At 36.5% G+C, this 144,179-nt stretch overlaps 5 protein-coding genes and 2 pseudogenes across 9 annotated transcripts in view; 4 read left to right on the top strand and 3 right to left on the bottom strand.

The window, feature by feature from the left end:
- Positions 1-5,935: 5,935 nt before the first annotated feature.
- Positions 5,936-20,884, top strand: LOC308501771 (taste receptor type 2 member 66-like; the record flags this gene model as incomplete). Its single annotated transcript, XM_081058770.1, has 2 exons — positions 5,936-6,686; positions 20,712-20,884. The coding sequence occupies 2 exons, from the start codon at positions 5,936-5,938 to the stop codon at positions 20,882-20,884; spliced, it is 924 nt and encodes a 307-aa protein (XP_080914896.1).
- Positions 20,885-52,717: 31,833 nt separating this feature from the next.
- TAS2R10 (taste 2 receptor member 10) lies at positions 52,718-53,647 on the top strand (the record flags this gene model as incomplete). Its single annotated transcript, XM_081058947.1, has 1 exon — positions 52,718-53,647. The coding sequence occupies one exon, from the start codon at positions 52,718-52,720 to the stop codon at positions 53,645-53,647; it is 930 nt and encodes a 309-aa protein (XP_080915073.1).
- A 4,763-nt stretch (positions 53,648-58,410) lies between these two features.
- Positions 58,411-59,121, bottom strand: LOC308502142 (translin-associated protein X-like; annotated as a pseudogene). Its single transcript has one exon. The product of its transcript is annotated as a translin-associated protein X-like (transcript).
- Positions 59,122-69,250: 10,129 nt separating this feature from the next.
- LOC308502171 (taste receptor type 2 member 7-like) lies at positions 69,251-70,189 on the top strand (the record flags this gene model as incomplete). The annotated part of the gene is made up of 1 exon (XM_081059565.1): positions 69,251-70,189. One exon carries the CDS (start codon positions 69,251-69,253, stop codon positions 70,187-70,189), a length of 939 nt encoding a protein of 312 aa, XP_080915691.1.
- A 3,206-nt stretch (positions 70,190-73,395) lies between these two features.
- On the bottom strand, positions 73,396-74,092 carry LOC308502161 (isopentenyl-diphosphate Delta-isomerase 1-like; annotated as a pseudogene). Its single transcript has one exon. The product of its transcript is annotated as an isopentenyl-diphosphate Delta-isomerase 1-like (transcript).
- Positions 74,093-81,076: 6,984 nt separating this feature from the next.
- Positions 81,077-123,975, bottom strand: LOC308502071 (uncharacterized protein). Its single transcript, XM_081059314.1, has 7 exons — positions 123,583-123,975; positions 103,915-103,966; positions 87,304-87,425; positions 84,950-84,982; positions 84,079-84,117; positions 81,679-82,204; positions 81,077-81,177 (listed from the first exon to the last, which is right to left on the bottom strand). The coding sequence occupies exons 3-6, from the start codon at positions 87,380-87,382 to the stop codon at positions 81,720-81,722; spliced, it is 636 nt and encodes a 211-aa protein (XP_080915440.1). The 5' UTR covers positions 87,383-87,425; positions 103,915-103,966; positions 123,583-123,975; the 3' UTR covers positions 81,077-81,177; positions 81,679-81,719.
- A 13,976-nt stretch (positions 123,976-137,951) lies between these two features.
- Positions 137,952-144,179, top strand: part of YBX3 (Y-box binding protein 3) — a 24,308-nt gene continuing 18,080 nt past the window's right edge. For 2 of the 3 annotated variants that reach the window (XM_081058779.1, XM_081058781.1), the window contains exons 1-3: positions 137,954-138,424; positions 142,007-142,070; positions 143,093-143,126. In XM_081058779.1, coding sequence (XP_080914905.1) covers positions 138,154-138,424; positions 142,007-142,070; positions 143,093-143,126 — 369 coding nt within the window. In that variant the 5' untranslated portion in view covers positions 137,954-138,153. Of the gene's footprint in view, positions 138,425-142,006; positions 142,071-143,092; positions 143,127-144,179 lie in introns of all 3 variants that reach the window. The other variant, XM_081058780.1, reaches the window with a different exon arrangement.

Below are 144,179 nucleotides of genomic sequence, written 5' to 3'. Positions count from 1 at the left end.
CACGTTATGAGCCTGTTGGGTGATGGCAGGGGTGGTTGGGGAAAGAGGACAGAACAGGTCTTATCCACTTGTTTATTAAAATTCTCCTCTGCTGAAGTCACTCTTAGGTGAACATTCACATGGGACACCAACATCTCTGCAATTTTTGCCCATTCAGAGAGGTATGTCCACATACCTCTTTCTCAAATTCCTTTGTCACTAATTTTACAGTCATGTTCCTTCCAAGTCCCTGACCATGCAGCCAAACCATTGGCCATAGTCCATGAGTCGGTATGTAATTGCACGTCTGTCCACTTCTCCTTTCAAGCAAAGTGAACAACCAGGTTCGATCGTCAAAATTCTGCCTGTGAGGAGGATTTCCCTTCACCACTGTCCTTTGGGGATGTTCCAGAAAGGGGCTGTGGTGCTGTAGCTGTCCACTTGTGGATGTCATCTGCATATCGTGCAGAACCATCTTAAACCAGGCTCTGTCAAACGATCATAAGGAACTTTCCATCAGGCCATAGGTGCAGTTGGAAGAGAAAAGGCAGTGCAGTAGGAGTGGGGACCATGGGCATTTGGGCTACTTCTTCATGTCATTTACTAGAGTTGTCAGGGCCTGCTTGGGTCTGGTCATATACATAGCATTTCCATTTGATAATTGTGCATGCCCAACTTTATGGCTTGGGCGGGCGGCAGTCAGATAACACTAATTTCATAATGGGGAACTCTGGTCACATGGTAATTTGGTGGCCCATGGTGATGATTTTGGTCCCTAATAAGGCCCAGTAGTTAAGAGCTGTTTCTCTAGCTGCAGAGGATGACAGGGCTTTGCTCTGTAATCCTAAGGACCGTCCCTATGATTCCCCTACTCGGGCCTGCCAAAAGCTCCAAACAACATCCCTATCTGCCACCGCCACTTCACACAAGAGACTATAGAATCTATTTTATTAATATTGTCCAGAGCTAGGCAAAGATTTAAGATGATGATAGGTGAAGGCTTTTGTCAATTGTAATCAGACATAAAGAGAGCTTGCTGCTTTGACTGTAGAACTTCAGCCTTAGCACAGAATATAGGGCACAAAATACACTAATATAGGTATAAAAGCACCATGATTCTTTCCAGAGGAACCCTAAACTTACACAGAAAAATAGACAGAAGAGCAGCAAACCAAATTCGGTCTCACCAGATAGAGAATAGGTGTTCTCTACCAAATAGACCGAATCCTGTCAAAATCGAATTCCTGATCATGGCCTCTGTGTTCATTTGCTATTGCAGTGTAACGGGTTACCACAAATTTAGTGGCTAAAAGTAACAAATATGCATTTATTATTTCACAGTTTTATAGGCAGTCAGGAGTCTGGTTTAGCTGTGTTCTCAAGCTGCTGTCAAAGTTTGGATTACATTGCATTCTCATCTGCAGCCTTGAGTGGAGAAGAATCCTCTTCCACGTTCACTCAGATTGTTGGCAGAATTCATTTTCCTGCATCCTTTTTCATAAGCACTTCATAACAGGCTGCTTACTTCTGAAAGCCAGTAAGAGTCTCTCACTAAGGGGAGGCCCAGCCATTCTTTTCAAAGCTTTACCTGATTATATCAAGCCCACAAAGGACACTCTCCCTTTTGATGAACTCAAAATGAGTTAATTTGGGATATTAATTATCCACAAAATTTCTTCATACTTGCCATATTCTGAAGGCTAGAAGTGAGTCTCAGGTCCTGCCCACACTAAAGGGGAGGAAATTATACAGGATGTGAACATTGGGGAGCAGTAATCATTGGGACCACTGTAGGGTCTGTAAACCAAACCACAGCCATCACAAAAGGAATGATATATTGGCAGTGCACAAACCAGAACCAGAACCAACTTGGCCAACATTCAGAAACAAATAAAAACACAGGTTTAAGAAGAAAAGAGAAACACAGAGGGGAAAACAACAGATTGTAAGTACGGTTCCGTAACTCTGACTTTCCATCTGGGGTCAGATTCCTTCTACTTGAAGAGCACCCTTTAGAATTTCCATCAGTGAAGCCTTGCTAAGATTGTGTTAGCCAAAAAAAGTTGATTTGCCCTCATTTTAGAATTTTTATTTATTTTACTTAATTTTAAACTCACTTTAATGAAGGACAATTTACATGTAGTGAAATGTTCTCACTTTAATGTATAAGTTGATGAGATTTACCAATGTATACACCCTTGAAATATTAATCAAAATCAAGATATAGAATAATTTTGTCATCCCAAAATGAATTTTACGCTCTTTTGCAGTTAGATTTTAGACAACCACTTTTGTGCTGTCTTAGTTTTGCCTTTTAGGAGTTAATATAAATGAAATCATACCTTTTCATAAAGAGTATGGACTCTTTTTTGTCTTGCTTTTTTTCAATCATCATAATTTTTTGAGACTAATTCATACTGCTGTGTATCTGAGTAGTTAATTCCTTTTATCACTGAGCAGTACTTCATTCTGTGACTATTCCACAATTTGTTAGTTTGTATCCCTCTTGATGTATATTTACGTTATTTCCAGTTTTGGGCTCCAATGAATAAAGCTACTATTAACATTCTTCTACAAGTCTTGCTGTGAACGTGTTTTTTATTTATCTTGGGTAATTAACCACTTTGGTTATTATCTTGGGTAATTAAGAGTGAAATAGTAGGAAATATGTGTGTTTTGCTGTATTAGAAACTATCAAACGATTCTCCAAAGTGGCTGTATTATTTTGCACTCATAGCAGAAACTTCCAGTTGCTTCATATCATTTCCAAAATCTGGCATGATCAGTCTTTTTCAATTTTAGCATTCTAGTGGGCTTGAAGTGGTATTTCATTGTAATTTTCATTTTCATTTTCTTTATGTGTAATGATATTCAGCATCTTTTTATTAATGTATTATATATTATTATATATTATATATTTTTATATATAAATCCCCAAAGGACAAAATATTATATATTTTTATATATTATATATTTATATATTATATTATTATATATATTAATTACACATCCCCAAAGGACAAAATATTATATATTTATATATATATTATATATAATATATATTATATTACTATATATTATATATATTAATTATATATTATATATATATTCTTTTGTTAAAGGTGTGTGAAATATTTTCCTCACCTTCCTTAAATTGAGATGTATGTTTTCTTAGTATAGAGTGGAAGGAGTGTTTGGTGTACATGATATATAAAAAGATAGTCATTTGTTTATATAGATGTATTATATATGTGTGTACTGATGAAAGTGATATGAATGCATTGTTGCTACATTAGTATAATGTGGTGTGATTTTTGTACTTAAAAGATGTATTCAAAAGCAGAGGTGTTAAGATGCTCTAGTTGTGTATGTTCACGAAAAACCTCTTCTGTACTAGTCAAACAGCTTTTAGTGAGTCTCATCAATGGTTTTAAACCTATAGGGCACTGATGGCAGGATCAACTTTTGGGAACATTGAAATCGCTTCATATTATGATCCTCGATTTTATACATATATCTCCTATTCCATGGAAAACAGTTTCATTTTCTTGATAGTGTCTTTTCATGACGGTTAATTTATTACTTTCTTTTTTGTTTAGGGGTGTGTGTCCTAGCTAAGCAACCCAAAGTTATAAAGACATCAATTTTTCAGAAGGTTTATTATTTTATATGTTATATTTAGGTCCATGATCACCACAAACTAGTTTTTTTGTATGATGAGAGATAAGGGTTGAAGTTCATTTTTCCATACTGTCATTCAGCTTCCCAGCATCATTTTTTGAAGAGAATTGTATTTCCCATGGAATTGTTTTGGTTCCTTTGTTGAAAATGATCTCACCATACATGTGTGAGTCTATTACCAGACACTCTATTCTAGCCATTGATCTATCTGCAAAAGAAAACAATAGTACAACAGATTGACTTAATTACTGTAGCTCTTCGTTCTTACAATCAGGTATGTATTTCACATATGTATTTTCTATTTTGATGTATCCAGTTTATTAATGTTTAAAGTTTACACATTATGCTTCTGGTAGAGTATCACTATAACCCAAGTATACAAAACTTTTCTCCTATATTTTACTCTAAAAGTTTTATCGATTTAGCTCTTCCATTGAAGTCTAGGGTCAATTTAAGTTTTGTTGCATATGGAATGAAATAACGGTCTAAAGTCAATTTACGCATGTGGATGTCCAATTTTCCCAGCATCACTTGTAAAAAACAAAAAAACAGACAGATCATTTCCCCATTAATCAACATGGTATTTTTAAAAAATCATTTGACCATGATGGTTTGAATTTCTGAACTTCAACTGTGGTTCATTATTACATAGTTCTATTCTTATAAAAGTACTAGACTATCTTGATTAATGTAACTTTGTAGCAACCTTTGAAATCAGGAACTGTAATACTCCAACTTTGTTATTTTTAAAAAATTATTTTGGCTATTCTGAGTGCTTTGCATTTCCATACACATTTTAGGAATATTTTTCAGTTTCTGTAAAATAGTCTTCTGGGATTTGATAGGGATTGCATTGAATATATAGATTATCTCTTCATCTAAAAAGACTTCCCTCTTACCTGGATTTTAGTTCATTGGTCCTCCTTCCTAACACAGCTCTGTGATGCATTTGAAACATAATTTTGACAATTTATTCCCCTTACTCTAGTTGTTGCAGGAGGAAATCTTTCCTTTTTCAACTGCTACATTGCACTCATGAGTGGAAATTCTCCCTGGTTAACTCTGAAGTATCAAACAACACAGGATCAAATGCACAACAATCCTCGATGCCTGCTTGGTCTGTACCAGACAAGCAAATTGAGAGCGCTCTGCACAGGTAGTATACTTACTCCTCACAAAGACCACCCAAACAGGATAATATTGTCATCTGCATTATACTGAGGCAGAGAGTAATTTTAAGAGTCCAAGCAGAAACATATGAAGCAGAGAACCTGGGTTTTCCTTCCTAGCAGTCCCGCTCTAAGATCCTCCTCTAAAAACAATTATAATACAAAAACTGCAACTGAATAAAATCCAAGGGTAAGGGCTGATTTTAACATTTATTAATCTTAAAAAAATATTAAGAAGTCAGAAGTGAATTAAATAGAGAAATGTAAAACTGAACGTTCACATACAGGGAAGTCTAGACTCTACAATGGAAATCACATGTTCTTTAGAAGTTTCCGAGGATTTAAAGCTGGATGACCTCCTAGAGACATTTTCCATTTCGGAAATTATGGGACAGTAATTCTTTGCATCCGTGAGATGTGTGTGTGTGTGTGTGTGTGTGTGTGTGTGTGTGTGTGTTTGTGTATGACTTTATAAATAATGAAATTATACTTAAATGTTACTTATCAGGAGCTAACCCTGAATGAATATTGGCCTTCCTGGGATTCCCAAGAAAAACTGCTTTAATAGAAAAAACTTGGATTCTTTCTACATAAATCTGACTAAAAACAAAAATCCATAATGATGATGAGCCTATCTATGACCAAGCTTCATCTAATAATTTACCCTTCACTGTACATTCAATGTACTAGGTTTTTAAATTATACTAATGACAAACTTGATGAACACAAATTATAGAGAGGTTAAACAAAGAACATTGCAAAACAATGAAATAGAATAGTATGTCTTTATTTGCATGCTAGCAAATGAGAATTCAACTTTCACTTCGACATTTGTTGTAAAATATTCCAGCTTACACTAGGACATAAAATATATGAACAGGACTTAGTTTGAGCTGTTAGGGGGATAACAATGTTTTTCATAAAGACAGCACTGAAGTCCTTCATTAGCATATTCTGGAAATTTCCTGCTTGACATCCGTCACAGAATTTAATGGAGACAAGAATTTTATGTACATTCAAGATCAGCTGTACGTAGGACTTAAGGCGCAGAATATTAAAGGAATCATGACCAATGATATTAGACTTAGCCTTTTTTATTTCTAGACATGGCAAGTTTACTACAGAGCATTCTTTCCATCTTAGCAGTAGCAGAATTTGTTCTTGGAAATTTTGCCAATATCTTCATAGCACTGGTGAACTGCATTGACTGGGTCAAGAGACAAAAGATCTCCTTAGCTCATCAAATTCTCACTGCTCTGGCGGTCTCCAGGATAGGTTTGCTCTGGGTAATAGTAATAAATTGGTATGCAACTGTGTTTAATCCAGCTTTTTATAGTTTAGAAGTAAGAATTGTTATTTATATGGCCTGGACGATAAGCAACCACTTTAGCCTCTGGCTTGCTACTGGCCTCAGCATATTTTATTTGCTCAAGATAGCCAATTTCTCAAGCCTTCTTTTTCTTCAACTAAAGTGGAAAGTTAAAAGAGTAATTCTCGTGATACTGTTGGGAACTTTGGTCTTCTTGGCTTTTCATCTTGCAGTGGTGAGTGTAGATGGAAACATATTGATGACTGAATATGAAGGAAACATCACTTGGAAGACCAAACTGAGGAACACTGTGCACCTCTCAAATATGACTGTATTCACGCTAGCAAATGTCATACCTTTTACTATGTCCCTGACATCTTTTGTGCTGTTAATCTTCTCCCTGTGGAAACATCTCAAGAAGATGCAGCTCAGTGGCAAAGGATCCCGAGATCCCAGCACCAAGGTCCACATCAGAGCCATGCAAACTGTGATCTCCTTTCTCTTGCTTTTTGCTATTTACATCCTGGCTTCAATCATCTCAACTTGGGGTTTTTATAGTCTGCAGTATGAACCAACCTTCCTGTGGGGCCAGGTCTTTTCAGCTCTCTATCCTTCAGGCCATTCATTTATTGTGATTTGGGGAAACAAGAAGCTGAAACAGGACTTTCTCTCACTTTTGTGGCAGGTAAGGTGCTGACTGAAAGAATGGAAGCCTTCAACACCATAGATCAATAAAATGGGCATCATTTTGTTCGAGCAGAAAATAAAGTTAGGGAGACTTTAGCATTTTATACTTTCTAATGGTTTTTTTCATAGTGTATGTAACTGGATAATTTTCAAATGCTTGCCTAGAAAAGTCTTACCTAAACTTACCACATAAAAGTATATGCAGATGTATATGTATGAAAAATATAATAAAAATTAGAAATAACATACCCTTAACCAATTTTTCAGATAATCTAATTATACAAAATATTGTGAGAAATTCCTCAGTATATGAAGCCATGTATATTTCCACATACATATTCTATGTTATCATGTTCCAAATGAGGAATTTATGATGTACAGTTATGCATTTTTAAGAACTGACAACTCACTCAAGGAAATCATTGTTATTTTTCATTGTCAATTGTACCACAGTGTGTTTTGATTAGTGTCAGGACCTTTGATGTTTTGTATGGTAAGGATATTCAATTCTAAATCACACACTGAGGATAGATGTTTGAGATAGATTTTATTCCATCATGAATTCTTACTTCACGGTTAATAGCAGGCAATCAGAACCTTTATTAAGAAAGGTGTACACAAGAATGACAAACACATTTAGAGTAAATTCTGTATATGTGTACAATAAACAGTACTAAAGAATATTTGATTTGATACAAGTAGGAGAAAAGCTTAGAAAAAAATCAAATTCTACCATAGAGATAAAGATGAAAGAAACACGATCGTGACCTTTTAAAATGCTGTTATAAGATTTCATGCTATTAGGAAAGTCATTTTTTTCTAGTTTTTGAATTAAGGAAGATTGCTTTTGCAATTGAGATCTAATATCATTCAATTCAGTGTTCTCCTGTACCACTCCTGGGCATTAAATTGCCAAACATCTCCTACATCTTCCATTCTTTTTTTTTTTTTTCATCTTCCATTCTTAAAATTCCTTTTAAACTTCAGATAAGAAGACTCAAATTTTCCCCATTTGAAAAAATATTCACTATAAGAACAGTAAATAAATTATGGTATTTATTTCAATGAACATTTATGCAGATATTAAATGGCATTGATTAAGTCTATATAATGATTATTGAGGATGTCTTAAAAATTTTTTTATTGTAATCTTTGGAAAGCAATGAAATTAGAGAAATAGTATTGGCATGTTAATCGATAGCAAGTTTGTTACAAGAAAGAATGTATAATCTTGCTCAACAACTTGAATTCTACTTGACTGTATGAATTCTTGGGTTATGAAATTTTAACATTTTCAAACTTTAAAATAAATCATCTCCACATCTGATTTTTTTTTTATCATGTATCTTCCCCAGTACAATGTAAGCATCAAAAAAGCATGGATCACATCTGTTTTGTTTACTGCTCATTCCCAGGACCATAAGCCAGCCTATAGAATAAGTGGTCAAAAATGGTTTTTTTTTTGGTGAATAAGTCAATGGATAAGTAAATGAATGAACTGTAATAAAGCTGAGAAAGAATTAAAATGAAACATCACAAAACCTGCAAATTGCATGATTTCTTTGGTTCTGTTTTCCTGTTGAAGCGACAGGTATATTTGAGAAGCATTTCTCAGAGCAGAAGTTAGGCTATTCCATAATTCTAGGGGAAATACCACTAGAATATAACCTAGACACAGCCATATTACATGTGTTAAGTGGAGACAAAGTGGAACATCAACATTAGATAGCATGTATCACAATAGTTTTAAAAAATCATATAAAAGATTTTTGTAAATTTGTATATATATATTTTTTCTATTATATCATTTTAATAATATTTTCTAGCTGAGTATTGTGGCATCTGATTTATTAAAATTTAGTTCATAATTGCTTTACTAACTCAGCACCTTACTAACATGTTATTTTGGGTATATTTTTCTGTATCCTTCCTAAACTTTTTGTTCTATTTTTTATTGAAATATATTCGAGATATCACATTGTGTAAATTAAAAGTGTTCTAAATTAACTTTTTAATGGAGGTATTATAAACTCACATATTTGTAGAGTGAACAAATAACAATTATACAATTCAATGAATATCTTAGTGAGGGGTGTGTAAAACCAGAACCAAAATCAGGGATTAAAGTGATGACATTTATTTGGGAAAGCAAGTCCTACAGGCAGCAATGAGGATGACATACAGAAAAGAGGCAAGAGAAGATGTGGAATGAGGTGCTGTGATGTATTACTCTGCTGGCTGCTGTCTTACAATGTGTTGAGAGACAGGATATGGTTAGTATTTGGCACAGGACTTTTTCAGGAGGGTTACAAGGAAGAACCACATGTAGCATAAGTCCACGGAGGAGAGAGAGGAGAGAGAATGTATCTTCTCAGCTCTCTCCTGTCTTCTATTTCCCATTGGACAGAGTTCATTCAAAACAGAACTACCATCTCTGTTTACTCCGTGGTGGCCATTTAAAAGTCAGATCTTATGCTCCACAGTGTGGCGTTATATTCAAGTCCAAAATGGAAAGATGATCTGACTCTGGCAGGGTGGTGACCATAAGAATAGGAGACAGTGAAAGGACTCTGAGGAAGTACACAAATTTGTGTCTAATACAGACCACCCCTTGTGCCACTCACATGTACTCATGCCCTCCAATTAAGGGTAGATTTCTAAATACACAACCTGTGTGCTTGTAGTGGCCTCACACTTAGAGGGCCACCGTGCTTAGTTTAGTGATGTGCTCTCTCCATTTTCTTTTTCAAACAGAAGGCAGTCCTCTGCCCATGTGGGGATGACCTGGCACTAATTCACTAGGGGTTTACTCTCCTACTCTCTCATGGGTCTTCTCAATAAGATACATGGTGTCCATGCCTCTTAAAAATGTTTCTAGCAGCTCTGAATCTGCTGACTCATTTGGCCCAATGGACAGAGCAGCAAGGACCACAGCCCAAACCTGCTGTAGAGCCCTTTCTTGCTCTGGACTTCACTGGAAACCAGTAGGCTTTAGGGAAACTCCATAAATGGGTCAGAACAATATTCTCGAATGTGGTATATATTGGCTTTAAAAATCCAAAGAGGCCCAAAAAAACCACATGACTCATTTTTAGTGAAGAGAAATGTAAGTTAGGGCAACTTGTCATTTATGTTAGAAAAGAGGCCTCAACATGTGAACCACATCATTGGACGCCTAAAACCATCGGGCCAATATTCTAACTTTATTTTTCTCTACCTAAGGTGGAGAGTTTAAAAGGTGGTTTCAATGATAAAAACTACTGGTGACCTTGTTCCTCCTGATTTCTAATGTTGCACTGATGAATATACATATTAATGTCTGGATCAATGGATATAAAAGAAACATGACTTGCAGGTCCAGGATGAGTCATTGCACAATTTTCCAATCTTGCTTTATTCATTAATGCTATGTATAGTTTCATACTCTGTACTGTAGTCCTGACAATTTTTCTCCTGCTAAACTTCTCCCTGTGGCAACATCTTAATAAGAAGCAGCACAACACCAAAGCTCCAGAGGTGCCAGCACCAAGGCCCACATTGAAACCAGGCCAGTACGATCACCTTCCTCTTGTTATATGACTTTTTCTTTTTCTTTTTGTGCCACTTTGGAGCTCTGAGTTGCTGGAGAAAAATCTGACTGTTACGTTTTACCAGGCTGTAGGAATTGTTTATCCTTCAGGTGACTTGTGTTTCCTGATTCTGGGAAACAATAAGCTGAGACAGTCCTGCCTTTCGGGGCTGTGGTGGCTGAGGTTCGAGTTCAAAGTTGGGGAACCCACAGGCCCATAGACCATTTAGAGGGTCATTTTGCATACTCCAGAGGAAAATTAATTGATAAGAAATTCTTGTGTGACATAAATTTACACTTTCCCAGTATTCTTCCATTGTGCCTACCTAGCATTGTGAATTTTACAAAAGAATGTTTGAAATAAACAAGTATTTGAAATAATCTAAATATTACAACTTCGCAGAATATATACAAGTTTTTATATTGATACACATATACAAAGAAGAAAATGAATATGGACTACTTAAATATAAGAGCTATTTAGAGTAACAAATAATAGGAAGTTTGTGTCAATCATTAACCTTTTTGAGATTTAAAAATGAGAAACTTATATCAGATATGTGTGTATGTATGTAAGACAGAGTTACTAAAACTGGAACTTAATAATTTCACACACTTAAAAATCAGTTCCTAAACTAGAATATGTGCCTAAAGTTTCATATTAAAAATGAAGAATAAAATATAAACTAATGGAAAACACATACACTAAATTTATTATCTCAAATATAAGATACAATTTGTTTTTTAGAAACTCCTCAGAATCATGAAGCTACTTTATTTCAATTACCCTTTCTATATCATTAGTTTTACATTCAAGAATTCATAAATTATATTTATCATTATGAGGAATATCTAATTTATATTTGGAAATAAATTATATTTGTCAATGTAGTTTTCAAATACTCATATGTACCACAGTTCATTTTAATTTTTATTTAATTTTAATAAGACTACCAAGTCTTGGCTGATGATAGTCTTTTAATTGTATATAACTCTTTGGGAGATTGGTGTTTTTGTTATATTTTATTCTATCCTGTCATATTTTATCTATGCACCCCTATTTTACTGGTGAGTTGAAAACAACCAGGTTGTCATAGGAACAGAAATTTAGAATAATTCGAGTCACCAACATACAATTTACATGAACTTTGAATATGTGTATACTTGTATATTATTAATATTGGTAGTATGGAATAAATAAAAACTAATTAAATAAAATAGATAAAAAATTTAAAATTAAGTTCAAGAGGTGGAATAAAGGAAAGGAATCATGGTCACATACATGAACACTGGTCACACGTGTCCTGTGTTCAGTGTTAAATCTTGAATACGATAGAATGCTGTATGTTTTTAGAAATGAAAAATTCTTTTTTTAAAAAATTTATTTATTGGGGAAGGGGAACAGGACTTTATTGGGGAACAGTGTATACTTCCAGGACGTTTTTCCAAGTCAAGTTGTTGTCCTTTCAATCTTAGTTGTGGAGGGCGCAGCTCAGCTCCAGGTCCAGTTACCAGCAACGTTGTGGTTGAGAACCCACGTTCCAACCAACTGAGCCATCCGGGAGGCAGCTCAGCTCAAGGTGCCGTGTTCAATCTTAGTTGCAGGAAGGGCTGCCCACCATCCCTTGGTGGGACTCGAGGAATCGAACTGGCAACCTTGTGGTTGAGAGCCCACTGGCCCATGTGGGAATCGAACCAGCAGCCTTAGGAGTTAGGAGCACGGAGCTCCAACCACCTGAGCCACCGGGTTTGCCCCCAGAAATGAAGAATTCTTTACTCATGGCTTACAAAGAAATCTCTTCAAAGTTCAGGCTTTGTGTTTGAAACAGATTTTCTTGTTCTCCTAATGTAGGTCATTTATTCATTTATTCACTGAATAAATATTAGGTTGGTGCAAAAGTAATTGCGGTTTACAAGGTTAAAAATAATTGCAAAAACGCATTAACTTTTGCACCAATCTAATACATGTTGAATTTTTTTTCTATGTGCCTTTGGAGACATTTAAATAAGAAACATAAGCCATAAAATAGAATATAAAATGGATGTATGCAATGGGGAGCCACTGAAAAGAGAAAGTTACAATATTTATGTGCCAGGTATTTATATGCTTCATAACTTGTTAATATTCACCTGTGCATAATACCATCGTTCATAAGAAGAAACTGAAGTTTTAAGATGTTAAATGACTATGCAGCAGTGCACGAAGATGTAAACACAGAGCTAGAGCAAAAATCCCCAGCAGAATGGGGCTCTCCCCTAGACTCAGACGAAATATTGAAAAGAGGCTGCTTACAGCCACATCTAGAATCTGGTGTGAAAAACGTAAAAATTTTATAATTTTGGTGCTTATGTTAAATATTCTTAATTTTTTTCTATGATATTTGGTATTTAGTTAATGTGTCTACAGAAAGGTAATTGTTTTTGTTTGCTTGTTTGTTGAGTTAGAAGCTAGCTGCTTTATGAAGCAGTCACATATGCTTTTTAAAAAGCTCATTCTTTTGTCTGTGCAGATTGAAAATGTCATCTGATTATAATGATTATTTTACTCGTTTAAATTCTTCATGATTCTTTGTGTGTGTGTTGGCTTATATTATAAAATGGCTTGAACATTTAAAATATTAAGTAATTATAGTAATGACAGGCATCTTTGTTTATAAACAGAGAGTTTTCTAGTGTTTCACCAATAAGCATAGTTTTGGGGGTAAATACTTCAAAAAATCATCTTCAGAGAGACTCTTTTTCTTCATATATTTCCATGTGTGGTACTCTAATAAAACCTGCATGAAAAGTATCAAATGTGGGTTTTGTTTTTTAAGATGATCATGTATTTTCCTCTTTTCTGACTAATAAAATAATGATAAACACCAATACTATGTTTCCCTGAAAATAAGACTGGGTCTTATACTGTATTTCCCTCAAAACAAGACCAGGTCTTATATTATTTTTTGCTCCAAAAGATGCATTAGGGCTTGTTTTCAGGGGATGTCTTATTTTTTTTCAAGTACAACAATCTACATTTGTTCAAATACAGTTATGTCATCTTCTTCTGGAACAACATCATAACATGCTAAATGCATCCGTTTGGCTGACCATCTTAACTGGGGCTTAAATTCGGGGTAGTTCTTATTTTTGGGGAAACACAAGTAGTACATGAAACAGTGGTGCATCTTCTAGTCTATGCATTCTAGATTCATTAAAATATCTACATATTTACATTTATATAAAATGTAATAAAATTGCAACCATCAAAAGAAAATTGAAATTCAGAAAGCAACTACAAAGTAATGAGAGGTAATATGCCAAAGGGCAAAAATCAATTTGAAATTTTATCAAAAAATAATATGCCAGAAGACAATTGATTCATATTTTCAAAGTGCGAAAAATGTAACTATAATGCTGAATTCTTGGCTAAACATCTGTTCTGGGAATTAAATTAAATAGTATCATTTCAAACTAGAAAAGACTGGGGCTATTTACTACATATACCTTCTCAGTGAAAATGATATTAAAATGCTACTAATGGATGTAGTTCAGTAAGACTGTTATGGACTGAATTATGTCCCCTCCCAAATCCATATGTTGAAGGTCTAACCCCCAATGTAACTCTATTTGGAGATAGGGTCTCTAAGTAGGTGACGAAAGCTAATTGAGGACATGAGGGTGGGCCCTAAACCGAAAGGATTAGTATCCTTATTTGAAGAAAAAGAGAGAGACACCAGGAATCTCAGAGGAAGGCCATGTGAGGATATACTGAGAAAGTGGCCATCTGCAAACCAGGAAGAGAAACCTCACCAGAAACCAACCCTGATGGCACCTTGATCTTGGACTTGCATTGTCCAGAACAGTAAGAAAATAAATTTCTGCCATTTAAGTCACCCAGTATTTGGTATTAGCCCAAACAGACTAATGTGAAGACAATAAATAAATAAATAAATAAATAAATAAATAAATAAATAAATAAATAAATAAATAAATGAATGGGAAGGATTGAAATGTAAGGAGCAATGTTGAACTAACTAAATATTAAATTAGGCTGAGAAAAAAGGAAAGCATTTGTTATGTATAAGTTGTAAAGTAATTGATATTTTGTAGTTTAAAGCAAGCTCCTGTAAAATTCTGCCTAACATGAACAGCACATTAAAAGTTGCTAAATTTTATTTATATAAATTACACTTCAACAAAGCTGGTTAATACAACAAAAATATATACATTACGCATATTATAAGAAGTAATAAGTACAAAAAATTTTATCAAACATGGTTATTAAAGCAAAGCTATGTTAAGATGTGTGTTGTACTTAATAAAAATAGGGAAAATAAATAAACTCTAAACAGATAGTTGGGGAAAAGAAAAAAACAACAGTTCCATCAAAATAAGACAAAGTAGACGAAGACAATTAAAGAAGAAAAGAGGAAGTATGACTGAAAAACCACAGGTAGAACATTAGAAATGAGACCATGACCTTGGGTTTAGAGAGGATTTTATGAATTTGACCTCAAAGGCAAGGGTAATAAAAGCAAAATAAATGAATGGGACTATATCAAACTAAAGAACTTCTGAACAGCAAAAAAAACTATCAACAAAAAAAAGAAGCAACCAATCAAATGGGAGAAGATATTTGTAAAAAATACCTCCGATAAGGGGTTAATATCCAAAATATATAAAGAATTCATACAACTCAACAACAAAAAACAATCCAATTGAAAAATGGGCAAGGACCTGAACAGACACTTCTCCCCAAAAGAGATAAAAATGGCCAACAGATATATGAAAAGATGTTATTAGGGAAATGCAAATCAAAATCACACTAAGATACCAACTCACACCTGTTAAAATGGCTATTATCAACAAGAGAAGTAATAAAAAGTGCTGAAGAGGTTGTGGAGAAAAAGGAACGCTCATACACTGCTGGTGGGAATGTAAATTGGTACAGCCGCTGTGGAAAAAGTATGGAGATTCCTCAAAATTAAGAATAGAATTACTAAACGACCTAGCAATCCCTCTTCTGGGTATCTACCTCCCAAATCTGAAAACATTTATCCGTAAAGGATATATATATATATATACACACACACACACACACATATGTGTGTGTGTGTATATATATATATATATATATATATATATATATATATATATACACACACACACATATATATATATGTATATATATCCTTATGTTCATAGCAGCATTATTTATGGTGGCCAAGACATGGAAATAACCAAAGTGTCCTTTGGTAGATGACTGGATAAAGAGAATGTAGTACATATATACAATGAAATATTACTTAGCAACAAGAAAAGATGAAATACTGCCATTTGTAACAACATGGATGGATCTTGAGATTATTATTCTAAGTGAAATAAATCAGACAGAAAAAGTCAAGAACCAAATGATTTCACTCATATGTGGGATATAAAACTGAAAGCAACAAACAAGACAAACAAACAAAAAGTCATAGACACAGCCAACAGTGTATTGGTAATCAGAGACAAGGGAGTGGTGGTAGAAGAGGGAAAAGGGGATCAAATATATGGTGATGGAAGGAGAACTGACTCTGGGTGATGAACACACAATGCAATATATAGATGTTGTATTATAGAATTGTACGCTTGAAACCTACATAATTTTACTAACTAATGTCACCCAATAAATTTAATAATAAAAAAATAAATGAGTCCAAAGTTATCAGAAGTTACTAAATGAATTAAGTTAGTCATTAAAAAGTAGAAACTCTGAAACTTTAGATTGGCAAATATATAAAATACACATGATATATGTAACATTTTATAGAATAAAATCTGATCTATTTGTTTATAAATTTTATGGGTATTTATATATTTTATCCTATATATCAGTGTCACATCTAAAAGAAATAAGTGCAAAATGGTTGAAAGTACATAGACAAAGAGGTACGAATACAATGATCATAGGACTGTAGATGTGCTCCAATATTCATTCTTTTCTTCTTGGTAAGTGACAGAACCCTAACATTATGTTGTGCAAACATTATGTTGTGTTCAAAGTACTTAACTTTGGTCATTTTTGTAGGTGAGAAAGAGATAAACTTCTATCTAATTAAATTACTAATATGTTTTTACTTATTTATTTAGCTTTATAATATGAAGCTGAATTCTGAACTAATATTTCAACCAAACAAAAGCTAGTGGAGTAACACTAATATGAAATTAAATAATTTTAAAGGCAAAATTCATCAATATTTAAAGAAAGATATTTAAACTATTAAAAAAACAACAGTAAAGAAGAAACAATAATTGGGGGCATGAGTGCTTTTTAAAATGTAGTACCAAATTAAATGAACCAAATTTAAAATAAATGGACAAAATGCTTAATCAATACATAGTGAAAATATTAAATATTTCACAAGCTGATAGATCAAGCAAAATTAATAATTGTCAAGGGGATGTAAATAACAAAATAAGTTTAATTTGGTAGAATCCTGTACTAACAGAGGATACACAATTATTTAAAGGAACATTTAACTTTACACACATAGATCATGTATTAACAATAGGCAAAAAATTCTCAATAAGTAAAAAAGAATATCACACAAAATATATTATCTTATAATCATATTTCAATATTTTAATAAAAATACTACTAATAATAGTAATGATATTCCATAATTTAGAAAGTAAATTACTGACTGATTCAATCATAGGTAAAATAAAACCAAACAAAAAAATGCTGGGAGTTAATCCAAAATTTAGAACTGAACAAGAATAAAAACACTACCTAAATGAAAGCTTGAAAATTTCAGCCAAAGCTGGAAAAGTTCTATCTATGCATGCATTTATTTAAAAAATGATTAAGAAGGTGAATGGGCCAATTATTTAACTCAAGATAATAGCAATGCTCAGAGATTAATGAATATATATAGAATCAAGCCACATGCCACCATACAATGAAAAAAAATGCAAATGAGCCTGAAGCAATAAAGAAGAAAAGGATTTTTAATAAATATATTCTAAAACAAATACGCTCTTACAAATTCTGAAACACTGGGCTATATACACAATGCCAACCCCGAAGTTTCCTCTGAAGGCACTTTGGCCTGAAGCACATTGATGACACAGAAGAAAATATGTAAATTTGGTGTCACATTTCAAGCCTTTGTCAATATGCAATTTTTGAAATACTAAGCAAAATATTGGTGGCATGTAAGATGATCTTTTTATTCCCTGTGCTCACTGAATTTGCATTAAATGGAAATAAGCAATCAAAAAAATGAAAGTAGAAATGAATGACAAAATAATATTTAAAAATATAAAAAGGTTAGGAATAGAATAATGTTTACTTAGTTTTATTGTATATAGAAAACTATACTCAGTGCTCTACATACATTATCACATTTAATCCTGAAAATAATTATACTACATTTGGTACATAAGGAAACTGAGGAATTAAAAATAGGTTAAGTACCTTGCCTAAGGTCACACAATAGAAAATGGGGAAAAATCGAAAAATGTTAGCATAAGCAATCTGGTTCTCAAACTTGCATTCTTAACTCTTTTGTAATCTGCATATAATAATGAAAGAAGAAATTAAAGACATAGAAAACTAAAACGAAATATAGACGAGGGTAAAACCAAAGAGTCTTTCTGAAAATCAATAAACAGACAAAAATCAAATATACATAACATTATAAATGTAATAACTGTACTTAGTAAAATAAAAACTAAATGCATATAAGCACACTTTTTCAGCAAAAAATAAAAAAATTCGGATAAATTGGACAACTTTTTTGTGCTTGGCTCATAGTGCAGGAGCGTCTCCAGTGCAGGGTCCTGTCCCGTGGTGCATTCTGGTCCGCAGCATCCAGCAGTCAACAGCTTTTTCCAGCATGTGCCTAGAGCAGTTTACAGCAGAGCACCGGTGGTAACAGCTCTCCCAGAACAGCTTTCCCAGTTCCCAGGAGGTAAATTTCTGGCACGGTCTAGACAATGGATTTCCAGTAGTTGCTGGTGGCACAGCTCAGTAAGCCATAGCTGTGCCATCTTCAACGCGGTGTGGTTCTTAGTCTGGAGAGTGGGTAAGTTTGTGTGGAGGTTTTTCTTTGGGTGTTATATCTGAACCCTGGAAAAATGACTATTCCTTTTATTTGCTATTTCTATATTCTGTAGAGTCCTCTTTACTTCTTTCTAGTCAATCCCTCATTACTCCAATCCCATTATAGTTAATAGTTCTTTATGTTAAACTTTTTATCATCAAATTTCTGTGTGGTCTGTCTCCTGATTGAACTCTGACTATTAACACATATTGGAATACTTTTTGACCAAATTGTTTACTGAACCGATATACATGGAAGGAAATGACAATAATCTGATAAAAGGTGTAAAAAAAGTAAGAATATTGTGCTTAAAGGTAAAATGTAGAATCTTTTTGCTGATGCCAGGATTAAGAAAAGCTTTATGTCAGAGGTATTAGCCAATACAATGAGAAAAGATAAATTAACTCATGAGAATTTGAATGAAAATGACAAAACAGATTTTTTTCTTGCAGACAACAGGTTTACCTATGGATAATCCAAAGTAATCCACAAGGAAATAAGTAATAAATTTATCTAATAAGTAAATTTAGCAAAATTGCCAAATAAGGCACTATTCACCAGTAATAACTAATTTGAGTATTATAGTTGAAACTGAACTTTTTCATAATAGCAACAAAAACTATAAGGTGCCAGGAAATAAGTCTCAGAAGTAATATCTCATATTTTATTGAAGTTTATTAAATTGTATTGATGAACATAAAAGATCTGAACAAATGTAGATATGTGCCATGTTTTTGAGTGGATACAATCAGTTTCCTAAGAGAGCAATTGTATCCAAATCCTTGGATTTGTGTGCAATGCAATCACAAAAATCATTTTTTCAGGAGATCAAATGAAATGTATAGGTGGTGTGTGTGTGTGTGTGTTTATAAGCTTGTAAACAATAAAGATATTTATAAATACCAGTTATTAGCACCCAATTTTAGAGAGTATTGGCCTTTCTAAGGGTCCTAGGGAAACTAGAAAGTTTTTGAAAAAAAAGCCTTGGAAAACCTATAGATGAATTCCTTTAGGTCTTTCTGTGTGGATCTAATGCTTTTGTTAAAATAAGACCCATCTACTAATTTAGACAATTGCTGCATATTCTATGCATTAGATTTAAAATTTTACTAGCTAACATTTCAACTCGATAAATTCAATTTATGTAGAGGTGAGACAAGGCAAAAACCCGCAGAATTATGAAAGATAATTTGTCTTTATTTGCATGTTAGCAAATGAAAGTTCAGCTCTCATTTCAACATCAGCTATGAAATATTCCAGCTTGTGGCAAGGGCTCATTTAAATTATTTGAGAAATGTTTTTAATAAAGACAGCTTCGAACTCATCCATTAGCAGAATTTGGTGTTCTGCTTGACGTTAATCTCAAAATTTAAAAGAAAACAAGAACTTGACTGCACATTTAGAAACCAGGTGCAGAAGGAACTTGAGGATATTAAGAAATCACGCGCAGTGATACTAGGTTTGACTTCCCCCCTCACCCCCCAGGCTTGGCTTTTTGTCCTCCCAGATATGATAAGTTTACTACCGATCATTTTTTCTATCCTATTAATGACAGAATTTGTTTTGGGAAATTTGGCTAATGTCTTCATAGCACTGGTGAACTGCATTGAATGGATCAAGAGACGAAAGATCTCCTCAGCTGATGGAATTCTCACTGCTCTGGTGGTCTCCAGGATTGGTTTGCTCTGGGAAATAGTAGTAAATTGGTATGCAACTATGTTTAGTCCAGCATTACATAGTGTAGAAGAAAGAATTATTGTTCATACGATTTGGACAATAAGCAACCACTTTAGCCTCTGGCTTGCCACTAGTCTCAGCATATTTTATTTGCTCAAGATAGCCAATTTCTCTAGCCTTCCTTTTCTTCACCTGAAGTGGGAAGTTAAAAGAGTAGTTCCCATGATACTGTTGGGAACTTTGGTCTTCTTGGTTTTTCAACTTGCCGTGACAAGTATAAATATGCAGATGAATAAATATGAAGGAAACATCAGTTGGAAGACCAATTTGCAGGCCATCGTACAACTTTCAGACAGGACTATTCACGCTAACAAACGTCATACCCTTTACTACGTCCCTGACATCTTTTGTGCTGTTAATTTTTTCCCTGTGGAAACATCTCAAGAAGACGCAGCTCAGTGGCAAGGGATCCCGAGATCCCAGCACCAAGGTCCACATAAGAGCCCTGCAAACTGTAATCTCCTTTCTCTTGCTTTTTGCTATTTACTTTGTGACTCTAATCTTCTCAGTTTGGAGTTCTAATACTCTGCAGAACAAACCACTTCTCATGTTTTGCCAGGTTCTTGGAGTTCTGTATCCTTCAGGCCACTCATTTATCCTAATTTGGGGAAATAAAAAGCTAAGACAGGCTTTTCTGTCATTTCTGTGGCAGCTGAGGTGCTGGCTGAAAGAAAGGAAATAAGTTAGGCATCATGTATCTCCTCGCAGAATATAAGTCTTTGTAAACTTTGTGTTTATGTGACAACAAATAATACAGACTTGATGGTACAGATAAGAAAGATTAAAGTTAATACAGGTAGGTAAAAAGCTTAGGATACTCAAGTTGTGTAAGAAAGATGAAGAAGAAAAAAAATGAAGAAGAAAAATCATAGCCACGAACTGTTACTGATGTTATAAGTTTCTTTATGATAGAATTTTTATTAAGGAAAAACACATATAAATTCAAAAGCAAAGATTTACTTAAGACTTAACTTTGCTAGAGAATTTTTTTACAACTTGAAGGCTTTTTCTTTGTCTTGACTTAATTTGCTTTTCCAGCCCTACTTCCATTCAGATTCATTTATTTGGAGACATTAAAATCAGAAACATTTTAAAGATGAAATGTGAATAAATATACATTTATGTAAGATTTAATTACTAAGCAGAAAAGTTATCTTTTTATTTGACACTCCTAATCATACTTCCTAACCTGTTAATACTCTTGTGTATATTAAGATACCTTATTGATAAAGCTCATCTTTAATGATGTCAGATACTACCCTGCAGTTTGGAAATGATTTAATGAATAACTCAATTAAATTGGTATACTGTATTTTTATGGAGAGTCATTGGGAATAGATATCGTGAATAATCCTAAAGTTGTGAAATACTTTATATGAGTATTTCAAAAACGTGCTTATGTTCATCAGGATCCATGCATAAGAATATTCATAACAACATTATTATAAGTATATTCCATCAACAGTGGAATGGATCATTAAAATGTGGTAAATGTACTTAGTTGAAAATTATGCAATAACAAAAATAAATACACTATAATCACATACTACCACATAGATGATTGTTTCACTTAAATATGATTTTAAGTGAAAGGAACTAGACCTCTCCCCCTACCAAAAAATCAATAAACAAAAAAACCCACATGAGTGACTTTAATTTCCTAAAACCTAGTTGCAGGCAAAACTAAGCCATAGTATCTAGTAATCATATTTAGGTAGTAAAACAACAAAAAAATTATGGAAATTACTTTCACAAAGGATGGTGGGTTCCATTTGGGAATAAGAGAGATGGTGTGATCAGAAAGGAGAATGTAGTGAGCTTCATTATTTTTTAACCTGGGTGGTGTTAACACCAGTGTCCAAGTTAGAAGAATTTATTAAACTATATATTCCTTTTGTCTTTATCATATCCAATTTGAAAGTGTTGTCACTATTATTAGCTACTTTAGAAAAATACTATATTTTACTTTTGCATATGTTAAAACTCCATGTTATTTTTAAACAATTATATTTTTTAAAAAATTAAAAAAGAGAAAATCTTATGTATTTATCCATACAGTTACCATATCTGATGTTGTTTATGCCTTCGTAAGATTCTTATTTCCAACTGGCATCATTTTCTTTCTGCCTGGACAATGTCCTTGAATATTTCTTGAGTGTGGGTCTGCTGGTGTGAATTCTTTTTGCTTTTTATGTCTAAAAAAGTCTTTATTTCTCCTTCAGTTTTGAAAAATATTTTGTCTTGAGTATTCTAGGTTGAGTTTTTTTTTCTCTCTTTCAGTACTTTAAGGATGTTGTTAAAGTAGATTCTTGCTTATGTTATTTCTTTAAAGAAATATTCTATCATCCTTATTTGTTCCTCTAAACATAACTTTTCCCCTGGCTATTTAATATTTTCTTTTTAAAACTACTTTGAGATATTTGATTATGATGAGTGTTGGTGTTTTTTGCTTTGTTTCTTGTGCTTGGGGCATATTGAACTTCTTGGGTCTATGGGTTTATAGTTTTCATCATGTTTAGGAGAATTTGGGCCATTATTTCTTCTACCCAGCCTAGCCTTGTAGGCCACTCTAATTACACATCTATTAGCTCCCTTGAATGTCTCCAAAGTTGAATTACGCTTTTTATTTTTTCAAAATTATTTTACCTTCTTGTTTCATTTTAGATAGTTTCCATTTCTATGTCTTCAAGTTCACTCATGTTTTCTTCTGCACTGTCTAATCTTATGTTAATCCCATCCAGTGTATTTTTCATCTTAGATATTGTACTTTTAATTTCTAGAAGTTCAATTTGGGTCTTTATTATACTCTCCTTGTATCTTAAGTTTTTGGACCCCTGGAATGCAATTATTATAATAACTTTTTTTCTTTTCAGACTTCTGGTCTCCAGAACTGTTGGCAGTAATACAAAATACTCTCTTAGAGACTAAATTTTTTACTAAATAGTTTCTTATTCCAGTTAAAATTTAGGAGGCATTAAAAAAAAGCTATTATGAACATTCTTGTCAAATTTTTGCATGGGCATATGCTTTTATTTCTCTTGGGTAAATAACAAGCAATGGAATGTTTGGATCATACAATATGTGTATGTTTAACATTTATAGAAATTTATGTATGTCTGCTTCAAAGTAGTTGTGCTAGTTTATATTCCCACCAATTCACATATCCATCAACAAGTGAGTGGATAAATATTTTATACAATGGCGTACTATTCAGTAATAAAAAATAATGAACTGTTGATATATGCAACAACATTGATTAATTTTGTCATAATTATGCTCAGTGAAAGACACCAGATAAAGAGTTATGATGTATGATTCCTTTCATATAACATTCCAGAATATGGAAGCTAATCTATAGTGAGAGAAAGTGGTTGCCTGGGAATGGTGATGGTGGTGGAAGGGTGCAGTAAAGGATCGGGAAGGGTGGGAAGGAGCAATTGCACAGGGGCATGAGGAAACTTTTGGCAGTAATATATATTTGTTTTCTTGATTAAGTGATTGTTTCACGGATAATATAAATATGTAATATTCATAAATTTGTACACTTTAAATATGTAGAGTTTATTTGTATCTCAATTATAACTCAACAAGTATATTAAAAACAATTCAGGAGGAAAGCTACACACAGGTAAGCATCTACAGAAACCTTCTCTTTGCAGTTTTAAAAGAATCCAATCTCTTCACTTCTATTCTTCTTCTGTCTGTTGGGTCCCAGACCTTTTATTTATTGTGATATGATGTGTAGGCATTCTCCTTGTTGCCCTATGTACCTTATATGAAACTCGTTTGTCTTTCCACAAGGGCTACTTTTTGAATGCAGACTGCAGCATGTGTGTGTGTGTGCATGCACACATGTGAACATTTGAATTCATGCATGTGTATGTGCAGTGGGAGGGTAGGAGAGTAATAGCAGAGCAATTTTTGGTGGTGAGTCCTACCTTTTTTGGGACCTAGGTGCTATTTCATCTTCTAAAGTCCCATGAAAGTTCTGCTTCAGAGACCATTCCATTATGCCATTTTTGTTAACACTTTTTTGGGAGTGGTATGTTCCTCAAATTCAGCTTTGTGTCCTGGAAGGTGCCAAGCTGGGAATGCCCATCCTACCTCTGCCCTGGTTGTATGTTGGAGCTTCTAACCTTGAAAGATTTTCCTTAAAATTCCCCATTTTTGCCTGTTTAATTCCTCAGTCTGGATTCCTCTAACTTGGAGGGTAATATTGACAATTATACAGGACTTTGTTGACTTGGTTTATTGCTTCAATATTGCTTTTGAAAATGTTTTGAAATAGCAAGAATATGTATTAGAAGTTTATTTCACCATCTTGTTTAGGAAACCTGTACTAACTTACTTAGATTGAATTTTGATTTAACAGAAAGCAGATGTTTCTGGGAAGATGTAAGAACAAACTGAATAAAACTCAAAGGCCTTTGCTGACTGTAGAGGGATGGGTATTACTGAGAGATGGAAAGGCATTAAATGAGGGCAATTCATGCTCTGCAGATGAACCCCTCATTATTGTCCATATCTAGCTTTAACTGAGAGACTGTTCTGTTGGATAGAGTTCTATCGCTTCTCACAAGCCCTTTAAATGGTTTCTAAAGTTTGCTGAATATTTTCAGGTATTAAATAACACAAGACTATTAAATAACATCAAGAGTAATCATGTTTTCTAAAATACCTTACATAATATGATTTTTAAAATCAAGAGAAGCTTAATAAATATTAATGAAGGAATGAAAGTCTGAATTATTCTAGAGAAAAGCAAGAAGTTTTGAATCAAGAAGGTTTTGGATTTTCTGAGCCTCATTTTCTTGTTGTCAAAAAGAAATCCTTTCCCATAAGGTTTTTCTGCAAGATGTGTGTGTTTGGGCACCAACAAAGAATTTATCGATAAATAAATATAAGTTATCAGCACCTAGCATTCAGGAGTTGTGGTTTTGCTGGTTCACTCAGGAAACTTGAATGGTTTGGATAAACTATGGAAATGTCCCTTCAGTCTTTCTTCATTGCACCTCAGTGATGATGATTTTAGTGCTCACCAAATTCCATCTACTGATATAGACACTTACTGTATGTTAGAGCTCTAGGCATTGAATTTTTTAATGTTATCGGTAACAGCTGAAATTGGTGAACAAATTATATAGAGATTAAATAAAGCAGGCATTGCAAAATAACAAAAGAGAATACATTTTTATTTGCATGTTAGCAAATGAGATTTCAGTTTTTCTTTCACCATCAAGTATAAAAAAATGCATTTTGGGGCCAGCCCTGTGGCTGTTAGAGATCCATGCTCCTAACTCCGAAGGCTGCTGGTTTGATTCCCACATGGGCCAGTGGGCTCTCAACCACAAGGTTGCCAGTTCAATTCCTTGAGTCCTGCAAGGGATGGTGGCTGCGCCCCCTGCAACTAGCAACGGCAACTGGACCTGGAGCTGAGCTGCGCCCTCCACAATTAAGACTGAAAGGACAACAACTTGACTTAAAAAAAAAAATTACGAATAGAATTACCATATGACCCAGCAATCCCTCTCCTGGGTCTCCGCCCCCCCCAAAAAAAATGCATTTTATGTTGAGAACATAAAGTACCTGGTGTAGAGTACAGCTAACTGTATGGGAGAAAATGATTTTTATAAAGGGAGCTATATGCCCATTCATTAGCATACCTTAGTGCTTTCTGACTTGATATTAAGCCTACAATTTTTTTTAAAGAAAGAAATTAACTGCACATCCAAGAAATGATTATATATACTATTTAAATGTGGTAAATCAAGAAATCAACATTGCAATTAGACATTGAAGCTCTCTTTTTGCAGATATGGTAAGTGCCTTGCATAGCTTCCTCACCATTTTAATAAATACAGAATTTATGGTTGGTATTTTGGGGAACGGATTCATAACACTGGTGAACTGCATTGACTGGCTCAAGAAATGAGAGATCTCCTCAGCTGATGGAATCCTCACTGCTTTAGCCATCTCTAGAATTTGTCTGATTTGGGTAATAATGATCAGATGGTTTACAAAGGAGTTTTATCCATCTTTATACATGAATATGATGGAAAATATACTTATTAGTATTGCCGGGGTTGTGACCAATCATTTTAGCAACTGGTTTGCCACAGGCCTCAGTCTCTTTTATTTTCTCAAGAAAGTCTTTGGGGGAATGCTTCCTTTCTCTGGTCTATGAGGACACCTATTTCTTTCCTTTCCCAATGTGATTCACAAGTTTCCACTCCAGACCCACTGATCTCCATTGTATGTGACTGAGCTGTACTAAAGCACTTTGAATTGTACTGTTGGGAAATGAGGATATACCCTAGGACTTCTTAAACTATATTGAATAGAATAAAGCCTCTTCACCACCCAGTAATGAAGGAGACCACAGAAAACCTTCATTAGCTCTCTAATCACCTAACCTAATCGCATCTGGCCCAGCCTTAGGCCTTATTCCCTTCATGATGTTAATTCAAACACAGAACCCAAATCTTAGTTTAGCCACTCAACTCCCCAAGGCCTCAGCGCTCAGTCTCCCACCCCCACCTTCAGATGAAATCAATACAAATTTTATGCATTTCACTTTACAACGCTCACGGCAGTACTCTCTCTGTCTTCCTGTCCCTGTACCCACACACAGGCGCACACAGCATTAAAGGGTGTTAGCCCTGTTCTCCCAAAGACCTCCCAGTGGTCCACTTTCATGGGGGTAATACAGGGAACGTCACAGCCAGGACAAACCAGGTAGATAGGACGAGGGTCCTCCTGATCATGGTGCTGGCGGGAGCACAGGAGGCAGGAGAAGGTGAGGAGTCAGCTGGCAGGCCCTGAGTGCACTGGACTGAGAGCTTCACTCAGCTTTTTAATTTTATTTTATTATTAAAGTTTATTGGGGTAACAATGGTCAACAAAACTACATACGTAGGTTTCAACTGTACAAGTCAAGTCTATAATACATCATTTATATGTTGCATTAAGTGTTCACCCCCCAGAGTCAGTTCTCTTTCCAACACCATATATTTGACCCCCTTTACCCTCAGCTATGACTACCCTCCCCACTTATCCTCTAGTAACTACTAAAGTGTTGTGTTTGTCTATGAGTTTTCGTTTCTTTATTTGTTTGTCTTGTTCCTTTGTTGCCTTCAGTTTTATATCCCACATATGAAGTTATATGGCTCTCGACTTATTTCTGTCCGATTTATTTCACTTAACATAATAATCTCAAGGTTAGGAGAGATGAAATACTGCTATTTTCTCAGCTTTTATAGAACTCTCAGCCCCAGATCCTTAAAGGGGGCATTCCCAGGTGGCTGTTAAAAACAACAACAAAAAGCAAGCTTTGCTAACACAAAATAATGAGAATGCCTCCAGAGCAAGGAACCTGAGGGGAGGGAGAAGTGAGGAGGAGTTTGGGGAAAAACTCTGGTATGGTCTAGGTTGCATTCTCCCCACTGCCATTAGCACCGATTAACTGCTTTTCAAAGGAAATTCTAGTTCCGCGAGGTCACAGATGACTCTGCTCCTAGGCCAAGGTTGCCAGTTTGTCAACTAGGCTGGAGCCAAATATTACTTTATGAACTCCTGAAATGCTGCTTTATATCAGAATGTGGAACTAAGAATCCTGGTCAGAGACTGCTTTGACTTTAAGGGAGAGTCCTATTGTTAACAGTCTTCTAACCCCAGTTGGTTCTCAAAGAGAATTGTCAAAGAAACTCAAATTGCTCCTCTTATTTTACTATAATAATAACTGATACATCGGAAAGTATGAGATTTCTACATGTACTGCTATCTTATTTGTTTGTCACCACGATCCAACGTGGGAGTCATTATTATCCCATTTTTCTGATGAGGAAACTAGAAGCTGGGAAATTAAATGGCTCCAGATTCACATGAAGATATTCAAGTTCCTCGGGGATGTCATTACCAAGTCCTTGGTTGTGTGAGCTTGGTTCCTGCTAGTGACCTTCCCAATCCTCTAGGGGGCAGTAGGAAGCTGTGATGCCTCCTTGGCTGAAACACTGACCACATCCCCCACAGTAGATGCAAAATAGGCTGAGAATATGCAAGAGGGACTAGCTCACATAAATCAGCCTCAGCGCTCAATTAAAAGTCCTGACCCTTAGCTGGAAAGGAGGTCTTTAACGCAGATGCACAACTCCCATCAGAGGGTTAAACTCCCATGAGGCCTTCAGGTCTGTTTTCTTTACTTAACAAGTCACAGCTGATTCCTGTTCCTCAAAACACACAGGGTTGACTATATCACTGAGAGAAACCTCTCAGCAATAGGAATAATAACAGTTAACATTTATTAAGTGCTTAATTATGTGTCACAGGTTTGTATTATTCTACCCAATACCGAAGCTAAGGTAATCTTATTATTCTCTTTTCTAGATGAAGAAACCATGGCACAGAGAGTTAGGGACCTTACACAAGGTCTCACAGTAAGTGTGGTAGAATCAGGAAGCAGACCAGTGGGCAGTCTGATGCTGCGGCCTATGCTGTCAACCACTCTCCTTCCAGCCCAGTTGTCTCCCTGGTCTCATTGCCAGCTTTGTCCTGTGAAGTGTGGCCCTCGCACAGACTTCACCTTGAAGCCAGGGACACGGACACACACACACACACACACACACACACACACACACACACACTACAGAACATTTTGTTTTCCTGGAACTAGATTTCCTTGGCAAGCCCTGTGCAATGATGTGTAACCCAAACACAACAGTCAGGACCTTGGCAAGCAAGAAGCTCATGAAAAACTTGTACTCAAATAACACCAGCAAACAATAGGAGCCAAATGAGACAACAGTGCAGTAAGTCAAGGCCTAGTGGAAGAACCGGGAATTCTGTCAGCATCAGCCACAATCTAAGATGTTTTCCTAACCAAGAAAAGTGCAAGAATTGATTCCCAAATATGTTCAGTTGAATCTGCACACTCTTTGAAGAGAACTACAGTGGAGTTATAAAGTTATGGAGGGGCAGGAGTAATCTCTGCTCTAGAAGCTGTGACTTGTTCCTAATCATCTAAAATTATGGAGACTCTTTTAGATGTTCATCCAAGACTCATGACACTATTTTTATGTGCCTCCATTTCCAACAGAGTCAGTTAAAGAGCAGCTACTTGGTGGCTTATGTTGGTCACCATATTCGAATAATTTGGTTTCACTTTCTGGACATGTGTTATTCTTTCTCATCACCTGAATATAGTTAGGTCATTAACATGCTGACTCCCAAAGAGGAACCAGTCTTCTGATAATGGGAGATCTAATAAAATTATAAGGTTATAATTTAAGGATTTTTATTATTATGGAGTTGTGGTTCTGTTATTATGTTAACATAATATTTTTACTTCATTTACTTTTTACATATGCTATCCAATAGTACAGAATTAAGTAGTCTAGTGGTCTCAAGGTATTTTAAATTGTATCCAGCTCAGTCAGACATTCAAGGTTTTCTTTCTTTTTTTAAAAATATAAGTGTAGTTTTTTTCCTTATATTCAACAACTGTCAAGAGGCCTGTCATCCCTAGAGATAGGGAACTCACTACCTTAATAAGAATAATTCCTCTTTAGATAATTATTCTTTTCAGTCACTAAAATATGCCTTCTGCAATTTCAACCTGTTTGTTCAATTTCCACTCTTGGAGGTCATATATTCAGATGTCAAAGATAAGTGTCATTTTTCTCTCAAATTTATTCACCACCCTATAAAAAGTATACATTTTTAAGGACAATAATTTTTCCTATCTTGTTTCTTCAAATTTATCCCTCACCTAGAATAGTCTAGCACATAGGAGGCATTATTATTTATTTTATATAAATATTACATATTATATATTTATATTTTATATAAACTAATAAATGAATGACTAGATTACTCCTGGTCACTAGTCTGATGGACAAACACTGATGTCACTGAAATCTCAAAGAAAAAGAAGAAAGGTGTATTGTAGAAAAGATATTTTTATAAGATGCCTGAAACTTCCAAAATTTGGTAATAGCCATAAATTTGCAGAATCAAGAGGCTCAGCAAGTTTCAAAAAGAAAAACTCAGAGAGAACTACGCTTGAGCATATCATAATTAAACTGCTGAAAACCAATTCTAAAGAAAAAACAAATGAGTCCAGAGAAAAACAAAACAGTATATACAAAGACAATGATTCAAATGACAACAAATTTCTCATCATAAACCATGAAGGCCAAAGACAGTGTGACATTTTTAATGTGTTAAAAATAAAAAACTGTCAACCCAAAATTCTATATCCAGCAAAATATACTTCAGGAATGAAGGTTATATATATATATATATATATTTTTTTTTTTTTTCAAATGCTCTGAGAGACTACTTGGAGTGGAACTGCCTTTGTCCCACCCTGCACTTTTCAATTAAATTGGTTATGTAATGTGAGCCAAAAAATAAACGTTTTATGAAGCTGACATTTTGGATGCTACAGCATAGTTAGCTTATGTTTCATATGAGCAGTAAAAATCTCCTCAATAATTGTCAACAAAACTGAAATGGTGATTGTTGTTTTACTTACACCTTGTCAGAATTAAAGACAACTAAGCAAATAGGGTCAATTCAATGTGTAAGAAATTTATTTATTATTTATCTATTTATTTTTTATTTATTAAATTTATACACAATGGAATACTATTTGGTGGTAAGAAAAGATGATACAGGAACATTTGTGACAACATGGATGGATCTTGAGAGTATGATGCTAAGCGTAATAAGTCCGACAGAAAAAGTAGAGAACCATATGATTTCACTGATACGTGGTATATAAACCAAAAACAACAAAGGAACAAAACAAACAAATGAGAAACAAAAACTCATAGACACAGATAATAGTTTAGTGATTACTAGAAGGTAAGGGGAGTGGGGGTGGGAGATGAGCGTAAGGGGGATCAAATATATGGTGATGGAAGGAGAACTGACTCTGGGTGGTAAAAACACAATGGGATTTATAGATGAAGAAATTTATGAAAATAAGGACACATGTCGGAAAACGTGGGGAATTTCAGGAGTTGGAAGTAGCAGTACACTAAATTGCATTTCATAAAAATCCTTGAAAAAAAATCATGGGCATCCATATACATTAAAGATTTAAATTCACTAAAGAAAGAGTAGCCAAAACAATCATGAGAATCTTGAGATTTCCTATGTTGAGAAAGAAGTGCAAAGCTGGTCATCATACTCCCTGATTTCAAACTATATTACAAAGCTATAGTAATCAAAACAGTGTGGTATTGGCAAAAAGCAGACAGATAGATCATTGGAACAGAATAGAGATCTCAAAAATAAACCCACACATATACGGTCAATTAATTTATGACAAAGGAACCTAGAATATACAATAGAGAAAGGACAATCTCTTCAATAAATGGTGTTGGGAAAACTGGACAGCCATATACAAAAAAATGAAACTGAACCACAATCTTATACCATAACCAAAAATTAACTCAAAATGGATTAAAGACTTGAAAGTAAGATCTGAAATCATAAAGCTCCTAGAAGAAATTATTGGCAGCAAGCTTTTTGACATAGGTCTTGGCAATGATTTTTTGAATCTGACACTGAAAGTAAAAGCAACAAAAGCAAAAATAAATAAGACTACACCATACTAAAAGGCTTCTACACAGCAAAAGAAACAACCAACAAAATGAAAAAAACAGTCTATAGAATGGGAAAAAACAATTGTAAACCATATATCTGATGAGTGGTTAGTATCCAAAATATATAAAAAACTCACACAATAGTATTAATAATAATGATAATAAAATAATTATCCAATTAAAGTGGACAAAAGACATGAACAGACATTTCTCGAAAGAATATATATAAAAGACCAACAGATAAATAAAAAGATGCTCAATATCACTAATCATTAGGGAAATGCAAATTAAAACCACAATGAAATATCATCTCACTTCTATCAGAATGGCCATCTTCAAAAAAATAAAAGATAACAAATGCTGGCATAGATGTGGAGAAATACCTAAAAGTGGCTAACATCCCAAATATATAAAAAACTCACACAACTCAATAGCCAAATATATATATATATATATATATATATATATATATATATATATATATATACACATACATATATAAAATTCAAAAATGGGCAGAAGATCTGAATAGACATTTATCCAAGAAAGACATACAGATGGCCAACAAGTACATGAAAAGATGCTCTACATCATTAATCATCAGGGAGGGGCGGAGATGTGGAATAAACCCAAAACCTCTGTGTGGTGGTTGAGACTCAGGAGGGATATTTTTCCTGTGGAGGTTCCCTCCAGAAGAGTGAGGGACTCTAGCCCCCCACACCAGGCTTCCCAGCCCTGGTGCTGGGAAGAGGAGTCCCCACAATATCTGGCTGTGGAAAACAGTGGGGATTCTGACTGTTCGGGTGGGACAAAAGTCTGCAAGAAACCTAGACATCTTAAACAACCGTGCACAGACTCATTCGCTCACAGGCACTCACCTTGGGCTCCAGCGCAGGGGCAGTGACTCAGGAGGCCTCAGAGACATACGGGGAGCAAACTGAGGTGTGTGGCTTTGAGGGAGGACTAGAGGACAGTCAGCATTTTCCAGTGAGGGGGTTTTCCTTCTGTGCAGCCGGCAGGCAGGCGCCATCTTTCCTATGTTGAGCCCGCTCCCATAGGTCAAATCTGAATCTGACTGGCGTGGTGAGCTCTGCCCTGCTGATTCAGCTGGGACCCTGCCCCACCCAACTTGTGCACAACTGGAGGCACTTTCTCCATGAGCAGTTAGCCCCTCCCACATTGCACTCTTTCTTGGAAAACTATTGGAGTTCATGGGCCTCAGCTGGGCAGCAACTGGCCTCAGTGTACTCTGAGACTTTTGCCAAGTTGCTCCTGGCTCAACACTGGCACCAAACCATAGTCTACATTATCCTGGTGACGACAAGTCTTCCCCCTCTAGTGATTCCCTGCCTCACCCAATTCAAGTACCAAATGAGGCTTTATCAATGGCTGAATCTTAAGGGAGCCAGCAGGTGGCAGCAGGCCTCCAGGTGTGCTGGCTTTTTGCGGAGTTACTCCAGGCCTGGTACTGGTTGCATCCATCCTCGGATCTCAGCGTGGGCCTCCCATGAGTCTCCAGGGTTAGCAAAGGCAGTGAACAGCTGTGGATCACTTTGTAGCTCCTACCAGGTAGCCCCTGGGCAATCACAGTCAGTGGCTGAGTTGGGCCTACACTGGAGCCCCTCCGAAGAGGCTCCTGAACCAACATACTTGGAGGTTGGCCTCAGACCACAGCAGAGCACCATTCAATTAGCTCCACACAAAGCACACAATTAGCATACACAGAGTGATCTTAACAGGCACCAGAGCCCACTGGAGCGAATTCCACTCTGTGGTACGCTTCCCACACAAAGCCCGTAAGCTGTAGATGTGGCCAAACCCCACAGACAGTTAGCCTGAGGGTCAATCCCACCCACTAATGTGCCAATAATAATCAAGGCTCAACTATGACAGGAGAGCACACATGACCCACACCAGGGACACTCCTGTAGACCCAGCTCAGGTGACCAGGGAGACTGTGCCACTGAGCCCCACAGGACACCTACTACATAAGGCTACCTGGCCAAGCCTGGAAGACATAGCAGGTCTACCTAATACATAGAAACAAATACAGAAAGGCAGTCAAAATGAGGAAACAAAGAAAGGTGTTCCAAATGAAAATCCAGTAAAAGAACTAAATGAAATGGAGGAAAGCAACCTACCAGAGACAGAGTTCAAAACAATAGGGGGTTTTATTGAAATCTCTTCACATATACCCTCCCATCTGAAGTTTTCTGATGTGAATGTAGTTCATTGGTACTGGATCATTATTGTGCTCAGATATTGTACTGTACCTGGACACTATTTGCTGGGATTACGTTTCACTTTCATGAGGTACTCTTTAGGAGTTCCCTTTTCTCTCAAGGCTATTCTGGCTTTTGCCAGGGTAGATATGTTTTCTGGCCATCTCTATTTGTCCATTCTATTCAGACAAATGGACAACCAAATAAACAGGATTTCCCTTCACCAATGTCTTTCATGGCCTCCCTGAGTGGATCTGTAATGAAATACACATCAGGCAGAACCAACACTCCACTAAGTCCTGATATGGACTAAATATTTAAGCATGAGACATTCATTATCCATGTGATCTGAGTTTGCCATCATATGATCTGAGCTTGCTGTGTCATGTTATATAATTCACCAAGCCACAAAGTTGGGCATGGACAGATGTAATCGATTATTAACTAGGACTACTATATAAGAGATTCAACTTGAACAAATCTGAAAATCACAAGTAAATTGCAGACCACTTTAATATCAATTCCAACTACATCACCTGCTATCTTTTAATTCACACTTCACATATCATTGGATTTTTTGGATCCAAGTGGAAGAGCCTAGATTGTCTGAAGAACTTTATCTTGCTCAGGTCCCTACTCACAGCTGGCAGCATTTTGATTACTCTGTCAACAAACAGGTCAAAGTAGCACACTCAGATTTTTTTTGATTCTGAAATCCAAAAGGCCAATTACATGTTGTGCCTTTTTGGTTTTTTTTTTTACTAATACACAGGTGATACGCAGTTCAGCAAATTGTCTTTTACAGTAGAGGAAACATCTCAACATGTTCCAGGCCATGGGATTCCCCAGAAATTGCACTGTGGTACAATCTTCTGAAATTTTGTGAGGTTTATCTCTCATGTTTGAATAGTATACATCTTACTAAGGCATTTGAGGTACTTCTACTTCCTGATCATAAAATACAACCAGCATAATGCCATTAGTTCAGTGGGCCAGTGTATGTTGGGTGGAATGTTTCCACTAAACAGCAAGAAGGATGACACAGTCTTAGGCAAGACTATAAAATTGTACCATTTGGGCTGCTGGGTAAAAGCAAATTGCTTCTAGTGGCTCTTCTACATTGCTATGGGGGAAAAAACCAAGCATTAACAGATCAACAATTGCATATCAGCTATCAGAGACTATTTATCTGCTTAAATACAGATACCATGTCCGACACAGCAGCTGGAAACTGGATGAAAGACTATGGTTTGCTATTGTAGGAACTTTAGTTAGGATTTTGACCACCAGAATTGAAGTTTTGCCTGTAATTATGGATCAAGCAGCATTTTAGTAGGCTAACCCATGAATTTCTGAAAGTTTGAAGCATTTATCTTTATTATTGCAATATATAAATTTCTCCAAGATATATCTAGGTGTGGAGTTTGTGTACTTACTTTTTTTTTGTTATATTAGTTTCAGGTATACAGAGCAACGTAATGATTAGGCCTTTACACACCTCACAAAGCGATAACACCTCCAAGTCTACTACCCCTCTGACATAGTATGTAGCTGTTACAATACCATTGACTACATTCCCTTTGTCGTACTTTACATATATTTAATTATAGTTGACATTCAATATTATTCTACTTCAGCTTCAGGTCTATAGTGAAGTGGTCAGGCATCTACACAGGGGGATCACTTCGTAGATTGTGTAGATGCCTGATCACTGTGCTGTACTTGTTTTTTATTTTTATTATTACTATAATGAATGGGTGTGCTTTTTCTATCGAAACTTCAAGCATGTCCTCAGTTTAGCACTTGAACTATATTTTTAATCTCGAGTTTTATTTAGCTAATAATTTTTTCTATTTATTTGATTATTTCTTCTCATTTGTCTTTCTTTTATTTTAAAAGTAACAACATATAGACATTTATGTTATATCATACTTTATGGATCACTCTGTATTTCTATTAGAATTTTTCTTTTTATTTCTTCTGAAGCATGTTATGTCAATTATTGGGCTAGAAATTCTAGCTCAGATCACACAATGGCAAGCTCATATCACGTGGATAGTGAATGTCTTGTGAATAAATGTTTACTCTATATCAGGACATAGTGGTATGTTGGTTCTGCCTGATATGTGTGGCATTAACCTGATATGCACAACTGTAATAAAAAAAGACAGATGTGATATTGATTCTCAAATATTTAGGTTGCCTTTTTACTATAGGAGAATGTTATTGTTGTATAGTTATGCAAGACTATCAAATTCCTCTGATCTGCCAATTGCGTTTTAATATTTATTTAATATTCTATGTCCCCTGCATTAACTGCATTTTTAAAAGATTAGTTCTTTTGTTTTTTTAATCTAGTAATTCTCTTTCATTATTTTGATTTTCCTCAATGTTCTATTTTTTTAAATATATGTGCTGCTGTAATCAGTGGGCAAGATTTAGCTCATGTATGTGTGTTTTTTAAATTTCTTATTAAATTTATTGGTGTGATATTTGTTAGTAAAATTATATAGGTTTCAAGTGTACAGTTCTGTAATACATCAGCTATATATTACATTGTGTGTTCACCACCCAGAATCATTTTGTGGTTTTTATTGTTTCTTTCTTTCTCTTTAGTTTTGTTTTTTTTCGCTTGACTAACATAGGGTTTTATAATTTTAACCATGAACTAGTCTCTCTACTTTTCCATCTTAAAACTTTCAGTGGTCTGTCACTCAGCAACAACACACATTTATGTTCCAAACTAGCCCTTTCAGGTATTTGATTTTATGACCCTAATCTAGGATATGCCTTGGTCAACATAGGGAGCTAAACTCAATTTCCTCAGCTCTAGTTAAACTCACCAGTTGCCTAGAAGCTACAGGGTTTCCTGATTAGAAAACCTTGGGTCTGATGATTATGTTGGACAAAGGAATAAAGACTTTAGGGTGAATGAACTTCTTGTTTTTGAAGCATGGCATCCTTCACACCTTGAAAAAACCTGAGGTACTACAATATTGTTTTTTTTTATTTACTTATTTGTCTTGTCATAAACGGTGTCCATTTCCTACAGGACTACTGAGCTTTTTCTTATTAACTTATCAGATTCCTTTATGACTTTTGAATATTTGAGTGTTACCAATATTTTCCAATAAATTATTTTTTTAAAATTTTGCACATTAGTTTTCATAGAATTATTTTGTAATCATTGTGCTTAATCCATAATTTTTTTCTTTTATGTTTCTGGGATTTGGAATGAAGCTCTTAGGAGGGTTTTCACATTTGATTTGTAAAAAATATTTTCCCATTTTTTAAATTTAAATTTATTGGGGTGACAATGGTCAACAAAACTACATAGGTTTAAAGTGTACAATTAGTTTTTTTAGACATTAAACCTTCACTGGAAGGAAACTAGTGTAAATAATATGTAAATAATTGTTATTTTAATTCTATCTACTTTTATATACTTCTAAAACTTCCTATGATGATTCTGTTTTTTTAACCTAGCAAATATTTATTATGCCCACTATTTGTCAGGTTTTGCACTTAGTGAGAGGATTTTTGACAGTGAAACATTAGAAATTTTCTCCTTTCTAAAAAATTACAGCCCAGAAACAGTGAAGATAAAGTGCAAAACATGTTATAATTAGAGAGATACAAGGTAATAGAAAGGGCAACAAATTCAAATTTGGCTAATGAGGGACATTTTTCCTAAAGGAATTGTACCTAAAACAGTATCTACAAGAGCCAAAGAAGGGATGAGTACCAGGAATAAAGCGTGAAAATATTGATGCATTTGGACTTTATCCTGAAAATATCAGGTTTTCACTAAAGAAGAGCCTCTACTTAATGGGAAGAATTGCTACAAAAGAACAAAATTGTAAGTAGATGGAACAATAAGGAAACTATTCTTACAGTCGGTGGCAAAAATGATGAGGGTCCAAACTAAGTTTCTACAGGCTTGGTGAAAAGGGATAGATTTGAGGGATATTAGGATCATAAAATTAACTGGATTTAGAAACCAAATAAATGTGAAAGGTGAAATCAGGTTGACACAGGTTTCTGGCTTCTATGAATAGATAACTTGAAAAGGACTAGAGCTATAATTTCAGAATTCATACTGGATTTGTTTGAGAAATTAAGGACTAGATTTTGTGAATTCTCCCTTGTCTACGAAGTGAGTCATTCAACACTACACAGGTATAAATGGAAAAATGACCTATTTTGTTATATCAGAGAGTGGGGGTACAAAAACAGGTGTCATTAATCTTTTATTCCCTGATTATTTTTATCTCTGGTCATAAAATGGTTGTCTGTGCATTCTTCCTCAGAATGTATTTTGCTGGCAACAAACGTGATGATAAAACTCTTCTTGTATCATATCTAGGTTGTGGTGGGCCCCCATTCATAGTAGATTTGTTTGTTCTTAGAAGTTGAAGAGCCAACATTCAATTAGTCTCAGAGCATCATCTAAATGGCAGAGGTGTTCTATGCAGTTCTACCTGTACAGGTTTCTGTTTCCAGGAACAAGGTCTCAAAGGATCTCCTTTCTCAGTTATGTCATAATTTTAATTTTTTTCACTATTAATTTCCTCCAAAGACCCAGTCATAAAAGTAGGTGATGACATCTAATTACTATTGGTTCAAATGCATTGAAGATAATAGTAAATCAAAATATTCTTCTTGTGAATTTCAAATTATGGGAAGAGATTCACCTTAGGCATTTTTTATTTCAAACAGAAATATACACAATAGATAAATCCTAAATATAGTTATAACTTCTAAAGCATTTTTTCCATAAAGTAATCTTAACAATATTCTGTGGGAAAATTCCCATATTTTAGCTAATACTTCTCTTTTTTCCTAGTCTCCCTACTCTCAATTGAAAATAAAATTTTGAAGACTTTCCTTATACTTCAAAGAAGGTTTTTGAGGAAACAAGAGTTCAGCTTTTATGATGTATAGCTTGCAGTGCTTAAGTTTCATACAAGATTTAGTGTTTTTTAAAAAGTGTATTAATGCTACTGATATGAGCTGAAAGGCTCACATTTTTACAGCAAAAAAGAAAAAAAAAAGAAAAAAGAAAAACTTTCCTTGGGAATTATGATACTGAAGTTAGATGCATATATAGTCCACCAAGTTTCTGAAAATTTCCAACTTTATATCTTACTCTGTAATGCAGTGACCTTCATACATTATGAAAACTTTATAATTAATCAGCCATGCAGGGCTTGCTAGTTTTACCTACAGGTTGAGCTATTTTAATGTGGTAAAAATCGGTGTTTGAGGTTCCTATTTTGCAATTCAGATTTGTAAATCAAATGAAGTAGTTCTTTGGGAGAGGAGAAATAATCTTCATTCAAAAGAGTGAAAATTAATCTATGTCTTTATTTACATGTTAGCAAACCAAAATTTAGTCTTCCAATCATCTCTATACATAGAATGTTACAGTTTATAGCTGACAATCTGGAACAAGACTGGAAATTCTTAGCAGAACTGGTTGGAAATGTTCATTGAGTGTTATAGAGAGTGATTCCACAGTCTGATCGCAGGTTGCTGGGCTTTATAGCTGAAAGAAAGAGTCACAACAAAACACAAGGAGAGGAATACTACTGCATAACTAAACATAAAATCTATGTCATTATCTAGCAAATCATCTGGAAGTTAGTCAATCAACAAACTACAGATCAGAATTTTCTCTTTGCAGCCATGTTGAATACATTGGAGGAAGTTTTCATGATTGTAATAGGTGGAGAATTTATAATAGGGATTTTAGGGAATGGATTCATTGGATTCACAAATTGCATTGCCTGGATTTGAAATCAGAAGCTATGCTTGCTTGACTTCATTCTTACTAGTTTGGCCTTCACCAGAATCAATCTGCTGTGGCTATCAATTGTCAGTTTGTTTTCAGTGCTGGTCTATCAGGAAATCCGTGACACCATGGAAGGAAACCATGTCCTTTCTAGTATGTTGATAGAGGCCAACCATCTGAGCACTTGGTTTGCCACTTGTCTCACTGTCTTTTATTTCCTGAAGATCGCCAATTTCTTCTATGCCCTTTTCCTTTGGCTAAAGTGGAGAACTAACAAAGTAGTTTTCATGCTTCTGCTGGTATCTGTGCCCTTCCTGCTCATTAGCTTTCCGTTGCCATATCATTTTGATGTCTTCTGGTATTATGTCCCCTCAAAATACAAGAGAAATATGACTGGGCTATTCAATGTGAGTAAAAATAAAAATTTAAATTATATTATTATGTTCATGATTGGGTGCTTCCCTCCTTTCTCTATTTCCTTGGTTTCTTTTTTACTGTTGCTGCTTTCTTTGTGGAGATACACGAAACACATTGAGATCAACATCAGGAATTCCGGAGATGTCCATATGGAGGCCCATTTCAGAGCGATGAAAACTGCGTTTTTATTTCTTGTGTTCTTTGCACTATACCATGTTGCCTTTTTCCTGACATTTTGGGGACATTTTTTGCTATGGAAAAAGCTTGTTGTGATGCTTGGTTATATGTTAGGAAATCTATATCCTTCAGGTCACTCAAATGTCACGATTTTTGGAAAACAGCCAAATGAGGAAAGCTTTTTTGAGGATTCCTTTGCACCTGAAGCATTGTCCCGACCTGCAGGATCGACAACGGAAGACCTGGAGGAGAAATAGGGGCTCGGGGGAACAGGGGTACGCGAGAAATGGAGACAAGACAGGAATCTGATCAAGTCTCTCTTTATTGAAGGTAACAGCTTGTATATATAGATTTAGGCACATCAAAGAAACTCCTGGTCTCCCAATATGGGGACCGACCAATCAGAGGGTGCTTCGTCATGGCGGGCTGGCTGAGAAATCCAAAGTTAAACTTAAACAATAGAATCGAAACTTAAGCTTGGCCCAGGGGCAACCAGGTGCAAACATGTCCGGGCATGTCTGGGCGGGTCCGGGCAGGCCAGCCCCGGACAAAGCATGACCTGAAAGGAAAGGCACCCTCGGCTACATAGGTAGGCCTCCTAGAGAAGTCAAGTAGACATCTCTGTGGAATCTGCCTTGCCTCATTGCAGTCTTCCATCTGCATGTGTAATGTATCACTGAGTATCATTTAAACTTTTCTAAACCTGGATAGAGCTCTAATTTAATAACTAAGGGAAAAAGTGTAAAGAGGAAGTATTACGTTTCAGAGCTGTTAGAACTTTTCTATACAATTAAGTTTGCAAACTCATCTTAGAAAAAGTTCTATATACCCCATTGATGAATATCACTATGGTCACCTTCGAAGTACTTCCCCTGGGAAGCTATGCACCAATGCCAGAGCTGTCGCCATATTACCCTCGATGTCCTGAATGTCATCAAAATGTCTTTCTTTCAATATTTCCCTAATTTCAGGTAAAGAAAGAAGTCATTGGGGTCCAGATCAGTTGAGTAGGGAGAGTGTTCCAATACAGTTATTTGTTTATGGCTAAAAACTCCCTCACAGACAGTGTTATGTGAGCTGGTGCATTGTCGTGATCCAAGAGCCAGGAATTGTTGGGGAAAAATTCAGGTTGGCTCACTTTTTCACGCAGCCTTTTCAGTGCTTCCAAATAGTAAACTTGGTTAACTGTTTGTCCAGTTGGTACAAATTTATGATGAACAATCCCTCTGATACCAAAAAAAGTTAGCAACATCATTGCAACAAGTTTGTGAACTTAATTGTCAGACCTCGTATATACATAATCCGCTGTGAGTCGGTCACACTCCACTCCCACAGATCTACAGAAGCAGGATGTTGTTAAAAAACAAAAGTCATCTAAATTGAATAGGTGGGTGTGGGAAGATCTAACAGAGAAATAAGAGAGTAAGGGAGTCAAATTTATGGTGATGGAGGGAGAACTGACTCTGCGTGATGAACACATAATGCGGTATATAGATGATGTATTATAGAATTGTACACTTGAAACCTATCTAATTTTGTTGACCATTGACACTCCAATAAATTTAAAAAGAAAAATGAAAAATATTCAAAGACTAACAAATTCACTATCGTTTACACGGAGTCTTTCATAAAAGTCAATTAGTCGATATGGATCTGTGATGTCAACTGTCATTCAGGCATTTGCAGTTCATATTAATGTGTTAGTACCTAACACTGTTTAGTTCCTCTAGGTAACCACCTAGTCTCAGTAATAATAAAGATTTAGCCATTTAATTCATGTTTTGATTATCTTTTACAATAAATTATATTTGTGAATATTTTTGCTACTGATATAACTGCAGAAATCAGATACTCCAGAATTCATTGAAGCTGTTAAAATCCTTTCATATTAGCTAATTACTACTGCTGGACATTTGGTTATGATAGCATATTGCACAATCTAGGGATGCAGAGCTATCCTATCATATCTAGAATGCAAATCAGAATAATCCATAAGGAAGTGGGATAAGGTGAGAGCATATTGGCCATACATTGATAATTGCTAAAAGTGGGTACATCAGATTTGTTGTATTGTTCTCTTTACCTTTGTATGTAATATTTGTAATAACAAAATATTTTTAGTATTTTTCATAACAAAAACTTAAATCAAAATTATTAAAAGAGAAAGGCTCTTTGTTTAGATCTTAGTTTTTTTTCTGGCATAAAATGTAGATATGAAAGAGGAAAAAATAAAACGTGCAATAAAGCCATTAATTTCTTAGAAATGTTTGTTTTATAAGTAATGCCTGGGAAGCTAGAAGTATGAAAATGTCTTTAGATTATTTTACCACATCTATATATCCACAATCCCCAAACCCTACGTTAAGGTGAAGTCCTCCAGTGAAAATCAGAACACTGTTGCTAATATGGACAAAACCACTATATTATACATAAAAATTCAAACTTTGCCACTTTCTTATGCCATCCTCCCAAGACGAGGACATTATAGCTAATGGGTGAGATCTCTGATTAGTTTCAGATAGTGCTACAAATCTCAAAGTTGAGATGATAGCATTTGGCAGGAATTTTCATTTTATGTTGAAGATCTTACTCTCTAGGAAGCACCTGCATGTCTCGAGAACTAAGGACTTCCTACACAAAGGGAAACGAAGGGCTGGCTATATAAAGCTGAGTCTTTGTGGTAGATTTTGAGAATGAAAAAGAGTGAGAGACAGGGAAGGGAAGGGGATCTCTATTTCTTAAAAGATACCAGAATCCAGTGTCTAAAAGGTAAAGTCTCCTAGAAATATACTGTGGAAATCTTCCTAAGTCACTTTATTATATTAATGAGTATTAGTATGTATAAGGAACTTATTATATTTGAAAGTCTTTTGCCACATATTCTTAAAAATGAGAACATTTCCCTTGCCTGATAAAGAATACTTACTTGAAATTACCCATTTATTTATTCATTCCTTTATATCAGTATGGACTTACAGATCCATATTTCATTCGATGGGTTATTATGTACTTCTATCATTATTTATTTTAATGTCCATATTGTTGTAGGTTTGTAACAAAGAACCACTCAAGTTGGCTCCTGTGTCCTACTGACATATCTCCATGATTGTTTGTGTTTGCTTATAGTCTGACACAACAAACTATTTCAGGTTCATTTTGTACTTTCCCTAATCCAGCCCTAAATTCACTATTTCTCCAAGGAGTGCTGATTTATTTTAATGTAAAAGGGTATTTGAAAACCAGGATTTGGTTGTGTACACACCTACTTAGGTCTCTCTCTCTCTCTCTCTCAGTGAGGAGGTGAGTAGCTTAGGCCTACTATGGCCTTTCCCTGGAGAGGAAAGACCGGAGGGCCTGAGCTACTAATGAAAAATGTATAAATGCTGAGCATGGAGTTTATATCCCTTAAGGAGCCTATAGTTAAAGCTGTAGCCACCAATTAGGAATTCAGGATCCTGGCCATATTTAATCTCAGGAATAAGAATTTACAAGGAAACACACAAAATTTGAGCTATAGCTTGTTATTTTGAATTTCTACATGAATCAATTTAAAATTTCCTGCTTGAAGACGAAGAAAGCATAAAACAGTGTCATAGAATCGTCTCCTTATTTGTCGGTTAGCAAATATAAGCTCAGCTTTCAGTCAACTTCTTAAATGAAAATTCAGCTTGTGACAATGGCAAAAAGGTTCATTTAGTAATCAAGTTGATTCTTACTTGTATGTTTGGAGGTTTTTCATGTTTGGAACCTGTCATGCAGGGTCTCAGCTCCTGTTCCCCATAAAGGAACACAGGATATGGTGAGGCCAAAAAGGAACACCCATGGAGCCATAGATAGGGGAGTCAAATCACTATATTCTCACTGGCGGCTAGGTTGGAGACACAGGAAGCCGGAGCCACACTTTCAGCAAACTGCTGTCCACTTCTCTGCAATCCGCAACCTGCACTCACCACTTGCTAGCTCAGCCACCATCTTCTTGCTAGCCCCCATTACTGCTAGCGTAGCCATGGCAGTTATATTAGTGGCCAATGGCTCACTGGTTACAGTTGATGGTCAACTAGCCACAGCTGATGGCCATCCAATCACAGTTGATGGCCTTTTACTACCTGAGCCAGCACCTTTCCACATGAGGCCAAAAGCCTGGAAACTGCACTCCTGGCTCTGTCCCCACAGCCACAAAGTAATCACAGATGGCTGCTTCCTGCACCCTGCTTAGAATTGCCTCGAGAGGCCAAGCTGCGAACCAAGGCAGGCTGCTGCTAGTGCTAGGCTGAGGCCTCCTCAGACAGTACCAGACAATGCTCAAGCCAGATGCTGCCTATCTGGGTTCCGCGAACCTTTGAGAGACCCTAGGTCTGGTCCCGCTCCCCACACAAGAACGCAGGATATGGTGAGGCCAAAGAGGAACACCCATGGAGCCATGGATAGGGGAGTCATACCACTACATTCTCACTGGCGGCTGGGTTGGAGACACAGGAAGAAGGAGCCACACGATTCGCAATCTGCCATCTGCTTCTCTACCAACCAAACCCACTTGCTAGCTGCAATCCATAGTCCGCTTCTCGGCCAACCTACTAACCCGACTTACTAGCTGCAATCTGCGCTTGCTAGTTTAGCCACGGCAGCTATATTAGTGGCTAATGGCTAACTGTTACAGGTGATGGCCAACTAGTCACAGCTGAAGGCCATCTATTACCCAAGTTAGCACCTTTCCACGTGAGGCTGAGAGCCTGGAAACTGCTCTCTGGGACTCTGTCCCCACACTAGGAAAGTCTGAAGCATGAGCCAAAGCAGGCAGTTTGTACAAAAAAGCTACTGGAAGCGGCTTGGTTGTGCCTGAAAGTTGGGTGGGTTGGGTTGGGGTGTAGGGGGTTTCTCAGAATCACCAGGGCATGGCAAAGGAATGGCGTTAGCAGATATGGCATCTGCCTGAGTCTGCACGCCAGGAAAGGGGAGGGCTCAACAAAGAAACAATGATTTCCACCAGCTTCTCCCTCCAGGAGAAAGTTGCCCCCCAGCCCTCATCCTGACACCAGACAACTGAGTTCCCTCCTGTATGTCCCTGTTGCCTCTCCAGCTGCTGCCCCAGTGCTAGAGTTCAGAGCCAGTGATCCCGTGGGTAAATCTGCACGTGGTACCTTTGAAAAGAATGGCTGGGACTCCAGCTGCCCTCCGTCTCATTCAGCCATAATCTCTGCTGAGATAATTTCACAACCAGAAATTATGGGGACTTATCTCCCCAGCACTGGAACCCTCGGCTGGGGAGCCTGGTGTGGCACTGGGACCCTGTGGGGACAAAACCCCAAAAAACAGTTTCCAGGCTCTCGGCCTCACATAGAAAGGTGCTGGCTCGGGTAGTAAATGGCCATCAACTGTGATCAGATGGCCAGCAGCTGTGGCTAGTTGGCCGTCAGCTGTAACCCGTAGGCCATTGGCCACTAATATAACGGCTGTGGCTATGCTAGCAAGGAATGGAATGGGGGCTAGCAAGAAGATGGTGGCTGGCAAGCGCAGACTGCTGTTAGGCAGATTATGTAGATCCTGCTTCCTGTGTCTCCAGCCCAGCCGCCAGCGAGAATATATTGGTTTGACTCCCCTATCTATGGCTCCGTGGGTGTTCCTTTTTGGCCTTACCGTGTCCTGCGTTCTTGGGCGGGGAGTGGAAGCTGAGACCCTGCATGACAAATGGCGCAGCGAGCAGGGTCCACCGCACGACAGACCCCTTGCTCCTTTGTGGGGGACCTCCACAGCTGAGATATCCCTCCTGAATATTAATGGTCACAGGTGGGTGTGGGACCAGCCTGTTTCGTGTAGCTGCCCCTCCTACCAGTATCGAGGTGGCTTCTTCTGCAAGGCCTTAGTTGCAGGGCTTCATTTCAGCAAGATTTCAGGCAATTCTCAATGATGATTGCTTTGTAGTTTAGTTGTAATTTTGTTGTGGTTATGAGATAAGGGAAGCACAGCGTTTACCTACTCTACCATCTTGACTGGAATTCTACTTACAATTTTTGTTTCCCAATTCAGAAACACATTATTTCTGTTCTTTTATCCAAAACTTCCATTTTTATCGCTCAGTTAAATCTTTTCAGTTTGGATAGGTCATTTCTAGGCCATTCAGTTGCATGTGTTTTTTTGTATTATTTTGTTTTTTTTGTATACTTAGAAAATAATGTTGTATCTTGTTTTTATATGAATTTGTCAGGATTTTACTAATGAAGTTTTCTCACTTATCCAATGTAATTTTGTGTTGCCCAACAACATTAAGAATATGGTCTGCATGTGGATCTTTCAAAACGTATGAGGACTTTGTGGGGACAGACCCCCAGAAAGCAGTTTCCAGGCTCTCGGCCTCATGTGGAGAGGTGCTGGCTCGGGTAGTAGATGGCCGTCAGCTGTGGCTGGTTGGCCATCAGCTATAGCCGTTGAGCCATTGGCCTGACATAACTGCCGTGGCTACGGAGGGGAGCTGAGGAGAGTGGAGAGAGTGAAGGAGTGAAGGAGAGTCGGTCGGTTGGCAGCAAAGCGGACAGCAGGTCACACGTCGTGTGAACCCAGCCTCCATTGAGACCATAGTGGTATGATTTCCCTGCCAATGGCTCCGTGGGTGTTCCTTTTTGGCCTAGCCACATCCTGCATTCTTATGTGGGGAGTGGGAGCTGAGATCCCGCAGGCCACCTCGCACGACAAATGGCGCAGCGAGCAGGGTCCCCTGCGTGATAGACTTGTTTTGTGATCTAGTGCATATTTAATTTTAGTATCCATTCCACTTGTACGAGAATTATTATCTCACTTTGGAAAGCAAGAATATGTGTCGTTTTATACGAGGATGTAATTTGCTTAAGATATGTATAGTTTTGACCTATTGCCAACATTTTTGGGTCATAGTTTTTAAACTATTGCCAACATGCTTTAATGTAAAGAAAGCAACATAAATATTTGCAAACACACATACACGTAATTGTTTATCAATATAGGAATGGAAGTAGAGTGTTAGTAGTTCTCAAATAAGTTGATTTTTGCTTCTCGGGGACATTTGTCAATGTCTGTAGACATTTTTGGTTATCACAACTGGGGAGGTGCTACTGGCATCTTGTGGGTAGAGGTCAGGGGTGCTGCCAAGCATGCTACAGGTAGGACAGCTACCTAGAGCAAAGAATTTTCCAGTCCCAAATGTGAATGTGTATATTGAGAAACCCTGCAGTGTACAATTGAAAACATCTTAAATTTCAAGAGAAGGGGAATTATTAAGGAATCAAAATAAAAATTATTGACTCTTTTAGACAATCATGATAGAGGAGAATATTATTAATTTGTGAAAATGACAATTACATATTTATTGGTGGGGAATTATTACAGAACAATATGTCCTATGTGTTTCTCAAAAAACATGTAAAAGTTAAGAGTTATATAACCGAATATTAACAATGGCTCTTTTTATAAAGCTATTTAGGTGATTTCCAAGTTTCTGCATAGATCATCACTCTATTGAATGTTTTTTTAAAGTTACTTTAAAATTTACCTTCCAAAGTAGTGTTCTAATGCCTGACATTTATTTACCATGAAAGCTTTATCTCCTTTGCATAAACTTTTGGTTCCTGGTAAAATGGAAATTCTCTTTATGCTAGTATTGGACATTTGCATCTTAGTTTGTGTGGTAATACTAGAAGTGAATTTTCTTTGAAGAGAGAATAGAGAAAATTAGAGGGCTTTGGTAAAGATGCTAAAATAAAATGCTCCCTTAACTGAGAAAAAAAAATTGAAATATTCAAATCAATGAACACAAATTATATAAAGTTATTAAAGCTATAGAATCTAAAAATCCTCAAATCTTTCTAATCACCCCCCCCCCATTTTAACCCCTGATAACCACTGATCTTTTTATTGTCTGGATAGTTTTGCCTTTTTATGGAATGTCATGTAGTTGGGATCATACAGTATACAGCCTTTTCAGATTGACTTCCTTCACCTAGCAGTCTTTTTTAAATATTTAAGGTTCCTCTATGTCTTTTGATGGCTTGATAGCTGTGGGGACAGAGCCAGGAGTGCAGTTTCCAGGCTCTCGGCCTCACGTGGAAAGGTACTGGCTCAGGCAGTAAATGGCCATCAACTGTGATTGGATGGCCATCAGCTGTGGCTAGTTGGCCGTCAGCTGTAACCAGTGAGCCATTGGCCACTAATATAACTGCCGTGGCTACGTTAGCAGGAAAATGGGGGCTAGCAAGAAGATGGTGGCTGGACTGGCAAGTGTGGATTGCAGTTAACATAGTGGATTGCAGCTAGCAAATGAGGTTGGTTGTCAGAGAGAAGTGGACAGCAGTTTGCAGGTAGTGTGGCTCCTGCTTCCTGTGTCTCCAACCCAGCCACCAGTGAGAATATAGTGATATGACTCCCCTACCTATGGCTTCGTGGGTGTTCCTTTTTGGCCTCACCATGTCTTGCGTTCTTATGTGGGGAGCGGGAACTGAGACCCCGCCTGACACCCTGCATGACAATAGCTCATTTCTTTTTAGTGCTGAGTAATATTTCATTGTCTGGATGTATCATGGTTTATTTATCCTTTCACGTACTAAAGGGCATCTTGGTTGCTTCCAGGTTTTGGCAATTATGAATAAAACTGCTATAAACACCTGCATGCATGCTATTATGTGGACTTAAGTTTTCAACTCCTTTGGGTAAATACCAAGGAGCATGATTGCTGAATTGTATGCCAAGAGTATGTTTAGCTTTACAAAATGCTGCCCACCTATTTTCCAAAGTGGCTGTACCATTTTGCCTTCCCACTAGCAGCAAATGAGAGTTTTTATTGCTCCATGTCCTTGCCAGCATTTTCTATCAGTGTTTCATATTTTGGCCATTCTATAGGTATGTGATGGTAGCTCACTGTTGTTTTAATTTGTATTTTCCTAATGACAGGTAGTGTGGAGTACCTTTTCACATGTTTATTTGCTATCTGTGTATCTTCTTTGGTGAGGTGTTGTGGGGACAGAGGCAGGAGTGCAGTTTCCAGGCTCACGCCCTCCCATGGAAAGATGCTGGCTCAGGTAGTAAATGGCCATCAACTGTGATTAGATGGCCATCAACTGTGGCTAGTTGACCATCAACTGTAACCAGTGAGCCATTGACCACTAATATAACTGCCATGGCGACACTGGCAGAAAATGGGGGGCTAGCAAGAAGATGGTGGCTGAGCTAGCAATTGGTGGAGTGTGGGTTGCAGATTGCAGAGAAGCGGATTGCTAGCAAGTGAGATTGTTTGGCAGAGACAAGTGGACGGCAGGTTGCGGATAGTGTGGCTCCTGCCTCCTGTGTCTCCACCCCAGCCGCCAGTGAGAATGTAGTGTTATGACTCCCCTATCTATGGCTCCGTGGGTGTTCCTTTTTGGCCTCACCATGTCCTGCGTTCTTATGTGGGGAGTGGGAGCAGAGGCCCCGCAGGCCGCCCCGCATGACAGGTGTATGTTCAAACTTTGGCCCATATCTTAATCTGGTTGTTTTTTTATTGTTGAATTTTAAGGGTTCTTTGTATATTTGGATAACAGTTACTTATCAGACATGTCTTTTGCAAATAATTTCTCCCATTCTCTGGCTTATCTTTTTATTCTCTTGACTATGACTTTTGCAAAGCAGAAATTTTAAATTTTAATGAAGTCCAGATTATCAATTAATTATTTCATGGATTGTGCCTTTGATGTTTTACCTAAAAAGATATTACCATTCCCAGGTGATCTAAAGTTTTCTTATATGTTAGCTTCTAGGAATTTTACAGTTTTACTTGTTACATTTAGGTCTATGATCCATTTTGAGAATGGCTTTAACTGAATTATGCACTTTTTTTTAAATTAAAATGTATTGGGGTGACACCCGTTAGTAAAATTATATAGGTTTCAAGTGTACATTTTGATAGGTCATTTCTTCATTATTATTTACTTCAAAATATTTTTCTAATTTTATTTTGATTTCTTCTTTGACTCAGTGAGTATTTAGAAGTGTTTTTTTTTTAATTTTCAGTAAGTTGCGTTTTTCTCTAGTCATCGTTTTGTTATTGAATGTTTCCAGCTTTATTGAAATATTATTGACATATAATATATAGAAATTTAAAATACATGATGTGATAATTAGATACTTGTGTATATTGCAAAATGGTTACCATAATAAGATTAGTAACCATCTCCATCCTTTTACGTAGTTAACTGTGTGTGTGTGTGTGTATGTGTGTGTTGATAACATTTAAGATCTAGTCCCTAAGAAACTTTCAAGTATATAATACAGTATTGTTTCTTATGTCACTATGCTATACATTAGATCTCCAGAACTTGATCATCTTATAGCTGAGAGTTTGTATCCTTTTATTAACATCTCCCTATTTCCCCCCACCCCGAAGAAACCACCATTCTACTTTCTATCTCTATGAGTTTGGCTTCTTCAGATTCTCTATATAAGTGAGAACATACTGTATTTGGCTTTCTCTGTCAGACTTATTTCACTTAGCATAGTGTCCTAAATTTCTATCCATGTTGTTATAAAAGACAGGATTTCCACCTTTGTCATGGCTGAATAATATTCATATATGTCACCTCTTATTTATCTATTCATCTGTTGACATATGCTTAGGTTGTTTCCTTATCTTGGCTATTGTGAATAATATTGCAGTGAATATGGGGGTGTAGATATCTCTTCCAGATAGTGTTTTTATTTCCTCTGAATATATATCCATAAATGGAATTGCTGGATCACATGGTAGTTCTAGTTTTAATTTTTTGAGGAACCTCCATACTGTTTTCCATAGTGGCTGTACCAATTTACATTCCCACAAAAAGGGCACAAAGGTTCCCTTTTTCTACATTCTCACCAACATTTGCTATCTCTTGTCTTTTTGATAATAGCCATTCTAACAGGTGTAAGGTGATAGATATCTCATTGTGGTTCTGACTTGCATTTCCCTGATAATTACTGATGTCGATTGAATTTTATTTTATTCTTTTGTAGTCAGAAAATTATACTCTGCAAGGTTTTACTCATTTAGTATTTCTGGGATATTCATTAGCCTCACATCTGGCAAACTTTGGTAAAAAAAATAGTCTATGTGTGCTTGAAAAGGATATAAATTATTCTATTGTTGGCTATATCAAGTTCATTAATTGTGTTGTTTAGATGTTTATCTCTATTGACTTTTGGTCCTTATGTGCACTATAAGCTATTGAATTATAATTTTCAATACTTTTATTACGATTTTAGGTTTGCCTCTTTTTCTTTATAATTCTGTAAATGTTTGCTAGATTACTTGGTGCATAAATTTTAGGATTGCAATATAATCCTGCTGAATTGAGCATTTTACCATTGCAAAATACCGTTCCCCTTTTTCACTCTAATATTGCTTCTTACCTTAAATCTATTTTATATGGTTTTGTAACTATGACAGATTTATTTTAGGTAATGTTTGCATAGTCTGTCTATCACTTTAATTCCAAGCTTTGTATGTCTTTATGTATTTTTGGAGTTTTTAAATCCTGGCTGTCATATTAGTCTCTTCCTTGGAGTAGTGGTTAATTTTCATTGCATATAATTAGGTTTTTCATTTCTAGAAGTTTTGTCACCAAATTTGACAGTCTGTTATTGCTACATCTTCTTGAAATTGCATTCTCTATTTTTTAAAAGCAGTTCATACATAGCTGTTATATCTACAGATATTCTCATTTGTTTATTCCAAATTTGTAGTCCATGTAAAGTCTATGTTTGCTGCTTGTTTGTGTTTACTTTGCTGACTTTCATTCATAATTTCTGTGCTTGATGATATTTCATTGTGAGCACATTGTGTATTTGTCTCTTCTATACACTATTTTTCTTTATGTATCTAAATTGTTATTATAAACTTAACATAAATGATGATGTTAATGTTGATATTGAAAAAGATGAAGAAATCCAATTTTCATTTCTGTCATGGTTTGTTTCTTATAGGTATATATTTGGTACTCCTACTCCACAATTCAAGTTAAAAAAAAATGCAAAATAGTCCCAGGAGAATAAGTAAAATCCACGAAGCAAACTTTCATTTACATGTTAACAAATTGTAGGTAGCATTCAGGCTGGAGACATTCTCTAGGCTATACGTGTAACTGGAAGTGTCTTTATGAAGATATTTCGGGTTCCATCAGAAGGTATTAATTGGGGCAATTTTAAGTCTTTATGTGCTGAAAGAAAAGAAAATGATTCTTCCATCAAGCAGCCTATATATACCTCATCCTGCAGCAGGTAATCTAAAATACGTGTAATAGAAACAATATTAGGGCTTGGCAGATATGCTAAGTACAGTGGAAGTACTCCTCATTTTCATAGTAGTTACTGAATCAATACTGGGGATTTTAGGGAATGGATTTATTGTACTTGTAAACTGCATTGACTGTGTCAAGAATAAGAAGTTTTCTGTAATAGGCTTGATTCTCATTGGCTTAGCTACTTCAAGAATTTTTCTGATATGGATAATAATTACAGATGGACTTTTAAAGATATTCTCACCAGATGCGTATTTGTCTGGAAATGCAACTAAATATATTACTTACTTGTGGGTGATTATTAATCAGTCAAGTATCGGGTTTGCCACCAGCCTCAGTGTCTTCTATTTCCTGAAGATAGCAAATTTTTCCCACCACATTTTTCGCTGGTTGAAAGGTAGAATCAATGGGATTATTCTTCTTCTAATGGGATTCTTGCTTATTTTATGGTCACTTACTTTTCCACCAACTGTGAAGATTATTAATGATCATAAAATGAATAGAAATACAACGTGGACACTCAGCGTTCGTCCGATTAAAAATGAATTGTTTACTAACCAGATTTTGCTCAATCTGGGAGTCATTTTCCTCTTTACACTATCTCTGTTTACGTGTTTCTTATTAACCATTTCCCTTTGGAGACACAACAGGCAGATGCAATTGAATGTCACAGGCTTCAGAGACCCCAGTACAGAAGTGCATGTGAAAGTAATGAAAATTTTGATATCTTTTATCATCCTTTCTATCTTGTATTTTATAGGCATTGCCATAGAAATATGTTTTTCACAGTCAGAAAACAAATTGCTGTTTAGTTTTGGTATGGCAATCACAGTCACCTATCCCTCAGGTCACTCATTTATCCTAATTCTAGGAAACAGCAAGCTAACGCAAGCCTCTTCAAAGGCAGTACAACATTTAAAGTGCTGTGTGAGAGAGAAACCTCTCAGAACTCCATAGATAGGCGTGGGGAGACACGGATGCTCGATGACAATCATTCAGCGAAGAAACGCCTGAAGATCTGTTTCACTCATACCACGTTCTTCCATTGGTTTTAACTGTGTTGTTGGACATCACTACAATCTTCCATAATTATTTTGACTATATCTCAGGAAATTTCACTTTTCAATGAAATTTTTAATCCCACGTGAAGATTCAGTGGCTCAGTCAGCTTCCCTACCCTGCAACTTTTTCTTCCCAGAGGCAAAAAACAGCGTGGAGACACTATTAAGATGATGATAGTGGGAGTACGCATCTAATACCAGACTTTTCATTGTGCTTTACCTGACTTTCCTAAAGCATTGGCACCCTTTCACCAAGAAGACCCAAAGGAAAAGAAACAAAAACAAAGTTATAGTCATTGTGATATTTAGAACATGGAAGTTAGAAACAGACAGAAGTGCTTCTTTTCAGTTTGCAATTTTAATTCTTTAAAAGATTTCTTTTGTCTTCACTGTTTAAATTCTAATGTTTATTATTATTATTTTTTTCACTGATGTGTGTTTGGTATAGTAGCAGTAGTCATAGCAGCAGATGTAGTTCTGTGGAAAATAGCTCAGAAAGCAGAGTCTACATGGGGGAGCAGGAATCAGAACACTGATAACACCAGTCTTCATTTCCACTGATTTGAAATGAAGCAATATCATGAACCAATTAGAGTTAAGTAAAGATTCTTTTAGAGTATAGATCCAAAGGATTTACCATGGTTACTGAGGTATGCTAAAGACACAAACTGGCCCAGAATAGAGTGAGTGTGAAGTATAAAATGTTCTGCTCTAGGGTTTCTTACGCACATATATATTCATACACACAAACTTGCCTTCACAGACATATTTCAAGTGCTGATGTTTAAAATGAATATTTATATCCAACCCAGGATGTAAACTGAGTGTCTTATTTTGGCAGCTTACAAAAGCACACTGCCGTATACGTACAGCCTAATACCTGAAAGATTTCTAAAAATAAAGGCTTAATTCATTCAATAAATATTTTTTGAGCACTAACACTGTTAGGTACTGAGGATGTGGTACCAAACAAGATCCCAGTATAATAGATAAGATATTTTAGTAGAAAAACAAGATGAATAGCAATAACTTAATTATGTTTATGGTTTTGGGAGAGAAAAGCTAAAAGATGCTAAGAAAATAAACTGGCTTGGTCCTGGGAGTAGAGAAGATGTCACTGAGGTTGAGATAGTTTAGACTGAGATGTGAAAATGGTTTAAGAGTACAGTGGGCAGAGCAGGAGAGCTCTGAGGTGGGGAAGTAGCATTCACATAGGCCTTGAGGCAAGAAGAATAGAGAGCATTCCAGGAACTGAAAAGTCCAGTATGACTACTACATAGAGAGTGCAGTATTTTAAATTACTTTAAGGGAAATTCAAATAAGGAGGAATTTTATAAGTTCCTTCCAGAATTGATAAGTGGCCCTGCAGAAATATTAAGCTAATATTTCAGTAGTGGAAAAATACCCATTCTATTCCAATCTTTAAGCCATTCAAATTTATTATGTTTAATGTCATTACTTTGATCACAAAAACATCTTTTTAATTTTCATATATTTGACTATGAATGCAGCTAAGCATTCTTACAGACTCATTAACAAATGATGTATAATTTTTAGAAATTATTCATTTGTTTTCCTCTTATTTTTTCATGCTTATGTTTTTTTCTTACCAATGTTGTGATACTTTATATGTTATAATTATGCCATATATATGTTATAATCTTTTTCTTAATTTGCTGTTTTGTAAATAACTTAATTCTTGGTATTTGGAGAAATAAATTGGTAATTTGTATGAACTCAAATCGATATGTTTCCCTTTATGTTTTATTCTAGTGCTATTTTTGCAAGTTTTGGTTTAGTTTTATTATAACATGTTCCTTTTGTCAATAGCTCCATCTTTTTCTTATAAAATTTTAGTTTCATTGTAACTAAAAATAAAAACACAGAAAGTTCTGAAGAAGTTAAGATTAGGCATATTTGTCACTCATATATTATTATGTTCTAACATTGATTTCAAGTTAAATTTCAAGATAGATATAGATACATAGATATGTTGATCAGATTGTAGATTATTTTGTTTTCTTCTTTTAGTTTTCTGTAAATTTCTAAATTTTTTATAATTTTTGCAATACTTAATGTAATCAGGGAAATATAATTAAATAAAAGACAAGATACATGAATAAAATCTGTTTGGTTAACTTTCCTTGAGAAAGGAGGAAAAGAGCATTACTCAGAGTTTTCATAAACTGTAATTACTAACTCTGATATCTGCTGGTCTAACATCTAAGGTTGATTTTTTAGTTTGTGCTCTTTTTTAAAAAAATTAAAGTTTATTGGGGTGACAATTGTTAGTAAAGTTACATAGATTTCAAGTGTACAATTCTGTAATACATTATCTATATCTCACATTGTGTGTTCACCGCCCAGAGTCAGTTCTCTTTCCATCACCATATAGTAGACCCCGTTTACCTTCTGGAGCCCCCTTTACCCTCTGGTAACCCCTAAACTATTGTCTATGTCTATGAGTTTTTGTTCCTTTGTTTGTCTTGTTCTTTTGTAGTTTTCAGTTTTATATACCACATTATGACTCCTGGTCACCATATATTTTGTGATTCCATCTTGAGCTCAGTTTCATTAGAACTTTATCTGTAGGACTTCTTTGAGGTCAAGTTTATAATGTACTTTGCCAAAAACAATTTGATTTTGCTTGCAAGGCCGACTGGGGACCCCACCAGTCTTGGACTTCTTTAAATTAAATTTTTAGTTTGTAATTTTACCACGAAGATAGTAAAGGCTACACAAGTAGTACAAATGCTGGTCCCAAATATACATGTGTACAAAGCTATTATTAGAAATTCTCAGAGCAACAACTCTTCTTTACATTATTACTTCAATTCAGTGTCGTTGAGAAGTAAATACCCCTAATTTTAATCTTTTGCTGGGCATGTACTATTTTCTCATTGCCCTTTAAGGAATTGCCTTTCAGGGGTCTGGGTTTATTAGTAGTATCAATCTCATTTCCAGTCTTGGAGAGTCCCAAGCTAGGTATCTTATCCTACAAGCACTTAAAACTTAAGCTCTAGTTTAAAAAGAGGTTGAAAGTGCCCCAAAGGTTTTATTTTCAACACTGTTTTCTCTTTCAAAATTTGTACATTCCCACAATTTTGGCATCTGAGAATTTTTTTAACTTTTCTGACATCTGGGCCATGTACTTAAAGTAATTCCAAAGACTTGTTTTTCCATATTTTTATGTATTTTGAACTGGAGGAATTTTTCCAGGTACCTGATTTGTCATATTCTTGAAAACAAGAGTTCTTTTTCTAGCTTCTTTTCAATCTTTCTTATTTTTCAGTATATGTATCCAACACTATGTATTTTCTGCCTAAATATTAATTTAGATACATTCCACAGTATTGACACATAGTTCATAGATTGTCATTCTGCTCAAAAAATTTCAAAATATCCTTTGTAATTTTTTTTTAAATTAGGCATGTCTGTATTTTATTTTCCTTTAGGTGATTTTTTTTTTGTAAAATTATACTTTCAGAGAATCAGCCCTTACAGAGCATCTAATCTTTCCAAAAATAAAATCCAGTATCTAGAGTCTCAAAATTCACAAAACCAAATGGAAATGTCTGATTGCTGGCCAATAGTGTCATGCTCAAGATAGTTTCACATCACAAGGAATCATCTATAACTAATTTCAGTAGGCAAATTCCAATTCTAAATATAACTAGAGACTGCCATTGTCATTCCCAACTCTGTTGACAATTGTCTTATTACCTAATTGTATGTGTTTTCTTTTTATACTATCAGTGAACACAACTGGACAACTATAAAGGTTTGCATTAACTTAAGTACTTCAAAAATTTCAAAACTTCATTATTACTCTTTAAATGTAATTTCTTATAGATGCTAGAATAGAATAGTTTCTAAATGTGCCTAATGTAATATAATGGACAAGAAAAAAATTGCTAAATAATCACTAATATAAGCTTTTCAGTTGTATGTACAAGTATGTAATTCAACTCCAACACAAGGAAAATATTACAATGTTAGCTTCAATTCTCTACCAGACATTTTGTGATAAAAGATAAAAGTTAAATGCAGAAACTAACATCTGAGTATCTGTCAATTTTTCTGGAAAGCTGTTTCATATGGATTCAAAGTTGCCTAAAATTATCTAGAATATAATACGAATTCTCACTACAGTGCCTCACAAAAGTATGTTGATAACTTAGTTATTTTTTATTCTATTTTATGGAATAAGCTTACTTTAAAAGCCTGGTACAATATTACCAAGAAATTTAAACAAAAAGCTCAAGTCCAGATATATAACTAAGAAATCTTTTCTATCATAACAAAATCACCAACTTAACTTACAAATGGCTTTCTTTAACTATCACCACACCAAAATTCACACAAAGTAAATTAAAACAAGGATGGCAGAAAGTGCACTCTGAAGCTTGTTCACATTACGAAGATAAGTCATAAAATTTAACCAGCAAATAAGCATATATGTGAACATTTATATGCAAACTATCATGAGTTAGATATAAGAAAGGATTAAGTTGATAATTTTATATATAGCTTATATATAATTTAAAACAAGTATAACTGAAAATTTTCTATGTAAAAGCCACAATAAATAAAATAAAATACTAAATAACAGTCTTACAAACTGGTCTCTCAAGAGAATAATAACTGAATGATGTTATCCTAAGAAATGCCCTCTTCTTGATCAATCCTTTCTGTTTTAACAGAAAAGACATCTGTCGGCATATGTTTTGGAATTTCTGAACCTCTGACTTTCAAGGCACAACAAGCATTCTTCACTTTGGCCAGACTTTGTTTCAAGATATACAGCTTCTTAGAAACCTCATAAGGTCCAGTATTGCCAATGAGTGAAAACCCATCATAAACCTGAGGTAAACATTGGCTTACTTCAAAGGAGGTGTCAATGTCCCCATTCCCTACATTGTTAATATACATCGCATCACCTCTTCAGTTAAGTCAGCCACTCCTGCAAGGTAATCAACAGGTGTAATTTCCAGTCTCCGAACACCAAACTGTTTATCCTGGGAATCAGAAGAGAGCAGCAGTAATGGCTCTCTGGAACTGATGCCTGTCTTCTGAGCTCCTGGGTCACCTGCAATATCTTTGTCTGACACCATCTGACATAATTTCTGATTCAGTCAATATTTCTCCCACATCAGGAGCACTCGTAATTATATGGAGGAGAAAAATTGTTCTTGTACTTACTACAATTCTATCCTACTGTTTTACAAGTCTCTTATATTTATCATGTCTTGCATCAAGTTTCTGCTGAAATGATTTGAAGATCAACTACCATCTTTCCCTTCTCTGGTTATGTGGGAAATTGTCATGCTTCTTTTCCCTGAATCCTCCAGATCCTTCTTTGTTGCTCATGTTGTCATGGCCAGAGATGCCATGATCCAAGACTGAGGGCCGTGCAGCTGGTGGAGCGTAAGATGGCCTTCCATTGATGCGTGCCCTTTGTATTATGATTTCTTTTAATTCAAGGGTTATTAATCAAAGTAATTTTCTAGTTATATGAGATATATAAAGGTAATTTTTGTACTGAAATTTTATTTTATTGAAGTTGGATCAGACAACATATTTGTTTGATATTTAGCCTACGATAAGATTTGTTTGACCTAATATATTTGTGACTAGTCCATGTTTTTTTGAAAGTCATTTAATGATGTTGACTTCAAATTTATATACATGAGATGAACCATATTAGTGATATTGCTTCTTTTTATCCGTTCATTATATGACAATTTGAAATAAATAATTAGTAAACATACATTCACAATTATTTGTCTCTGCTCATAATTTTTTCATATATAGCTGTATTTAACTTGAAGCAATATTGATAATTGTATGGGATTTGATGGTCATTACTTTTATTATTATTTTCTTTACTGATATTAAAAACCCTCTTTGTTACTCATGTAGGTTTTTGCTTTAAACTTTATTTTGTCTATGTTAAAAAACCACTGATTTTGTTACTTTTTAAAAATATATTTTGGAGGAAATGGCCTTTTCTTCAGTCAAAGGGTTCTGCATTTGTAAAATGGTTTGGGATTGGAAATCAGGTCTTTCCCTTGTGGCAACTCAAGTCCGTGTTTTAGTCACCAGATGCAGAATTTTTCCTGTTATAAAGATCAAGTAGGATTTTTATAGCTAACCATCTCTTTCAGTCCTAAAGACATCATGATCAATTGGGCACCACCAAGGATATTTTAAGGTCAAAGTATTCTGATCACCGCTGGGTCCTTGCTGTTCGATGGTATTTGTGTCCATTTCGCGTCTATTGTTTAGGCACTGACACCCCAGGATTCCATCATCACCATTGAAACTGGGAAACTCATCTCAAGCGTCTACCACTATCATACCTCTGTTGAGAAGATAGATTCTACAGAGCTTTTCAAAGATACTGCTAATTCCCTCAATAATGTATTTCTCAATGCTCCAGTAACTGAAGTGTCTTTCGAGCCCTCTTGGGTCATATAATGGGGAGAAGAAAAGTTACATAGGATAAATTCACTTTAATATACCTGTCTTCCTAAATTGTTAGATTCTTGCCTCTAAATTCTGCGAGTTCTGGCATTAAACCCCATTTAATGTAAATAAGAATTATTTCAAGCTTTAGACAACCAAGCCTGTGAACTATTAACGCTGGCTGTACAAGCTCACACATTAAACCCAGAATCTATGAAGAGGCAACTATATCAATGTTGACTCAGGTCCAGTGTTATATCCTCTTTGGTCTAAAACCCTTACAATCCATTCTCACGTGTATTCTTTGGTTGTCTGGCATCACAAATGAGCAAAATCTTACACTCCTTTTGCAGTATAAATGTTTTCCTTTTTGATCAGACTTTGTAATTGCCTGCCTTCCTTTTTTCCTCCCCTGATTGCCTTGAGCACGCTGAGGTGTGACTTTGGTTATGGGTCTAAAGCCAATAAATGGTGATTGAATTGGATATTGAGGAAAATAAGTATCCCTTTGTGTGGCAACTTTCCCAAGATTTCAAGATTCTCAGTTTTGTTTATGCACGTCCATGTAGTTGTTGTCATTCCCAGTGTCAAGTTTCCACTGTTTTCCCATTATTGCTTTAAATTTCATTAGGTAAGACTTGGTAAATCTCTGAATACATCATATATAATAATTCTCTTATATAAACAATTAACTTTTTAAAATTTTTATTGGGGAATATTGGGGAACAGCGTGTTTTTCCAGGGCCCATCCAGGGCCCAAGTCATTGTTCTTCAATCTAGTTGTGGAGGGTGTATCTATGCTCCAAGTCCAGTCACCGTTTTCAATCTTTAGGCGCAGCCCACCATCCCAAGTGGGAATTGAACTGGCAACCTTGTTGTTAACAGCCCACACTATAACCAACTGAGCCATCTGGCGTCCCCTCTGGCAGCTCAGTGGAAGCTCATTGTCTTTAATCTAGTGGTGGAGGTTGCAGCTCACTGGCCCATGTGGGAATTGAACCAGCAACCCTGTTATTCAGAGCTCATGCTCTAACCAACTGAGCCATCCAGCTGCCCCTAAACAATTGACTTTTAGATCTGACTTACAGCGATAAATGATAAGAGGATCTTTCAGGACCACCAGAGAAGATCTTGATTTTTTGACCATTACAAACTGAATATTTAAAATCTCGAATTGCTATAAGTTGTCCTATGCAGTTAGAAATAGCCATACCATTCAGAGTCCTTTTAGTCCTTAATACACTAAGAATCAAAAGCATGAGCCATTTGATTTGCAAATACATAAAGGAAATTATCATTCAAATAAAGGTGACGGCTCAAAGCAGGGGGGCAAGATTAATTACCAAATTGAAAGAAGTGGATAGCCATCAATAAAGTTGGATCTATACTTGACTATGTATATATGTATATGTGTATGCATATTTGCATATATAGAAAATTAATTTTTAAGAATTTTCCATTAAAGAAAGCAAACCTTGAGAGCAATAGAGAAAAATATAGGAAAATTTAATGGAAATGGCTTTTCTAACTATAACTGCACATCCGGAAATCACAAAAGATTGATAAATACAGCTATAAGAAATTTGAAAACTTCTGTTTGCATTTTAAAAATACAAGGAAAGACTAAAGACAAATAACAGATTGGGGAAATACTGTCAATTCACAACATAAAAGCAGTGCCAATCTTTCTAATATATAAAGACCTAGAAATTCATAAAAACATAGAAAAATGAGCAAAGAATATAAAAAATTTGTAAAAATTAAATTTAAATGGCTTTAAAGATGAAAAGGTTCTTTCTCCTAATACCCCCTAATAGATGGGATTCTTTGTTTCCAGTTCCTATACTCAGTGTCTGTTATTACCAATATTCTTAAAATACATGTGCAAATCATGTTGGTTATTACACCTCAAGTCCTTCCTCTCAGACAGGGCAGCTCCTCCAGTTAAAGCAAAACCTGAAAGCCTCCAGCTTATATGTTAAGTTGGTAAAATATTAAAGTCAGTGCAAGAGAATACCAATATAGTTGGTTTATTTTATGGATTAGGTGTTATGTGCTTTAAATCATGAAACCAAAAAATAAGGATACAAATAATAAAAATTTGATCTAATATGTTTTGTCTTTGAAATGGTATCCATTATATGTATTATAAAGAAGATGATACTCATATTTTAACTATAATAGTTTACATACAAATACAAATTCTGAGGTCAAACTGAATAACCAGGGGCACAACAAGAGTATCCTCAGTATATCTAACATAAGACTGGGTCTTATATTAATTTTCAGGATACCATCCACTTGGACATTGACTTGACACCTGATATATCTTCAAGGATAAAAGTTTTCAGATTTTGGGGGTAGATACCCAGAAGAGAGATTGCTAGGTCGTATGTAATTCCATTTCTTAAGGAAAATTAATTTTTTGAGGAACCTCCATACTTTTTCCATAGTGGCTGTACCCAATTTACATTTCCACCAGCAGTGTGTGAGGGTTCCTTTTTCTCCACAACCTCTCCAGTGTTTGCTATTACATGTCTTGTTGATACCATGTTTCCCTGAAAATAAGACCTAGCCAGGCCATTAGCTCTAATGCGTCTTATGGAGCAAAAATTAATATAAGACCCAGTCTTATGTTAGATAAGACCCTGTCTTATACCAAAATAAAAGCGGGTCTTAATATTAATTTTTGGTCCAAAAGACTGATCAGCTCCAAAAGAGCTGATGGTCTGGCTAGGTCTTATTTTTAGGGAAACACGATAATAGCCATTCTAACAGGTGTGAGGTGGTATCTCATTGTAGTTTTGTTTTGCATTTCCCTAATAGCTAGTGAAGTTGAGCATCTTTTCATATATCTGTTGACCATTTGTATCTCTTCTTGGGAGAAGTATCTGTTCAGGTCCTCTGCCCATTTTTTAATTGGATTGTTTGTGTTTTTTGTTGTTACTGTTGAGTTGTATGAGTGCTTTATATATTTTGAATATTAGCCTCTTATTGGAGGTGTTTTTTGCAAATACCTTCTCCCATTCGTTTGGTGTCCCGACCTGCAGGATCGACAACGGAAGACCTGGGGGAGAAATAGGGGCTCGGGGGGACAGGGGTACGCGAGAAATGGAGACAAGACAGGAATCTGATCAAGTCTCTCTTTATTGAAGGTAACAGCTTGTATATATAGATTTAGGCACATCAAAGAAACACCTGGTCTCCCAATATGGGGACTGACCAATCAGAGGTTACTTCGTCATGGCGGGCTGTTTGAGAAATCGAAACTTAAACTTAAACAATAGAATCGAAACTTTAAGCGTGGCCCAGGGGCAGCCAGGTGCAGACAAGCCCGGGCATGTCTGTGCGGGTCCGGGCAGGCCGGCCCCGGACAGTTTGGTTGCCTCTTCGTTTTGTTAATGGTTTCTTTTGCTGCACCTAAGCTGTTTAGTTTGATATAGTCCCATTCATTTATTTTTGCTTTTACTAACCTTGCCTTTGAGGTCAAATTCGTAAAATTCTCTCTGCACCCAAGGTCTATAAGTTTAGTGCCTGTGTTTTCTTCTATGAAATTTATTGTTTCAGGACTTATATGTAGGTTTTTTTTGTCCATTTTGAGTTAATTTTGGTATATGGTGACACATCGCAGTCAATTTTCATTCTTTTGCATGTGGCTTTTCAATTTCCCAGCACCATTTATTAAAGGGGCTTTCTTTTCTCCATTGTATGTTCTTGATTCCTTTGTCAAAAATTATATGCCCATATATATATATATATGAGTTTATTTCTGAGCTCTCAATTCTATTCCATTGGTCTGTGTGTCTGTTTTTCTGCCAATACCATGCTGTTTTGATTATTGTCACTTTATAGTATAAAATGAAGTCATGGAGTGTGACACCTCCAGATTTGTTATTTTTCTTAGAATTGCTTTGGCTTTTCAGGATCTTTTGTGATTCCATACAAATCTGATAATTTTTTGTTGTATTTCCTTAAAAAAATGCCATTGGGATTTGATGGGGATTGTATTAAATCTGTATATTGTTTTGGGTAATATGGACATTTTAATTGGATTAATAACCTTCACCTTACTGACTCCTTTGGGAAAACTTGTGGTGATGTTTGTGATTCCTTAGGGAAAACATATGATGGTGTGGTATGATAACTGTCATTTATCCATCAAGCCATTCATTCATTCATCGTTATGATGGGGAATAAACTGAGGGAGGCTTTTCTGAAGGTGCTAAGGATTGTGAAAGGTTTCTACAAAAGAAGGAATATTTTGTTCTATAGAGATTCCTGAATCAAGGAGAAAGAAATCAACAAAAGACTCTCTCCCTTCGCCCAATTGATTGCATACATTTTTAAATTATATGCTATTGGAAATAATATCTAGAATTATTCTAAATTTTCCTTTGTGTAACTTCTCAGTTCTTACTTGTTTAATTTTGAATCTAAAGTTATCATTGAGCCACATACATTTCTTTGCAGGAAAACAATCTGAATCATATGCTAAGATTTCATATCTTTGCTTAAATGCTAAGGGGTTCTACTTCTTTCTGCCATATCCTGGCAGAGACTTTCTGCTCAATGAATAGAAGCATTTCAGGAAAACTGGCTATGGAGATGAGGTTTTAAAACATATTAGCCCTTCTTATTAAAAAATTGCCTACTTAGTCTGAACCAATAGTCAGTTCTTTTCTGCCCTACCATTACCTCTATTTCTGGAATAGTTCATCCTTATCAGGAGAAAGGGGAAACACTCTTTGGTGAGATTCTGTCTAGGGTGAAATATAATGTGGGAAAAGAGGTGTGATCTCAAGAATGAAGGTTTGACCAGTTGTATAATTAGGTTGTACAGTTAGGTACCTGTACATTAGAAGTACCTTGAGAAAGAAGGTTGAGAATTCCAATGGTCAAATTGTTCCATAGGTAACCCTAGCTGGTGATGCCAGTTTTAGGAGTCAATTCTAAAGCATTCTTTGAAATGTTCCCTCTACCCTTCTAGACCTAAGAATCTTTGACATGTTTTTTTCCTTAACATTATTCTATTTTTTGTGTCAGGTAATATTTTGCAAATAACAAGGCTTTTGAAAAATTATTAACTTTATGCTTTTCTATTACATATTATACACATATAAGAAATAGGGAAAATACTACATATGATGTTTACATTGTAAAACTACTTAAATCTAAGAAGAAGAACCCTCATTTATGTAATTTGTGTACCTAGATCCAAATTTAGTGTCGTCTAAGTTATGTTTCCCAAACAAAAAAAAATTAAATTTAATAGTAAAATTAGTCCTATTCCCTAGAAATATTGTTTAGTAAAAAAGCAAAACATTTTTTAACTTACAGTGTAGAATGTGAGATCATAAATCTTTTTATAGGAGTTAATTGTAACTAGAGTAATTTAAAGTGTGAATTTCTTAGTTTTAGTTGAAAATGTTTATTATCCAAGAGACATTTCAGAAAGTAAATTGTAATGGACAGCATTTCTCATATTAAATAAAACTAAAGATAACAAATCTTTATCTTGCATTTTTCACTTCTAATAAACATAGAGAGCAAATTCTTAGTAATTGTTGCAGCTCTTATTAAGGAAAGAAATTTGAGTGAAGCGGTCTGACTGATAGTCGTTACCTCCATCCAGATTGTGAAGAGCACTTAGGAACACCCCTTAGAGGGAGATGTTTGAATGGGTATTACTCCTATCCTGGTACTGACTGAAATGCAAATTGTTTGAAAGGAAATTTAATTTCAAGGGAATAAATAGGAGATGCCAGAGAAAGGTCAACTAGGAAATATTACCCGGGAGACCATCTAAAACATCACTCACTTGGGAGGAGAGAAATACAAAACTGAACCAGAGACAGGAGAGGTGAGAACTAAGTTCATGGTTAATAAGCCAAATGCGAGTGATTCATAGAGCCATGAGGGGAGCTCAGTTAAGGGCCAGCAATGAAAGTGTATGATAGAAAAAAGTGAGAAACGAGTTAGTGCAGCTCAGGTGTGCTTTACTATTGGCCAAAATCAAATCTTAAAAGGATTTAACTAAGCAATACATGCCTAACATTTGCAGTGAGAAGACCGCTTCACTCAAATTTCTTTTCCTTAATAAGAGCTGCAGGGGTTGTTTTCACTCAGGACTCTATAAAAGAAATTAATTGGGAAGAAATTATTATACACAACTCAGTAACTGCATACTATTACTAAAAACGTCACTCTATGTCCATACAGAGTAAATTACAAAAAAAAAGAGTCACTAATAAAATGTGCTTCTACTTGAACATCAAATTCCTTTTCACTAGAGTATTATTAAAACACTTGATCTGGCACATCTAAGAACATGTCTGTTCTGATCTGACTGCATTTTTGCTCCCACCATTTTCTGTGTCAAATTCTGGTTTATCAATATATTCATTTTCTTTTATTATAACAAAGATACTAATATTAATTACCTGAAGATTATCAATTTTTTTGCATATGATTATGTGAATTCACTCTATAAAGTACTGATAGTTACAGGCTAAGTACATAAACTTCATCAAGTATATTTCTAACACGCGAGCTATTTATGTTGCTATTTGTTGTATAAGACAGGTGTATTGATATTCCTGTGATGGAATATAATACTATATTCTGTAAAATACCTGTAAATTTAATGCTGGGATAAACTTTATATTCTTCTTCAGTTGTAGATGAAATAAATGTTTTATATGATTAGTACTTCTGGGGAGGTTTTCCTGCATTAGTCTTTTTCGATGTTTTGTTCTTTGTATCTCTAATGTTTCAAATGTCTCCAATGACTATGGCTAGGCTTCAGAGCAGTAGACAGTTGACAAAACGCACTCTTGCAGAAGAATGTTTTTCTATTTGCTTTTTTTTTATTGTAGTAAGGAAATTGTAAGTGTACAGTAGAGTGCTTTTAGGCAGATGTTGTGCAGCAGATCTCTAAAATTTATTCATGACTGAAACTTATAGTTGTTGAATAGCAACTCTCCACTTCTCCTTCCATTAAGGCCCAGACAACCACTGTTTTACTCTCTGCTTCTACTGGTATAAGTTTGATTATTTTAGAAACCTCATATAAGAGGAATCTTACAGTATTTGTCCGTCCCTAACTAACCTACTTCACTTAGCGTAATGTCTTCCAGGCTCACCCACGTTTTTCCATATTGCAAGATTTCCTACTTTTTCTTAAAGATTGAATAATATTCTATTGTATGTGTGTATGTATATACCACATTTTCTTTATCTATTCATATGTCAATGGAATTCAGATTGTTTCCACATTTTAGTTATTGTGAATAATGCTGCAATAAACTTAAGAGTGCAAATTGTCTCTTCAAGATCTGATTTAAATTCTTTTGGATGTATACCCAGAAGTGAGATTGCTGGATCATAGGACAGTTGTATTTTTAATTTCTTGAGGAATTTTCATATGGTTTTCTGTGGTTGCTGCATCATGACTTCTCTGTTGTACCACACTAGTAACTATTGTATATTAGTAAGCACAAAATGTACATTTTGTAAGCACAAAATGTATATTTCTTTGTAAAACAAAAAAATTAGTCTAAAATTTATTTGGGTGTGGGTATTATCATAGTTATTGTGAGTACTTTATTTACCAGGACACTATAGAAAAGAAAATGATATGCCTGGGTCCGGGATCATTTCCAGAGGAAAGTGGTCACCTGTGAACATGCTACATGAAGCAGTTTGTCCAATAATCAGGCTACGTCTCAAGAATAAAGGTTTGGCCTTTGAAGAAGGATGAGAGAAGAATGCATTCCCGAGGAAGGTATAAATATCCCAGAATTATTCCATGGAAACACTATGTAGTAATGCGTTTCTCAGTAACTCTAGTTTAAAGAAGCTATTTCAAAACAAGTTAGTCTATAAAAATGAGGTAAATTTACTTATCAGTCATCTGCCTAACAAGCTAGAAAAGCTAAAGATCTAAATACTCAATGACAATTTGGGATAGAGTAGGGTAGAGAGTAGAATGAAACACGGGATTTTACTCTCTTTCCTCTTGTTTATAAAAGTGACTTTGGTAAAATAAAATAAAATAAAACTATAAAAAATAAAAAATAAAAAAAAGTGACTTTGGGAACATTTTAAATGAAAAGGAAAAACCTAAAGGTAATCAATACTCTTCTTTATCATGGCTCCTCAACCTTATTATATATAGCATGACAAACTAAGTGACCATTAAATGTCACTTAACTAATAAGACAATGCATTGTTTTAAGAAACCTTATGCCATTTAATTGTTACTCTGAACATCCACAATAAAATGAGCTAAAATATTTTTTAGAACCACATAATCTATATATTCGCCTTTTAAATTCCCTGAACATATATAGCTCTCAATGTTAAGCAAACTTTGTATTTTTAGCAGTAATTGATATTATCATTCAATAAAATGAAGATTCCTCTACAAATTTCAATTTTTGACCATTTCTAATTGCCAAAAAATCTTTGAGGTTTAGGTTTTCCAGATAAAATACAGGACACCCAGTTAAATTTGAATTTCAACACTTTCTGGAAGTACTTATCATGCATTTGGGACATATACTAAAAAAGTATTTATTGTTTATTTGGAATTCACATTTAACTGAGTGTCGTGTATTTTTATTTGCTAAATCGGGCAGGCCTGTTGAGTTACTAGTACGCATCACTGATTAATGAATCTAAATTTGCAGTATGTAACTTGAGAAAGCGCACACCATGAAAGGGAATCGGCCTAATTTGCATCTTAGTAAACTGTAGCTCAGCCTAAATCAACCATATGTGGAAAAGCAAAACTTGCTGGGAAGGTAAATGGACATACAGCGACCACGCCAGGGATCACCAACCACGTTTTCAAGACTAATTAGGTTTTAATGAAGACAGCTGCAGTCTTCATTTACCATTCCAGTCTTCATCATAAGACAGACTACAATAAAAGCGGTAAAAAAAATTACAGCAAAATCTAAGAAGTAGGTGTAGATATCAAACTACATCAACTCAAACAGAAACAAATTGGATATTCCTCTGTTCTGACATGTTACATGAAGTAGATAACACCTTACTGATCATAGCCGCTGGAGAGTTTTCAGTGGGGATCTTAGGAAATGCATTCATTGGATTGGTAAACTGCATGGACTGGATGAAGAACAGGAAGATTGCCTCCGTTGATTTAATTCTCACCAGTCTGGCCATCTCCAGAATTTGTCTATTGTGTATAATAATGTTAGACTTTTTTACATTGGTGCTGTATCCAGATGTCTATTCCACCGGTCAACAAATGAGAATCCTTGACTTCTTCTGGACACTGACCAACCATTTAAATGTCTGGTTTGCCGCCTGCCTCAGTATTTTCTACTTCCTCAAGATAGCTAATTTCTTTCATCCTTTTTTCCTCTGGATGAAGTGGAGAATTGACAGGATGATTCCTAGGATCCTGCTGGTGTGCTTGGTCCTCTGTGTGGTCATCAGCCTTCCCGTCACTGAGTATTGGAATGACGATTTCAGGCGTTGTATCAAGACAAAGAGGAAAGCAAACTTAACTTTGAGATGCAAAGTAAATAAAGATGAATATGTTTCCACCAAGGTATGTCTCAACCTGTTAACGCTAGTCCCCCTTTCTGTGTCCTTGATCTCATTTTTCCTCTTGATCCTCTCCCTGTGGAGACACACCAGGCAGATGCAGCTCAGTGTCACAGGGTTCAGAGATGCCAGCATAGAAGCCCACATGGGAGCCATGAAAGCTGTCATCTCCTTCCTCCTGCTTTTCCTTGCCTACTATTTGTCCTTTCTCGTAGTCACCTTCAGCTACTTTATACTGGAGTCTGATTTAGCTGTGATAGTTAGTGAGTTGATAGCTCTAATCTATCCCTCAAGCCATTCATTTATCCTAATTCTGGGGAACAGTAAATTAAGACAAGCATTTCTAAGCATGCAATGCAAAGTAACATATATCCTGAAAAGAAAACATTTCTAACATAAACAAATCTGAAGAAAAACTATCATTTTCTAGGACAAAGGAGAACAGATATTTTTTAACTATCTTTAGTTCCTGCATTAATGTTGGTTTCACATGGTTGATACTCTTAAAATGTGTTTAGTATACTTAAAACTTAGAAAATCTCATGTGGAGTTGATTTTGCCTCTTTACTCTGTCTCTGTCTTTGTCTCTCTCTCTTCCTTCTCTTTCTCTCCCTCCCTTCAGAGTTTTTTTTAAAAGACATGTTTCAGAACATACAGAAGTTGATATTCTAATACTAACAGTGAGAAGAGAATTTTCATAGTTAGTTCTAAATCATTTTTCCAGATGCAAAATTGTATGACTGATTCAGAACAACTGTAATAGCATCTTGCTGTTATTTGCATCCCTATGAAAAGCAGCTAGCTCGTTCTCATGGTCCTACCTAGATTTTTCTTCTCAAATCATCCAACTAAGCTCCACCTTTGGAAAGGACTCACTAAGGTCACAGTTCTTAATCAAATTCTATGCAATTCTATGAATATGGAAGAAATTAATACAGATTATAATCACAATTAAGACATCAATTGTGATTAAAGTAAATATTGCCAAAATGAGTTCATAAATTAGGGTCAGAGATCAATGAAAGACACTTGATAAGTGTGAGAGAATCGTTTATATCGCAAGTTTCTATAAAATAAAGTTAGCTAAATAAAAAGCCTATTTATTGCTTATTGAATAATACTTCTTACACAAAAGACATGTGTAAGTTTGCTTTCAGCAAACAAGGACTGCATCAGACATTGATTGTCAAGACACCCTGATAAGATGAGACCTTCAATCAAAAACTTATGTTTTGAGATGTTAAAATACCCGAACTGTCAAAGGAGACATTGATTCAATACAGGTCATCTCTATACACCAGGAGAATATTATTCAGATTATACATAAGTCATCTATGAGCTATCTATTTGGGAAATTCCATCAAAAGTACATCATTTACATTGTGGCAAAGACATTTTGGAGTGATCGACTGTTACTAACCAGCCCAGAGAAGCCATGGACTTTGTGTGCAGAAGAGAAAATGTTTCTAAATATTCTCATCAATAAATTTGTTAAAAATAAAAATTATGTTTACACTAGTTTTATGTTAAATTTTCTTCTGTAAATCTGGCAGTGCAAAAGTGGTAAATTTAGAAGGATTTACTGAGTGCCTTGTAAGTTTAAGAAACAATAGAAAATTAGATGCATAGGTGAAGCTTACATTTTTAAAATGCTTTCTTAAAGAATACCTGTCCCTACTCCCCACCTAAGCAGAGGCCAGCTTATGTGGATTTACTAGGCATGGAAACAAAAGAACTGTGGGCTAATGGGAATCTTGGAATCTCCATGTCACATGTCTTCACCTTGTGAACTCTAGAATCTTGGTCATCTACTCACAAACATAGCACCTCAACATTCAATTTCTCTGTGGTCTGTAACCAGGCAAAGGATACTGAGGTAAAAACAGAAGCCACATTAGAGACCTCCTACTGTACATAATTTTCCTTACTAGCATATGTAGGATAAAAGTGATATCGCCAAGTCAAGTGGTTTATCTATGTAGGCAGATTTCTTTCTGTTTCTATTCCTTGTTTAATAAATATGTATCCACTCACACATTGAATGTCTGAGTGTTAGGTACCCTCCTGAGTGTTTAAAATACAGATGAAATGTGACAAAGTCCATACTTTCATGCACAGTCGTGAAAAACATTATGGAAGACAGGTAACTATCAAGGAAACAGAGAGTTATAAGTGATGATTGATGTAACTGAGAAAACCTGGAGATGAGAGATAGCTTGATATAGCACAGGCAGGAGAGCCCCACCTCAGAACATGAGGTTTCGAGCTGAGACGTGCATCACAAATATACAATATTCACGCAATAGACATGCACTGTTCTGGACAAATAACATTCCTTTGCAAAAGATGGCAAATCAAATGTCAGTACCCTGAGGAGTAAATGTTTTGAGCAATAGGGTCTGAATGATCAAAGCATGATGAGCAAAGGGTGAGTAGCAAGGTCATGAAAGGCCTTATAGATCACGAGAGGGAATTTAGATTTAAGTGCAATAAAAAGACATTGAAGGAATGAAAACCATGTATAACAAAATTTGACTGACATGTAGATTTAAGTTCATTTTTGTTATCAGAAGAATGGATATTGTATGTGTTAGGGGTGGGGAGGAGTACAGTTAAAGGGACCATCTGGTAAGTTATAGTAAGTAGTCCATATGTGAAATCACAGTGGCTCAGATTTAGATTCTGGCAATAGAACTAGGGGATTTTTTTTTAATGTAATTTTTTAATTTAATTTTCAGTAAAATATTTGCAACAATCTTGCCTGAAATTATAAATTAACTGTTCAGAGTTAACCAGAAATGGATTATCTAATGAGTTCATACATTTAGCTTGTAGAAATAATTTCTTTTCATTATATAGCATTCAAGAAAAATAAAGCTGTCTTGAAATTTTAAATCTGAGAAGTCTGTGGCAAGAGTTTGAAAAAAGTGCACTGATCAACGTACAATGTAGCACACATATTCCACACCCACACACCCCATGGTTTTGTAGAACAGTGGTTCTCAACTGGAGCAACATTGCCTCTGGGCAGACATGGCATTTGATGTCACTGTGGCTGTGAAGGGGGATGGATGGCGATGGAATTAGCAGGTAGAGCCCAGGGGCGCTGCCACACACCCTTCAGTGCACAGTATGAGCCTCCACGACAGAAGTATCCAGCCCCAATGTCAGCAGTACCAACGGCAAGAAGCCCTGCTGCAGCATATGACCCAAGTTCCATTTTACGCAGAGCCGGTCTGTGCCCTGTATTCTGAGAACAGGCCAATATAAATCAGGATGCAGCCCATCTAATTACCTCGAACCCATTCTCGTCTAACCTCTAACATGGAAAGGTAATTTGAACTGTTCAGAAGTAGCTAAGCAAATACTTTTCTGGTCTATGATAAACATTTAATGACACAGGCAGCACCTGGCAGTTAGCAAAGTGCTCTGCGAGTGTCCTCAAAATGTCCCCACATCCCGAAATGAAGAGCTTCACTAATTGGCTCCAACTTGTCAGGTCCGAGTGTTTAGACAGATTATATTTACTTTTTAAAAATGATTTCAAGTTTACCAAGTAGGGAAATTTTTTAGTACTTTACTCATCATTCATTTTCATATTCACATTCTATGTATTTTCTCATGGTCAACAAACTGACTCAAATGACGTAGATTATGCCACCATTTAAAGAGAAAGGCTTCAGCAATGATTTTAGACCATGGAGTTATCTTAATTTCACCACTGGCTGCCTTTTCCAGTATTTCTTTCATTTCTTCTTTTGACACAGCAACAGCTTTTAATCTCATTGGGGTCTGGATGCAGAGTGACATTCTTCCTCACAAACAAGATGTAATTGATTTCATGTTCTCCCCAGATACCATCAGACTGTGCCTTGTAGTGAATCCGTGTTGGATACTTAATTTCTTCTGGAGGAACCTGTTCCAGGGGAATTCCGAATTCAGCCTTTAAACGCCTCTGTGCTGCTCATCTTACTCCCATGGCATCATTTTCTTCAAGCTCTGGTGGGTTGCTTAAGGGATGACTACAGCAAGTATTGGTAAAACAACCTGGAAAGGTGATTTTAGCATCCCATCTCTGCTGTAGCAGGAGCTTATTTTCCGCGTTGAATAAGAAGACACTAAAAGCTCGATGCAATAATCCTTTCTCGATGTTTTTATTCAGGTGACAATTCTTTTTGGTCTCAGCCCCAATCTTGTTGTCATTTTCATCGATAAGTATGCACATCTCTGCCAGGAGCTTAACTTGTTGCTGATCCAGGCTGTCAGTGATGATTTCCGGCATAGTTACGGGACATCTGCTCTGTCCCAGAAAACTCAGCCGCCGGCCGTCCTCAGGATCGGGAATTTTTTAATGGATGTTTTCTACGAGGTGTGATAAAAAAATATGGTTAATGTTTAAATTTTTAAAAAATTATTACAGTAAAAGACACATTGCCATTAAACCCTCTCAAAATACTCTTCCTTGCTTCAAACACTCCCATCCCATAGTACTTACCACTTTCTGAAGCAGTTCTAGAAGTCCTTCTTCATGAGTGTCTTCAGTTGCGCTGTCGTGGTGGCCTCGATGTCCTGAATCAATTCAAAACGTTTACCTTTCATGGTTATTTTGACTTTGGGAAAGAGCCAGAATTCATGTGGTGCCAGATCCGGTGAATAAAGTGGATGAAGAGACACTGTATTTGACAGAAATTGCCATACCACAAGCGATGTGTGACATGGAGCCTTTCTGTTGTGATCAAAAAATACAGCAAAGGCTGCTGCCGAGTGCAATCCAATGGAAAGGCAGGAATCTTCAATATGGGAAATGGCACATCAAGCCTTAGTAATTGTGTGACAAGTTTCAACTTGTTTCGTGGGTTCAGTCAGGTGTGAGCTACAGTTGAGAGAAGGTATGTTTTAAAGTGTTCTGTGAATCATCTTCCGTCATGACTGCTCCGTGTCACACATTGCTTCTGGTATCTGAAGTCTATGAAGTAACCAAGGTGAAAATGTCAAATAGATAATCGAATATGTAAATATGTAACTGAATATAGAGAAAAGATATATAAATTTGGAAGTCTTCAACATATAAATGGGATTACCTAAAAGAAATTGTAGATATAGAAGTGACACTAGATCTGAGCCCTGAGATGTTCAAATCTTTTGAGGTGAAGTTGAAGAGAAAGGACCAGCAAAAGATAACAAAAAAGGAACTCCTAGGGAGGTAAGAATAAAGCAAGGAAAGTCTGGTGAAGTGGAAATAAGAGATGACATTGTGCTATAAGGAGGAACACAGCAACTTTCAAATGCTCCAGAGAAAAACAGTAAAACTGATATAGCAGAATAAGCATTGGATTTGGCCATGTGGCTATACAGTCTTCAGCTTATCATGGTTAGATTTACATTTTTTTTTTATTTTTTTTACGATGGTACAGGAGCCATATGCATTCAGTAAAATCATAATTCAGGTTTTGAATTTTGATCTTTTCCTGGGCTAGAGATACCTGGTACAATATTCTCTTGTGATGCTGGGCAGCGGCAGTGGGCTGCAGCTCCCAGGCAGCCACACGGTCACAAGGGTAAACTACTGGTACTCTACAATGTACTATGTTGTCAGTGTTTTTTGGATCTTGTGTTTTGTGTTTTCACGTCCCATTGTGTGTACAAAATACACATCTGTGTCTCCCGCTTCTGGTGAAAAGAAGAGGTAGACAATTATTCTTGAAATAAAACTCAAGATAATTGCCCAATTGTAGGCTAATGTAAGTGTTCTAAGGACATGAAAGGTAAGCTAGGCTATGATGTTTGGTAAATTAGTTATTAAATACATTTTCAACTCGTGATATTTTTAACGTATGATGGGTTTGTCAGGATGTAACCCCATCGTAAGTCAAAGAGCATCTGTAATTGGTGACTCTAACAAGAGCACCATTTGTGAACTGTAGGGACAGAAACTAGGTTTGGGGGGGAAGGTTAAGAAAGGAACAAATGTGAGAAAGCACAGACATGGAGAATATGTAATAATTTAATAAGTCTTATTAAGGAGAGTAGAGAATGGAGCATGGAAGCAAGGCAAAACTTTAGTGTTTTCATTGGTTTTATTTTTAAATTGGATAATACAGTGAGTGCATACAAATTGAAATGAGTCAGTAGAGAGGGAGATAATATAGGAGGAGTGGTAATTGCTGGAGTAATTATGTTAAAATCATGGCCCTGACATAAAAATATAGAACCCTCACACCTGCAATAGGGATATTTAGGTGGATGAAGCAAAATTTGGAACCTTGGAATCCCAGGAAGCTTCTGAACCACCAGAAACAGACCCCTACCTTTAAACAGAGCAGAAGAGTCTTGCCACTCCTGGAAACTGTTCAATTAACTCAGTTTGAGGCAGGTTAACATTTGTTCTCCTCAAGATATGCCCTACTGAAATAATATGGAAGTTCCTCAAAAAATTAAAAATATAGCTACCATGTAACACAGCAATTTCAGTTCTGGGTATTTATCTGAAAAAATCCAAAACATGAATGCAAAAAGACATATGAACCCCTATGTTCATTGCAGTATTATTTACAATAGCCAAGATATGGAAGCAACTTAAGTATCCATTGATAGATTAATGGATAAAGAAGATGTGTTCCATATATGCAATGGAATATTACTCAGCCGTAAAAAATGAAATCTTGCCATCTGCAACAACATGGATGGACCTAGAATGTATTCTGCTAAGTGAAATAAGTCAGACTGTGAAAGGCAAATCCATATGATCTCACTATATGTGGAATCTAAAGAACTCAATAAATGAACAAACAAAACAGAACAGACTCATAGATACAGAGAACAAACTGATGTTTACTAGATAGGAGGGGGTTGGGGGAAAAGGTGAAAAGTGGGAGAGGATTAAGATGTACAAATTGCTGGTTATAAAAACAGTCACAGGGATGTAAAGTACAGTATAGGGAATACAATCAATAATATTGTACTAACTATGTATGGTGTCAGGGTGGGTACTAGACTTAATGGGGTGATCACTTCATAAGTTACATAAAATGTCTAATCATGATATTATACACCTGAAGCTAATATAATTTTGTAAGTCAGTGGTAACTGAAAAATAAAAAGAATTAAAAAGAAAGATATACACTATCACTCCTCATTACTTCAGGACAAATTTCCAGCAAAACCCAATCAGGAAAGTACACTTTTGTTCCAAAAGAAAATATCTTCAATCTAATATTAGCACACATTGTTAACATATCAGCAAGAATAAGAGAACATACTGGAAATGGGTCTTGAGGGTAGTGGAAAAGGAAGTCCTCTTTATTTAGTCTGGATAGAAGAATTTATTGACACGGAGGCTGTCGATAATGACTTGGGACTCAATATTCTGGCAAGGGCACATAAACCCAGTGCTAATATTCCGTTGGAACAGCTCTATGAAGTTTGGACACAATGATGGCCTTGTATATAAGGTAGAGTTGCTGCAATATCTTTGACATGATATTAAGAAAGATCAGAAAGTTCAGGGAGATGGCAATGTCAGGAAAGACTGAGTACATGAGATACAACCCACCGCCTAACTATTATTCCCAGGACATCCCTCAGAATATTCCATTCACTGAGGCAATAATGAATGCTCTGAGTGGGGAGCACTGGCCATACTGAACCCCGGTGATGGGATGTTCTCTGTAGGCCAGAATTGGCTGGTGGGATAGGCTACCAGGAAACTGGGTTCCCTAGTGTCACTGAGTACATTAGAATTGCCATTTACAGCACTTAACCATCATTATCACTTTGGACAGCAAGGCCAGCCAGGGTGCTGATCACCATACACTGATCCATTGGCATCTTTTGTGAGAACTAGTAGAAATGGTATTCATAGAATTCATATAGATATACAGTCAAATGAGGCGTTTCCTGCATTGTGTAAGAGAAAAAATAAAATTTCAAGGAGTCACTGCATTAGAAAATCTATTTCTTCTCAAGCTTCTAGCTCTAAGTCACTTCACAAAAAAATCCATTAACTGAAGAGGACACTGGGTCCCACTGAGGAATGACCTTGCAAAGCCACTGCAAGTTTTCATGGTAGATGTTTTCTCATTCTTCAATCCTCCCCAAAGGGAACTGTGCTTATTTGACAGAGTATGAACTGGGGAAAGAGAGATAATTAGATATTTTGAGAGCTGTTAAATATAGAATTTGACCTGACAGTAATACCAGAGCAGTAAAAATGCCATCAAATTAATCTTCCAGTGAGAATGGAAGTTTAGAGGGGACAAATTCTGCAGTGGCTCCAGTGGGTCCACAAACTCACACAACCACTCTGTGGTTATCTCCCCAGTTCTCAAGAATAAAATTAGAATAAATGTACTTAGCATCTGTCAGAATACAGCACTGAAGGCTCTTAAGTTTCAGGTGAACAGAATGACACATCAGTGGATGTCAGAAAGCTTTTGTCTTCAGCCATTCAAGTTTTGAGTAGATGTTGAGAGACAGGTACTATTTGGCTGCTAAAGAGGTAGAAATACATATAAAGTTGGCTTCTTCAGAAAGCAGTTATTGTGTAGTGAGGTGTGGATGGTCAGGTTTTTGGTCAGTCTAATGCTTGCCTCTCTGGACAGACTGTCGTGATGACCGCAGTCTCTCTGCCTGCTTTGGAACCAACTATATGGCTCCATTTCAAAAGACAAAATATGTGCAAATAACCAAGTGTGAGTCTCAGCCCAGGCCCATTATCACTGTGTTGGGGGAAAATTCTTCCCCAAATCAGATCAGGATCCCTAAGTATTTAGACAAGTACAAGATAATCTGATATTTAACTTCTGAATGGTAAAATTTAAAACCCATAATTGAAATTTACACACCAATGCCCACTTTTATTCTTACAAAAGTGTTGAGTAGTAGACCCCTCTTTGTGACTGGCATTTCAGTGTGGCTGAAAAAAAAAAAAAGCTATACTGAAACTGTTAGAAATTTGCTGCCCATAACTCTAAGTATGGCAGAAGAAATTCATTTTTAAGGAACAGTCTGTTTCAGTTAGAATTACATAATTAAGCCTCAGGGTCAAACATGCAAATCAATAGCATTATCTTGTTTGTCCTTAAATGATCACTATGGCAGGAACCTATTCTTGGCACTGAGGATATAAAGGTAAATGAAACACGGTCCTTGTCCTTAAGGAACTCAGGACCTAATGGAAAGTTTAGCTGGGACATAAGGATGATGACTATCAGAAAAGTGGCAAAAGAAGGCATGCTGGAAGCTCAGAGCAGGGGAGAAAAAGGAAGGCCTCTCACAGTAGATGCCATGTGATCTGGACCTTGGAGAGTGGGGTGTGGAGGGAAGTAGAGAAAAATACATGGCTAAATCGATGCATATAACATAGTATTTCAATAGTCTAGGAAAACAAAATAATTCAGTAATGTTGAAGTGAATATGGGAAGAAAATGCTGGAAATGGGGGTTAGTTCCAGATTGTGAAAGATGTGGTGAATGGGAAGCTGAATTTGTCATTTATTTTAGGGACAACAAAGGTATTTTTACAGAATGGTGTCGCATGATCATTTCTTTGCAAATACTTCAGAATGGGACGTAAATTGGTTAACATAAAATTTTATCTTAGTATAAGAGATACCTCTATCAAGACATCTATTTTAATGTGTGCAAACTGAAACTTATTTTAATGTGTGCAAATTGGTGGGCTGGGAGACAGCTCTTTTGAATGATATGGGAACTTGAAAGAAGAAATGGGGACTTGAGCCCTGAAATGAAGATAATGTTGCTAGGCAGTAGTTTTTAACCAGGAAAGCCAACTTTTGGGCTCTCTTTCTGAAAATAAAGCATGACAGTAAGTGGTTCATTTATGAATATCTGACTATTCAGTAGGCTTGTATTATGCAAAAATGGATTGATTTGGAAATGAGACTTGGCTGCCCAGTATTATGATTGAAATAGCAACCCATTATCTAGTAAATTATTGGCATTTATCTCTAATGTTTAGTGCTATCATTAAATTTTTGGGTTTTACTTTTTTCCCTTATGCTTTCAATAAATAATGGAAAATTGGGAAAGATCACAACTGGGGGCTTCCAGCCTGCTTGCAAGGTAAAGAGAGAGATGTAATTTTTTCTTGATTCCTTACCCAACCAAGTCAGTTTCAACTGCCTCTACTCACAGGTATATATATTTTTATACATTTTGCATTGTGAAATATACCAAGTCCATTTGCAGAATAGTCACATTACATCAGAAACTATTGGATCGGAAGTCCAGAACAACCAGAGACTAATTTTTCTTCCAAGGAAAAGGCCAGTTCTCAATCTGATTCCAGAACTGAATCTGGCAATGAATGTGGGAATAAAGCATCTTAAACATGTTTAATTTCTGTTTCTGTTACTTTAACAGAAACATTGTGATCTTTTATTAGTATGAATACTAAAAGCAAACTACTTATGGCCTTGATAGTAATGTCTCTTAGAGCCTTCATTTTTATCCTCACCTAGTTTCATAGTCAATCTTCTTGGGCTGCCAGCATTCGATGGGTGACTCTCCATAATCAAATTTTGCAACTCAGAGAAACAAAGAGCTTCCAGGTTAGGCACAACTCCTAGCCTGACTGTCCTGAGCCAACCAACTAAGATACTTCACACCTCTCTCTATTGATCTCCACTCAGAAGCTTTGGAGGTAGATGGAGTAAGTGTGTTGTAATTAGTCTATGTGTGCTTATTCATTTAAAAATTCTGGTAAGTAAATTTTCTCACTGTATTAGTTTGCTAAGGTTGCTGTTGCAAAGTACTATAAACCAAGTGGCTTAAACAATAGAAATTTATTTTATCACAAGATCAAGGTGCTAGTTCAGTCTGAGGGCTATAAGGAAGAATCTGTTCCAAGCCTGTCTCCTAGCTTCTGGTGGTTTGCTGGCAATCTTTGGTGCTCTTTAGCTTCTGCTACATCACCCCAATCTCTGTCTTCATTTTCACATGGCATTCTCCCTGTGCACGTGTATGTCCAAATTTGCCCTTTTCATAAGGACACCGGTCATACTGGATTAGGGGCCCACCCTACTCTCATGTGAGTTCATCTTAACTAATCACATCTGCAACAACCCTCTTTCCAAATAAGATCACATTTTGAGATACTGGTAGTTAAGTCCTCACAAAATTATTATAAGCTGAACTACCTATAAAGCTGCACAATACAGAACATTTGGAGTCCAATCAGAGCTTTGTACCTCCCAGCCTGTCCCTCTTGTCCCTTGACTGAGAACCATAACCCTAAAAGGAAAAAACAAGAGCCAATGTTTAATGCTGATGACTTTATTGATGATTTAAAGTTGGAGAAAGGAAAGGCAGAGAAGTTTACACCACTGAAAAGTTGATGGTCCCCAGTTGATTTCTATCAATTCTGAAACAAAGAGAAAGAGTTTAGACAGAAGTAGCTTGGCCTGAGCATGATCTATGTCTCATATTTCTATTATTAAGTAGTCTCATTATAGGACATCACATTACTTTAAGAGATAGAGGTGAAGAAGGAAGAGTGGGGAGGTGGAGGGAGAAGAGGAGGCCAGCAGAGGGGAAAGTAAAGGGAAGAGAGAGGAAGGGGACGGGAGGCAAGGTAGAAACTGGGGAGGTTATAGGCTAATATAAGGATAAGGGAATAAAAATTAAAATCCCAAAAACCAAAGATGGAAGTAACACTTGCTCTCCTAAGAATGGAAGATACTTTTCTATGTGTAAGGTTGAGGCAAGTAGAATCGTGGCAAGGACAAATCTGAACAAAGAGTTTAATAGTGTCAAGACTGAAAACAAAAGTCAAGATTAAAAATAAGAGAAATGAACAGAAAGAAAAAGAAGAGCCAAAAATTTTAAGAGAAATTCACTAGATAAGTGAATAAAATGCAAATACCTAGGGAATCACCGGAAGCCATCTTTAGTTGGTTTTCCTTGTCATTGGCCACGTCTCTGACCATCCCGGCCACCTCTTCCACGCTGGCTTCTCTGGCCACCATGGCTACCCTGTCCACCTCTGCCACCTCGGCTACGTGGGCCACCTTGACCATCATGGCCTCTTTGGCCACCTTGACCATCTTGGCCACTTTGGCCATCTTGACCATCTTGGCCACTTTGGCCATCTTGACCATCTTGGCCACTTTGGCCATCTTGACCATCTTGGCCACTTTGGCCATCTTGACCATCTTGGCCACTTTGGCCATCTTGACCATCTTGGCCACTTCGGACACCTCTTCTTCCTCTTCTATGTGAGCTTTCCTGGCCTCTGTATGAGCTTTCCTGATCCTTCTGGCTACGACGCTCACGAGGCTGACCGTGGTCTTTTTCCCCATCTTTGCCCTTATTGCCATGCTGACCTCCATGTTCTTCTCCTTGAGATTTTTTTCTCAATCCCTCTGAGTTTTCTTCAGATGATTCAGTATCTGCTTAATCAAGAGAACACAGATTCAGAAAGAAACAAGGAAGAAAAGAAGTTAGCCATAAACTTAAATGAGGCCAGTATGGAACCTAAGGTAGACTCAATTTAATTAGAAGTAATGCATTACTGGTTGGAATGGTACTAAATATTGACCGGTGTCTAGAAGAGGAGAGGTAGAGAAATCCTGGCCTCTTCAGAGTGTGTATGCTTAGCTTAGCAGCTCTTGTTCATCCCATCACCATTTACTCTCCCTTTTTCTGATGTTTCTGCCACTATTCTATATTGCCATCTATCCTGAATTTGCCATGATATATGTGAAATCATCTAAACCTTCAGCTCTCTCATGATGTCTGAGAGAAACCACGAGATGGAGTCACTGTATCTACCTATAGATCAGGGGTGTCCAAACTTTTTTCAACATTTTTCACCAAGGGCCCTATGCGGTAAAATACACAAACAGCTGGGCCACTGACTCGAGGTGAAGTACGCATTGCCTCACCTGGTTTATTTAAGTAAACTAAATATATTTTTGGAATTTGCTGCCGGCCAATAAAAAATGGATCGCAGGCCGCAGTTTGGACACCCTTGCTATAGATCCTCTAGATCCTCGTATACATGATATCTTGGCAGAAAAATTATCAGAAAATTATCAGCCACCTTGACCTTCCCAATAGCAGATCAATCATGTAACACCTTCTTTCTGTTTTCTTCTATCACCTTCTACAAACTGTTAAGTCTGTAGATAAACAGAAAGTATAAATAAATATACTTTCACCTTATGTTGTTTCCTTCTGCAAATTTCTGGGACCTGTACTTGAGTCCCATCTATTGCATTAACTTTCAATCATTTCTTCATGATCTCATGGCCATCACTTTTACAAACATTCTCTTATAGATTCAACACATATTGTTTATACACATGCTGTATTGTGCCTTACGTCAGACACTAAGAGTTCAAGCTTAAAAGACACAGCCTGTGCCCTCAAGCTGCTTGCTCCTCGTTGTTGCCAGGTTAACAGAGAAATGGCTGTGTCACCCTCCTATTCAAAAATCTCTTTGCTGCCCATAGAATAAATTACAAATTCAGCTTCCCCTGCACAACATCCTTTACAATCTGTAACTCACCCACATCTCCAGCTTTATCTTCCTATATTCACTGTAACCTTACCGAATTATTCTTTGTTCCTTCACCATTGAAATAGTATGTTATATGCACAGATGTCGCTGTGCATTTCACTCTGCTTCCCCCGATGCCTCCACTCTCCAAGGTCCGCATCACATGGCATCTCCTGTGGGAGCCTTCCTTTTTCTCCCCTGCTTTGAGCTTCCATCATACCTTCTTTTGCCACTTTTCTGATAGTCATCATCATTATGTCCAAGCTAAATCTGCCATTAGACCCTGAGTTCCGAAAGGACATTTATCTTTGTATCCTTGGTACCAAGAATAGGACCCTGCCATGGTTATTGTTCAGTATTAAATTTTATTGAAATAATATTGGGGTAGAGCATATAGATAGTCAAAGCATTTCCTCCCCCAGGAATCCTCATAGGCATACCCCTAGAAAGACAGCCAAGGCCAGGTAACCTAGGCAAGAAAAAAAATCAGAAGGAAAGCAGTGACCACATTTTCTAGACCCAAGAGAACCCTTAAATCTAAAGCAAATCATTTCTTTTTTTCTTCTTTTTTCTGTCTTTTGTGCTCCTTCTGCAATATGGAACTAATAATATTAAACTATATGGAATGGTTGAGAAAGGAAATCCTAAAGGTTAAGCATGAGTTTATAAATTAAAGTAAAAATTGTAGAAACAGTGACCAGAGGTTCCTAGAATCCATTTAGAAAAATTCTAAATAAGTTAATTGAATTCAAAATAACTCACCTAAGAATTGGGACTCTTCCTCTTCATCTTTAGGGACCTCTGCAAAGAAAGAACAACAAAAAAACTATATCGTGTTCAATGACATCATAACCTGAGAAGAAGGATCATTGACAAGTCATGAACTGCGGAAAATCATTAAACATGTGAAGGTTTTCTTTAAGCAGCAAAAGTTTTAGTTGACTCGTTTATTTAATTTGCTACTTCTTTGGTGACAAATTATAATTCATTAGCTCTCTCATGTAATATGGTCTTTTCTTACATTCTCCCTCCTACACACACTCCTTCCTTTGTCATTAAAACTGACTTCAAATTTTTCATTTGGAGTGTGTAAAGCTAATAATGGCTTTAAATTTCATCTATTCTGAGGCATCTTACCATTTAAGCAGATATCAAGGCTTTGATAACCAAAGAATGAAGCATTAATGCAGTAAATAAATAAGGTGCAATTGTAAACTTGCTGATTGAATAATAGAAGTATTTTAGTTAAATTACAGAGTATCTTTATGATTGCATTCAAATTAGTTAAATGTCAAGGGAGATAATGCCCTTACAAACGTAAGTGATTTGTGTTGTTCAATCATTAGTCTTTGATTTAGAGAACAGCATTTACAAATCAATAGAGTGCCATGTTCTGCTGATGTTTGGACAATATTTACATATCTGACACAGAATATTTCAATGTGGAAAGGAAGAAAATGACCCATATCTAACAATATGACTGAGGACCCTTAAAACTTAGGGCTTTGTTGTCCCTTTTTGCCTTTCTCGAGGCTCAATTTTGAGTTTTCAAGAGACAAACACTAAACAAAGTAAAAAGTATGATAGGTTCTAAAGAAAAAAGAAAGGAACACTTCCTTAAAAAAGGATTTACCTAGTTCTTCACGCATGTCTTCAACCTCAGTACCTAGAATTTTAAAAGAAAAAAAAAAAGAAGATAAATTTAAAATATAATTTAATAAGACCTCATCTGTACACTTGTAGAAAGACAAGTAAATTTAGACACAAGAACTTATAAAATGCTTAAGAGAACTAATAATAATAATAATAATAATAATAATAATAAAAGATTTGTATACAATGGAGCAATATTTCCCAAAGTAGAACCCTAGCCCTAATCACTGATTCTGAAGCAGAGATAGAAAGGGTGTCAAATATTTTACTAGTTCTGTATTATATATAATAAAATGGAGAGCCATAATGATTCCAGCAAATAAAGATTATGTGACATCTTGCAACAGAGGAAACTTGAGAACTGAAAGCATCTACAACAATACTACTTACTGTCTACACTAATGTGATTTTACTATTCTAGAAAATTCTTGCCCATGAAAATAAATGTTTCAAGTAATTATTTGTTACTTCAGGAATTTGCCCTAAACCTATTTAAACAAATATTTATCTGTTCACCTTTTCAGTGGCATCAATTGTTTTCTCTCCAAAACTCAGAACCCTTCCCTCCTAAACTCTTAAATCATGAATCTTACGTTTTCCTAATAAAGCCCTCCTTAAACTAGACCCTCAAACCTTGTCTTTAAAGATTGCTACTTTGTGTTTTTCCCTCAGAGGCACTCTACAGGTAAAATAGCACTATTCTTACCAAAGTAAGGATAAGCTTATCTTTGCCTCATGACAGATTGTTTTGGTGGTGTTCTGGGGCATCTTACGTTTAACAATATTTTAAGCTATATTTTTACTTGAAAGTTACTCACATTTTGGTAAATATTCTATGAAATACTCAGAAATGTAGCACTGCACTTTATTAGACTGTAAAGTTGCTCTTGAGAAGTTGGGTGAGTTAGGGATGGATGTCAAAGGGGAAATTCATTTGGGAACAAAGCAGAGATGTGGAACAAAGGAATTTCTGTTGAATAGAGATATTAACTTGAAATTATTCAACATATTTAAGACAATTTCAAGTCATTTTAGATGAGGTAAAAGCTAAAAGAGTTCACAGAATGAGGTAGAAAGATCATGGGATTTGAAATCTGACAGGGCTGAGTCTATAAAACAGTTTGTCATTTGCTAATTGTGTAAGCTCAGAAATATTTAAACTCTAAAGTTATGGTTCAAACGTGAAATATGGATAATAATATCTACTTCAAATTGTTGTGCAAATAATCAATGACATATTATGTGTACAAGACCAGGCATAGACTAAATTTCCAGTACATACTTAAAAAAAAAAAAATCTATCCTTAGAGTTTTACTGTTATTCCCATCTCATACCAAAACTATCACAAAGTGTTAGACTTTGAGGTGCAAAGAATTTTATCATAAAATACCGTTTTATAGATGCTTATTAACACGTACACACCTTTCAGAGAAATCTGAAATTACCATTTTAGAATTACCTTCTCCATGAATAGCAACTTTGTCTCAGCAGATGGCAACTAGTTAAAACTCAAATAGTCTATTAGAATTTCATGTATTTGTTTAATATTGCCACTTTGTTCACTTAGGCTACTTCTAAATAATGACAAAATATGTATTTAAGAAGAAAATAAAATTTTATTCCAACTTCTAATTGTTTGTTTTACAAGAAGTCTGATATCTGAAAGTTTGCAGTTATTTTAAAGATTATCTGGATTTTGACTTTGTATCTGAACATTTGGTATCATTAAGATATGCCATTATCTTTTCTATTTAAAAGAGCTACAGGTTGATAAAGCATTAGCCTCTGTTATATATAAATTCCTTCATTGCTGCTTGAAATTATCTATTCCTAGGAATCACCAGATTTACTATAAATACTATAAATACATGCCTGCCAAACCATTACATAACCAGACTTATATTTAAAGGGAATAAGTAATGTAATAGAGAGAAAAAATTAATAGTGCCTGACTTATGTGAATATTTTGATGAAAGAAACAAAAATTTAATCAAAATTCTCAATATTTCTGAATGTTTAAGTGTTTGATGTCAAGAAAATGAGATATCTAAATGAATTATAGAATTTTCACTCAATTGAGAAAACGTGTTTCACAGAATAAATAACTGACAGTCCATATATCTAAAACCAACAAAAGTCACACCATGAAGATGATGGCCGAGGCCCAGTTATCAAAGAGATATTTGCAATTAGTGGAAAATAGAAATTAATGTTGCCTCCTCTTTTCTTGACATAGTCTCTGAAAACAAAGTACTTACTCTCTGAGAAAGGACCATTCAACTCTACTTTATTCCATGCCATCCCTCGTACAATCCCTACTTTCCCCCTCTTACCATCATTGACGTCCCGAGCTGAGCTCAGGGCCAGCAAGGCCATTGAGAGCAAGAGCAGCAACATCTTGGTAGAAGCCATGGTGTCTCTCTCTCTCGGTGCTGCAGGAACCTCAGACACACTCCTTTATAAGACCAAAGAGAACAATATCACCATTTAAGCCCATGGGTTGGACACCTTTTACCCATATCTGATTTGCGGTTTGGGCCTCAGCCAGCCTGTTGGGTTCAAGGGCTTGTTAAACTCTTCAATGGAGAGCCATAAATTGGTCACACCCTTTAAAATATTTGTTCCTCCTCAACTACTAGTTATAATTATAGGTATTAATAATTGTCTTCCATTTTGTCATATTTAGTTCAGAACTGTGGTTCTCTGTTTTACTACCCTACCCAACATTGTTCAAGCTGTCCAAATGTCAATTATTTCACGCCCCCTTCCTATGGAATGAGCCAACAGAATCATCATGAAATGAAAGGCTAAAATAACAGAAATATAATCACAGGATGAAAAAACAACAAAGGGTCAAGAAAGACTAGTATAAGTTATCTTAACATGGCTTGAAAATTGAAAGCAGTTGACAGTAAGAGATTAAAACCATCTTCAGACTACACTTGAATTCATGGTTTGTATGGACTATGGAATCTTTAAACTAAAATGATCAGAATAGTGAGAAAACAATATAGTACAAGGAATAACTGAGTGAATTAAGGGTTCCATCTTAGAAAGAGAAGAGTATGACTAAGCGTGCTAGTTTTACTTAATTATGTAGAACAAAGAGCAATCTTGTGTGTAGTTCTGGAAGGTACCAAAAGAGCTGTTGATTGAAAAAGGAGGATATTTTGAAGATAATATAAAATGACGTGAAGTAATTTCTTGTAATTATTTAAATTATTTTAGGTAATTTTAAATTTTGTTGTATATCTGCTGACTCCACTAAACTCAAGGTGGACAGATTGTTTTTCTCTTCCAATTTTAGCCCAGGACTATCCAGTAGGCCTCCTTAGCTATTGTCTGAGGTGAGGAGTTCCACCTGAGGCTATATTGATGCTCCCTTAGATTGCCATCTGTCTTAGTCCATTCAAACTGCTATAACAAAGTATCATAGACTGGGTGGCTTAACAACAAAAGTTTATGCCTCACAGTTCAGGAGGTTGAGAAGTCCAAGATCAAAGCACTGGCAGATTTGGTCATAGGTGATCATCTTCTCTCTGTGCCCTCACATGGTGGAAGGGACAAGGAAGCTCTCTGGGGTCTCTTTTAGAGTACTTTGCATCGGGCATTGTTCTAAGTGCTTAATGCATATTAACTCATTTACTCTTTATATAAATTTAGTTTTTAAAATATTTTAACTTATTTGGTATTTGTATGTATAATTTAAGCTTTAGATATGTGAACCTGTTTCACATTTACATTCACATTTACATTTACATACACATATAAATTTATATTTACAACTCAGTGAAATTTGTCTTCCACCTCCACTTTCTTCACTCTCACAGTTTCCAATACCTTCATGGCCAAATATGTATTTTCTTTCTTGATTCCTTTGACACTGTTGACTGCCAAATACTTTCTGATATTCTTCCTTTGTATGATTTTTACAAAACTTCTGTCAATAGGTTATTCTTCTACTCATTACTCTCTTCTTAGTCTTATTCAATGGCTCTTCTTTCTCCATTCAGTCATTAACTCATTCAACAAATATTTAATGGGTGCATATTGGCTTCCATCACTGGTGGTATAATGGAGGATATAAAATAATACATACCCAAATAAAAATATCACTACAAATTTTGAAAAATTATTCTTTAACTTACTCTCTCAATCTTAATATCTACTCACTTGTCTATTTATCCTGAGGCAATCCCATCCTACCCATGGCTTTAGCAATTGCTTATATGATGATACTATATCTAACTCTAAGGCCTGATTTCTTGCCTGAACTTTAAGTCTGTATGTCTTTTACAAATGGCACTGCCTGGATATTCACCAAGAGCCTTAAACACATGTTCGACGTCAAATCCATTGTAGTTCTTGCTCTACATGCAAAGTTGTTCTTATTCTCTTCCATATTTTTGATTTCTATTAATAGGAATACCCACTACTTTTATATTTCTATAAATTTCTTCCCTCTTAAAGTCTTTTTTCTTTTGATGTCTCTGAAAATAAATCTCCTGATTCTTTTTATATATTTTTAAAAATTTTGTCTGCCTCTTTAAATCTTCATTTTTAAATAAATTTATAGTTAAGAGGTATGGAAGATACTGCTAATTGCTCACTTACTATCCATTTTTACCAGTTAGTTTGTGTAGCCCCAATAATGATCAGGGTGGTAATGTGTCCAGCTAAACAATATTTATTTTCAGACTCATTGCTGCAGGGTGTGACCATATTGTATAATTCCATAAAATCTGAAGTTAGTTGAATTTTCTTTGAGTGGTACTTTTAGGAAGGCTACTTCCAGAGTACTACTTGCCTTTCCTCTTCTTACTGCCTGAAATAAAGACACAACTCCTTAAAGTTTAACAGCCATCTTGCAATACAGGGCCACAATATGAGAATGGATTTCAACAATGGTTATTTCTCTGAACCCAGTACTTCTTCAGTAGAAAGGTGTTTAACGAGTTGCAAATTTGAGAGTCCATATTATTTTTGGTATGAAGTTCTCTTGAATGAGGCAAAACTAGAGGATTGGGATATTTTCCCCTCAAAGAATGTCTGACCTTTGCAGCATACTTCCAGTCTTCAGCAGAGGCAGCTGCCAAACCAGTCACCCAGCTTGCCACTCAGGTGCCGTGCTACTGTCTCCTAGAATAATCAATCTCGAAAATCTGTCGTGATAGCATTCTCTAGCCTCAAGAACATACCTCTGTGTCCCAGTTTTAGTACAAAGAGACTAAAAAGAAGAGCAACGACCCTTTTCATTGTGATTCCTAAAGATACAGGAGTGAGAACAGGTGTCTAAAGAAATAGAAGCTGGGAGTTTTGCTATCAAACAGGTGGTGAGTGCTCAAGAATTATATTTTGCTTTAGCACTGGGGATCTCTTTATGCCCTAGTTTATAACACAGAGACATCAGTTAAATTTTCATTTTTTATAACTGACCTTCTCAGGTACCTTACTTAAAATCCAAGTGTCCAGAACTGGATTTGTCATCTTTCCCTCAACATGTACTCTTTCTTTACCAACCCACACTCTGTATGACTCCAATATCAGAGTACGTTTTACACATCTTTCTCTTTCATTTTTTCATAGCATAAGAAATTGAGTTCTTCTCATTTCCAGGCCTATGCTAAACGTTGTATTGCAGAAATGAAATTTCTGCCCGCAGAAAGATTACAACCTCACTTGGAAACATATGTACAGAGATGATCATAATGCAAATATTTCTTTAGGTCAGCACATACAAATAAAAGTGAGAAGCAGTAAATGGAGCATCAAAGTCTGCCTGTAAAAATCAGGGAAGACTTCACAGAGAACATAGCATTTCAATGCAAGTCATGAAATCTTAGTTAAATGTCAGATGGCAGCCTGGATGCTGAGCACATTCCAGGAAGAGGAAATGTATACAAAAACAGAGAAATGTGAGAAAACATACCATATTTGGAAGATTGAATGTACGTAGTTCCCCCCAATCCAAGGAGGATACATTCCAAGGCCCCTAATTGATGCCTGAAACTGCAGATATTATCAAGCCCCATTTAGACTGTTATTTTCCCTATACTTATATACACGTGAGGCTTCTCTTTGGCATATCCAAATTGCCAGCATCACTACTCCTACACTTTGGGGCTGTTAGTAAGTAAAATAAGGGTTACTTGAACAGAAGCACTGCGAAACATGACAATTGATCTGATAACTAATATGGCTACTAAGTGGGTGGGAAGTATAATCAGCATGAATATGCTGGACAAAGGGATGATTCACATCCCAGCAGGAAGGAGCAGGATGGCATGAGATTTCATCACACTATTCAGAACACTGTGTAATTTAAAACTTATGAGTTGTTTATTTCTATAATTTTCCATTTGATATTTTTTAGACAGTTTCAGGTAGCTAAAACTGTGGAAAGTGAAACCACAGATAAGGGGGCACTGCTGTAGTTTGCTACTTCTGAATTATAGTGTTATAAGAGATAAAACAATTCAAGTGGAAGGAGCAAAGACTGGAGATACAAGTAGATACCAAATGATAAAACCACATGACAAAAGTCTTGTGTGCCATGCAAAGGAGGTAGTATAAATTATACTTTACAGAAGGGGCACAATTAACGAATATCACACAAAAAAGGAAGATCATTAGATGACTGTGTTAGAAAGATGACACTGGTAACTGTGGTCAGAGGAGCGGTCTACTGCAATTCCCCAAGAAATGCATAGTGAGCCCTAGAGTTAGGGCAGTGCTGATTAGAATAAAGAAAAAGAAATAATAAAAGATTTATTTTAGAAGTACGATAAATATGATGGACTTAACAGTAAAATAAGTAGTTTTCTGAAATTAATTTCTCTTTTTTCTATGTAATGAGTGGACTTAGGATTCACCAAAATGGGTAATCAAAGAATAAATCAAAGCAGGTTTGGAGGAAGGTATGATGAAATTAAGGTTTAGGGTGCCTCGTATAAGATCCAAGTGAAAACATTTAATGTCTCACATGTACCTAGAAAACAGGTGCTGAACAAACATTACCGGAATCAATATATGAGTATGATATGTACAATAATTAGCAGACTTATTTGAAGCAGTCCAAACTATAAATAACCATATGTCTGTCAAAAGAAGACTAAATGATAAATTAAAGTACAGTCATAAGAGGGAATATAATACAGCAACAAAAGTGAACATTCTGCTACCTTCCTTATACAAAATGTTCAGTGAGAGAAACCTAACTCAGAAGAGTACATACTGTTTTATTATATTTTATATAAACTTTAAAATAGTTAAACTAATCATTATGCAAAGATGTGTGTGTAGGAACAGTGAGAGGGTATTGTCTAGGAAAGGACACAAGGATTCCTTTTGGGGTATTTTAATATATTATTAATATACTATTTATTGAACTGATTTTAATGACATGGTTGTGTTTCTTTGTAAATATTTGTCAATCTACATATGTATCATGTGCGCACTTTCCCATAGGCATGTTATACTTTAACAAAATATATTTACTTATAAGTTAGTAATTTAAATGATATGTTTGTGTACATTACATAAATTATTTAAACTATGTTAGTAAAGATATAGGAAACAGTCATTCTCTTTATACATTTGGGGAATTCAAATTTATACATATTTTAGCAGATAAGTTGTATGATCTATCAAAGTGCACTCGGTGTTTTATCCAGAAATCTCATTCTTAGAATTTATCCTGTAAGTGTTGCTGCATATGTAGGTAAATAAATAAGTAAACAAAAATTATTGCAGCACTGTTTGTGACAGCAAAATACTGCAAACAATATAAATGGTGATGTAACTGGTTAAATATTATGGACCACCAATAGAATGGGTTACAATTCAATCATTAAATAGAATTCAGTGGGTGTATATGTGTGGGATTCATATGAACTGCATATGAAAAGATATTCAAACAAAAGTTTAGTGTGAGCTCGTTTCTATACGAAAGAAAAGAACTCTCTCTATATATATATGTTATAAATACATAGCAATTTTATATATAATCTATATTTTATATACCTATAAATAGCAATTTTATATATAGTCCATATTTTATATACCTATTATATATAATACATATATTTATCTTACATATAATATATATCTATCTTATATTCAATTTTCCATATAGCTATTTATATATAATCTATAATATAGCTATTTTATATATCCACATATCTATTTTTACGTATAAAAATATATATTATATGTCATATATTCTATGTAGCTATTTAATCCATAATGTGTGTATTTTATATAGCTACATATTTACATATGTATTATATACAATCTGTTTTATATCTCTATGTATATAGATATAGATATACATCCATCTATATGTATAGATAGAGCAAGCATGCTGTGTTCAGCAAATATCTAAAAATATAAACAAAATGTTACCAGTGATTTTTTTTCTGGAAATAAAATTGTGGTGAAGATGATGAGTAAGACCACCTTTTTCTTTTTATCCTTCTGTATTGTTTAAACTTTTTATAATGTTTTTATATTTAAAAAATACTAATGAAAATGAAGACCCTTGCCAGCAAGCTCTAGTCTCACAGAATGAATGAGGAGGGCCCCACAATTTGCCTCGACTTCCTGCTTCCTCATGTGCTCCTGCCAGATAAGATCTTGGCTTTTAACCAAGACCTCAAGTCTGTTCCAGTCAACACTTAGCACCTTCCTTTCTGTCACCTGATAATTAATCATTTCAACTCTTAACTCCACCTATACCCATTGACATTTACCTGCTTTCAGCTGATAATTGAACTTCACTTTGTTTCTTAATTGCAGGCCTTTTAACACCCTGCTCTTTAGAATTGATAATAGTCATGACATTGGTTTCAGTGTCCATTTGCCCTTGAGACCAAAAATCAATGTCTAATGATTAAGGATTACTAAACCTGGGTTCAATGCCCAAAGCATTGTGTAAGCTCTTTCAGCCATTGTATTATTTAATTGAGTCCTGGCAACCTATAATATTATCATTCTAATATTATAAGTAAATAAATTGAGGAATGGATTGTATTTGTCTTGTAAATTTTGGAGCTGAGATTTGACATGAGTACTGTTTGACCCAGACCGAGTCCATGGTTTTAACTACTATATTATACTGCATGTGAGATTTTGCCCAACACTTATTATAATCTGCCTCATATTTTTATTTGTTTTATTTGCTTATAAATTTCTCAAAAGGACTACCAATATTTTGTCATTGTTCTTGGAACTCTGAATATACAAGTAAGGGAACACTCCCTTGCATTTGCTTTCTACTTTTGAATTTTCATTAACTTCTTTCTATTTTGTGAGATTGATAAAAAAATAAAATAAAATAAATGCAATATCAATTTGCTGATGTTATTATGGTCAGGTCAAACGTCATTGAATTTGAGGCTGAGAAATCTGTACCAAAAAAATAGCATTCTAATAGCTTAACTTTGCTTTATGAAAAGGTTATCTAATTTTGGCAAGGTCACTTGATAGAATCCTGAAGGGATTCCTTAGGAGTTTAACTTCCCAGGTGCTTTCTCGTTAAGACCTTGTCAAAATTACTTCTAGTACAAAGTTTTACTATTTCCTATTCTACATTATAATACCCTCACGTTAGTCCAACCTTTTAGTTTCAATATTTGTGTGCATTAGGAAAGAGGATAAAGGGGAAGAATTTTTTGACTTCCACCTACTTAAATGGTATTTTTGAGAAAGAAGCAGTAATAAATCAAGGGACTATATACAGAGTGTCCTGGTGCTGTCCATCAGCAAAGTGAGCAGTGGTTTACAGTGGAATTGAAAGCTGTGGAAACAACATATGTTGCTAAGGGCAGCATTAAAGAGAACAACTACAGAGAACCTCAGATAGGAGCCTCTATTGTAGGCTGAGAAGGTCCACTGATGAAAAGATTTGAAAGGTGTGAGTAGTTAACCTAAGCTTCAATAATATTAAAGCTTGTTTGTATTGTTTTTCATTCTGCTAATGTGCTTTTCCTTATCTTTGTCTTATGGTCTCACATATTCTTCAGATCACTCTTTCCCAGAGGGCATTCTGATCTCTTTCTTGATCATTTAGTGGCTTAAACTCAGTTGTTTTCCTACCAGTACTGAATTTAAATTTATATTTGCAGTAGTGACTATTAACAACTCATTTAAAATTCATTTTGTCTCAAAATGGCTCCAAGGGCCATACCTCCATCTCTTTCTTGCTAACCAGCACCATTTCTGCTTTTCTTGGTTTTTGTAATTTATGTTTGCTTGCCACCTCTCAATTTGGAGTGTTTAAGTGTAAAAGAGGAGACTAAGTAAACAGTGTCATTAAATCCCTCTCATGCCAGGCGGCCTGCGGGGTCTCAGCTCCCGCTCCCCACATAAGAACACAGGACACGGTGAGGCCAAAAAGGAACACCCACGGAGCCATAAGTAGGGGAATCATATCACTATATTCTCACCGGTGGCGTCCGCCTCTCTGCAATCCGCTCTTGCTAGCCCCCATTTTTTTCTGCTAGCGTAGCCACAGCAGTTATATTAGTGGCCAATGGCTTACGGGCTACAGCTGATGGCCAACTAGCCACAGCTGCTGGCCATCTGATCACAGTTGATGGCCATTTACTACCCGAGCCTTCACCTTTCTATGTGAGGCCGAGAACCTGGAAACTGTTTTTTGGGGCTTTGTCCCCACAATCCCCTTAAAAACAGTCTTAAAACTTAAATATTTAATGTACTTTTTTCTTTTCTGATATTGGCATTCATCTTATAGGAAATGTGTGTTTTAATGATGCTGGTTGTTTTCCAATCAACTCTTTCATGAGGCTGTCACGTTAGCTCTAATCAACCCAGGGCCAGGTGCAAATTAGGGAGAGCCCACTGAAATTATCCAAACTAGCCTCTCCTAAACCTTCTTACCCTTCTATACCCATCCCTTCCTGCTTAAACCACAATAGAAGTTTAAGCCCACGGTTTCCCCTCTGCTTCTTGAGCCATCCCCATTCTTCCCCATGTGGCACCCATGGCAAAGCGTACCTCCTTCTCTTGGGAACTGTGAGTATAATGGCAGTCATCTCCTGATCTGTTTCAATGGCAGTCATCTCCTGATCTGTTGGCCTTACTATATCTAAATAATAATAAAACAGTTATATACAGGAATATTCACTAAAATTATTTATGATAGCAAAAAATTTACAGCAATGTAAATGGTCCCCAAAATATTATATATTTTATAAATAAAATATATTTTATAATGAATGGTGGAATTAATTATAATATCTCCATAGAATGAAATCCTAAGCAGCAATTTAAAAAAATAAGACAGTACTGTATAAACTGACATGGGATTGTCTTCAAGACATATTGTTAAGTGAGAAATGGAAGTTGCAAAACAAAAGGTAGACACTATGATATATACCATATGCTTAAGTAAGTATACAAAACAACACTATATATTTAGAACTGTTTATGTATATGAATGGACACAAAAAGATGGCCTGTTTGGACAATAAATCAAAGAGATTCCAGTAGTAACCTCTGGGTAAGTCAGGTGGGATTTTTACTCTATCAGTAATTTAAAAAATATTTTTACCCTGAGGATGAATTTATGTGCTATTTGTAGCATTCAAAATAAATAAAATATATTTTATAAAATTTCAGTTGATAGCTAAACTAATTTAAACTTTACACTAGCATTATCATCAACCTACCCTTCAATATTCAAAACATCTAAGGTCCACTATGTTTAGGGCCAATTAGGGACTAGAAGCAAGATTAGCCTCACCTCATCACCTCAGCTATACACTCACTTTTACTTTTTGTAAGTTTTGTATGAATGCAATGATCTCTTTCCTAATTGATTCAGTAAAGCAAAATCAGCATTGTAGCTCTGCAGAGAAGTACACTGAATACAAGTCTTGAGCAAAGTTTGGCCACTAACTTGTAGTAAAAACAATTTTCTTTTTTCTTTTGGTTTTCTTATCTGGTACATACCTATTAATGCCCTATTAACCAAAGATAATTATTTTAGAATTCAAAGTTTTCCTTGAAAACACATAAAAGAAATATACTAATTGTCGTTTACGTGAAATTCATCTTTCTAGAATTCATTCTTTCCCACTGCAAACAAATTAGAACATTTGCCAGTCTCGTCAGCTATTGTTTATACCAGAGATCTCTTTGTTCTCTGAGTTCATACAAGTTACTATCATGATCCATACACTTTTATGCCATATTATAGAGCATGCCTATGCAAAAGGTAGGTGTTCATTAAATATTTCTTAATGTTTCAAATTACACAAGTGGGGAAAACTTATACTGAAGTTGACGTTATAAGGAATGACTTTCATGGATCTCCTAAGTCTATTACACACTTTAACTTAAGCAAATTAATAAATGTCAGTCCCTTGGGCTTCTTCCATGTAGTTCCCAAAGCAAACATTAAAAGATTAGATCAATATAAAATGAAAGATTAAAATAATACCAATTACATAACAAGACAAAACAAAAACGTGTACAGCTTGTTAAACTTTCAGAATTATTTACAGGCAGCTCAGTGATGAAATTGACGTGTGTGTGGGCTGAAAATATCCTCAAATACCTTAGAGGTCATAGTCTACAAAATCTTTGGGCATCCCCTACTAGTTCTCAAGGATCCCCTTCTGGGCAGCAGAAACCATATGCTTTGCAATTCAGTTACTCCTGGTACCCTAGAACTCAAAACTAATTAAAACAATCAGTTGAACACAGAGCTCAAGTATACATGATGTTGAGTTTTAGTGACACATAGATTTTAAGAAAAACATTTGAGAGGGTAATATTTTGGCAGAGATGAGTCATTAAAATAAAAAAAAGGCTCAATAATACCTGCTTCTGGACACATCTCTCTATTTATTATCTAGGGGGGAAAAACAGAGAAGGCAATAATTCAACCAAGAGTTGAAAACCGACCTCAAACTCTCAGATGGGGTGGGATTTATGTGGCTTAGAAAAGGAAGGGGAGCAGTAGGGAACATAAAGAAAAGTCCAGGTTGTTTAGTGAAGAATAAAGAACGTCGCTAAAATTATCAACTATGTAAGTAAAGTGGTTGCATCTGTCCATCACTATGTTCTCAGTGCCTGGCATATTGTGGGCATTCAATCAGTGTTAGTTGAATGAATAAATGAGTAAGTGAAAGATGAATGAATGAATGAATGAAAAAAATCAGGTGGAGTATACATAAAAATTTCTTCTAAGATGGCATGCCTTTATATATGTCATGGAGAAAGTGGCCTAAATTCTAGACCATTCTAAGTAAATTTTATACTATAGTTAAAATTGGATGTAAAATATGAGTCTGGGTTAGAAGAATGTAAAACAAAAGACACAGAAGGTATTTTAAGATGAAAGAGTTAAAGAACTGATGCGTTCATGTTGTCTGATACTTATGCCTTAGTGGAGGTGAATTGAAAATCCCATGGTCACCAAAGAAGGTGTGCACACCTCAGCCCACACCTAAGGGTACCACAGCTTTTCAGTGTAACTTTGCAGTCATTATCTATTTATTTTGTACAAGGATCCCCAGAACAATAAATGTAAAGATTAGATTGTAGCTTAGAGTTCTGTTTTCCAGGATGGGGTCTAAATTTGGTTTGACTTGAGTCTTGACTGTCACTCTTGTTAGTTTGTCTCAAAAGATTGTGTATATCCACGACATACACCCAGCTGCTCTTCAGCTGTAAAAGAAAAAAGTAACTGAGATTTTTATTTTCTCTCTATTTCTACAAGCGATTTAATCGTATGTCCATAGTCTCCTTAATTATGCTCTTCTGTTAGCTCATTTCTCTCCTTAAGTCGTATCTTAAAAGCACTGTAAAGCACTCACAAGTATATTTGAAATGAAATTATAAACTGGCTAGTTAGACCAGCTCCAACCTAATACTTTGATATAAATGATAAGTGTTATATATATGTAATAATATATTTAGAACATATATATTTGAAATATTTATATACATATATGGAAATATATATTCAAAAACTATATACATTTAGAATATATATGTATATTTGAAATACATATATTTGAAATAAATTGGAGGCAAGAAACTACACAATAAGGAAAGATGTTTCAATTTATGCTTATCTATTTTATTAGAATTTTATTGCACTTCTACATAGGATTAACAAAATATTTCTGTACATATATATATTTTTTAATCACTAGAAATGTTCAAATGTAGGTTTACTTGAAATATATGGGAAATCTAAATTGTGTATGAGCACCAGGTGTAGATAGCATTAATTCATTTTTTTACTCATTTATTAATTTCTAAAAATATTTATTGAAATTAATTGCATATGCTAGAGTTGTTAGTATTGGCATTATATAGTGAACAGAACAAACAAAAGTCCTTTTTTTCATGGAGTAGGTGAAATATATAATAAAAATATGTAATATATAATAAAAAGGATACATTAGTAAAATACATGCTATATTAGACAAAGGATTGCTGAAGAGAATAATTAAGACAGGAAAGGAGGTCCCTAAAAATTCCTTGCAATCCCAAGTCTTTGATTCTTTAATTCTGGTTATAAATAATTACATAAATCTGTTGTTTTCAGAAGTTTTTGCCCACTGTAAATCTTGTTTATTCACACTTACTGCCATTCAAGAAGCACTGATCAAACTTTTACCAGCATAACAGGAATAATGCTCCTTCTTTCTATGAGGTCAATTAGGTTACAAATTGTTTATTAAAATGCAAGTAAATATGATCAGTAATTAATAAATGCCAGGAAGCATTATACATTTTTGTAATAATTCTATGGCATTTTGACAATATAAAAAATAAAATTTAATGTATGAAAATAGTAATCCCGTTGGTCATTATACCATAGAATAGAAACACTCACACAAGAAAAAAGAGTGAAAAACAATTTTTAATATAGAAAATAAAAAAAATTAAACTGACTTGGTCATAGAATTAATTTTCTAAAGAGAAAAGGAAGAAAAATGATAGAATTATAGACTCAACTAGGTATTAAATTTAACTTAAAACTCACTTTCTTTTTTCTCTATAAACATTAGTTTTCTTTGATAGGGAGAGTAACAGAATTGGAATATAAAGTTTGGAAGCAGATTACAATCCTTTTTATGAAAGAGTTATACATGTTATAGAATTTTCTTTTATCAGTCTCCTTAATTTTGATAATTCACCTCACTGAATATGTAATATAGAAGCTATAAAGAATTTACTCTTTTATGTTATTTATTTGTCATTGTCCATAAGGAATATTATTTCATGCATATATACAAGATTTTTCTTCTCCACTGTCCTAATGCCATACTTCTGAGTCTAAGGAAATAGAATAGGGATTTAAAACAAAACTTTAAATTTTGGAATAATTTTAAATTTCAGAATAGTACAGGGGTGTCCAAACTTTTTTCAAAGTTTTTCACCAAGGGCCACATGCGGTAAAATACACAAACAGCTGGGCCACTCACTCGAGTATTGCCTTGAGTATTGCCTCACCTGGTTCATTTAAGTAAACTAAATGTATTTTTGGAATTTGCTGCGGGCCAATAAAAAATGGATCGTGGGCTGCAATTGGCCCACCGGCCGCAGTTTGGACATCCCTGAGTTATAAAGACAGTGTAGAGTGTGCCTGTGCACCCTTACCTAGCTCTCTTCTCTCTTAAATAACCATAGTATGATGATAAAAACCTAAGAAATTAACATCGGCATAATGCTCTTAACTAAACTACAGACTTCATTCAGATTTCTCTAGTTTTTCCACTGATGTTCCTTTTCGATTCCACGATCCAATGCAAGATTACATACTGCATTAAGTTGTCACCTCTTTAGTCTCTAATCTGTGAGAGTTCCTCTGTCTTTCCCTATCTTTCATGATCCGGATACTGCAGGAGAGTACGGGTCAGGTATTTTTGTACTTAGAATGTTCCCCAATTTGTGTTTATCTGATGCTTTCTTATGATTAGACTATAGTTGTGGATTTTTTGAGGCTACCATGGAGGTGAAATGCCCTTCTGCTTGCACTAGTTAGCGCCATGTCTCTTATTCATGACATTAACTTGATCACTGGGTTAAGGTGGTATCTGCCAAGTTTCTCCTCTGTACAGTTGCTACTTTTTGTTTTCCATACTTGAATAGGTCTTTGTAATGTGACTCAATACTGAGACAAAGACAGATACGTACCTAGGCCCAGCGTCGTGGCAAGGATTAATCTTTGTGGTGAAAAAGTATGACATGCTTACTCTCAGATCCTCCAGCTGAAGGTAACAGGCAGTGTGAATGTTGTGGGTGCTCTTCCTTGAACCCCTCTGTGACCCGTGCCCCACCATCCATTTGTGAGTATTGGCTGCTAACACTCACAGCTGCCCCCTTCTCCAGATAACTGCCTTGAGCAGCAACTCTCTGATAGAAGGGTACAAAAGGCTGATCTCTTGGCCTGGGGTGGCACTAACTCAGGGGAGCACTTGATGCTCCAGAGCTTTCTCTGTGGGTCAGAGTAAGCTAATTTCCCAGTAAGACCACCTTGTTGCTTACCTCCTGCCCTACCCTGCTTTCCTCATCCACTCCATTCCCAGGAAAACTCCTCCATAAATATTTTGAAAACATTTCCCTTTCAGGCTTGGCTTTTAAAAAAATGTGACCTAAGATAACACCTCACTTTGAGTTGCTTTTCTCTTCATAGTCTCTGACCACCTCCACATGTAGGATCCAAAGCCCTTTTCTCCCTCCATTCAACAGCAGAAACTAAAAGGGCAGCAAATGCCCACTCACGGAGACCAGAAATAGAACGACACAAGTGGGGATCAGTGAAAAAGTTAAAAAACACTGAGGGCTGTGGATGAGCCTGAGAAAGAAGATTCGGGGGTGGGGGGGGCTCTCTACCCTCTATATCTTGTACTCTGAGCGTTAGGGACAAAAAACTTAAATCAAGGATGGAACTCGAGGATAGGACATTCAGTCTCCAAAACCCATTATCTTCTGAAATCAATATTAACTGGATTGAGTCCCTTAAACTTGAAGTAAAGGATGGATAAAAACATATTCTCTGGACTTCTGTAATATATAAGACTTCCTGGTTGACAGACCTTTTGGTTGCAAAAATCTGGAGCATGCAACCATTGGCAGAGAAAGAACTAGTAAAATGATTAAATACAAACAAACGAACAGTAAGAACTAATTTAGAAGAGAATAATATCATCAAACCAAAACAGAAAAGAGTTTCCAAAAGGAGAAAATGAATAATAGTGTGAAATACAAACTCATTTTGAGGCTCCTTGAAAGCTACTTTCAAAAGACGGCACTGGAAACCAGACTGCTATTGGTTGAAGAGTACTTACAAAGTGGATTCTAAAATTGAAGAATATTTGTTCAAGAAGTTAGTGAGCTAATACAGAACTAGTTTGAGGATGAGGTAGTATTAGGTTTTCTTTTTAGATAAAGGAGGTTTGACTAGGAAGAGAGCCGTTGCTAAAAGAAAAGTAAAACTAGATATGAGTCAGGGAAAAATCAAACAACTAAGTACAATGCTTAAACCATGGTTTCTTGTTATGACTTCCTCGGAGGGAAGAACCTACAACAATTTGAGCTAGTTTTTACTGCATTGTGATTATGCTTCTAGATGTAGTTTTATGATGTCATGCATGATACTAGAGTGCCACACTGTGGTCATTGTTAGTACAACTTTTATACCATCTCTCTACATCATTATATTTCTAGATACAATTGCAACCATTTTCACGGTTCTTTGATTTTTTTCTTAACATGGCTTCCGATTTTAAATTTCTTTTTGAGTAATACATAACAGTAAAAGAAAATATAAGGCCAAATAAACAATGCAATACACAAAAAGGAATTGAGGTAAAGTAGTAAGAATCAAAAAGTGGGTTATAAGACCTAAATATATAATTTTAAAATTTAATTGAATATAGTGATGCCTGAGGTTAACTTGTAAAGTGGGTTAACTTTTATATTATATCACTTTGTTTCTATGTTTAAAAAAATGGTATGACCTTTTAAAATAGTGGAATTCATAAGGTAGAGAGTTTTGAGTAATACATTAGTTAGTTGTCAATCTATTCCAGCACTATTTTTTTCATATTCATTCTGATAGCACACATACTATAAAAACTGCAAATATTGCTATGAAAGAGTCACCCAATCAAGTATACTCTTGCTCATTTCATCTGGTCCTTTTTAATCTCTTTTTATTTGATCCTAACAACTTAATAATTGTCTTCGTGTTTCAGGTACATGGGGATGCATATCATTTGTTTGTATAATACAGTCCAGCAGCAAAACGTTGAATTTAGTACTTATTTATATATATGCTGCCTTACTATATGTATTCAAGTCTTACACTCCCATGAAAAATGTCTGTTCCTTGAGGACAATCACATATTTCTTTTGTATCCTCTGTATAAATACATCCTAATTTAAAGTCATTAGATTGAAGAAGGCTATATTTCTGAAATTGTATAAAAGTGATTGGATCGAATTAATTATTTACGATTGTATAAAGCTATTTTTATTGACCAAAGTCACAATTACCTATTAGAAATACTATTCAAAATAAATAAAATCTCTCCCTAAAATTTCAGTACCATATAGGGCACGAATTATAGGGCACAATTCTTAGGAGGGGAGAAGAGAAACTTCTGTATTGGTTCTTATTTTGTACTAGTGATTAGAATAATAGACATCTTAAATCATTGATAGAAGGATCAATAGACTTAAAGAACAAAAGTCATGGTTTATAAGTTATCTGTTGAGTAAATTGTTACTAGTGAGTTGCTTTTTTGGAATTGGGCATGATATATTAATCTAATTCTGTCACCTCTTGTTCTCTGTTTGCTTTAGGAAAAAGGAAAGTCCCCTTCCCCCCAAAAAATGAGGATAAACTATGTGTGCTCATCAAAACTTTACCATACCTGTTACCATACTGGACTTACCACTCTTGGTCTTGAAGTTTTTGCTGGGCTGTGCTCAAAGCCAACAGAGTAGCTACAAGAAATAAGGAATGCATTTTTAAAATCAGAGTTACATTGTCCTTTCTTCTGGAGAAATTTGAGGTTTCTCACTTATAGTGTTCATACAAGGAAATATGCTTTGCTCCTATATAGGAAAGGTTCCAGTCTTTTACCTGAGGGATTGCTTCAACCAGAACATTTCCTCTATATGATTTTATCACCAATCTTACTGTGTTTTATGTTATCAAATTTGTCAAATGATAATATGGCTTCTGCTCTCTCCCTTAACTGTGATGATAAAAAAAAAAGAGAGAGATTAAAAACAGACATATGTGATTGCTTGATGATACAGAACTACTTTGGGGGAGGATCTAAAAAGAACTTTCTGATTTGTCAGTTCAGTAATAGTAGCAGGTCAAGAGTCTATAAAGAAAATACCCACGTTAATATACTTATCTAATTTACCCTTAAAAATTGATAAAAAGTGAAGATAAGATTTGTAACATTGGATTCCCTTAGCAAAATATTGGAAATGGTGAGTTGGTCACTTGAGGAGGATGGCACTTTGGAAGCAAATTTGAGACAAACTGGCTTCAGTGAAAGGAACTTAGGGAGTTAAAAAAAAAAAGTTGGTTTTCTTGCACTAACGTGAAAGATCAAATCTAATGATTTCCATGAACTCAGGACTTCACTTCTTCATTTATTATCTCTTTGACCTTAAGCAATAACTGAAAGAACTAAACTAAATGCTCTCTGAAAACATGTTTATGTCACGTGCTAGAAGTCTGAACCAAGGTTTTAAGGAACTGCTACTTTAAGGAAACTGCTACTTTATCAATTTTTCTATGGACAATTTAAAAAAAAGAGAGAGACTGTTTTATAGGCAGTAGGAAAATGCTTGATTGAAAGAGTGCACCTAAAAAAGAAAACTTTCCTTTAGTTCTAAGGAATACAATACATACAGGGGTTAAATTAAATGTTTGGGTCCTGAAGTCAGATGTGTTTCAAAGTCTGTCTTCATCATTTATGAGTTGTGTAATTTGGAAAACTAATTAACCTCTCTAAGCCTCATTCTTTTTATCTACAAACAAGTAATAGTATTAACTAACTCATGACACTTTGTGTGAATTGAGAAATTACACAAATAAAGTGCTTTTCTTGGCATATCGTGAATGTTCGATAAGTATCAGTGACAAGGAAGACGGTGATAATGATGGGAATGTTCCTTAGAATGCATCAAGCCTTCCCTTTGGGTATCTAAGGTTGGATGAAAGAGAGGGTTGTTACTTCCGACTGACAGCATATAACTATATATAAGGAACGTGTGGGGTGGGTGGGAGAGGAAGGAGCTGAGTTGCTAAGAAAGCCAAGAAGAAAGTTGAAACAAGAGCGGGAAATCATGGCAGTGGAGATAATGTGTTGGGTGGCTGGAGGCATTGGCAGAGAAGAATCAGAGCTAACCCAGTGAAGAGGTAACATTGCAATCAACTGTCTTTTTATTTTTAACTTTTAGACAAGCGGAGGGCGGGAATTAGAAAACAAATAGGATAGTCAGTGTCAAGGAGAGAGTTGAGAGCAGTATAGTCTTAGGTGTGAGATGGACAGCTTGTGGTAGGGCACAGGGGCACACTGCAGGGTGAGCAGAGTGTCTTTAGGGAGCAGTGACCAGCTGAACATGACAGTATTTTTGCAAGTTACATAAAGTTACATACAGTCTTATCAGGCAGTCAACAGAGCAACAGTTATAAACATGGACCAATTCCACACTGTGGTTCCAGGAGTGTCTTTTGTTAAATCCTGCATTTTTATGTTGATATGGCCCTTTAGGTGAATTTCTACAGATACCTTAAAGCTTAATCCAAATATCTATTTCAATCTTTTCATGTTCTTTGCTGTTTTAAGTGATAACATTTATTGAGAATTCACGTGTGGCATGCATTGTGTTACACATTTTATAAGCTTATCTCATTCAATCCCTATAAAAATCTCATATGTATTATTATTATTCCCATTTTGCAAATGAAAGCACTAAAACCTCTCCGAGGTCACACAGCTAAGAATCATACTGAGGCAGCCTGATTTCAAAACCCTCAGCATCTTAGCTCTTATTTTGGTTATGATGGGTATTTGAATTACTTAATAATGGATGTAAAGCAAGCTGGAAAGGGAAAGAAAACTGGCATTAATTAAGCAGCTGTTATATACAAGGCATTGTTATGTCATTTAATAATTGCAAAAAATGTGAAATCTGGGTGAAATTTTTCCCATTTAATGGGTGAGGTAACTGAAGTTCAGAATTGCCTACAGATATAGTGTAATCAATTGCAATAATAAAAAAAACAACATACGAGATATCTGTGGTTTGTTGAACTTCATCTCCTCCTGCTAAAATCACCATGGCTTTCCTGAGATGATTGACTATCCATCTTACTTTTCTGGAAAAAATGCTAAGTAAATACACTGTGGTTCTTTGCCCTGAGCCACTCACAATTTGGATAAAAGGTTGTTTGAATTTTAGTTTAGAAAATTAAAGAAGCTGTTTAGTTAACTTGAAAACACTATAAAGAGAATAAGAAAACCAGTAATAGAAGGAGGAGGAAATCATCAGCTTAGCTTAGAACCCTATTTATCCAAGACCAGTTTGAAGTGCCTTGAACTACAAAAGAAGACCTTGATTCCTATGGATGTTTATGGGGATTGGAATCTTCCATTTCTAATCTCAACCCTCGAAACTCCATCTTCTGAAATGCTATTCAAGGGCCGTTTCAAGGACGCCATCTAGTGGTTTGAATTTGAGAAAGAGCAGCAGGTTTTATCCATGGATAATCAAACATGTCTTTTAGACTGACTTTCTATCATTTGTATTGTGTTTATAAAACAATATTAATTTGTGTCTGGTATATGTGAATAAATGTACCTATGAAATAATTAAAACCAATTATCTCCCACTAGATAAAGCTCTTTCATTTTCTCCTTTAAAACCTAGATTTTTATTAATCAACTTTACACATCTACATTTTATCTTAAAATGATAAAACTAAAATACTACCAGAGAATATTTTTCCCAAATTTTTCATGTTAAGGTGAAGAAAGTGGAGAAAACCCCAGAGTGTTTTAATGACTTTTCCATGTTCATATTACTCGTTATGGGAAAAGAATCAGAACTAAAACGGGTCTCAACTGCCAAGATTGCTTTCTTTCTATGTGTCATATATGTTTATGACAGTTGGAAATAGGTGTTACTATAGATGACTTTGGGGGCTTTTGGCCCTACCTGAGTGCTCCCTTGAATTCAAAGGTTTATTAACTTTGTCTTTCATTTAAAAATGGTAAGTCTCCATCACAACCCTCTGAGAATTGGTGTGTATACAGCAATAATCGGCTAAATGTTACCTATTTCTGGACATTGAATTGAGTCCTACAAGTGTCCCAAAATATGAGACTAAAGAGTCAAAGTCACAGCATCCTTATATTATCTTTAGTATTTTACTGTCACGGATTATTTATGATTGATTAACAGCCTCATTCTCGATATGCAATGCTTCCTCATTATGAAAGTTTTCTAACTCAGGATTTAGAAAAGTCTTCTCATTCAGATTTCCCTAGGTTGTTGCAATGGACAGGAGAGAGCCATGTCAGGAAAGGTTAAAGTGCAAAAATCAATACCACTAGGTGGAACAGCAAGAAAAACAGCAAGGCTATCTGATATTTCTAAATCAGAGAGGAATGTTCTAAAAGAACATTCAAACTTTACTGAGTTGATGATCTGTGTTAGGCTCCTGTCCCTACATAAAAGAGTTAATTAGCCTTTTCATCTTGTAGTTTCCTCACTTTATACTTAGACCACACAGAGCTTCTGAGAGTATCTTCAAAGCCAACCACCATATTCCTCCAACAAAATTAGAAAGTAAACAGACTGTCATTATTTTTGCTGATTAAGAAGATGTGGTGCCTAAAAAGACCAGAATTTTAAGAACAAATACAGTTCTTTTCATTGAGGCCAATCCATTTAAATTAGATATGTTGAGCTTCCTAATGTGTCTGCCCAGTTTTTGTTGTTGTTTAAAACAACTACTTAATCTAAAGGTCTAAAGTCTTATTTCTAGGAAGTCATATTTCTTCTTTGAATGAAGAAACTTAGTACCAAAGATATGAATGAATAATGCAATAGCATTTTGTGGTCTATTTTCTTGCCTTATATGGATATATTCCTTTATGCTGACTCTGATATATTTATTCATCCTTATGACATATAAGTACATAGATTCCTCACTCTTCTGTATTCTAAAATGAACAACCTTCATTATGGTGCAATTCTCTGATCATCTATCATTAATTCTTCATGATATAATTACAAGGCTTAATTTCAAAAGTTATGTGCAATGTTTATGTGTTACATTTTGGATAGAACATGGCTTTGATAGCAGAGGGATTTTTATTTCAGCTTTTTGTTTTGTTTCTTTTTATTTTTCACTGTGAAAGTTAAATTAGCTTATCTGACCTAGTGAACTTTTATAAATGGTGAAGATGAAGAAGGATCCGGTGTTGTAGTGAAGTACTGGTTATTTAATAGAATGATAAAAAAAAAAAAAAAAAGGGCTTTGAGAAGGGCTTGCATCCAGAAATTAGAAAGAACTCCTTCAAATCGATAAGTGAGAAAACTTGTACAGTAATAGGAAAAGGATTTGAACAGGCACGTCGTAAAACAGTAAATCCGGATGGCCAGTAACATAAGAAAGGATGCTCAACTTCATTAGTCATCATGGAAATGCAATTAAAATAAGTAATTAGATATGCTTGAGAAAAAATAGAGGATAGCTTTTTTTTCCCCCAAAAAAAAAGAAAAAGAAAAAAAGACCAGTAGAGATCCAGTCCACTTCTTCAGGATAGGAGTTGGAAGACAGAGATATTTCTTCTGCTCTTGAAGTTGTGCAAGTTACTTATAGCCGGAAAAATTCAGAAGCTAGAAGAAAACATGCCTGGGGAAAGAAGAGCGATCAGAGAAAGAGATACACTGTTCCTTGCCTGACCTGGAGACACTGACTTTGCTTGCAAACACCAAGAGCTCATTTCAAGGATAAGCTGACAGAAATGTTCTTTATCTTAACCCGGGAGGGAGTTACACAAGTATGTTCATATGTAAAATTTCATCAGCTATAGAATTACAATCTATGCACTATAGTGTATGTAAGTTAGCCTCAGTAAAGAAATAACTTGATTAAAAGAATAAGGGAAGAGTAATTCTCCAAGCTGAAATGAACTTGGGCGTAAGAAAAAAGCCTCCTCTAGGTGACAGAATTTATAGGCACAAAGAATTCCACTAGGAGGTAGCAGTGACAGACACTGTAATATAAGCTTGAAAGATTTGCAACTCCTGCTGGGGACTAACACATTTTAGGAGGAGAAGACTTGACTGAAGGCAAAGGTTGCTGAGACTTACCTATTATAATACAAATAAGGATGTCATGCTTTTAAAAAGTACTGCGAAAAGGACTCATACTCTATTTAATATGGTGTTGCTAGGAACATGAGGTTCAAAAAGGAAATGGAAATTCAGAGGTTTCTCATAAGCTGATGGAGCAAATTCCTTCAGTAAACTATAGACAATGTTTATAAAATTTTAAAGAAGACAGAGTTTCACATTTTACCCTCTGACAGAGAATATACAGATAAGGCATGAAATCACAATTAACTTCTTGAAACAGTTATTTCTTCTAGTTGATTTTTAGCTCAAAATTTGTGGATTATGAACATCTAGTAGATATTGTCTAAGTTGAAAACAATAATTTTTCCTTTTTTTGTTTTTCTTTTTTTCCCCTACCTTTGTGGCTAGCCATGGTAATGAGAGAATGTTGCTTTTGCTCATTAAGTGTTATTGCTCGAGGCAAATTTTCTAAACTTAAGTATGGATATATTTTTGTAATATTCTTTCATGTGCAATTATCCATTTTGCTTTTTGAAAATTGGAACATATAAGAAAGTGTGGGTGGAAAACCAGGGGATATTTATCAATGTTGGAAAGTCAAGAACTTATAATTACTCAAGTGAAAGAGGACTCAGGATCTGTTACAAAGAAAGGAAAATGGAATCTAACTAGGTATTTGAATAACTTGAATAAGATGAACAGAAGATGACATCTTCTGTTCAGAGTATATTTGAATTTAGATTTTTGTAGGATTTTAATTATAAGGCATGGAAAATTTTCCTTGAAAAATTAATAATTGGAGACATATTTTTTCTTGGGTGGTATGTTTCATTGTAAACTTTGGGTTTATTTTGTAATTACAAGACAGTGGGTTTGCAGTGGGGACTTATGGAGAGAGAGGCTTATTTACCCTTTTCCATATATTTTTGTTCTTTTTACCTTGTTTCTAATGCTTTCTCTCACCCTTTCTCCCCTCTGCCCACCACATCCTTTTCTGCTCCCTCGTGGGAGAGGAGGATTTGCTAACCTTCCTGTTCAGACCCAAGGGTAGTAGGATATTCACTGGGAGATATTTTAGGGGAAGATTTGCTTTTTTAGAATCACAAAAGTACACTCTATTAACATCTATTTCTTGGAGTAAATCCTAGCTGGGCTGACTCTCTTCAGGCAGATTGATCATTCTCTTCTGTCCCCATCATTTGACTGGGTCAATAAGTAGGCAAGGTCCCCTCTTGAGCTCAGCCTTTTGGAGAGAGAGCTAAAGAGTCAGAGGCCTCAATTAGACCTCTGTACTTCTCATCTAGTTTATACCAAACACTCCTGCATTACCCAGTACTTACCTAGATAATTTCAAATATTACAAAGAAAGCTTTCTATATACACATTTAACTTATTGTGATATTGTATATACATATATTGATCATCACTTATACGAAGTACAATCAAGCTGAAAGGAGTCAATGTATATTAGTAAACCTAAGGAAATAATATGCATTTGATTCAAAGGATTTTTGAGATAGAAAGAAAAAGAAAGAGGAAAAGAAATGCATGGTTCATGTCACCAGACTTGTGAGTGATGATGGATTTGTCAATATTCTTGAGAGAAAGTTTGAAGCACTAACTAAAGGCACTAAAAACATTGACTAACAGAGGGTATAGAACCTGATATATAGTTGGGAAAATCAAAAACATGTGGTAAGTACTTTAACGTGGGGCAATTACAGGATTATCATGGGTAACTCTATCAACACAGATTTTTCAGTGTTCTGACTTTGATTCTTAACTTTGTGTTAAATGCATCTCTACTGCAGTACGCTTTTTTCTCTTGTCCACTTCTTTTTCCATATAAGCTCTTTAGTCAGGAAACCTGAGGCAAAAATCTGAGTGGTAGGATCCTGGATGACTGTTTTAATGACATCTACAGTCACTAAATCTCACGCTGTCCTCTAAAAATACTACCTTAACAATCTTTCCCTTCCTGATCCATTATACTAGCTTCAACTCCCATTGCTCCATAACATTCCTCTGGAAAAATCAGCCATCCTCTTCACATGCCCTGCATAGTCTGCCAGGACAGATGGCCTGTGATGCTTGGGATGGTTAGTTAGTGACTGCTTGAACAATATACCTGTCTGCAAATATACTTGAACCCACAAGTATAAATACTTGTAAAGGGGTAAGCTGTGAAGATAGGTCAGGTCCACAAAATTCACTGAAACAAGCGAGTCATCTCAGATGTCTTTTCCCTTCATTGGAGCTGGCTTATCTTCAGTTTGCCCTTAGTTCTGTTATCAGAAGCAGGCTCTTGCTCCTTTTTCATCTCTTTCCACAAAGACAGGGTAGGTGGAGAACTGTGGGTCTTTTCTGTTGACTTATGTTAAGTGCTTTGAGGTCAGAGATCTTTATCTGTTTTGCTCACTAACATGCTCCAAATACCTAGAAATGTGCCTAGGGCAGTCAGGATATAGTGGAGAAACTGGAGGCTATTTCTTATTGGCTCAACTGCGAGTAAAACATAGATTAACGATACAGGTTAGGAAAAAATTTGTATTCAGCAATCTCTAATCAATACATAGGAAATTTTTACTTTTGATGTGTCTTTGTGCTATTTGGGCTGCTTTACCAAAATACCACAGACTGGGTAACTTACAGACAACAGAGATGTATTTCTCACAGTTCTGGAGGCTAGAAGTTTAAGACCAGGGTGCCAGCATGGTTGCGGGAGGGCCTTCCTCAGGGCTGTAGATTGCCAACCTCTTGTTGTGTCCTCACATGGTGGAAGAGTCGAGGAAACTCTGTGGGGTCTCTTTTATAAGAACACTAATTCCACTTAGTCAGTGGTAGTGTAATGGCTATGTATAATGTCAGAGGGGTAGTAAACTTGGGGGTTATCACTTTTTGAGGGGTGTTAATGTCTAATCATTATGTTGTTTTGTACACCTGAAACTAATTCAAAAAATAATCACACACATGCACACAAAAGAACACTAATTCCATTCGTGTAGGCTCTACTCTTGTGACCTAAGCACCTCCCAAATGTCCCACCTCCTATTTCTATCATCTTTGGCATTAGGATTTCAACAGATGAATTTGGGTGGGGCGACACAAACATCCAGACCATAGTCATTTCCTAACATACTACTTACAATCCATGAACCCACTGATACATATTTGTTCTGTTTTAGTCATCTCCCCCCAGAACCTTGCAACAACAGCAACCAGAGAACCCTGCCCCTCTCTTCACAATAGCTACCTGTCTTCAAAGACCTGAGTGAGTCTACCTATCAGGTTCTTTGTTTCCCTCACTTGAATAGTACAAGATAAAAATGATAAAGTTCTGTTCTCAATTATTTTAATAGAAGCCATGGATAGTCTGCCATAAAGTTTTATAACAGTTTAAGAAGCAATTATTTTCCCAGACATGCCTTCAGGGAGATAAAAAAGCCTAGTCATTGTAATTGAACTTGAGTACTTGTCTTTTGAGCAGTACATTGCCAAATGATTTCTTGCTTTAAAACCCTGAGTACAATTGTAATGACTTTGTTTTAGGATCATCTGTCTCCTCTTCTGGTAGGTAAGCTCAGTGGGAGATGAGAGTATCTTTCCTGTCGAGCACTATTTTCCTGACATATTTTGTATTGTCTAGAACCTAGAAAGCACTAGGTTGAGCTACCACTGAACAGTTAGGCAATATTTTGATATATGTGTGGATGTGTGTGTTTGTGTATATCGTACTTTCAGAGAGTACTATTTACTTTTCTGACCTTATCCCTAAATTTAAAAGGACCTTTAAAATTGACTTTACATACAATGATATAATGTAGTAAAAGATGCTGGATGTGAGTTCAAATTATAGTGATAATAATAATAATAATAATAATACAATTACTATTTATTATGTGCATATTATGTGATTAGAACAGTTCTAAGCTCTTTAAATCTAATCTTCACTGCAGTATTTTGAGGGCAGTACTATAATTAACATTGCAGATGAGATACTAAGAGATGGGGCAATTAAATAATTTTCAAAGATGACACAACCAGTTGATAACTAAGGTGAAATTTGAATCCAGACTACCGGGCTGTAAATTTTGTGCTTTTTACAGCTATGCTAGCCATGACATTGAGTCTGTCTCTGTTGTATACTAAGAGTGTAAATCTCAGTTAATCTTTGGACATGTTTTTCTTAACTTGAAATTATAATAATTATCTCAGATTGTGGAGAAAATCTGGTGATATGAATGTTTTGGGAAATGCAAGATAATATCAATTTATGTAGGCCTATGACAATTATTTATTTTTATTCAATTCAGTGTTTTTCTGATCTATGTACTAATCAGAGATTGCTGAATATAAACATTCTTTCATTAATGGTATTGTTAATATATGTTTTACTAGCAATTAAGCCAGTAAGAAATAGCTAGAAATAAGAAAAACAATTAATGAGTATTAAGTGGAAACTAGTAAGAGAATGGGCAAATGCAATAAACCTGATCTCACAACAACTCCTTGGAAATGAATTGAAAAATAAGGAATAAATCTTGAATCACACTAGAAAAAAGAAAGAATATCATTAGAAAACTGGAAGTTTTATATATGTCTAAAAGATAGAAATCTAACAGGATTAAATCGAGGAAGGACATTTGGCTCAAAGACACCAGATAAAATGGCTTATATGAGCAAGATTGGTTCTTAAAGACTCTTCTGACTCATAATTAATGAAAATGAAGAGAAATAGGAAGTCAATGACAATCATTAGGGTGACTGCTTAGAGATGGAATGTAAAGCAGTTAGGCAGGTTGGCCCTGCTTCCACACCTCCTACTTAAACATAAACATTCTCTCTCTCTCTCTCTCTCTCTCTCTCTCTCTCTCACCACACACACACACACACACACACACACACACACACACACACAGTTAAGCAGTAAACACTTCAACATCTGCTTCCAGACTGGAGAAGTTAGCATGAATAACTAGGTCACAGAGAAAATACAGTGTTCCAGGTGGCTGGTAACACCCAAAAGGAATGGAAAAATCCTTATAGGAATGACTGTAAGATTCTGTATTAGTAGATTCCAACTGTCTCCACTTCAATATTGGAGTCAAGCAATAGTAAATTTAAAAATTGTCTGCAGTCAGGGAAAAAGGTGTTCTCAAATGCAAATATAAGCCTGCAATCAAGACTAACAAAACACACAGGGGAGACATAATTTCATTAAAGAGAGGCACCAAATAAAACAGCAATAAGAAAAAACAAATAAACAAATAAAAGGCACAGATATTGAAAAGAAAGCGAGCAAAGTGTCAATAACTACAGGTGAGAAGCTAATTGTGTCACTTTTGAAAATTGTTTAATGGCCCCATCTCTTATTTTCTCATCTGTACGTTATTATAGTACTACCCTCAAACTATTGTAGAGAAAATTAGATTTCAAGAGCTTAGAATTTTCAAGACAAGTCAAGTGACAGACAATTCAAGTTAATAAACAAGTTCACCAGTTAAAAAATCACTAAAGAATTTAAAATAATGCCTAGCACATAGTAAGTACAATGTAAGTCTTAGCTATTTATACAACAATGACCAATTTTAAAAAGAGGTTTATAAATCTTCAATATAAAAGCTTTAAAAGAAAAATATAAATGTTACTAAAGGACATGCTGAAGATGAAAATAAATGGGATGATAAGCCATGTTTAAGAATGAGAAAAATAACTGTTGTAAAGATATTAAGTCTTCCTGAATTCTTCAATGAAATCCCAAGCCAACATCATAACAGAATTTTTCTGTGGAATTTACAAATTGATTCTAAATTGTATCTAAGAGATTAAGTAAGTGATCATTAAGCACACCAAAGACAACTTTCCAAATTCAAATAACTGAGAACTCTAGATATAATTTAAAAAGAAAAATTTTTGCATGGCTGAGCTAGCAAAAATCAAAGGAAATGCTTTGAGATTTAACAAAACAAAGTATTAATAAAAGCAAATCCAGGGAGTGAAGTCAGTCTGAAATTGGGGCCTGCCTTAAAGGAATCTGCCCATCCAGGATAATTCTGAGCTTCTATTTTACAGTCCATGAGGGAAAATGACAGACAGAAAACGGAGTACTCAGGTTCACTAATGAAAACTCATTAGTGAAGATGGAGGCTACTAATGGACCCTCCCACCCCCCAATCCCCCACCAACCACCCATACACATACATATACACACCTGGAATACAAGAAGGCTGTACTCTCATTGTCGTGGTGAATTACAAACAAATTTAAAAAATAAATGAACAAACAAAAAACTTTCCTCAGAAAAGGGAAAAACAAATTTATGATCGTTTTCAACCTTGGAAATGAGGGGAGAGAGTGAAAATAATCTTCACTAAGAATTCATAACCACAAACTAACCATCAAACGCATTTGCAATATTTAGTGCTCAAAATCTCAACCTGAGAATTTGTTTTAAGGTGATACCATCAATTGCCTCTAAGAAGTAAAACAGACAACTTCAGTAGAGGAAAGCAACTGGAACACAGATTCCCAAAGAATACCCGTAGATAAGTTGCTTGAACTGAAAGTTAGGGGGGAAATCACACACACATACACACACACACACACACACACACACACACACTACACACAAATGAGGAAACAGGTTGCCACAAGTGAAAACCAGTAGAAACAAAAAGCAATAATCTGTTACTACTTATATGGGTCGTAGTTTTGTTTGTTTGTTGTTGTTTTCTACTTGCTTGGAATAATGGAAATGTGACAGGAAGGGGAAATGAAAGCAGGGATACTCACAATACACATTAATCATGTATGTATATATTAGGAACTCAAGGGCTCTTAGTGATACTCTTAAAACATAGTCTTTGCTTTCAAAGAAATCATTTTCTAGCTAAACAAACAATGATATACATGTTAAAATAACTTACATAAGTCAGTGATATGAGCCCCACAGAGGTAGCATGAGCATTGTGGTCTGAAAGGCTCAGGAGAATTAGGCGGAACTTGAATTTGCCTAGAAAAATAGGGTGTCGCAAATATCAGAGAAGTGAAGGGATAGTTCAGGTAGTGGGAAGAAATACACAAAGGTGGAAATTCGCAAGAAACCTTCAGCGACTAGGGACAGGCTCTTAAACTATCACCCAATACTTCCACAAAAAATAGTAAGAAAATGCTTCTAAATGAAGAAAATTGGCAACCTCCAGGAAATAGACTAGAAGAGAGCAAGCTCACACGTAAATGCAGTGCTATAAGTTAAATTAATTGACCAGTTGACTACTGCCTATAAAATAAGTAAATCATGAAAAAATAGCCGCCAGCTAATGTAAATACAAGCACCTATTATCCAATTGTGTAAGTGGGAAGTGTGTTCAATTGGAAGTCAGGAGCCCTAAATTCTCTTCTTGGATTTACTACTGGCCAGCCTTGAAATTCAAATTATTTGGGATTCAGTTTTTATATTTGAGAACTGGGGACAAGGGAGATCTATGGAGGAGAGCAGATTAATCATTAGTCTCATTCATGCTGTCAGCACTACATTTAACTTTACAGACCAGCACTGAGAAAAGGGTTCTCCCAATGATAATTGCAATGTACTAAAGAAACAGGAAGCCCCATTTTAACGTCTCAGGCTGTTTCATTACCGAAGAAATCCACAGGGTGGCAATAACAGTAAACTAAAAGTAAAAATCTGAGTAGTCTAAGAAACAGACTTCTTTAATGACTAATGTTTACAGATTTCCCTTTCCCTGCTTTTATAATGTCACCAAGGCCAGAGAAGCTGGGAGAACAGCAGGAAGTGATGACGGCTCCCACTGGAGAACCAGCTGTGATTTAGACCCTTTGTAATGCTCACAGTGTTACAAAGGAGACTTTACCATCCTCATCCTCATTTTGCAGAAGAAACGATAAAGAAAGAAAAACACTATGTTAGGTAACAGAGGTAGTAAGTGATGAAGCCAGAATTCAAAACTTAGTGTTTCTGATCAAAGTCCACGGTCCTTTTCCACACTTGCTGAGAGCTCTAAAGAAAACCCATTTGGTTAACACAAAGCTCCCCTTCTTCCTAACCATCCTCCTTATTGATAAAGAAATGAGATGTTTGCTACTTTCTTTATAACTGAAGGGATGCTTAAAAAATTGGATTCATTTTTTAGCACAGGACATTATAAATAACTTTCCCAGTGCAGTATAAATAACTTTAGTGTAAATCACTTTACACTATTAAGTAATGGTTTGATCACTATAGCAATTTCGGATTTACTTCAGGGTCACTCACATGTCTTTCCTGCCATTTAAACGGAGCAGGATATTTCTTCATTGGTTGTCATATTTATCAAGGTACTTTGAGTTACAAATAACAGATTTCGTTCAAACTTGGTTAAAGAAAAAAAAGGGGGGATGGCTTCCCAATGGAATAAAGGTTCATTTTAAGGAAACCAAAGGCAAGAAGTTCTTTTAGGTGATATAGAAAATCCCATCAAGAGCCAGAAAAACGCGAGGAATTATAGCAATTGCTCGTACTTATTCTCTCCATGTTTTCTAGACCAGGATTTTCTTGGCATGTTCAGGCTATTGCCTCTTCTCATAGCTGGTTTTATTTTCTTTTCTATACCCCACAGTTCCTGAATTCTCAGCTCCAGTATCTAGCAGAGACTGGCTCACATCTTTGAATCCAGATTCCCAACCTCTGAGAGAAAGAATCCAACATAGTCTGGCTATGTAGAGTAACTAAGCTCAAATAAGAGTGATGATTATTGAAGAATGATATTCTGAGCCAGGCAGACACCCCAGAAAATGTATGTTATGATTGGCTAAATATCTTTCTGGGAAATTATACAAAAAATTAGAAAGGGCATCAGAATGAAATTCTAAACCAATTGGCATGTCTCCATTTCCCCTTACGCCAATGGTGATAACTATCAAACCATAATTTGAGTCAAAAATTTTGATAATTTTTCCGAATAAAGTTAAGCCAAAGTTAGAACATTCTGAATTTATACTTATAATATCTATACTTCTGCATGCCTATTTTAAAATGAATTGTAAAATTAAAAATGAGACAATGACAGTTCAAGTAGAAATACACTAAAAAAAATATCACAAAAGATTAATTTAAATTTAACATACAGAAAGAAGCTTGATTAAAATTGAAGTCACTGAAACAGGTTGTCATTTGCAGAGGACACTTCTCTGGAAGATGATCCTTAAATAACAAAGAAGATCTAGTAAGGATATAAAATATCCTGATTAGAACCAGGTCAGTGAATTTTTTAAAGCAACATTCTTAAGTTGTTTACAACCAACATTTTTCTATTTAGAAAAAGAGAAATGTAAAAGTTACCAATATGTTACAAACGTAAGCTACTATCAAAAGTTAAATTACATGCTGCTCATACTCAACACTAGTGATTTTCGCACTGCGGCGCAATCAGAATTGCCTGGAAGTCCTATTGAAACACAAATTGCCGCCTGCCCCACTGCCTCTCACCCCCTTAAGTTTCTGATTCTGTAGATATGGCTGGGGTCTGATATCTGTAATTTGTATTTGTAACAAGTTCACAGTTGGCACAGATGTGCTAGCCCTGGACGGCACTTTGAGAACTCCTGCTCTAAATTTTTTTTTCTCTTTTCTCTTCTCTTCTCTCCTCTCCTCTCCTCTCCTCTCCTCTCCTCTCCTCTCCTCTCCTCTCCTCTCCTCTCCTCTCCTCTCCTCTCCTCTCTTCTCTTCTTTTCCCTTTCCTTTTCTTTCTACCGTCCTCTCTTTCTCTCTCCCTCTCTCTCATTCCTATCCTTTCTCTCCCTCCCTTCTTCCCTCCCCTTTCTTTCTTCCTTCCTTCCTTCCTTCCTTCCTTCCTTCCTTCCTTCCTTCCTTCCTTCCTTCCTTCCTTCCTTCCTTCCTTCCTTCCTTCCTTCTTTCCTTCCTTCCTTCCTTCCCCCCTCTCTCCTTCCCTCCCTCCCTCCCTTCCCTCCATCCCTCTCTCCCTCTCATTCTTTTGTTTCCCTGTTCACATTAAGCTCACTTTAAGAAGTTCAGCTGTGTGCTGTGTCAAGCATCCATCCTGCTCAGTGTGTTCTGGGGGACTCAGGTGATTACGAAAGGCAAAGGAAGGTTTTTCCTTGGTGATGCACTCATGTTAGAGCTAACAGAGGCTGGAGAGCTTGTGTGGGACCTGGAAATTAATGGAAGTCTGTATTTTAGTATCTCAATTGTGATCATCTTATTGCTCTTTTGTCAGTTTGTGGTATGGTTTTCTCACCAAATTCACGCCGGTCTGTGCAGAAGGTCTGCACAATGCAGAGTGTGATTTTAAATGGGTGCAAACATCCAGACTCTTGGAGCTTGCTAATTGTCTTTTATTCTTAAGCTTTACTGAGGTATAATTGACAAACAATTTTGTAAGATATTTAAAGTGTACACAGTGATAATTTGATATAGATATATATATTGTGAAAGAATCCTCCCATCTAGTTAGTTAACATATCCATCATCTCACATTTACTTATTTATTTATTTATTCTTTCATTCATTTATTTGTTGGTGAGAACATCCTAGCAAATGACAATTATACAATGCAGTGTTATCACTATGGTCACTGTGGGGACAGAGCCAGGAGTGTAGTTTCTAGGCTCTCCGCCTCACGTGGAAAGGTGCTGGATCTGGTAGTAAATGGCCATCACCTGTGATTGGATGACCATCAGCTGTGGCTAGTTGGCCGTCAGCTGTAACCAGTGAGCCACTGGCCACTAATATAACTGCTGTGGCTACGCTAGCAGAAAATGGGGGCTAGCAAGAAATAGCACAGCGGATTGGTATGACTCCCTGACCTATGGCTCCGTGAGTGTTCCTTTTTGCCCTCACCATATCCTGTGTTCTTATGTGGGGAGCGGGACGAGAGACCCCGCATGACACCTTGCATAATACATGGCGCAGCCAGCAGGGTACGGTTCCTGCCAAAGCCCTCTGAAGGGCAGTGGAGCAGTTTGTGCGTATGAACACTCAGTCACAGGAAGACCGGGAGGAGCAGCTGCTGGAGAGCTGGACCCCCGTGGAGGGGTGGGAAGACGTGGAAGGTTCCCCAACCAGCAGAGGACAGAGAAAGCGAAGGTTGTTGTGGCCCTGTGGGTTGGGAAGTTCTTGCTGAGGGCCTCACCCCCAGGTTGGGGAGGACTTGGAGCCCTCGCCTGCGGAGGGGCCCACGTTGTGGGGCCAATGCATAGCTCTGGCAAATGACTATGGACTATGGGGAATTGCCTTGCCTCCCTAATTTAATGGACCACTTGAGTATTTTGGAATATACCACCGTGTAGTGGAACTGGCAGATGTTTGCTTTTGTGTCTTGAACGGCGGCCATTGAGAATAGGTAAGCACCTTGACTGTGAGTCACTATTGTTCCAGCATGGTACCCTGAGAGGTCTATAGAGAATGGCAGTGCCCTGAGAGGCCCTGGATGTGTCCAGGGAGACTGGTGGTACCCTAAGAAGCTCAGGAAGTCTGGCTGTGCCCAGAAGGCCTGGTGGTGCCCTGAAAAACCCTGGCTGTGTCCAGAGAGCCTGGCTGTGTCCAGGATGTTGCATTCATCCCCAGGCTCCTTGCACAGAGCCCCTTGGGGAAGACGCTTGTCGCATAGATTGTGAGGTGAGACCCTGGGTGGAGTGTGGGGACAGAGCCAGGAGTGCAGTTTCCAGGCTCTCGGCCTCACATGGAAAGGTGCTGGCTCAGGTAGTAAATGGCCATCAACTGTGATTGGATGGCCATCAGCTGTGGCTAGTTGGCCGTCAGCTGTAACCAGTGAGACATTGGCCACTAATATAACCGCTGTGGCTACGCTAGCAGCAAATGGGGGCTAGCAAGAAGATGGTGGCTAAGTTAACAAGAGTGGATTGCAGTTAGCATGGCGGATTGCAGTTAGTAAGTGAGATTGGTTGGCAGAGAAAAGTGGACAGCAGGTTGTGGATAGTGTGGCACCTGCTTCCTGTGTCTCCAACTCCGCTGCCAGCGAGACTATAGTGGTTTCACTCCCCTCTCTATGGCTCTGTATTCCTTTTTGGCCTCACCATGTCCTGCGTTCTTATGTGGTGAGCGGGACCAGATTCCTCGCCTGACACCCTGCATGACAGTGACTATGTTATACATTTTTACATGCTCAGGATTATTCATCTTACAACTGAAAGTTTGTACCCTTTTACCAACCTTTCTCTATTTCCTCCAGCCTCTGACAACTACTTTTCTACTCTCTGATTTCTTTCATTTTCATTCTGTAGGTTGCCTTTTCATTCTATAGATGGTTTCCCTTGCTATATAGAAGCTTTTTAGTTTTTTTTTTTTTTTTTTTTTTTGCTTTTGGTGTCAAATCCAAGAAATCATTGCCAAGACTGATGTCAAAGAGCTCTGAGAACTCCGAGAACTGTTCTAAGCTCAGGACAGGAGAACCATTTCTAACCAGTATTTTTCTGGGTTCATACAGAGTTACACTAAATACAAATAAATGCACCAAAAACTATAAGCAAATAAACAGCAAAATGCTTTTCAGGCCTACTTTTCAGGGCCCTGGTTTATCCAAATTGCAGATGGGGATACTGGTGGTTAGGAGAGTTAAACACACACACACACACACACACACACACACACACACACACGTGCATACATTTACAAATGACATCCCATATTCCCTCAAAGACGAATGAAAGCTCAGAAGCTGGAGTCAAGGTTAATACTAAGCAAAAAGGAAGGCAAGGAAATACGTGTTCAGGTTGTCACATATTTATACAGGATCATAGTGTAATGGAATCATTGTAGATTTTGTGATCAGACTATCCAGAGTTTATAAAGCCTAGGTGTGCCATTTACTAAGTATGGAATCTTGTATGTTGGTTTTCATAATTCCTATTAAAAGTAATGTTGAGAACACACACACACACATATATATGATATAGATGTATTTATATGATACAGATAGCATATTAAAATGTCTAGCACATAGTAGGCATTCAAATGTATTAGCCACTATATATTAGAGTCCTATCATGTGCAAGGCACTGAGCTAGGTGCATTGGTTTGTTTAATCCTCACAAGAGCCCCATGAATTGTCATCATCATTATAACCATCATCATTCCCATTTTGCAAACAAGAAAACAGAATCCCAAGATCACTTGGGCAAAAATTCAGTCAAACACTTGAGGCAAACCCAAACAGTTTGAGGCCAAATGCTTGCCTTTCTACAAAGATGAGTTTTCATATTACCTTTATCTTTCCCATCTCAAGTGTCTTGGCTACAGTTATAAACCAGAAGTTTTCATCGCAGAATTGCTTCCTCATTTAGTCAATTTCCATGCCTTGCCTTTTACTTTCCTCTAAGTAATGTTCACTACTTTTATATCTTAATCTATAAAGACCTTGTTGGCAGACCGAATCAGACAAAAATAAGATGTGGGGAAATTTATTTTTCATCATCTAGTCTCCATTTTTATCTACATTGCTCCAATAATCCTTTAGTCTTTCTGCTGTTAGACCCTGTTCCCAGGGGGGGAAAAGCTGATCCTGAACTTCTACACCATAATTGCTCACCCTCTCTGGCTAGTCAATACAAAAGAGTCTGTTTTATAGCATAATTTAGTCTATATTGTATTGTTAATGATACAAATGATAAAAATGCCTCCTCTCTCTTTATGAGGAGGTAGATAGACCTGTCACCTCTCCCAGTCAAATATTATCTATTTGTCAAGGTGTCACTCAAATGTCATTTTTACATGATTATTTGCCTTATTCCCCAATTTTTCTTAGCCTCCAAATCCCCACAATGCTTTAAGTTACTGTGTCTTGTTGTTTTCATACTCAACTGTCTATATTAAATACTACTTGTTTTCTCTTGTCTCCCATAGAACGTGATTTTTCTTGAGAGTTAACATTTACTGGCTCATCATTCTTTTGATGCCTGATTTAGTCAGACATTCTGCTGGTGCTGTAGAGGTGGTATGGTGAAGAAGACCATGAACCAGATTTGCAGAGGTTCACAATCTAGTGATCTCAGCAAATGCTTGGGGAAGCTAGGGAAGGGTTCATAGAGAAAGTAAAGTTTGAATACAGTCTGGAAGGAGTAGTAAAAGCTCTCAGATGTGAAGAAGGGGAAAAGGTATTCCAGATAGATGAAACAGTCTGTAAAAATGCATGGAGATGTGACAGCACATAAATAAAAAGATTTCCAGAGGAGACAATACATTTACTTACAATGTCAGATCTGATCCAGGAATGCTCCCACTAATCCCTTTATCCAACCTTGCTAGACATCAGTAATCCATCAAGGTTCTCCTGCATGCTGAGCTCAGACAAGCTCTTACTTCAGAGTCCTTCTCAACACAGCAGTCCAGGCAGCCATTACTGAACAACTGAAGTTTGCACAAATATGAAATCTGTTTGCCAAAAGTACCCTAACTGAAATGTAAAACTTTCTACTTGGTAGAATGTCAGTCTAGTGGGGCAGATGTCGTAGAAGAAGCTTTTAGGATGAATAACTCAAATTAGTTCCCCCTGGTGACAGGCAGTCTCTGTATGTAAAAGTAAAGAGATGCTCGCATTGCTGAAGGTTGACCAGGGGCTGGGAGAGAGCAAGAGTAAAGGAGCAAGGAAAGGGCATGCTGAGTCAAACTCTGAGAATTTTAAGCATGTAAAACAACCTTCTTGGGCTATCTGAGTGCCTACCTTTTGGTAACTGTTTTGAAATTTTGTTTCATTATTCATTTGATTCTGCTTAGGTACACTGTGCACAGCTCAAGGAATTATGTTCCCAAATAATAACAATAACTTATGTCTTTACTGTCACAGCATTCACGTGGGATATCACATGAAGCTCTTTACTGCCTCTGGCAGGCAGGTGGGTCTTCACAGATCCCCCTCACTCCATCTTTTATAATCAAAGTCTATGGTGCTGTATAGAGCAGAGATACCCTGTCATTATTAACTCAGTTTTATGAGAAACTCTTAAGTTATTGAAGTCTTTTACACTTTTTTACAAGCTATTCCTCAGAGCAATACTGAGAAATGGGTCAGCATTGTTATGGCTCTTTATAGTGTCAACTAATGATTGTTGGTACCTATTCCACGCCAACAGGAATCCCCAGTTTGGGGTGAGGTGAAGAAGGAAACTTCATTCAGTGCAAACAGCTCAAGTGTGATACAGCATGGCTGTGAGAACAGCACAACTGTAGAACAGCTCAATAATGCTACAGCTTAATTATGAAGCAGCACAGCATGGCTATGAGGTGACCCCGGGGCCAGATGGCCCTGGGGCCAGACCCCTCTCCCTCTAGACAGCTTTGCTCTGCTCCAGTCTGGTCCTGTCTGGTCCACTCTGCCCTGCACTGGTCTGCGAGACATTTTCCATCTTTCAGCTCCAGCTCCAGCCCTGGTCCAGCTCTAGTCCCAGCTGGGGAAACAGTTTTCCACATATGGTAGAAAGGGAAAATGTGCTCTTCAAGCCAGAGGGGAGCTGGCTTATATACATAGAAATCCCTGCCCCTAGTCCCTGATTGGTCTGTCCTTATGCAAATGAGGACTCCAAATCCTTGAAGTTTGATTGGTCCAAAAAGCCCTGTCCTCATTTGTCAGAATGGAGCCTCTCTGATTGGTCGATAAAGATGCTGATGGGGATATAGCTGTGTAGCTCCAATTGGATGGGGAAAGCCTCGGTCCTATTGGTTGAAATACTATTCCAGGAACTCCTTTGTAAGGGCTGGCTCAGATGGCAGGAACACAGTGCAGGCGGGCAGTTCGGTACAGGCTTCTCCCTGAAGTGTGGTTTGCAGGAGAGGCCCCTGTTTAGAAATGGCTGTTAGGCTCTGCTTTTAAATTTGAACCACTTAGCAATCAGGAGCCCTTTTCTGTAGGTATATTGTTTCCCAAGTTCCATAACAAATAGGAAAACAAGGCTAAAATTAGGCCTTGTTTAATTACCTAATCAAATTAAGTTGATTATTTTCTGAAAAGCTGAAAATTAATAGCAGAGTCTTATAACTAGGATCTCTTTTGCCATTTGATCATGAGTATTATAATTGACCAACAGGAATTAATAAAATATTATTTTCTTAACTATCTTGGAATTTTATTAAATCTCCACCATATGTTAGATGCTGCAAAGGTTACAAATCTGACATATATTAAATGGATAAGTGACACAATATATCAAATATATAAGGGCCCATATTTCATATATATGTAGATATATATATATAGATATATATATATACACACACATATATTTATATAATGTGTTGTCTGTCTTAATTTGGGTGCTTAGATGTAGTAAGATTTCACATTATGCTCTTCTCTTTATCACCGTCATTTTGCTCCCGTCCCCACTCTGCCAAGTGATAATGATTATCATAACCAATTATCAAGATGTCATATTGTCTGCTTTGAGGCCTTCTTGGTGCATTACTAAGAACTACTCCAACTTCTCTGTGGTTTTATCACAGCAATTGATAGATTTATAAGTTTTAAAAGTAAATGTAATATGTAAGGACAGAAAAATGTACTTGACTACATGGTATAGTTATGTTTGTCCACCAAACCAGAAGCTCGCCAAACCCCATTCTTTGGGGTTTTTATGGAGACTTCATTACATAGACATAATTGATTAAGTCATTAGCCATTGCTGATTGAACTCAATCTCTAGCCATTGTCACTTTCCTGTAAATCAAGGGATAGATCTGAAAGTTCCAACCCTCTAATCACTTGATTGTTTCCCCTGGTAAGTAGTCCCCTTACCTCAAGGGCTTTCCAAAAGTTACCTCATTAACATAAAGTCCCCTGTGGTTAAAGGGGCTTGTTATGAAGAGCAAAATACACCTTTATTACTCTCATCACTTAGGAAATTGCAAGGATATTAAGAGCTCTGTGCCAGGAATGGGGAGGAAAACCAAATATATGTTTATTATAAATTACAGTATCAAAGCAATATTTTCCCTAAGAGCTGAATATGTAAACTGAGCATAGCGGGATATTTCTTACCTGTCCGTTTCAGGAACTGTGTTCTCTTGGAAAAATGTCTTTCTTCCAGAACAGTCCCAAATCTACCCATTGACAGAGCTGGTTCAGGCTATATTAGCCTCAGATAACTTGAAATTTTAGATAATAGAACAGCAGTGTGTGGTACTAAAGATAAACTGAGGCATATTAAAATATTTGAGTTTATTAGAACAAAAGTCTATTTAAATCATGCAGAGCCAAACCAGAAGTGATTAGGAGTGTTCCACTGACAAGAGCTAAGAGAAAGTCTTTTACAGAGAAGACATGGAAGCAAAGCAAGGACATTGATCTATTCTCTTGCAGGGCTTGAGCCACATGACTGAAAAAGGCCCATCTTTCTGAACTCCACCTCCCTGCTGTTGAAGGAAACAGCTTCTTCATCTCCCCTTTTTACCAGCTTCACTACTTGGGAGAAGTTTGAAAAGGGATTGAATTCAGTTGAGTTAAGCTTTTTGCAGGGAAAGATGCTTATCTTTGCTCCTGCCCACACCTGTGCTAAGTGAGTCAGCTGCACTCTTCCCCAGGATCTAAGGGCAGATTCTTTGTAACAAAGTCTCTAACCTTACTATGAATATAGTAGTTCCTCCTTATCTGATGGGATATGTTCCAAGACCCCCTGGGTGTCTCAAACCACGTATTGTACTGAATACTGTATAGAATCTGTTTTACTATGCATATATACCTATGATAAAGTTTAATGTATAAATTAGGCACAGTAAGAGATTAACAACAATAACTACTAATACAATAGAACAATTATAACAATATACTGTAATAAAAGTTATGTGAATGTGATCTTTCTTTGACAACTGAGGTGGCTACTAAGTGACTAATGGGCACGTAGTATATACAATGTGAATATGCTGGACTAAGGGATGATTGACATCCCAGGCAGGACAGAGCAGGACAGTGCAAAATTTCATTATGCTATTTAGAATGTCACACAATTTAAAACTTATGAATTGTTTGTTTCTGGAACTTTCCACTTCATATTTTTGGACCACTGTTGACTTTGAGTTACTAAAGCTGTGGTAAGCAAAACTGCAGGTAAGGGGAGACTACTGTATAGTCAGCTTTCCCTAACTTTCTGGCAACACTTAAGAGTTTTACCTACCATATTTTCTGATCTAAGCCTCTGGAACCAGCTCTGAAGTACCTCAACCACAGCCAATGAAAAGTTTTACTTGAGTGCACTAGTGGCCCATTCAGGTTGACTTCCTCAGGCATTCCATAGATCATGTTCTTTTTCTCAGCTCCTTGCCATCTCAGTCTTAGCCTCACCAATATAGAACTGTCTTTTCTCTTGGGGTGGAAACTGTATCTTCTCAATACCCTCTCTGTGTCTGGTAGTCATTTCCATAACAAGCTAAATGGCCTTTTCCTAGCTCTATCATCTGTTTCAACATGTTGAACCATGCCTCAGATGTCATGTCCAGGTTTGGAGATTAATTTTCACCCAGGATTCTGAAACCACTGCTCCTCCATCTTCAAGAAGTGGCTTAATTTTAAATAATTCATTCTGAAATGAGGGTCCTAAAAGCATACCCCACTAAAAAATATTTTTCTAGTTCCACCTGGCACTACACATAATTGTTGCAACATTATCAACTACATTCCCTATGCTATACTTTGTTTACATCCCCGTGACTATTTTGTAACTTCCAATGCATGAATTATATAAATGTCTAACCACTATACTGTATACCTGAAACTAATATAAAATAATATTGAACATCAACTGTAACTGAAAAAAGTAAATAAATAATTTTTTAAAATTTGAAACAATTGTTGAGCTGGTTGCTTTTATCCTAATTTCCTTTATCTCCTTCTAGACAATCTTATATATAGAATTATGTAGTAATTGTTGAATTCTGTCTCATCATACTCTACTAGACACAAAGCACTAGGGACTTCTGAGAGTGCAACCCAACTACACCAGAGTCATAACTAAGTTAGCCAATCATCCGATTGGCCTGGGACTGAGGCATTTCCCAGGATGTGGGAGTTTCAGTGCTAAAATCTCAAAATGATTTGGGTTCAGTGCTAGGAGTTGTAATCTACTCATAGCTCTATAGCTCTTGGTATGAACCACACAAGGATTTTTGGTAATCTAAAAAAAAAAAAAATGTACATAAAGGGTTATGAGTCCATAAGCTCAGATGTGAGGGGAAAAAAAAAAAGAAAGCCATATAATGCATAAGGGTCCTGGCAGGAAAAAGATGGCACAATAAAAGGTAATTAATTGAGGAGGATTCAACAAAGAAATTACTTAAAAGGTATAGATAGGATTAAGGGAAGTCAACCAGGAATAGTGCAGCTCCCCTGTCCTACTGCAAGCTAACAACAATGGAGAAGTTTCTAAAGATTTTAGACTTGAGAGGGCAAGAAGAAGGAATGGTTACTGGAACCCAGCCAGAGAGTGACTATAAGGGAGGTCCACCTGACAGGATCTGCTGCTTTCAGGAAAAGGACCCAGTCAACCTATAGGGAGGGATCCTCGGAAATCTCGATTCATTCTGTTCTCTTCCTCTGATCTCCTACCCGTGCCTCCTAATGGCTGGACACAACAAGAATCAGGAGGGCAAAGAAGTCTGTAGAAGCTGTCCAGCAAGGCTAGCCCCTGGAGCACAGAGCAGAGAAGAAAAAAGGTGGGGAATGGATCTAAAGGACAAAAATATTCAGCTTACATTATTTCCTTTAACTCAAAAGTAGTCTTATTTGGAGAACCCATCCCACCAAAGTTATAAGAAATTCAGGCATTAATGGAACTTTGCCTCCCATCCCCACCCACGTCCACCCCACATACGACCCTTACTCCATAGAGCAAACTTTAGTCTACACTGTATTTACACTTGCTGCTGAAATGGGCATTGTCCAAGCTTGGTAGAACAATCAATCTGGTGGTTCTGTGGCTTTATGCCACAGCCTTCATGGGAGTCTTTACTAGAATTGAGAACATCGAGGAGCATGATGCTACCCAAATGTGCCCACCATGCAGACATCCCCCACACCACAAAGTCCGTCCAAAGGACACTAGAGGGAGCCGGCCACAGTCCTATTTACCCACCATATGCTATTATTGTCCCTTTCCCAGGTATGAGAATCTTCTTGCCTTGGCATCTGCGTTTGCATATCTCCTTATAAAGACACCAGCTCTTCTCCTCTTCCACTCAAAATACCCTAGCATATGATCTTTGGTGGTTTGGATTTTCACAACATAAAGAGAGATCTTGAGTCAGTTTCTGCCTTCAGTCTTGTAGACTACCAACTGCCAAAATATTGGCTTTCTTTTTGGAATAAGAAAAAAGAAAACCACAGAAACAAACTCAGTCAGAATTTTCTCTGATTCTTCTATTGCAACACAAATAACATGCAACTTAATTTACTTACATCAAATTGAAAATGTAAATGGTGTTGGGGTACTATAGCAGAAGGGGAATTTAATCCTTGCATGTAAGACAGAAACAAATATATGTGTGTATATATATGTATACATGTACATATATACATATATTTGTATATATAGTGTATATACGTGTGTATATATATACATATATACATATATTCATTTCTGAATATATATATATATATATACCTATATATTCAGTGTATAAAAAGACAGAAAAACAGCCATAGTCTAGTCACTTATTATACTCTACATATACCCTTTACCCCTTTCACTTTGCGTCTACGTGTCTAAGCCTCTGAGTTTGATAGAAATGGAAGGACGTGGGAGGAGGAAAGGTAACCATACAATGATATGACTTCATCTACAATTTTCAAGTAAACTTGCCTCTCTGAATGAATGTTAGATTACTTTCCAGAGCTGGTAGCCTCACATAATCTATATGGATAAGAGCCAGAGGAAGCATTAGTGTAGAGTTAATAAATGGTCCTGGCTTGAACCTTGAAAGAGAGACCTGAGTTGGAATCATTGTTCTTTGATCTATTAGCTCTATGATGTTAGGAAACTCACATAACCACTCTGAGTTCTGGTATCCTCATCTGTAAAATTAGGGTAACGACACCAATCTTGCATAGCTGGTGTAAGGAGTAGAAGTGATAAAACGAGGCTTCTGTCTAGCACCTAGACCATAATAATGAGTTTCGTCCCCTTCGGGAGGAAAAGGCATTGGTAATCCCAATCCAGCATTTTCTTGACAGACTTCTATTTCGAACAACATGGTGGCCTATTTCTGTAGGTATGTACAGCTTGCTTAAGAGTTTCAGTCATAATAGAGGGCAGAAAAATGCCAACTAGTCTTGAGGGACCAGAATACATTGAGATCAGAAACTAGGGCTAAGGTGTGCCCAGTTATACCTGTTGAGTAGCCATGGTGAATATTATTTCCTAAACTATGAAGAAGCATTTAGTGGTGGAGTGAAGTGCGTATCACCCTTCAGAGCAGACTCTTGCTCCTTTCAAACCTGGGTAATACAAATACCAATTAAACACATCCCTGTGGGCTTTTCAGAGTAAGTCAAGGCCATCCAATCACCAACCACTTGCCCACAAAGATTGTCTTTAGAACCTTCTCACATAGGGACACATCAAAGTCATTTTGTCACACAGTTGAATTTCTCACCATCTCAGAGTTAGGTGCTGTAAACTGAGATCCTTTTTGGTACAACTTAGCTTGTGTTCTTTTGGTTTACTCTTGTTAGAGATAACAAAGTGGCTGGCTAGCATAATTATACATTAGTGAAGTTCAAATGAAATGGCATTCTCTTACTTTCTAAGTCTGTGATATGCCTTCTAGCTCCCTTTAAATGTCAGGTTCCACACTTTAGCTTTAGGACAATATTTCATTTCATTATAATTATAGATTATGAACCTTGAATCTGAACAAAAACTCATGAAATTGAGGTAAAGGAGAATAGCAGTGGCCACAGCCAAACAGTGAAATGTATGTCTTTACTATAACGTGTATGGATTATGTGCTGTTGAGTTGGCTCCAATTCCTGGCAGCCCTATGAATGAGTCATGCCCACAATATCCTGTCCTCAACAGCCCTGTTCCGCTCCTGTGGACTCATGCCTATGGCTGCTTTAGTGGAGTCAATCCATCTCATATTTGCTCTTCCTCTTTTCCTTTACTGTAACATGTTTCTGTATATCATGTCATTCTGAAGCTATGTTTTTAGCTTAATTGAGTTTACTAATAATAATATAATAATATACACATAAACACACACACATGCAAAAACATTACCCCCAACCACCAACAAAACAAAGTAACCTCCTCCGAAAACAAACCACTCCACTTGATTCTTAAAATCTCATTTGTAAAAATTAGCCTACCAGAATTTAAGTTTTCCTTTTGAAATTTCACAACTCTTAAGTGTTTCATTGTAAGTTTTTCACGTAAACTCTTACTGTGGGGATCCCTAGTGTGCGATCACTTTAAACTCTAAAGCTTTTACTTTCTTCTTTAAAAATTCTAAAATTGCTCCTTTGAAACTATTCTTTTATTTATTTATTACTCCTTTTTCACCTTTAATGTCATAAAAAGTCAAAGAAAAGAAAAAAAAACTGGCTTCAGAGTCAAGATGTTGAAAATCACTGTAAGTTGCCTAAACAGGAATGCAAATAAAAGACATTTTGTTTCACTAAAACTGTTTTTGAAATGATATTTCGTGGCTCAAAGCAAAACAGTATAGGTGGATGTGTTTCTGAAAATTGCAACAAACTTATTTGTAATTGTAAATTGTAAAATACCACACAAGTATCTTGTAATACTTGTTTTTGCCCGAACTCTGCTCTCTATACTTATACTTATTCTATACTTATTCTATTATTCTATACTTATTCTATACTTATTATTCTATACTTATTCTATACTTATACTTATTCTATACTTATGAAAAGATCAAGACCGATAGTGATGGGTATATGAGATTCAGGTAAAGGCAGAATAAAAGGAAGAGGACTAGAAATAGTTTGCTCACAGTTCAGTAAGATTCCTAGATATCTAAAAACTTGGACAAGGTGGATATTACTCTCCTTGTTTATGTTTAGTTCATAATATAAAAATAAATACACACTCAGATATACACTAGCAAATATTGCTAGTTTATGGTAATTGTGTGTGTGTGTGTGTGTGTGTATCTTTTTTTCAACATTGTGACCTTATCATAGGGAAGTCAAAACTCTAATGGCACTTGACTAATAATTTTCGCTTGTCCGTTTTTTAAGAGCCAGCTCTTCCTTACCTCCCAAAGTTTCTCATTCTCAATTTCTACTCCAAAGTTCTTATGCTTGGGGGATTATCAAAACCAAATTTGTCTTCAAAACATGAGTACTAAGCAGATCATTACAGTGAGCAGTTAGGGATGCTAATAGTGATCAAATGGAAGTCTGACTAAGAGAAAGAATTCAAATTAAAGAGAAAAGAAAGAATTTTGAAGAGCAAAAGCTGAAGAAGACACGTATTGGATGTTTTTCCTTTTTTTCTCCTTTTAGTTCAAGTCTATTTTCCAGAATTATCATACCTACCAAAAAAAAAACATAAGTCATTAGGTCTTCTAGACAAAAATTTAGTTCAGCTATCCCATGAAATTTAATTCCTAAACAAGTGAGGATATAAAGGGAAGTAATAAAGAAGATGAAAATAGAGAAAGCAAATTAAATCAAGTAAAAGAAAAGTGATGTGTGCAGAAAGCAACAGAAGAAAGCTTTCTCAGGAAGAAGATAGTATATTTTATTCATTATTTCAGAGTTAGCTCCAAAATGCTAAAAAGTACAATTTTACACAGCTGTTTAGTTTCCCCTCCAAAGGGCCTTATAGAAAAGATATGAGTATCTTCTGGTGGCCAGAGAGCCTTGCTCAATTGGCTCTATTTTCAAGGTGAGTTCAGGGTGTTTACAGAGTTCTCTGCATGTTTTACATTTTACCAGATCTCAATTATGTACTTAACTAGAGAGGAGATTTCAAACACCACTAGACGCAATACCAGAACATGGGGATTTTTTTCCAACCAGAAGGGTAGTGTTCAATCCAGAAAGAGCATTGGATTGAGTGTAAGGAAACTCAGGTTTTGGTTCTAGCTTTGCCACAAATAGATGAATTAGTTTGAGATAGTTTGTTAATCTCCTGATTCTCATTTGTAAAATGACTGGGGTTTAAATGGATATTTTTTAAGATTTCCTTCCAGTTCTTATTTATTTATTAGACAATCTTTTCAAGTTCTTTAACCACCAGTAAGCCAATTTACTAGTCTTTAGAGAAACATTAAGAATGTATCTAAATAGTTTAGAAAAAAACAAAAGAAGCAAAACAAACACAACAAAGTCTTGTAGAAGCTGGAACTTTTATATAAAATCAACATATGCTGAAATAAGCAAGTTTTTAAAAACCTGCTTTTCAAACTTCTCAATAATTGCTTCTGCCCTCTCAATAATCTCAGATCTAAAGGTGCATCATTTTCCAAATCCTAAATCCAGTTTCCTATAGAAGAGGGTTAAGTCACAGTCACTCCCAAACCCTACTTCTCCAGCTCTTAGTTCTCTTAATGAAAATGAAGACCACTCATAATATATCTTTACTTTGGTATGCAGATATAAATTAAAGTTAAAAGAAGGAAAGTGTATGTTTGCAAAGGCAGTGGTGGCATGGAATAGATATTGTAAATTAACTTTATTTCCATGGCCTGGAATTTATCAGTGACACTATCATACAGCTACTCAGAATTATGGAGTTGTGGTTCGTATAAATTCTTTGTGTATTATATGTCATAAGTAAGCTAAAGCAAACCCAACAGGGAGCATTATCTTGATGGGTTTCCATAGACAAATGTGTGGTCCAGATTGGAGGGCTGGAACTTTTCCACAATAGGCTTCTGAAAAATTATTCAGGCTAAACTTCAAGTTGTGTAGAAAACTTGTGCAACTCAATATATTAGCCACGTGGAGCACTTTAAGTGTGGCAAATCCAAATGGAGATGTGCTGTAAGTTTAAAATACACACCAAAGTTTGGAGATAGTACCAAAAATTTAAAAAAGAATGTAAAATATCATTAAAATTTTATATTGATTAAATATTGAAAGGATAATACAAGTACTTAGACTGTATCTGGTTAAGTAAAATGTATTAAAATTAATTTCATCTGTTCTTATTTACTTATTTTGGCTGTCAGTAATTTTTAAATTACATATGTGGCTCATATTTGGGTCTTAAATTATAGCTCATTTGGACAGTGCTGGTCTGGACCATCAGCCCCTTGCATATAGGGTCATTCTAGTCTTGATTCACATACTATTCTTAGCACCAAATGTGAATGGTCACTCTATGTTTTGAATGACAAACAGAGCCATATAATCAGAGTACCTACTCCTCTGAACATAGCTAGAGATCATGAAAAACCTTTGCTCTTTTATTACTCTATTTTTGTGTTCTCAACTGACCATTTACTGATGTTGTTTTAGCATCAATGAGGTTTATAAGAATCATTTTCTGTTTTCCAGTTTCAGATGTATTATATCAATGCCTCCATACTTTATGCTCTAGTCCCTTGAATGGTTTAAACTCTCCTTAACCCCCTTAGTCAACTAATTGCATTTTTTTTCCTTATGGTGATATGCTGAATAAATTTTTGTCAGCTCAGCATCATACCTTAGCCTCTTCAACAGCAGGAACTACATTTCCCAGAACCTCCTTCCCTGTATGGTTCCAAGTTGGAGTCTGTCAATGAGAAGCACTTGCTCAAGAGTTAGAAGGCAGAAGAGGTTCTGCCTCTTGGTTTCTGGAGTCAGCTACAGGAAGATGTGTGGGCAGAGGAAGGTTCAAAGCTGCTTCCAGATAAATTTCCTGAGGAACTCCTGTATTTATGTTGCTGACTGACAGCTGATGTGGGTGGACTCACAGTAAAGCTGATGAAGTTAAAATTTCAGGGCTTCTTTCTTGCATGGACCCTTTTTAGGACTCTGGAAGTGGCTTTAGTTTTTAAACTTATTTTTATTTATAATTTATTATTTTATTTATAATTTTATTTATTTGTTCTTAAAGAGAGCCCTGTAAATTGCATAAGCCTTAAGGCTCACGACACTTGGCTCTAGCCCTGAGTGTTTCAGAGCCTCTCAGAGATCTTGTGACTCTGGTGACTTCAGGAGACCTCCTGAAAACTACTGGCTTTGGGGTGGAGTTGGAGATCTTCAGTAGAGCTTCTCTGACTTTTCCTCCCCCTGCCCTTCCAACAGTTGTGGCTCTCTAACTCCCTTCATACTAAGAACAGACTGGCTTTTGTTTCCATGACTCAACCAGTCATTGCTTAAAAATGATTGCTGTCAACAATTAGATTATAATTCTTTTTTTCTGTTGTTCCACTTAATCTCAAATTTAATAAATGGCATTTCTCTACACTACAAATGATAGGAAAATAATTATTTAACATCACATGAATAAAATCTTAGGGTAAGTTCCATCTTGATCAACATTGGATATTCATAATGTAGCACTTCGTCTGGCACATAGTGTGTGCTTAGTGAATATGTGCTAATGAGTTAGTGTGTGAATTATGAGTGAGTGAAAGAATGGACGACTTTATGAGCATTTGTATCCAAGTTGCTCTCTAGTAATGATTATTAAAACAATATAGATCATGTTTGTTCTAACAAATTCTCTCAAAATTTATTTAGCACAGTGTCAAGAACTCCCAGCTGCACACTGCTTTTTTTTGGATGAAAATAAGTAGATTTAGAGCCATTCCAGCACAAATTCTAGGGAATTCCAGGATACATCTGTAATTATTTTAGGGTATTCCAGAGGTTGGAGGCCACACCTCCAAGGGTGAATATATACATACATATTAAAGGGGCTTGATTATTGGATCAGAGCTTGAAGAATTCAAGTTCTCTCATTTCTTTTCCTTGAAATCTAAATTTGCATAATAAATAGCAGTGATAATCATTTTGCTGGATAAGAAAGTCAATGGCTAGTCCTCACCAGACTAAATCATGCTTTTAATTCTAATGAAGACTATAATCTTAAAAAAATTAACAATTTGATCATGCTTAGAATTAGATAAGCATTTTTAGAATATATATATGTATATATATGGCATTACTGTATGCTCTATATTGAAGTCAAACTAAAGTATGACTTCAACATTTAGGAGTTTGTCATTTAAAAAATATTGATGAATGGAAAAGTCAAAAATTCCATGTTTTACTATTTTTCTCTAAGAATTAATTTTCCTTAGTTTTTATTTTTCATGGGTGGAGTAAGAAAGTAACAATAGAAGATAGTTTCATAATTATCGATAATGAATGTGTTGGTAATTAAGATTGAAAATTTCAGGTCTTTTTGTTTATTTGTTTTCATTTAGTAAATATTTACTGTTCCTGCTTATCCTAGGGTACTATGCTAACCAGTGGGAATATAATGAATGATCCTTGATAGCTAGCTACCTTCCTGATGTGAGGCAGGCAGTCATATAACATAATTCCAGGAAAAAAAATAGATAAATGGTTTGGGGTAACAGGGAAGGAAAAAAAGGAACATTTGTGGGACTAGATTCTGGAGGTACATGATAATCTCTTATACTTACCCTTGCACCTTTGGGAAACTCTCATAAAGGAGGAAACAGATTCTGGGACATTGAATACCTAGCCCAAGCTAACTCCTTTAATAAAGACCAGCAGCAGAAATTTATACGTAGGTCTGTCTGGGCCTTAGAAGCAAAGAACAACAAATAGTCCTGTATTCCATAGAGTTTTGGGGTACAGGTCACAGTCCCTCTGGCATGTGCTTAGCGTAACCCAGTTCATTCTCTAAAGGCCATGTGGGTCGTTCCAACTGGGAATACCGTTTATTGGGTGATATTGCTCGGTACCTGCCATCCTGAGGCTAAGAGGGCTCAGTTGCTTAAGCTTTCACCAGCTGGCAGACGCAATTGGAGCAGAAGGTAGGATGTGGATTTATTCAGCTTTTATCCCCAAATGTAGTATTAAATACACATTAACCGCTCATTAGTTCTTCTGTTAAATGGGTGTAAACTCTGATTATTTACATGCATTTTCTGAGGGTTGGGCTTCAGTTTCCTCCCCAGCGGTGATGGAGGAAAGGATCCATAAATTATCTTTCGGGAGTAAGTTGCCAATTAGTTTTAAGAATTTATAATTTCAGTTCTTAGTTGCTATCTCAGAAATAGTTTCTGGTGCTTGACAAATGTTGAATGAATACATGCATCTAGAAACAAGTGTCTGGGAAAGAGCAGCGCAGCATAATTTGGGTGCCTAACTTTACCTCTCCTAAAGGCGTCAGGAGGTGGTAAGGGAGGAGAGCCCCCTCCCCGCTGCAACGAAAGGACCCGTAGAGCGTGCTCCTCAGGAAACGCCACAGTACAGTGCAAAGCGCAGTCACCCCGGCTTTCCTCTCCTCCGCGTCTCGGCTCCTGCGCTCCAGCGCCCCGCGCGCGGGCGGGTTGTAAAGGGCACCCGGCGCCTTTAAATGCTAATGAGCGTCGCGGCCCCGCTCCGGAGCCAACTTTCCCCACCCTCTTCCCTCGCCCGCCCTCCCCTCCCCGCCCCTCCCCGGCCCGTGCGCCGCCTAGAAAAACTTGTGCGGGGCCATTTTTGGGGCAGTAAGATCCAGCGAGGAGCCCCGGAGCGAGCGCGCAGCCCGAGAGCTCGAGCCGCCTCCGCCGCGAGACCCCACCCCGGCCCGCGCCGCGAGATCCCGCAGCCTCCCGAGAGCGAGCCCGGCCGCCGCGACCACCAGCCGCGCCAACCGCCGACCAACCGCCACCGAGGTGCCCGAGAGAGAGCGGAGGCGGCGGCATGAGCGAGGCGGGCGAGGCCACCACCACCACCACCACCACCAGCACCACCTCCCTCCCGCAGGCTCCGGCGGGGGCGGACGCCGCGGCCCCCCAGGACCCGGCGCCCAAGAGCACGGCGGGCGGCGGCGCCCCCCCGGCCGCGGCCCCGGCGCCCGCCGCCCACGTCGCAGGAAACCCCGGCGGGGACGCGGCCCCCGCAGCCACGGGCCCCGCGGCCCCCGCCTCTTCAGTCCCCGCCGGCAGTGAAGACGCGGAGAAAAAAGTTCTCGGTGAGTAAGGCCCGGGAGGGCGCCGCCGAGCACGTGCGGGGAGCTCCCGCCTCGCTGCCTCCGGGGCCGGGGAGCCGGCCGGGTGGGGTCCCTTCCGTCCTGCGGGCGCTCCCAGGTGAGCGCGTGGCGCCCTGCGCTCCTCGCCGCCTGCTGCGCAGGCCTCCCGCCCCTGGGACAGCAGTGAGGGTCCTGACTGTGGTCACTTGGGCAGGCGCGGTCGCACGTTCCCGAAGTGGAGGATGCCTCGGTCGGGACGGGAAAGGAGCGGCCACTGGGGGCGAGGAGCCAGGGCAGGGATGCTTGGGGGCGTTGGGGAGGGACAGACGCGTGGGACGGCGACTTTGGAGTCTTCCCTTAGGACCTGGGTGGAGAGAGGGTTTCCTTGGAAAAGCGAGGCGCTGGAAGGAGACGGGGAGGGAAAGGTGGAAAGGCTTCTTGCTGGGGAGGCTCAGGTGTCTGTCCCTGACGCCCTTCCCACATGGGCCACGGGAAAGGCGCCATGCTTCTGTCGGCCACATGCCGGGAAAGAGGTGTTGCAATTCTCTTGGGTCTTGGTCCCACGTCCTCCTTCCTCTCTGTGCCCACTGCTGCGGAGAACCGTTCTCTGTTTACCACTCGCGACACGTTTTCTTCTTCCTGGACTGTGGGAACGCACTTGGTGCCGCAGCTGAAAAAACTTCGTAGGAAGTGTGGGTATGACGTGTGTTCAGCACATCGTTATCTTGGGACTTGGAACTGAGGAAGTCGGCAGGTGAGAGATGTTCACGTTTGGGGAGCGGAGCATTAGAAAGGGTTTGTAGTTGGTTGTTGGTTCTGTCCTGTGTTTCAACCTTCTCTCAAGTAACGCCCTCTGTGAGGCCTGAAACAGGCGGACACAGCAGGTGGGTGGTGAAGAAGCTTTCTTAAGGGTGTGTGCGTCTGTCATCCACTCTGTTGGAAACAGGAAAGTTAAGAGGTGATGTAGGGTGCTTCAGAGAAGTTTTCAGCATTTTGGGAGGGGTGTGTTTAATCTCTGAGCCTTGCCTGACCAATTTTCTCAGAAGAAAATTGAGGGAATAATGTGAAGAAAGCATATGATTCCATTGACCTCCCGGGTCCCCTTGGAGAGGCCTGCTTTCTTGTTTTCTAGGTCTTTTACTCACTGCCAACAACATGCTAAATGTAACCTGTGTAGGTTAAGAAACAAAATAGCCCCTCATTTTCCTAGACTGAAAGTTGCTAAGTCCAGTCAGTATTGAACTGTAATACTCTTTCCAACAAGTGTTTCTTGGAACACTTTCTGCAAAATGTCTAAGAGAGACACCCATGGGTTATCCAAAGTGGTGTTAAGATATTAACTCCCCCCCCCCTTCCATTTATATTAAGGAATTTTGCAGTGTTTTACTTGATCCCTGTACCCTTCTGGATCTAAATTAACTTTCTGGATTTTAAAGCAGATAACTTTAGATTTGAAGGAAACAGATAAAGTTAATTTTCTCAGCCACCGATTGCTGTTAAGCCTGGAGGTGTTTCCTCTTTCCATCGTAACTTCAACTCTCAAAATGAAGGACAGCCTTCTACATGACATTTCAACACTATTTGTCTCTGTCCACTGTGTTCTGCCATCTCCTTTTCCTTTGCCAAGCAAACACATGGGTGCCTAAAATGTGCCAGCACAGTGCTGACTGAAATGGAATTTGGGTTTTGGATTCTCCCATCCTCCTTTTTTACAAAGGGTCTTTAACTTAAGTGTACATACAGCCATGGGCTAGGAGAGGTAGCTTACTTGAGTGAAACATTTCCCTTGTAATGGACCATGGTAGACATTAACTTATATTTCCTTATGTCATTAATTGGGGGGGGAATGGAAAGAGCCACAAAAATAAATATCATTTGAGAAAGTGTGACTTTAAAAACATATGATTTATCAAATAGACCACTTCGGTGTACATTTGGATCTAAAACATAATTTGTTTCTTCTTGCCTTGCTGCTCCAGTTACAATGGCCTAAAACTGAAGATTCCGATGGTTTAATCTCTTCATTGGAGAGCTCTTCCTTACTTGGAATTGGAGCTAGAGATTGCCCAGTCAATGGTGGATGGAATGTCTTTGGAGGCATGAAGAGTAGTGTTTGTTTTTTCTTTTTACAAAGAGAACTAAAATACTTCTTTACAGCATATCAGTCTAGCAAAACAGAACTAACCTTGCCCACAACAAAACAAGTCCTAATTACTATGTCAGTCTTGAGTTTAAAAACTGAATCCTTATTGTTTACCCTTGGAAATTATAAACTTTGTATCTCATAGAGAGGCAGCATGGATTAATGTTAATTGTTACTTTCATTCTCTACTGTTTTTTTTTTAAGGTACTCTATTGTCAGATTTCCTGTTTCATTGAGTCTTGATAATTGCTTTATGCATTTCCTGAATTTAGACATTGACATTTATTTCCTAGAGGTACAGAATTTGGCACTCAGAATTGATTCAAAGGAGTCATCTCAGATCATATTTGATGGCTGAAATAAATATTAATCTACAAAGTACATTAACTGCTCTTTTTCTCCTTAAACTGTTCTTTTTGTATATTCAGCTTTCAATGAACTGTCTCAAATATATGGGTAGTTCTTAGTGTGCAACAACAGGGAAGCATGGAGGCAGGTACCGATACCAGCACATTTACCTGCAGGGCTGCACCAAGCCAAGCATCTGGTTTTCAGTGTTTTTATTTCCTTTTGTTGAGGATTGTGTGTGTATTGGGATGGGGTGTGGTGACTGGACCTTTCCATTTGTTTAGATGACTTCTCTTAAATTCTGTTAAAATCTGGTGGTATACAGAAATGGCCCTCCTCATGACGGAAAGTAGAGGCGATAATCAAGTTTAAGAGGGGGATTTTACAGAAAATGCTGAGTTTAATTCCCACCAACTGCAGAGAGTAGGGTAAACAGTGAAACAGAAGCCCAAATTCATCACTGTGGTTTGAAAAGGCCTGTTACATCATGTCTCAGGGTGGTGAGTACAGAACTGGATTGAGACAGCATCAGTTCTATTATTACTCTTGACTCCTCTGATAGGCCCCCATTTGGCAACTAGACATGTTACTTTATGTTATGTCTTTGTAGATTAGCAATTAACAAGCAACTACTATTTCAAGTAATAACGTTCACCAGTGTTTCGAAGTGAGAAAAGAATGTGTTAAGGTCACTGTACGTACCTTATTCATCTATGTTCTCTTTCATTGTGAACCTTCTCTTGCACTTAGGACATTTTTCTGTGTTAAAACTTTAATCTTAAAGAACATTATTTTTCCTTAAAAACAGTATTTCTCAATTTTAACTATTGCAGAATTGTATAGACAGACTTATGTCCACTCCTTATGTTGTGACTTTACTGAAAAATATAACAAGGAAGGTTTATTCTTCTGAAAAGTATTTCCCTATAAGATCTTCACTTGCTCTATTTTCTTTTTCTAATATATTTTGGAATTAAGCTTTTAATGGTTTCCTCAGGTATGTTTAGGGTTTATATAATGCTATCAAGACCTTAATGATATGAGCTTTATCTTTGTAGGTCAGCTACTAATTTATCTGCTTAATCCTGTTTTAGCCACCAAAGTCCTTGGCACTGTCAAATGGTTCAACGTCAGAAATGGATATGGATTTATCAATCGGTATGTGTGTGTGTGTGTGTATCTCTACATGTTTTTAATACAAACTTATGTTGTGGCACTAACATGTAAAAATTCTTTATTAATGGCTTTTGAATAAGTTTTAAGATTTGTGAGCACTGTAAGTATTCTCATTTCTAAGATACTGGTCATTAAATATTAATTAAAATGCATTTCCAAAACACTGATAAATAGCTTATTTTATAAAATCTAGTTGTTTAAAAAAAACGGGGGAAGGGGAATAAATCAGAGATGGGAAGGGCTTTAAGTAAGATAACTGAGACCATGTCCATAATTTCACAGATGGAGAAATGGAGTCTAGACTGGTTAAGCAACTTTCCTAAGGTCACACAACTAGTGAGTGAGTGAGCTGGAGCTGTAACCCAGGTCATGTCCAAGTCCTATGTAGAAACTGTAGTGTTTTCTTTAAACCATGGTAACTTGTAACCATATAGGAATGAGAATATGAGTGCAAGCTGTTGGGAGGATTATGTTTTTACTTGATATTCTCATTTTCTTTGCTCTCCCTCCCCCCCCCCCCCCACGCTTCTTTAAAAATTCCTCCAGCTCCTTCCTTGTCTGTTTTGGTGGGGGAGGGAGGAGTTAGGATGGGATGGTAGTTGAGGGACTGTTTTAGGTTTCAGTGTAAGGAGAGCCTAGTTCGCAGCTGTGCCCTGTCCTTTTAACTGTCTTGCTTTGCTTTCGTTGGGAGGGAAATCTGGGGCTCTGATTACATACCACGTGATTTAGAAAGACATGAGAGGAAAGGGATGTTTCTGTGTGTTGAATCTGTATACTTGGATCTAAGCACTGTGGAAATGTGGAGGAATAAGGTGGGTATCTTAGGGGTTTAGAAGTTTTTAATGGGGTTTGATTCCGGGCATCTGAATTGAATTTAGAGGCTAAACAAAAATTTATGTTGTATTTTGAAGTCTTGGGATCTAAAATTGTAAAACATCTGTTCTTGTTAAGTTTTTTTCACATAGCTAGTGCCTTTTAATTGTGAGCTTTTTGTCTTCCAACAGAAATGACACCAAAGAAGATGTATTTGTACATCAGGTAAGATGGGTAATAAATGTTACATTTTATATGTGAAGAGAGAGGTGTGAGTAATGTGCTTGTGCCATTCCCAGATGTCGTCCTGTATATCCTTATTCTACTCTCCACTCTTTCTGGGATTTTGTTTTGGCAAGAGAGCTCAATTCCACATTTTAAGATTGGCAGATAAGCTTTTCTATCCCATCATATTAACTGTTTTCAAACAGTTTTTATTTTTGAATGGAATGAAGTAGTACTCAGACCACTTTTTAATTTTTAAAGCCTTGAGTCCTTAGCAAAAAACCTCCTGTTTTCACGTTGGCATCCTGTTCTGATTGTGTGGTTCCCCCTTAGTGTTCTGCTGGAACCCATCCGGCTTTTGCCTGGGTGGGTATTGGTTAAAGCTCCTCTGTTAGAGCGCCTCTATCTTAAAGTAAACAGCACAATGAAGCAGAGGGTTAGGGTGTGTGTCTGCAGATTTGAGGAAACTCACAATTCCCAGGGCAGTCCTTACTCCTGTTGAAGGTAGGCATGGTTAGCACGTGGCCCGGTCAAAAAGCCCACACTCTCTGATTCGAAGCCAATGTAGGAAAGGGGGAAACTGGAAAATGGACTTCTCTGCTGCCGCTCTCTCAGTCTTTCCTTATGTTAGTGTTATTTTTGCTATTCGCATGTATGATGGACTTGCTTTACAAAATAGGATAAAAGAAAAGATCCTACCCTTAAACTGTTCTTTTTGTATATTCAGTTTTCAATAAACTGTCTCAAATATATGGGTAGTTCTTAGTGTGCAACAACAGGGAAGCTTGGAGGCAGGTACCGATACCAGCACATTTAACCTGCAGGGCTGCGCCAAGCCAAGCATCTGGTTTTTGGTGTATTTCCTACTGTTGAGGATTGTGTGTGTATTGGGATGGGGTGTGGTGACTGGAGATAAGTGGTATCTCAGAATAAGCTCTCTAGTTGTGGTTTCTAGCGTTAATACTTCTGCTTGACTGGATATATTTCAGTTGTACCTAGAAAATTTGAGTAGATTTTTTTTGTTTGTTTACATACTTTAAAGTCATAACAGAC

The sequence above is a fragment of the Rhinolophus hipposideros genome (assembly GCF_964194185.1).
Source record: "Rhinolophus hipposideros genome assembly, chromosome: 9".
NCBI lineage: Eukaryota > Metazoa > Chordata > Mammalia > Chiroptera > Rhinolophidae > Rhinolophus > Rhinolophus hipposideros.
The sequence above is the reverse complement of the archived record's forward strand: the minus strand, read 5'-3'. Positions and strand labels throughout refer to the sequence as shown.

Coding starts and splice junctions, on each gene's coding strand:
- LOC308502071 (XM_081059314.1), bottom strand. CDS start 87,382: ATGGCTTCTACCAAGATGTTGCTGCTCTTGCTCTCAATGGCCTTGCTG. Junction 84,983..87,303: donor AGCTCGGGACGTCAATGATG/GTAAGAGGGGGA, acceptor TTAAAATTCTAG/GTACTGAGGTTGAAGACATG. Junction 82,205..84,078: donor GGAAGAGTCCCAATTCTTAG/GTGAGTTATTTT, acceptor TTGATTAAGCAG/ATACTGAATCATCTGAAGAA.